Here is a 144,179-nt window from a genome sequence, read left to right as displayed (position 1 = left end):
TCCCCGTATGTCTTCTGTGCTCACCCCCTTGGGGACTCCATCTGGGGTCTGTGAGTGGTGCTTGGAGAGGGAGAAAACTCACGGTTCTGAAAATGGTGATATTTCTGCATGGTACTCGGGTGTTATTTGAAAAGTGTTTCCCTGGGAATAAATACAGCTGCCAATGCTGCGAGGCCCTGCTCAGCCTCAGGAGCAAGAACCGACTTTCATGCTCTGAATTCAGTGTCTGTGTGATCTTTTTTCTTTCTGCAGGACTCAAAATATTTCTTAATAATAATCAGGAGAGAAACAATGGCCCATTCATAGGCCAGTTCAGTTCTTCCATGACCAAGGTCCAAGTGATGGGCGTTGCTGCGGAGAAAGGCTCTAACCCAAGGCTGGGAAGACCCAGGTGCACCATCCTTTTGGGGGGATTTCCAGTCTAACCCTGAGCCGTGTAATGGGCATCTAAATCCCTTTAAAAGTCTGGGCCTTTTCCTCAGTTCCCTCACCGTAATTCCTCAGCTCACAGGTGGGTCGTGAGATTAAACACATGAAAGACTCAGAGGCACTGAATGCCGCTGTGATGAGACCCATCTGACAGCAAGATCAGCTCAACGTCACAGACTGGAGGGCAGCCTGAGCTAGAAAATGCCTTAAATTTTTCTACGCAGAGCAGAATGGCCTTGTGGATAATTGATTTCCCCCTCGCAAGGCTTGAAGTATATTTTTAGGGAATGCAAACATTTTGATTTTCGCTACCTATTTTTCTTTCCTCCTCAAATAAATGGCTTTTCCCACACAGGGGCCGTCCAGCTGCTCTGCAAATTCAAGAAAGAACTCATTAAGTTTCCCAAAGCCTTAATTGTCCCATTTATTTCGAGGCCCTAGGAAAGCCCATCTTTCAGTGGCTCGCTCACCCAGCTAGCGACTCACCGTAATCCTTTCCATAATCCCCAAGAATGCCGATCGCCCCGGCCGGGTTTGATTCGTCTTGTTGATGAATTGCAGGGTATTTTATGTCCTCTTGTCACAGAATCGTTCTTCTGCCTTTGCTCTTTCAGCAACGAAAGTCACTTTCATGTCACGCATCAGGCCTTCCCCCACCATCAGCAGCCTTTTCCTCTTAGGGACACAAAAGTGGAAGCTCTTTAAAATACCTGAGCAACTGGTAGTAAATGAGTCATTTCCTGTTGTTCTAACCTCCCCCTTTTTTTTTTCAGCCAAGTAGTTATCTTAGCTTGGTCTGTTAAGATAGTTGCATGATCTTCCGTGTTTTTGTGGATAAACATTAGCTCAGCTCATTCCTGAGCTGATTGAGCCGATTTTATAAACAGCCTTTTGTAGTAGAAAGGGTTTTTTTTTTTCCCTGCAAGTTTTTGGGCTGAAGTTTGGTGGATGCCGGCACGCGGGAAAACTACTGTATGTGTGTTTGCATCGCAGGAACTGCAAATCTGTCCCTTTCAATCTTGTTTGAGTTAGCGCACTGGGCAAACTAGGTGGTTTTGAAATGACCTCATCCCGGGATCTCGGCAGAAAGCAGCCCGCGCACATAGCTGAGGCTGGAATGTGAGCGGGACCTCATTCATAAACTTCCTCGCCATTCCTTTACACTCAAAGGCAGGAATAAAAATCAGCCAAAACAAGCATAAATGGTGTTCCTGAGTTAACCAAACGGGAAAATATATAGATATGCTTTTCTATTTTATCGTATTATTGAATCAGGATGCTTTTAACCATCTGTAGGAGACTTTCTGTGGTAACGCATTCATGGTCTGTCTTGGATTAGGCTAGAAACTTTATTAAGCCTTTTCCTTTCCTTATTTCTTAATGTTGCTTTTGTGATAACACCTTTTCTACCACCTGACCTGTGCCACCAAAAATATAGAGTTGGAAAAATGTGCTATAAACGGGGGGTGGTATGAAAAGAATGTAGCTCAGAGAAGAGGCCTTAATACATTTGTTTTAATTAAAGCTGTTCAGTAGCAGAGGAAAAAGAAACCAGTTTTTCTGAAATTTTTCTGAACACCTAAGGTCTTTAAGGTCCTGAAACAGGTAGGCAGATGACGTTAGCTGTGAACAGTCAGTATATATGCATGAGGCTATTCCTCAAACACTGGGCTGAGGGCCGTATTCAGCCTGCAGTCTGGCCTGGTGACTCCTGACCTCTCTTCTTAGCTCCCTCCTGACACTAGCTGGGGTCACTGAACAGGGCACTGGGAAGTTTGGGGTACTCAGGCATTTTCCTGGTGGGTTGCAGCATTATTTGGGGATATTCGGAGCCCCAGCCGTGTGTGAGCTCCACCATGCTAGGCAATGGTTTCACTGCTTTTAAGCCCCTCTTTGTCAGTTCAGCAGTAAAAATTGGGCTGGATGATTATTGCAGTCACTGGAAGAATTTTCTGCAGTCTAATATAAGTGCAACCAAGGAGCTCTGGCTTGTGCCTCCAGCAAATTGGATTTCGAAGTGGTCTTACTTTTCAGTGCCGGACACTCCCGGGAGGAACTTAGTTTCCAAGAGAAGATGACAGTGGGTGTATTCAGTCCAGCACAGCTGTAGGTATGGTACAAACACACAATTAGAGACGGTTCCTGCCCTGGAGAGCTTGGAATCTAAATAGACAAACAGATCATCTCCAGATGGTAGGGGCTTAGACTGAGCTGGTGGGAGAGCGAGCGAGTGCATGGCACTTCTGCTGCTGGACACAGACAGTTATAAGACAGGAGGAGAGATAAGTGACTTAGCCCCGAGGTACAAAGAAGGGCTCAGATTTCCTGCAAACAACCCAGAGGGGTGGGGTAAATATGGGGCAATGGCTGTAGGGCTCATTATCACAAGTAGTGCAAAGAGCTGGAGGAAGGAGAGAGGAGAAGGGAGGAAGCCCGTCTATGGCACCTTCGACTGAAATGCTCCAGTCGCACAGGCTGGGGAAGCAGAGGGGACGCCAAGGCATGTCGATGCCTGATGGTGAAGAATGGATGTGATTTAACTTTATTAGGTGCTTGGGAATTCATTGTGGAAAGGAGGATTGATGGCGAGGGCATGAATTTCAGCCAATTTGTAAATGAATAGTTCAGTGGTAATGAGCTTTTTCACCTTTCACCACCATCAACATGGAGCGTAGGATTCACGCTTGGAGACCAGAGTGTGGGTTGTGTTGACGGAGCCAAACCAGAAGATCACAGACACTTTCTGGATGAAGGATAACAAGGAGCCCAGCTCAACGGGCACCACTGGTGGTGCATCAGCCCCACTCAAGGGGACTGGGTGCTTCAGCAGCTCCCGTGCAAACCTGGGTGTAGGGTGAGGAGCCGACAGCAGACCCGCAATAAGGGATGAGGGAAGCAAAGAGCTGAGTCCAGAGAGACAAGGAATACTGACAGTTTAGACGCGTGGCTGGAGGAAGACTGGGAAAAGCAAGGGAAAGGCAGTGGCTCACTCACAACTGCAGTGCTGGAAGTCCTTTTCGCAGGATGCTGTGGGTGCTGGGGGATCACACAGCGCCAAGGAGCAGCTGGACACATCTGTGGGTGAGAAATCCACCAGGGAGAACCACAAGGCAATCACGTCTGGCCCAGAAAGCCCCTGATCAGCAAACAGTTGGGAGCTGGGTGAGTTCTTACGAAAGGTAGCATAAATCCCATGCTCTCCTCCAGGCATCGTGGAGCTTTTGCTCACTGCCAGAGATGGGATATTGGACCTTTAGACCTACTGTCTGACCCACTGGTTTGCTCTTACAGTCTTGTTCTCTGCCATTTGCCCTGCCTTGGTCATCTCAGCCTCCATTTTGATGAAATGAAGCTGAAGCAAAGAGAGGAAAAGAAACCACTGGTTGCCTGGGAAAACTTCTGAGTCTTTATTTCAGACCACAAACACCGTAGGTGGCTCTAAGGTTTGGGAGGACGCAGATGAGAAGGATTTGTGGGAACGTATTGAATTTCCAGTGGCCAGAACAATAAAGAATAATAAGCTCGAGGCACCTCTCCAAGTAGAAGCAGGGCTTCACCAAAGTGGGACAACAAGCAGAGTGTCTACCAGCAGTCAAACGCCACATGCCTCTGCGCTAATTGCAGGAGTTTACCACCAAACATGGGAGAGCTGTAGTATTTAACTTGGCAGGAGAGAGGCAATTTAACTGGTATAGTAGAGATGTGGTTGGGCAGTATAAATCAATGGGCCACAAATTACACAGGAAATTTGGGTCTAGCTTTCAGGGTTGAGGAAGGTGGGAAGATGAAGGAATTCAAACCTGATACCATTAAAATATTGCTCCACAATAAAGATGACCTTGCTATAATTCCTCTTGGGTTACAGATTCCACATAAAAAAATGGCACGAACACACTGCAAATCACCCTGGTCCAAGGGCTGCAGCTCTCTAGTGACACAGAGCAAATCTGGAGCAGGCAGGATAATGGGACTTGCATATTGAAATACACAGGCGCAATCCCAGTTCTTTGGATGAAAAGGAAATCATACAAAGCTAGGGAGACAGGGATATGATGAAGTCATCTAGCCCATCACCTGCTCTTTAGCTGGGCTAAATTCCTAAGAGATACTAATGGGCTGAGGGGTCTTACAAGCCATAGGTGTAGTAAGAACCATCAGTGCCTTCACCTGATGACATAACTTGCTCAACTCATGTGCCGTTTCAAGGTATATGCAGAGCTTTCTGTACACGTTTGGCCACTGTCAAGAAGATTTGGGTGTATTAGAAACAGCCACTTTAGCTATTTCTAAAATTGTACTCACTGTCTTCGGAATCCTGAAACTTCATTATTTTAGGCCAAGAAGGAATCACTACGATCAACTAAGTAGACTTTTGCAAAGCAGAGGTATTAGAGCCTAGGCTAGTAAGGTCAAAATTAAGGTGTGGAGCATCTCCTTTGGGAAAACATCCAGTTTCATTTAAGGATTCCACATAACTGAGCATACTTCCTCCCAGAAAAACATAAAAAATACACACCTAGTTTCTGGTCAAAATTTGTTCAGTCATATCTTCCAGCTAATGGATCTTCTTCTGGGGTTATTTCTGTTTGCTTGTTTGTTTTTCTTCTAGTATATTTAGCTTTCCATAAGTCTATTGAATCTAGTCTAGATTGATTAAGTCAAGTTAATTCTCATCAGATGATTCGAAACAATCTAATCCAACTTCTTCAGATACTTTGACAGTTGCAGACTGATGTCTACCTACCTGCAACTGTATAGGATAGCTTCTGGTAATTCAGATCTGCAATGTATTTAGGGACTGATCCAAATTCAGCTAAAGCAAAGTAAAGGCTCCCCTTGATCGAACAGGCTTGGAACTAGCCTCCAACCTCTCCGAAATAGCAAGTCATGTAGCTAACTAAAGGTAAAGAGTTTGGCTAAGTGCCTACCCAATTCATTGTCACACAAGGTGGGGGTACTCAGAAGACAAATTTCATGGATGTGCAAAGTATCAGTGCCCTTGATGAGAAAAAGTTTATACCTGACAGAATTTTTGGATGGGCCTTAAAAAGCGCAGACTCAAGCTACTTGTCACAGGGGAATACCTTGGGGGCTGTAAAGAGCAGACAGAAAAGATCAGCCCAAGGGGAATGAAGGAAAGCTCTTCATACTACCAAACCCAGTACCTGTGCTGAGCACTGTGGATGCAAGCTACTGCCACTTTGCTGTTTGCACCTGAACAGGTATTCTTGCAACAAAGGCAAAACGTTTCCTATGGGGAGAGGCCGTGCTAAGTAGAGCATGTTCAGTTGGCAGCTGAACCCATGTCAGGGAGCGCTTCTGAGCAATCTGCTTGCCTTCCCTCAAGAGCAGGCTCGCTTCCCTTTCCCCCCACTGAAAACAGCGCAATGACAAGGAATTGATACAGCCCACTCTTTTGTGCAGCAGCATACAGTGAAGGTACCTGTCCTGTGTCTGAGGAAGGCCATTTGTGCATTTGTTTCCTCTCTGTGGAAGATCAGCAGAGGAGATCTGGTTTCCCTCTGCCCTTTCCAGCTGAGCGAGGCTGGAACAGCAGCAGTGGTTGCCTGCTGGTCTCTGCTGGGAGTATTTGCCTTTCCTGCATGGCACCGGGCAAGGTAGGCAAAGATTTCTTTCTCATCTGGCTGCTCTTGAGATCCCTTATCCTCCAGGTCTACTTTGGTCCTAGCAACTTAAGCTAGGCACTGCCTCTTGCTCAGGGCAGTCGAACTGCACTACTTCTCACCCTTGGGCTTATAATATTAAATATTCCCACAGGCCCAATGTTTGTTTTCTTGTGGTTTGTGGCTAGAGGCAGAGTCATTTCGAATCATGTCGTTGGCTGCAGCCAGGACGGGTCCAAGCTTTTTCCCACTGACTTCAGCAAGAGCCAGCTCAAACTGGGGACTCTGAGCAGGGAGGAGGCTCCTTTGCTCCCATCTCGGCTCCCTGCGCTAGCACAGCCCAGTGCAGCACCCAGCTTTGGAGAGGGAAGGGGTCCCCTTAACCACATCTCAGCTGCAGGCAGCCCTGAGCATCTTCAGCCGTCAAAGAGCCTCAGAAGAAAACACATACCAAAAAGCTCTTTCTACATGGATTTTGGGGTATAAATAAAATATAAGAACTGCCATCTAAATAAAAGCTCCTCTGTCAATGGCCACATGCTGCAGCATCCCCTCTGGTTGGAGACCCTGCAACCTGTCCTCAGATCGAACATTATCCTGTCTTGCTAAGTCCTGTCATGCTTCGAGGGTGATCTCTGATGTGAATAAGAACAGCAAACCAAGCTCTGCTCACGAGCAAGCACCTGAGCGCAGTTTGCTGGGATTGCTGCTTATTTATTTTCTCTGGAGCCCTGGGAGCTGGCAATGCACTGGGGACAATTCTCAGCTACTGTAAGCTGGTAGCACTTGCTGGAGGTCAATGGAGTTGCACCATCTTCTGCTAGCTGAGAATTTGGCTCCCCTACATGTGTCCACGGTGCAGCTGTGATCCCTTTGTTTGTAAGCTGTGCTGTGAGTGCACCGGCCGTGCCATTGTGCTAGGGGCTGTACAAAGACAGCTTCTGCCCATGTAGAACGAAGGGACTTCTCTGCTTCTGTCATTGCAGTGTGCAGTCTCTGCAGAAAACCCTCATTATGCTCACTCCAAATGAAGCAAGGGCTCCAGGGGGAACCGCCCCTTCACAAGCTGCGGGACTGAAATGGCAAAGTAGTTGAATCAAGAGGGCATCAGGATGGGGGAAATCATGGTGGAATATGGAAAAGGTCTGCCTCCACCACGGCACTAAGTTCACTTCTTTGGTGGTGACAGTGAATCTGCATCAGGGTTTTTGTCCATTACTTGCTGGCTAGCAGCTTGATTTTTTTTCCCACACACCCAACCAGCATAGATATGTTAAACCTGCCTATCCAATGCAGTGTAAAAGTTTAGTTCCCTCCTGAGGACGCCACAGTTTTCTATCCCATCTAATTTCGTGGTACATTCCAACAGCCTCAGCTAATCAAAGAACATAATTCAGTACAAAGCTGAGCTTTACAACTGTTACTGATTTTTGATAGTGATGCCAGACTGCAAATCTTCAGTCTACTGTGTCCAGTGTGAGAGCCCAAAACCACACTTGCTAAATTTTGCCATCCTTCCCCTAGCAACTTCTTGTTTTACTGTTTTATCTATACTGTGCTCCAGACCACAAGCAATCTCTCTATTGTGTATATGGCAAAAAAACCTTAGAGAAACCAAGCAAAAGAAAGGCTATCTCTGCTCTACCGAGGTGAGGTAAGGTCCAGAAAGATGGGGTGAGTCACCTCAGGTTGCTCAAGAGATTGACAGCAAAGCATTTCTGAACTTCTGCAACCTTCACCTACAAAGCCCTTTCCCTTGGACCAGTCCTGGAGCTTTCTCATAACGCAGGAATGCAGTATCATTCTTAGTAACATAAAATAGATGAGCCACAGGGAGCATGCTGGTTGAGAGAACATCGAGACCGGGGAGTTCTCAATAAAGCCAAAACAGCTAGTGTTTCACAACGCTGTTATTCTCCGCTCTGTCCTGTTTACTAATTTCTCAAAAATCTGAGTCTATTTTTTGTCTGGATCCTGCAGCTTCTTATCCAGCCCTGCAGGTTTTCAGCTTTGTGCTCCTGATTATGTAGTCATCTCCAAATGCTCCTGCAGAAATGCCACATGGGACTATGCAGCCCATCCACTGCAGTGTCCTGTCTCTATCGGTGACTTGCAATCCTAGGTGCTTCAAAGGGAAATACGATAAAATACTTCTGGGAATAATCAGACCATCTGGTATTTTTGTCTTTCCTCCTCCCATTTAGTGTTGTGCAGATGCCTGAATGCAATATCATAGATACTTCTTGTTCGCTTTTTATCTCAGTAGTATGCAAGATCAGTCGACGTTTGTCTCCATTAGACATATTTCCAATCTTTCTTTGAACCCCACGAAGTATCACTGGCTATATCTCAAGATGGTGAGTCCCAGTGACTGTGAGTATAGGAATGTAACATCTGTACGCACAAGAATGAAAAGGCTTTACTGGTTCGTTCCTCTGCTAGCCATGGAAAAAAATTGTGGCTGATCTTCATTTCTTTACATGACCATAGCCCCTGGCCGTAGTCACTGAGACCTCAATTCTCTCCATGTGGGCTCTAAGCTGAGCTCTAGGGGAGTGGCTTCACTGCCTCAAGCACCTTCCAGGAGTGAAGATCTGAATTGTCCCCTGGAGAAAGCCGTCTTGCTCATTTTTGATCAGAGGGAGCGGAATTCAGCTAACATAGACTCCTTAGTTCAAGTGCCCTGGGGAAACTTTGGGCTGAAGTGCTTCTGTTTTTCAGCATGAGGAATCAGGATTCCCATACTTCTGGTGTTTTTACAGTGGTCACGTCCGTAACACCTCTGTCTACCCAGGAAGGAAATGCTTTGCATGCCAGTCCTCTGCAAAGCGAAACATCCTACCAATAAAAAGCCTGGCTAATGACTCCCTTTTTGGTGCAACATGGTCCTTCCACTTTTTTGTGAGCACAGAAGACCTGAGTGGAGCCGTCACTCTCAATAGCAAATATGCAATGCTAAACCATCTCCTGCACAGGGACACCAAGCTCAGCTGCTGGTGGCTTAATAGGGGAGTGCACAAAGATTTATTAGGTATTTCAGCAAAGCCTGAGCTCAGGTTAACTTCACCAATAAGCAAACTCGCTGCCTGCAGATGCTGACCTCCATCCACATCATCTTCTGCCATGGTATTTCACATGGAAAGCTTAGGAAAATCAGTATTCCCTTCCCAAATGCACCCAAACGACCCAGTCCTGAAGAAGACACACAAGAATACTCAAACCTGCAGGTGGAAACACCATGTCACTGGAGAGGATGCCAGAGACAACCAGAGGAATTCATGGAAGTATTCATTAAGCATGGAAGTTACTATGCATTCAAATCAACTGAGAGAGGAGACAGGGGATTTCCCATTGCCAAAGGAAATGAAGATGCTTGAATTATCTGAGGGAGATGTGCCTTATATTGCAGGCCTCACTGAGAAAAGATCTTCCCCAGGGCTCATACAGCACCCAACACATTTGGAGGTCCTGACTTAAACCCAAGACCATGGATTGTCCCTGCAATAGCACGTACCTCCCTACACAGAGATGTTCATCTGTGCAAATCCCTGTGCTGCAGGCTGGCGAGTGAAAAAAACAGAAAGTGTAGAGAAGTAGGCTGGGAAAAGACAGAGATCCTGGGGGAATTTTCCAGCTCCTACGTGCTACTTCCTCTGCTGTTTCTGGAAAAGGGAACATGGGATATTGCTCTGCTGAGCCTCTGCTTTCGTTCTTATAATCCTTTTTATGTACAGGTGTCCTCCAGGTAGAGGAAGTGTCTTACTAGGACCCCTAGTAAGCTCTCACCTCACAAAGGACTCTCTTCTGTTTGAACTTCATGAAATATCAAGTAGGGTGAAACACTGGGATATGAGTTTCAAACATGATGGATATTGTCAGATAGATGACACTGGTTCTGTTTGCTCAGAGAGGCAAACTCACATAGCAGGTATCTAGACGAAAGGGGTATCTGCCAGTCTAGTCATAACAGAAAGAGCTAGGGCTTGCCACTTTTACACATGCTGAAAAGTATCTTCTTCCACCTGTGGCTTTTGTTGAGCTATCCTTGTTTTCTAATCTTTTGGGTAGTAATAAATTCACTGTCATTGGTTGTCTTGCAGCCTTTTCTCTGTGAGTTCAAGGAAGTGACTTAAATTCTTCTTAAATTTCCCATTTCTAGAATATGGCTCCTAAAATTTTATAGAGCTGTTGTGAAGATAATTAATGTGCGTGAGGTACTCTCTTGTTAAGATTGAGGGCCAAGAAAGTATCTAGATAGACTCAGGGGAAGAGAAACAGCATCCTTAGATTTCGAAGAATCATTACAGTGAATACATGCAATAAAGCAAAGTGGTCAACAATACTCCAAAGAGGAACATCCAATAAATATTGATGAATAGCAGGTACCTTTGCAGAAACTGAAGCCAATTCATAGGAAAGCAGACAGTCTAAATTCACATGAGGAGATAATCCCAACACAGAACTTTATCTGCCTTGATCACAACTCAGTGAAGACTTTTATCAGACATGTTAAAACAAATCCCTTTTGCTATTTTTGAGTTGTGTCAAGGGGGAAATATATTTCCCTCCTTAAAGAAAAACCTTAAATTTTCTTTTAAACTCATCAGTAAATCAAGAACAGCCAGAGAGAGCTTGGCAGTGGGTAGTCCTCAAGGAAGGTTGCACTTATCTCTTTGCTAAGCTGAAGGGTGGTCTCAGCTTTTCAGGGAAGGGCCTGTGCATGGAGGTCTTGGCTACCACCTGCAAACACTCCTTTGGGACAGGGGCTGCAGAGCGTGCGGTGCTGGCTCTGGTGTTATGCCCACTTTGGGCTACTCTTATTGTTTGTCATCCACCTCCACTGCTCTGCGCTGCCCTGAAAAGAGCTTTTCAGATCTCAGCCCTGAAGCAATCACCAACAAAACACAGAAGGGGAAGAGCAGCGACACGGTCTTGCCTCAGAAACCATAGAGGAGCAGTTTTAGCATCAGTCCATCTGTCTTGCATTAGCACAAAATCATGACCGTGGTCACAACTACGTGTCCTCACCTCACTTAGGTGAGGGCCACATCCATTCCACCCTCTGCTCCTTCCTCCATTCTCCTTGCAGGTTATGACCATTGACAGAAAGGCTCTACCCTTTAGGCAGGACTGCATCTTTCCAAGATTATCCCAAGATCCTGTTTTCCCACCCCATGGTACTAGTCCCCTGCCAGGTATAATGTACACTCAGATTGCAAAATGGTCTTCTGCAGAGTATGATTTTGTAAGAGTTAGTCACTACACTTAAGCCAGCTTTTGTTGCCCTGTCTTAAGTTCACAGCTATAAATAGGGGCTTTCATAAAGTGGCATCTGCAGTAGAAGTTCTGGCATAAACAGTTTTTAACATTTTGAATGAGCAGAGTTTGATGGGAAGCCTACTGCCTGCCTGGTTTGGCAAACTCTGCAAACCTGTTTGGGTTTAAATATGCAGATATCCAGCAAAATGAACTGTTAGCCTGGCTGAGACCATTTCAGCTTATTTCATAAGTGACTTAGACAGATGTTTAAAGGATTTATGTAAGGTTGGCTGAAGTCAAACACAGGTGTAAGAGATGAAAGGGGAATGGGAAAAATGCACTGTGATGATCTTTTTTTCCATTTCTGTATTTTTTTTTCCTCTGGCTGTTGATTCTAGTGCCCTTTCCATGCAATGTCTGTGCTGTGAGTCACTGAGAAAAAAAAAACAAAACTATTTTTATTTACTACCAGTAAGGAATGAGGTTTTACACAAAGCTGTGCTGTAGCTGCACTCTCTTCTCCTGTTTCAGCTATCTGGTTTATTTTTGCTTTACTTCAGCTGCTTTTTGCTCACAAGATGTGCTGAGCAGACATTGCCACTCTGAGGAAGGGGAGGAAATGGAAGGTGGAGATACTCACTGCAGCCTGGTGATTATTTGACTTTCCCAGCATGTCGTGCATGACCTTGGCACCCATGCCCGTGCCAGCCATGGATGTTTCCAGCGGTTATAACACAAGCCCTCCCCTCTTGTAGTGCTCTTCTGGTGCTCAGACCAAGGCACTTTGAAATGGTGGGTGAACATGGAGCGGTTGGTCGTGGTCCTCTAGGAGCCTTCAGCAGCGACACATCGCTTGCATCCTTCCCCGTGGGGCGCTGCACGTGAAGCTTGACTATGACCAGGCGCTCTGCTGGCACCCCAAACCCTTGCCCCCCGTTTCTGGAAAGCTTGGGTGAATAGGGACAGGGAGACAAGAGCTGTTGAGGCCCTGGGGGGGACCACACAGGGTCCCCGGCCACCGCGTGGCACCTCAAGCATCCCTCCCTGAGTGGGGCCGCATGCCGTGGGAGCCCTCTCAAGCCACGGGTGAACACAGCCAAGCTCGCAGCTCCTCCACACGACTTGCCGTATCTAATCCGAGCCTGGTAATGGTCACTTGAGTCACCAGGAGGACTTTCTGTTGACTCCAGAGTAGCCTTCAGATCAGGCCTTAAAATAGCACCCACAAATACGCTGTGAGCTTCTGTGATCCCCTCTGAAAAACAATTACTTCCTCCTGGCTTTCTGGGAGTGAGTCAGGCCTCCCTGGCATGCTTCAGACACGTTTCAGACACGCTTCAGGCAGTAGCCCTGACGCAGTGACCAAAATTTCAAGGGGCGCCATGTCTCTTGAACCATACCCTGGAGGCGAAGGCAAACCCTTTGGCTTGGGTTTGCCCTTGACTTTGCCAGCCCTTGGCGACACCCTTCCCCGGGTGACCCAATGAAACGTGTTAGTTTGATGATTTCTGAAAAGTTCAGAGAACCAAGAGGGGATCTTTAACCTGGGATGGTCGAGGAATGGAGGATGCCTTGTTTTGACCCCCTTTCAATTATCTCCCCTTTGAATTTCCACCTTCAAGGAGACGTGATGGTACAGAGCATGAGAAGGACATGGAGAGGACACTGGTCCTGGAGCTGCTTGGGGGGAAAAGTATTGGGGATGTATTTTGGGGGCAAACTCCAAGTAATTAGTCCTCCCCCATTAATTACGGAGTGGTGCCTGCAGCCGGCCCCGCTCGAGCCCTGCCGTTGCAGCCAGCAGGGATGACCGCGAGGCACCAGCCCATCTCCTGACGCAGGGCCGAGGCGCAGCAACCCGCCGAAGGTCGTCTGCGGAGGCTGCGACGGAGCCAGGAGCTGAGCTCACATCTCCTGGCTCCCCGGCCGGTCCCCTACCCACAGGGCCATTTTTTCCTCTCCGTTACGCCTCATTAGCGCTAGTAAGCACTTCTGTCATCAGGGACATGCACACTCTGGAGGGGAGTGTAACAGAAATGCCTATTAATAAATGATATAGTACTTTCCAGTTTTCAAGGCTCTCCGTGGCGTCCGCTCAGCAGCCCTGGCTGAGTCAGGCTCTTTTATTTACACCCGCAGCGCTGCCAAACCTGTTGTTTTCCCCGGTCTGCCATAGCCTGGGCTTGCCCAGAGACGTGCCCAGGGGCCAAAGGGCTGCTTCGAGTGGGGCCAGCACCCAGCTTCGGGCAGGGGCTGGGGTGCCAGAGGTGCTGGTGGGTGAAAGGAGGGGGAGCTGGAGGGAAGGGGCTGTGAGTTGTGCCGTTTAGCTTTGCACGGGAGAAGCGGGGCAACTTGCTGACAAATGTTTCATATCAGCCCTGAGAGTGTCCAGCTCAGGCTGGGGCTTCCCTCCGCAGGCACCGAGCTGGTGCGGGAGCTCCCGTGGTGCGTCTTGGAGTTATTGCTCCATTCTCTGCTCAACAATGTCGCACGATGGGATGTGTTTTATGGGGACATTAATCCACACCGCGATGGCCTTGCTGCACCTCGCCATCTGAAGTGTGTATTAGCTGCCTCGATAACACATACCACAGTGGGTTTTATTGCTATTGCAGTATAAATCCTGGGGTTTAGAGCCTTTTTAAAACTCTCCTGTTTAGCTTTACCCTTCCAGGGCCCAGTCCAGAGGGTGGTGGAGAAAGCCCAAACCCCTTCACCCTTACCCCATGCCTCAGCTGACCTGGGGAGTGACCTGCAGCTTTGGAGACATCAGAGCTGTTCTCCAGGATTTCCCATAGAAACTGATGGTAATAACGGGATTCAGTATGTTCTTCCTTCTTTTCTGCTGATGCTACAGCTATTCAGGTACTCAGTACATTGTTTTTCTGTTGCCTGCCAGGTTTCCTAGCGCCACATCTAACACATCTCTGCCACCAGCACCCAAGCTACCACCACCCTTTTCATCCCTGAAAGTCAGCCGGGAGCTGCTCCCCTAGTCCTCGCTCTTGGCTGAATTTACACCTACAAGAAGAAGGGTAAGTGGGGAGGGAAAGGGTATTTCACACTCAGGACGTATTTATTGCCCCCCATGCCCCACCATCTCCTTTCAGGAGGGCGATGTGCTGTCACCTTGGAGGCTGCGTTTCGGCACCCTCGCGCACTTCCCGCGCTCGCTGCTCACACACAGGTCGGTTCCCCCTCGCCAAAGACAGAGTCTGACACATTCCTCTTGCCAGAGACCTCCCCGTTGAAAAGTAATTTCCTTGCTCAGGACCAAATTGCATTAACTCATTAAGCCGGCACATCTTGACCCAGCTGCCACGCTTTAAAAGGTCCCCCACTTAACATTTGACAGGAATGTCAGCAATTCGGACACTTCATGAAACCAGGGAAGGGCTTCTCACTCCAACAGCACCTCTGACTTTCACAGCTCAGTTACCTGGCTCAGTGCTCCATCGCGGCACCCCAGCCAACGTCGTGGAGCAAGGCGGTTTGCTCTCCCTACAGCAGACGACAACGGTGGCATAGGCAATGTAGCAAAGGCTAATTTGGTGGAAGGAGTGAAGGGCTTGGGATTAAGAAGCTGGCCTTGGAGGATCTGAGTCCTGTTTGCCCATTCTGCCCTAAACTTCCCCCATGAGCAGGGCAGCCTCTTGGGACAGGGTCCGCGGAGAAAAGAGGCATCCGACCCCAGTTGCCATCCATTGCCACGGGCACCCACATGGCTTTGAGAATTGGGACCCAGATCCCAGATGGGCCGGATGCAGGACCTGCTCCTCACCAGTGTCAGACGGCACCTAAAGATATCCAAGGATGTGGGACTCTGGGTGAGTTCTCATCCTCTGAAGCAGGACCCAGAAACACTTCCACCGCTTGGTGTGGGCAGACCGTAAATGCCTTTTGAGGTGGGGATTGCCTCTTACGGGGACCCAAGTGTCTCTGACCACCCCTGCGACCTCTGTGTATTTCCATACCATAATAATAACACTAATAATAGCAGTAACGGAGATAGGAGAAATTTGCTTTGATTTGTCTATGGCAAACACTGGCATTAGTCCTTCACTACTTTTTGTCTCACTGAAGAAAAGCTCTGAGAAACAGGATGATTACCCTTTAAAGAAAAACATCACCTGGCTCAGAGAGGCCAACTCAAACTGTCAGAAGGCCATAAATTTTAGGATGATCTGGTTTTTATGTTTAGGAGAACACTGTAGCCCCAGGTTAAATCTCTCCTGGGCAGTGTCTACAAAGGGGTATGATTTTCTTCCTAGGAAGTGGTGACAGGACTCTCCAGCTCAGTAACACCACATAGCCAGTCCCCATCAGTTTTAAGGCCATTGTTTGCAGACCCAACCACATGCAGATAGCTTGAAACTCATCTGATGTCTGAAAACTACCAGCGAACTTTCCTCTGGATGTCAGTAAGACTGGGTCTGTGTTTAACTCTTGTTTAATATGCTCCTGCGGTGCTGAGCAGCACAAATCTTTTCCCATCCATTCTTGAACTGGGTGTAATTGCCAGCGCCATGGAGAGATGTCCCACCAGCTTATGAGTGCATGCTAAAGAAGGAACCTCAATACAATAGTATTGAAGGAATGAGAACATTTCTCCCACTGCTACCCCTTGGGATACAGTGGAGTCGCTGTACTAAATACAATTCTTCTCTGGCTAGAAAACAACTCAACAACTGCAAGACAATAGACAGCCAGGCCTCCTTCTCTCCCCTGGTTTTCGGGAGCCATGTGTGGTAGATGTGTGAGGCTGTTCTTGACACACACTGAATTGGCCGTGTCACAGATGGCTGATTTCTCCCCTGCTTTATGTCTGAAGATTATTCTGGAGGCTGAAATCTCATTTTAGGCATGCATAAAAACAGCCTCTTGAAGGACAGCTTGCTGTACCTCTCGGTTGATGTCTATACGTGTGCTTATCTGTTTTGGTTATCAAAGTGACATAGTTTCTCTATCTGTCACGGAAAACCCATTTAGAAAGCTGGGAGGACATGAAGCTGTATGCAAATGATGAAGTGCTTTGTATGTCTCATCTTCCCACACTTTCAGGCTTGGTCATTGACCTCACACAACCACGGGGAAGATTAAACTGTCCTGGCATTCAGGTATGGTCCCAGATGGGCCATTTCAGTGGTGTGTACACTTGCATCCCACTTCCAATGGCCATGCCGTGCATGTCACCTACAGTGCTAAATGGGGGGACATCACAGCCATTTTGGTCCCCTTGGATAATTCCCCCCCTCCATGCTTTTAATAGAAGAACTAGCACATGAGAAGCAAGGAGGTATGTGAATGTATGAAATTTCTAACCTCCTGCAGAAAGGGGAAAGGTCCAATCTTCACCCTCACAGCACAAATGGTGCAACACCAGCAAATACACCTACTCACCCCACTAGGAAGAGGTGAAAGGAAGATCATACGAGGGATGTGGTCTGGTCATGGTGGGGCTTAATGAGACCCTACACCAAGTAGAATCAACATCTTAGCAAGAAAGAGTAAGCAGGTGGTTAAATACAGAGACCGGACAATACGTGATGTACGGGAAGTCACGTTTTCTGCCATGAAAGGCCAACGCATTAGCACATCCCAAGGCATTCACATTTTTCCGACTTGAAGTGAGTACGTCCCAAACCCACGGTCATCCCAACAGGCTATCGAACACCCTCAGCACAGAAGTACTGAGGAGGGTGGAATTACCTTTCCTCCATTATCAGTAGGTTTTTACCTCCCTCCAAAGCCTGGCCTGGTGTCAGGGAACATTTCGGTTCAGGGCTGGTTGTGGCTGAGGTTACAGCTCAAGTTATTCTGGTTAGAGTTCAGCAACATTCAAAACAGTGGTTTGGCCAGGCTGCAGTTCAGGAGAGAAAGTCGCTGCTCCAACTGGTTGCCGTCCCTGCCGAACACGGCCGTTCGGTCAGTGCAGAGATGCCCGTGTGATCGCATGGGATGTGGGAGTGGATTTTGGGGTCCTTCCTGTGAAGGAAGGACCGCGTGGTTTTTGTTTAGTCTAGTTATAAATGTCATACACTATATATCCTTCACCATTTCCTCGTAAGATCACGTCACTAATGGATATCTGCATCGGGAAACTTTTGTGGTTAGGCAGCCAAAATTTTACCTTCTTCACTTTCAGCCCTTCCTTATAACTCTGTAATTCCTCAGGATTTATGTCATTCCAATATTTGTTTCATTCTCCCCCAGTTGCTGCTAGCCAAGCCAGTGATATTTCATTTATTTTAATCTTTCTTCCAGAACTTCCATTTTTCCAAGCTGAATCTTGGTGATTTTTTTTTTCCTGATGTTCATCTCTTTTGCCAAGGTAAGGCGAAGGCAATATTGTGTTATGTCCAAAATAAAAGTTATTTTATTAATGCGGCCAGCTGGGCGAAAAGAAGAACTTGTCTTAACCAGAGCTGATCATTCTCTTTGTCATTTAACTTTGATAACACTGACAATGAAAGAAACCCAAGTTACTAACTTATACTGCTGGCAGATTTCTCTTTACCATCTATGATCCTTAAAAAAGGTCAAATAGAGACATTTGTTTTTCTTGGTCGTGCTGAACTACTCTTATGTAACCAGCACCAGCAGTGTCATGTAACATAGAGAAATTACTATTTTGTATGTAGGAACGAGAAGCTATTTTTTCAGTACCACTTAGATCAGTTACAGGTATTTTCTAGTCATTACCATTTATAATTTTGTGCATAAAAATGAAACTTTGAGCTGAGTTGCCCTGCGCAGAAAGCAACACTTAGCTGAATAAATCTGAGTAACTGTTACAGCAGTGAACAGATCCCACAAAGACCAAGAGCAGGCGATCAGCAAATAGTAGGGGAGACCATTTCATACACCAACTGATACATCATGTCAGAATTATTTTTAAAATTAAAGGGGGGGGGGGGAAAGCAGTTCATAGAGTCATGTGGCCGTATCAATAAAGTATTTTTGTTTGCTTTCTATTGGCAAATAGACTCCTGCTTGCTAAATGTCCGATTGGCAAAAGAGGTAGATGTTAAATGATGGCTAAGCTCTTTCATTTGTGTTTTTTAAAAACACACCAAGCTATTTCCGAATTTAAATAAATAAACAGACTTTGCTAACCTTTCCATAAAATTCTGATTTATCTTTGTATGGCTACTTTTGCTCTCCAGAAGCTAGGTTTTCTGTAATATATGATTTTTCGGTAAACAAAATATTCCACTCCAATCTTGGCAAAGCACTGGGAAAAAAAAAAAACAGATAAATTAGCATAATGTGGTTCTATTTTGAGCCACACAAAATGGTTTCTAAAGTACATTTTACTTTTTTGAGTGGTTCTACAACCCACTTCATTTTTTCCTTGGAAAGCTAGATTGGTCAGGAGTGTTCATGGTGCATTTTTTACAAATGGGCTAAGCTTCCTAGATAAAGACTCTTCAGAATATAGTAAGTATTGGCAAGGAAATTCATCGATAAACTTTACATATTGATAGTGTTAATTAAATACATTTAGCACTTGTTTCTTATATAAGAAGTCAGGACTTCACGGCACATGCCTGGTGGGTATATAACTACACCAAGCTGAATACACGTGTCGAGGAGGAAGAGCTGGTACTTCCACAGCCCATGTTGCTTGTCTGATGGGCAAAGAGGTCACGGGACAGGTTTGTGCTGATTTAGCTCCCAAAGCCTCCTCGAATGGTTGGGCCACGCTGAAGCGTGCTTGGCCCATCAGCCAGACCTTGCCATGAGCATGACGTCTCATGGAGATCACCAGGGCCCTGCTCCCCTGTCCCTGCCAGCGTTGCTATTTCAGCAGGTTCGGGCACCCGCTGAGCGCGTCGGAGCCCGTTTCCCACTGCAGAAACTGCCCATTACCCTCACAGCTGGGGTCAAACCGTGATACGGGCCCTCAACATTTCCTCTCATGGTGGCTTCGGGTGGGAGATTCCTGCAGAGCTTCAGAGAGCTGGTTTCCGTGTCTGCCCAAAACGGTGCATGTGATTTTCCATCTTTCACCCTTGGGAACGGAGCCATTTATCCTTTTGCTGCGCGAGGCTGCACGGCCCTTCCCTCCTGACGAAGGAGCCCTGCACAGATCCCCTGCCCACGGCCTTGCAAACTCCCCTGGCCCTTCACCGCAGCCCAAAATTTCCCCCATGATCCGTCCTGCAAATCCAGCAGCCGCCTTCCCTCCCCACGGCTCCGTTCCCTTTCATCTCCCACTTCTCCTCCCTAACTCATGGGCTACCTTTGACTTTCAAACGCTCATATTCCAGTCCCTCCTTCTCTGGTGGAAACTTTAACAAATGCACCAACATCTGCTATAGTTAGTCATCACACTTAATGTACAGGATATTCCAGCTGGCTTCGCTCTCCTTTTATTATGTATTGGAAAGAGGTTTCATCTATGCTCCTCTGGCTTGGCCAGACGCACGCCCAGACTCACCTCCACGTGGTATGGAGGCAGCTGGCACGCCACGGGATACCCCTTCGCCGTGCACCGATGGCACCCCTGGCCAGGCTCCCCCGCTGCTCTCGTGGCCCCCCAAATGGCCAAGGCGGGACACATCAGCTGTGGGGTCCTTCCTTGGAGAGACCTGATGTCCATGAGGGCAGCTTGAGTGAGGAGAGAAGACGAGACGAGACGAGACGAGACAAGACGAGAGGAGAGGACCTATGTCAAGCACTGGAGTGGCACCAGAGAATGCAACTTTTGCTCAGAAGGATGGATTATAAAAAGACGCTGTCACAAGGTTATTGCACAAAACAAAGGTAAGAACATGAAAAAGGAGTGAATATTTAAAAATTTCAAGGTGCACACATTGTAGCAGTGGCCTGGTTGGAAAGCAAGCATTTGCGGGGTGTTTAAAGCATGCTGGACACATCAAGTGTGCAGTGAAGAAAAACACAGCTACAAAGCTACAACAGAAACACACTGAGGCCACATATCTATCTTGAAACAGGCCTTGTGGCTGACTTCACACATGATCTGTGTCCTCGGGAGTTTCCATTTAATTCCCTTTGCAAGACAAGCGGTTTATTTGCTTTCCTAGATAAATATGGACCCACGTCATGCACTTGTTCCCCCGACAACACTCTACAAAGGAGCATTTTTCTGAAGTGTTTGATCGTCTTCAAAAAAGAAATAGCAGATGGTTAACACAGTTGTCAGTTTTCTCTAATTGTTGGTGAAACTCCCATGTCAGGAGGATTTGCAGCTGCTAATGCATTTTCCTCATTTTTAATGTGAAATCAGTAAATGTAGAAAGTGTGCTTCTGAACTCTGAGGTGTTGATACAGCCCCATACCGCAATTCAGGGTCTTTTGCTAAACATCATCCTGGGTGAATAAAAACTCCCCTAGGACAACTGTGGGGTTTTTTTCAATAGATCTGGTGGCAAATAGGCAGGCCTGTCCTAAAAAATCTTTTTCAAGTATATTTTCCTTCATTGCCCAAAAACTTCCCATCTGCTTCAGAGAGTGGTTGGTTTCACATTAAAAACTGGTGAAGAAGGTGACCTGAAAACAGTGAGTTTGGTTACCTGCTGCAGTGAAGTGTATTGCAAAACAAGGAGATAAAAGATGCGTTGCAGGTCCATGTGAGATGGGACTTGTGTCTTGGACTTGCGCTGCAGGTGCAAGGGACAAGTACAGGGAAGGGTTTTGGCTGATTTCTATGTGAATTGTGCAAAAAGGACCAAGGGGAAAGATGATTTCTTTATTTCAGAAGACTGAGACTGTGAGATAACAAAAATGATAGAGCTTATCCATGTGATCGATGATAAAGAAACCCAAGTGGAATCTATTTAAGGTTAACTTTTGTACATTCAATTTGAGTTATTAACCAAAAGTGGAGGAGTCATTCCCCTTAAAGAGACTGACATCATCACAAATGGAGCTATAGATGCACTTAATAAATTTCCCTGAAGTTACCGCAGGTGACAGACAGTGTCTTCTAGGAAATGGAAAATGTTCACGGAATCAATAAATAACTTCTGCGCAGTTATAACCACAAAGTTTGATGTGATAAAATATAAAAGAACCCCGAGAAATTTGTTGGGAAATGGCTGCTTTACCAGTGAAGAACATTAGGTAGGTTCTCAAAACAGTAGACCTTGAATGTATTGAACCACATGCACGGCAGATCTTTTGATGCAATTGCTGGAAATTTTAAAAGTGAGATTAATTTCTATGTGGCTAAGAACATATGGGAAAATGAAGAAAGGGAACTCCACTAAAGGCAAGTGTCGTCCTCTCCTGAACTCGTGAACCCAGTCGTCTGCTATTGTGAGCATCATCTGTGACTTCAAGTTCAAGAAATATTCAACGTTCAGCCAATCTATTCTGGAAAATTCAGGAAACGATTAATTCAGGTACGCTAATAGTCAAACCTCAGATGCTTGGATGTGCTTCACTTCAGACACTTGCCACTTCAACACTGAAGTCAGCAAGCAAAAGAAGTGAAAGATTTATTTTTATTTAATTGCATGCTTAAAAGCAGGCCACTGTCTAGATACCAGGTAGCAAAAGTGTAAGTATATGCTTAGTCTGAATACAGTATCACTGCGTAAACTCTGGTATATGGGAGAGCAAATCACAGATATACAAAGATTTGTAATGGAGACTCCCTTAAAAACGTGAAACTGATTTAAAAAATCAGAAGTTGTGATAAGTGTTGACGTGAATATGCCAAAACATATGTTGACTTCAGCCTTGCTGCTCTTTAAAAAGAAAGGTTAAATCTTACGTACAAGGAAGCCATGCTTATTTAAAAAAAAATTGCAATGCTTAATGCTTTAACATAAATTTCTTCTTTTAGTAAAAACCCAGGAAGGCCTGAAATAGCGATGAAACCACCCAGGTTCACAGGGGCAGCAACTGAAATGGGCCAAGTCCCTGGCTGGTGTAAATCAGTGCAACGCTGCTGATTTACATCAGCCGGGATCTCAGCTTCTGTCCTTCCTCCTGCATTACTATTGTTTTAATGGACATACTGTAATTTAAGCCAACATGTTACAGTAATTAAAAAAATACACAAATGACAAAATTTGACTCAAAACCCACCATCCTTCATGGTTTACATTTCCTACAAAGGGAGTTAACTGGTAAGATGTACATGTTTATTGGTTTCCTTCTTTGTGCTTTTACAAGTATTTTTCTCTTTGATGATCTAAACCATATGTCGAGGTACTTTGGAGGATTATTTTATCAGTTCCTCTGCAGTATGAGAGAAATACCAGGGCAGAGCCCATAGGTTTACACACATACACACTACTAAATCATTCCTTGTTCCTGAGCAGCCAAGCTGCCATATTGATAAATAGTCCGTGTCACATTAATTTAATTCTGAATCACTCTGAGACATCGCTTTGTTACAAATATAAATTTTGTGGTGTAATGGAATGTGTTAAGCCTTTAACAAATGAACATTTAATGGCCGCTCATGAAAAAACATAAATAATCAGGAGTAAAATTAGCAGGACTGGTAATGAGCGTATGAAGTGTCGCCTTGTGGCCCCGCTTCCCAGGGGCAGGGGACAGGTGGGATCAGCCTCGGAGGTGTCTCCTTCTCTTGGGTGTCTTCAGCTTGGCTATAAATGGCTGAACTTAATGTACAAAGTGTTAGTCCTGGGGGGAAATTCCTTTTTTTTAACACATATATATATATAAAAAAAACTTAAAAAAATAATCTGTTGGACCATTCTTTGGTAATAAGTAGAAAAAACGAGTCTGGTAGCTGCACAGCACCTGTCCTTCCCTCCATTCCTCTCTACCTACAGTTTATTATTATTCCTTCCGCGTAGCCTTTCCTTTATTCCTTCCCCTCCTGGCTGGACCCCACCGATATCCCACTCTCAGGAAAAAACCTTCCTCCTCTCATCGCGGGTGCGGTGCTGGCTTGTTTCGTGCCTTGGCCGTGTGGCTCCAACCCAGCAGCTCCATGTCCTGAGCCAGCCGCCTCCTCCGTCCCTGAGACCATGCAGCCGGTCCCTGCTCCAGGCAGAGGTTTGCTGGGCTGCTCCGTCCTCGCCGGGCTCGTCCGCGCACCGGTTTTTGGAGAAGCCGCAACTTCTGCATGCAGGAATAGGGATCCGTTAGTCCCCGGGTCGACTTGAGGGCAAGATGTTAAGCACCGAAGTGTTGCATGATTGGTGGCAGTCACTGGAAAGAAGTTTTAGTATCTGTGACCATAGGCAGTTTGTGGACAGGAGCCAAAAGGCTCGCTTGAAATATCAGAGAGTATCCCTAAAATTGCAAGCCTGTTCTTCTGAGACCACGCCACTCTGAGAACTGCCAAAAAAAACAACATGTAGAGCATAAATCTGAAACAATCACTTATTCCAGCTATGAAGGGACCAAATGACAAAAAGCTTACCTAAATGCTTTTTACTTGCCTTAACATTTACTCAAAATTATCCGAAAGCCTCGGTCCTCCTGCCTTTGCCAGCACACGCTGCAAGGGTTCACGGGCAGTATCTGCATGGGAATCCCCATCTCTCCGGTGGTGGGACTGCTACCAACGTTGATCAGATTCATCATTTATGGCTAGAAGGCAACATAAAACCATCCAGTGTGCCCCTGGTTTATCTCTGTTCCTTCTCTTTTCCCTTGCACCAAGGCCAGTAAGTCCCGTGCTGCTAGTGCACCTCCTCTGGTCTTAGCCCAAAAATCTGAAGGCATGGAGAACCTCTCTTGCTTGTTTATTTATAATGGTTAAAATTTGTGTCTGAGATCACCTGGGTTCTGCTTCCGGCCTCTCCATGGTACGACACCTTCCTCCCCTGCATGCAGCTGGCCAGAAAGCAGGTCTTGCAGAGCTGCGCAGGTCTCCCCAGCCGCGTTCAGACCTTTCTGTGCCTCAAGCTCACGTCATTTAGCGCACAACAGCTACTAACACCATGTCCTCACCGAAAAACACCTTCCTCTGTAATTTCCTGTCCTTCAGTCATCCCCAACATCCATAAGTTGCCTTCGGCCCCCTTTGCTCCCCACAGCCCTTTCTGTGCCATTTTAGAGCTGCTCCTTGCTGTCCCTTTCTTCCAGTTGGCAAATGACCCGAGCTCCCGTTCCGTGTTCTCCTCATCCGAGGCATGGGATGGTGATACGTCCTCAAGGTCCACCGTAAATCAGCGAATCTCTCTCCCTAGGATTTGCTCACAATTTGAAAATCTTACTTGAAACAACTGGCTTTCCCCTAGGGCACCATATGCAACTTCGATATATTAGTGGCGAAGGAAAATATGCTGCGCTTGGCGTTTACAATTCCCACTCTAATTTACCAGACAGGTGTTTTTGAGGAACAGCTCATCTGGAAAGAAGAAGGAGGGTCGCGAGGTTGGGGCTTTCTTTCTCCCTCTTATTTTCATTAAAGGGGCAGACTTGCAAATAGCAGAAGCAATTGCTCGGGTGAAGGCTGTCCCCTAGTATGAGCAGCCCGAGGGTAGCAGGTCAGGAGAAGATAGTCATGCTTGCTCAGAAAGGGCCCAGCCACAATCCCTGATTTTGTATAAAACTGTGCCCTGATTATCGAAGTGACTGGTGGACCAGGCTACCTCCACAGCAGGGACTCCAGCTTTGCAGGGCACCAGGATCTCTCCCCTTCCCCCGAGGAACAACATTTCTCTGAAGCTTTCTTTCAGTGGGGCACCAACTTCTCTGGTCCCAAAACTTGTGACTTTCTTGCCAGCCAGCCAGCAACTTCTGCCTTAGAGAGGAAAAAAAAGAAAAAAGAAAAGAAGAAGAAGAAAAAAATTAAACTAAGCTAAATTAATCCTCTTCTGAGAGCTAAATATGGTCAGGACATCTGTGACCTCCCCCAACTTTACCCTGGCTGAGCTGGGACAATAGCTGCAACACGCCGCTCTTTACTGTTGAGCCTGGAAAAGATTTCTAATCCCAGAATGACACACGCATGCACACACGCACGTATGCACACACACACACACACACACACACACACACGTGTTGTCAAACTTGCATTGCCAGTCCAAAAGGGAACAGTTGGCAGCAGGGCTGCCCTTGTGATTTCTGGGGGATGAAAAAGCCCCCTCTGCTTTATAAAAGCTGTGTGTACACAAGGGTTTTTCTTTCGTCTACAGATGTCCATTTCTAGTGTTACAAGGTGCAAATTCCGAGGTTCAGCAGACGCTGGAAGCTGTGTTCTCTTGTTGAAATGCCGGTATGTGGTCTGTGTGTCTCTGATCTCCATAGTTTCCTAGCATGACATCTTTCATCATCATCATCAAGTTGGAGGACGTCAATACATGTGGCCACCAGATTCCCTTTCAGCATGAAGACGGGGCCGCGTCTTTTAACTACCCTATTTCTCCTGTTACCGTGGACGCTTTAAAGTCGCTCTCGCTCAGCTTTGCGGGACGCCTGGTCTCGCAGCGCTAAACCAGACAAAGTCCTGTAAATAACGGCACATGCAGAAATAAAAGGCTGAGGAGCTCGCTCCAGCCAGCAAGGCTCTCACCTCCCCCTGCCCCTCTTTGAAGGGGACCGGTGAGGGTCACTTCGTGGCCCCCTGAAGCTCAGATCATCTTGCCCCGTGCTCATGCACAGAGCCTGGCCTGATGTCAGGAAACGGTGGCTTTTTTTTGGAAGGAAGTGGTTAACTCTTCCTTCCCTGCCCCACGATGGGATTTATTCACCCCCGCTTCACATACACGCTTTTAAATCAAGGGCAAGCAAGATCCCAGCTTGCATGGGAGCAAAGACAGGGCTCGATGGGAAGTCCTTGGAGCGCTGGAGCTGACCACGGCAGAGGACCCCCTTCCCTGCTGCGCCCTGTTAAAGCCGTCTTGGCCGCACCACCGCTCTCGAGCGAAGGGTCGTCCCACGGGCCGCTGCTCCCCATGCAGGAGACGTGACTCCCCTTTGGGGATCTCCCTTCAGGGCTATCGCTTGCGTTCAGTGGATGTTTCCGATTCACATCAAAGTGGGAGCTCCAGCAAGTGTGCGTCAAGTCATCCTTGGCAAGTCTCGTGGCCCTCCCTTTTTTTTTTTTTTTTCCCCGTCCTTTTTCTCGTTGCTGCTCAGCCCTGCAGAATGTAATTAGAAAATGAGCCATTTATAAAACAAATGTTTCCTGGAGAAACTCCCCTGAACACCCGTGTCATAAAATTATTGAGTGCAGCGTCTGAAAGCATTCGAGATCCAAAATTTCCTCGGGGCTCACCCCTATCCATTATTCTGCCGCTGCTTCGGCTGGGCGGTGACATTTTACTGGCGGCACCCAGTTCCCCCAGCAAGAAGCTCGTCCTCGGGCTGCGCTGCTAATAAACGACCGCGCTGCTCAGTCGATGTCCTCCTCCAGCTGCTAAACTCGCGGTAGGGACGCAGCGACCCTGGGGCTGCCCAGCTCCTCTTGTGGGGTGGGCTTTGCTCCCACTCCCCTGCCCTCCAGAGCACGTCCAAAGGGACAGAGCAGGGTGACCAAGCCCCACACCACTCACTGGCGGTATTTGCACCGCTGAGCAGAGCACGGTGGTTTCCAGAGCTGTGACGTCCCCTCCTAGAAGTGCTCACAGCTTTGGTTCAAGGTGAACACTCCAGGTTGGAGTGTCCCGTATTTCACCCTCCACCGAGACCAGTTTTGCCCAACAGCTCGGTTCCCGCTGGAGCACCGCACAGCGCGCCAGATTTTCCAACACACTCAGAACCTACCAAGTGCTTTGAGATCCCTGCCAGCTCCCTCTCTGGTTTTTTGGCGCAGTTCAAGAGGCTGATATTAATCTTAACAGCTATATGCTGGCTGGGCCCTGGTTGCCTAAGAGATTCTCCCTCAATTTATTTATTTGGATTTATACAAAAGAGCATAAAAAGGAACACTCCTCCCAGACTCCAGGCTCACCAGCCATAAATTACAAAAACAACTACAATGAAACCACCCGCAGAACTTCCCGCCCCCGACACGACTGTTTTCCTCCAACACCCAGCTCCACAGCAGCCCGTCGCGAAGTCCAGCTTCTCTGCACGCCTCGACGTTGCCGCGAGGAGCTGTCAACTTCAGCAAGTTTGGAAACCCCTGTCCTTGCTCCTTCTTCAGAGCTGTCTGCACTGGCCCCCTTGCTCCGTGGACACTCTTGCAGGGGTAGAACTGACATGAGGAGAAGTGGAAGGAGCGGTGGATGTGATTTTTCTGGCAGATAGAGCGGTCTTCTGGCACATCTAATGGTCCACCTGCACGAAGCTAAAGTAGCAGGTTTAGCTCAGCTTGTGAATTCACATGGGACCTGTATGGTCAGAGAGACCTCGAGAGGTCTTCTCATCCCCGCAGGTCTTCTAATCTACGTAGTTAGGCCTGACACATAGTTGAATAATTTGTTCTTGAAAACCTCCAGCGATGGTGTTTCCACCACCTCCCGCCCAAGCAATCCCAGTTCTCGCCCTTGGAAAATGTTTCCTAAAGGCTGACCTCAGTCACCCTTGCCCTTGCCCTAATCACTTTATCTGCTATCCCCAGCAGACATGGACAACAGCTTCCTATCTCCCATCCAGCAGTGAAATTCAAAATACTTGAGTGCTGTTATCATGTTTTCCCTCAGTTTTCTCCTCTCTAGACTAAACAACCCCATTTTTTTCAATTTCTCCTCACAGGTCATGTTTTCTAGAGCTCCGTTTGTCTTTGTTCTTCTCCTCTGGACTCTCTCCAAGGAGTCCACATCTTTTCTCAAGTGCAGTGCCAAAAGCTGGATTCAATATCCAGCCGAGGTCTTCCTGGGGCTGTATGGAGCAGATGGATAGCTTTGCATGTCTTCCGTGAAACACTGCGAGTCTGATGTCTGCCTTCTTCGCAAAAGGCAGTGCACTGCTGACTCCTCCTCCGTCTGCGATACACTATACCCCCCCCAAAATGCACCAGAGCCCCAGACAGGGTCTCTCCTTATCAGGAGAAGCCTCTCTGATTGAAGGTTATTTGGCTTTGCTTTACAGTTCGTTTTGCAGCTCATGCTGAATTTTGGCAGCTTTAGCAATGTAGAAACATTCCCTTGAGCGTGAAGTGCTCCGGGGCCATGCTCCTGCTAAGGAAGGGAAGACGGTCTATCGCTCGTTAAAGATATCGCTGCACAGAATTCACCCTTATCCCCTCATTTTGCTTCGGAGCCTGCGGGTTTGCCCCAGGAAGGTGGGATGTCTCCCAGGGCTTGTTTCCTTCCTTGGCGTAGCCTGGACAAGGCACAGTGTGGTCTGTTATGGTTGGGCAGTAGAAGGAGTGTCTGTCTGTGTCTCCAGGGCTAATCTGATGTTCTGCCAAGAACTGGAACTTGCTGCGAAAAGCAGTTTGTCCCCAAGTGCCCAAGCCCCAGACTGAAGCGAGGCGAGACCCAGAACGCCGACAGCAGAGAAGAGTAGCCCCTGCAGAGCCATGCCTCCAAAGAGGCACAATTAAAAAGGCATGTTTTTCCATGTCCCATTGCCACAGCATTGTGTTCCAGGAGATGCTTCATCACCGAGTGTCGTAGCTGCTTTCCTGGGCCAGGCTCTACTGCCTGACTTGAATTTTGAGGTCATGCTCATCTAGCCCAACACCTGTGAGGACTTCTTCTCCTGTTTTCCATACCATGCCAAGACACTAGAAGAGCTGCTCTCTGCTCTCTGGTGCAGAGCTCCTCCTCAGACTCTGCCTTGTCCTTCCTGGTCTTGAAAAACTCCAAGGATGGAGACCGTACAAACCACTCTGGGCAAACTGCTTCACTGCTTGATTGTCCTCATCATGAAAAAGTTTTTCTTTTTATCCAGAAATTATACTCAGTGATCACACTTGGTATTTTCCCTCAGTACATTTGTCCCAGTCCTAAGACCTAGACATTAACATAGACCAGTCCTAAGACCTTAATTACACCTTTGCTGATGCTCCTGCTGCTCCACTTGTCCAGAACTTATTCACAAAATGACATTTAGTGACGAACAGGGATGCCTATGGCACAGTAATATCCGAGTCACTGTGTTAGCAGGAGAAGGAAGCAGAGACCGCACTGAAGGCACTGGGTGCTTTTTGGGCTGAACTTGCCTTGTTGGTGGGCCTTGGTGCAATGTCTTGTGCAATGGGGTCCAGTCCTGTGGAGGGTCTTCAGGTATTGTTGCGATTTCCAAAAATATGCAATCTCAAACAGACACCCAGGCTTAAGCGGAGGCTGCAGGTGGAGTAACACCATTACAGAGATGTTGGACTCATCCCAAATGCCAGGAGCTAAGGTCAGAAAAATCAAAATTAAATTGAAACAGAAAAGAAATCCAAAACAGTCTAGGGTGTGTTCATTCAGGATAGTCTTTCTTTAACTCTGCCCTACAGTCAAGAAGTAATGACGCAATTATAATTCAAGCATGATTATGTTTGTAGCCCTTGATTAGATTCAACTAATTAGATTCAGCAAAGGTTTTTCTCTCTCTATTACGTTTTTTTTTATGTCCTTTGAAGTTGCAGTGTCATTTTGGGTGGGCGAAGGTTGCCAAGCAGTTAACATACTAACCAGCAAAATTTTCAGAAGGATCATCTTATTCTGCCACGCGGTCCCGGTGCACTGGTGAGGTGCATGGGGAAAGTGTATGGGGTGCAAGCAGGCTCCAGCTTGCTGTCAGGATTGCTCAGTCCCCCAGGACTGTTTCTAGGCTTACCGATGGATCCAGGAAAATTGCATTTACGAGATTTCAGGAGATCTGGTGAAACACTTGGGGATTTTTTCAGTAACACACTGCCGTGTCATGTTTACGCAGGAGTCCAGAGAGTGTATGGCTTGAAATCCCAATCTCATGGGATCCAGATGCAGAAATCAACTGGCTCTGTTAGACCATGGTTTCACCCCCAGTGGAAGGAAATACAACCCTCCAGGTTCCTCTTCCCTTTGGTAATCTGACAGATAAAACATTGTCCTTAAGAGATGAAGGAAACTGGTACTGTCACAAGAAAGCCCATGTCTGGATTCTGTATTTAGGAGAAAAGGAAAGTTCAGAAGAAAATAAAAACACCTAAGTGTTTTGCCTTGGCTGATCAAAGACATCTGGGATCGCAACGCACAGCTTTAGAATAAACCCCAGAAAGTTACTGTGCACAAATAAAAAGCAACAGATGGAAAAAAAGATTAATACAGAGCAATTTTCTTCAGCGTGCAGTTGGTCAGGAAATTATGGAACAGCAGACAGGAACGAAGTGACCCATCTTGGGGTGTACGTATCAGTGATGGACTTTGACAAAGCAATGAATCTGATCATGAAACGTGCCAGAGGATAGCAGGAAACCAAATGTCAACAAAAGTCAAGAGGACCGGTGGGAACTGGCGGGTTGCTTTATATCCTGAATGTCACAGCAATAACTATCTGCACTAGATCTGTAATTCAGCATAGATAGTGTCATCAGTGTAAGATAAACTAACTACGGGAGGCAGAAACAAGTTGGAACTATATAAATCGAGCTTCTTGGTCTCGCTGAAAGGTGCCAAGAAGTTCCACCTGAGGATTCATGGGACGAATCACTAGATTTTCTGAAAGGCTGGTTAAATTTTTGGAGAAATGAGTCCAGCAAGAGGTAATACAGATCTAAGAGAAGAATTAAAAGGACACAGGCAACAAGGAGCAAAAAGGGGAGAGAAATGAGCCTTGCAAAGGAAATTCCAGGAGTAGTGATGGCAATAACAGCACAGGCTCTGGCTGCCTTAGTTACTGCTTTAAGATGAGAAAGGAGGAAATGGGAGGCGAGAAGTCATCAGAAGCAGCGATGGGTTTGTGCTGAAGGCCCTTTGTACTCGCAAGGTTTTACAGCAGGCAGGTGTAGCAGTGGGGGCCTAGAAGCTTGGCCTGATAAAGCCTGAGGTTCTTTGTAGATCGATACAGAGCTGAGGTCTGGCCTGCCTCTCACACGTGCATGTCTTCCAGATATGACCCGACTTGGCTATCCTTTGATTTTCCTCCAGCAGCACGGAGCCTGCCATACGGGGTGCTCAGAAGCTGGTCCAGCCTAGGCAGCACCCACCAGCCCGAGGTGCCACACTGCAGCGGGGGCTCAGAACCACGTTGCTGTGCTTTGATGGGTCCAGCACCTCACCGCTGCAGCCTTGGCCACCCTCACCTCCTCCCGCGGGCTTCACATCTCCAGCCACCCCGCATTGCCCTCTGCCCACCTCCCCGGCTCTTCCTGCTTGGCCCTGGCTTGCAGACCTGCAAACCCACAGCGAGCCAGGAGGGATTTCTGAAGCTGTCTCACATCAGCCACAGGATTTGCTCTGTTCCTTGGATCCCTCTCCGCATCTCCTGACAATCTTCCTTTCCTCCCCACAGGTGGTACCTTGATAATAAAATTACGCTTTCTTGGTGTAACCAATCTTATTTAAAATCAAGTCCAGCTCCCTGAAACAGTGACATTCATCCAAAAACCAAAACTTTTTAAAAACCCATGTTCTACTCTTTCTGCTTTCTGAATCTTGAAGGGGATCTCAGGTTTCACACCTTATTTGGGCAAATGAGAAACCTTTTTTTTAAACAACCACTGAAATTCTCATCGAGTCACATGACTCCGAGAACTGGGGCTCAAGACATACTACAAGGCTTGCAATAAAAACCTGAGTTGGCAAGTCTACCCATCATTTTTAGACCTTACTCAGAGCAACCATGCTCAGATCTGCAGTTCCTAAAAATACCAGAAAAACCAGAGCACTCCTCAAACGCCCTGGGCCAGCACAGTCCCTCCATAAAATATAGACACAACAGCCCATTTTTCTTCCAGCCTTCATTGCTCTGGTCCTCTGTGGGAAAACGGTGTCTGCCAAGGCAGCAGTCAGCACGCTGTCACCAGCAAAGCCTCCAGCAAGGACTTCATGATGACTTGTGCCTCTCACAGCAAGAAAACGGTCCTGAAGGGGATTTTGGCAGAAAGGTGGGTCCATTGGTCCTGGGTGATGTCTGCCACAAACAGGCTTTGAGCCCTCCCTGATCCCTCCGGATCATTTGATACATCACTGGCAGATTAACTCTGCTGTGATGGATGCAGACCCTGGCTCGGGGCCGGGATGTGTTAACTTATCCACTCCCAGCCCCACTGCAGGCATGGCGCGTTGGGACAGGGGTTTCGTAGTCCTTAATGACAGCGGCCAGCAAGGGGTGAAGCTGGGGTTGATTAACTGAGCTGGTTTTCTCCAAAGCAGCAGTGAAGGGGATCTCTCAGCCAGGAGCAGCCACGGGGGGACCCAGGGGTGCTGGCTGCAAAGGAGGGTAGAGAAAAGCCTGGGGCGTCGCACATTTTTCTGTGCATCTCTCACCTACAGCTGGGGCTGGAGGAGGAATAGCCAGCTTGACTCTGAAGGGAAGGGTGTGTGAGAGCAGCATCCCAGCTCCCCAGCGAGCGGCCCTGGAGCCAAACTACCGTTTGATTAATCAATCGTTCGATCCAGACCCTTGCCTCCCTCCGCGTGCAACGAGTATGAGCCGACGAGCACGCACTCACCGCCTTCAAGGGCTGGCTTCGGCAGCCCCTGATAGCGCTGTTTATACAGCTTCCCAATGGAAACAATGTGGATTTTATTAAATGATCCCATTAATGTCTCTCCATGTTGTCATTGCAGACTTCAAACGATGATTTATGTTGGCTCGTAGGTCTTTGTCCTCGCAGCCGCACCGTGAGCAGCATCCAAGGACAAAGTGTTCTGGGACGGGCTGGTGGGAGTCCCGCGGCTCCGGCTGTGCAGTCGTGCCGAGGTCTGCTCCGCCAGTGCCACGCGCCAGGGAACGGAGGGGGACCGCCAGCCGGCCGAGGACAGCGGCAGAGGCCATGTAGGCACTTGGGACCATCCTTCGCAGTGCAATTTAGTGTTAGCCTCCCACGCTGGTGCCTTGACTTAAAGCAAGAGTCACACATGACCACAGAGAGTCATGCACGACCGCGGGCAACGTTTTGCCCAACTTGAAGTGGCACAGCCCTATTTATCCCAGAAAAACTGTACCTGCTTGTCCCATGCTAGTTCTTAGCCTTAAGAAGTATATTTGTACTGTCAAGTTTTCTCCCTGTATTTTGCCCCTTTTTCTTCCCCATCATCCCCTGACCAATTTTACCTCCAAAACTATTTTGCCTCCTTGCTGCCTGCTTTGCATAAATACCACTTTGCACCTGGGCACCCCGCGGGAGTGAACCAGGTAACCCACTCAGCAAGGAAACCCGGCGGTGGAGTAGAAGATTGTCCTCTTTGGGACCTACTGGCCGTAGACAGCCGTTCTGCACGGCTTGGCCAAGGCACCAGGGGAAATGTCTAGTGTGACTACAGCAGTCTGGATGGATGCAGTCAGAAGGGCTATATGTTCAGGCCAATTCTCTATACGTGCTTAGGGATGGGTCAGAAAAGCTCTTCTGTAATGATGCTCTGCAGCCTTTACTGCCCTCCTTGCCAAGGTAGCATCGCAGAAAGGCCACAGGGCAAAGGGATCAGACCCTATATATATTATATCTAATGCTAGCACTACCCCAGTGTTTCTGTTTAAAGTCCATTTTCTTCAAAGTGCTCACAGATCCACCTGCGTCACTCCGATGTGAGCTGTGTTTGATTTGGTTGCGGAGACTCATGTTTCGGATCACTGGAATGAGGAATTCCTGAGACATTGCTCCCCCTCCAAAGGAAAACAGGCTTTTCGCTGACAGGCACCACTTCTTTGTGCATGCATGAGGATTTTGCTCTCAAGACATGCATCCACATCCTCCAGAGAAGCTTGGTGCTCCCACTGCCCCTTGGGCAAACCATCTTGAGAGCATCCCTCAAGATAAGGGCTCTGGGTGGAGAGTTACACGCGCACATCCAGCAACTGCATGGCCACATGCAGCTGCCGAAAAATCAGTCAAGGGAATCTGCCCTTCACTCTCCTATTTAAATGCAGCCCCTGGCTGAAGTCTGGGAATATTTCTGTCCCGTGGGACTCTCCCAGGGCAGATTTTGCTCTCTGGGGAATTGTGGTCACACCATAACGGATATTGAGAAGGGGCTCAAACCTCCTCTCTCTCACACCTGTAAAGTCATTGTAACCAGCACAAAATAAAGCTTTTGGAATATAGACTGTGACTTTCTCATCGCTTTTGTCGGCACCTGCACACATCACACAGGTCTGCCCCGACGCCGTAATAGCGAGTGCCGCAGGGAGGGGGTGTATCGAGGGGACTTCTTGGGTCCTGTGCAGGATACCGAAAGTGCAGCTCCGCTTGTTGCATATTTTTCCTTTTAAAAATCATCTAAAGCAAAAAGCAGAATTAGACTAAACAAGAATGTCTCTTGCTGTCATCCCAGAGCGTTTCTAAGACCCTGCAGCACCAATGGGCTTCCCTTGCCCTGCTTGGGAGAGCTTGTGCTCCTGGGTGCAGCCCCCTCCCTACGCTTCTTATTTCTCCTGTATTTGCTTATTGCTCTCCTCAGGCCTCCAATTCGTCAAGCACATCAGTTGGCCAGCCAAGACTTCTCTGCTGCTACAAACCCAGGACCAAGAAGTGAGAGCTCGTAGCAGTGGCCAGGCCAGCCCTGCTGGTCCCAGCTTGCTGCAGCTGGAGCAATCGTCACCACATTGTGCATGAAGCCGCCTTGCACGGGAGTCACAAGCAACACGACCCCGCCAGACATCTGCCCTCCGTTGGTTTAGAGCTGAAAGCACCCAGGGCGCCTACCTGGGCCTGCCCAAGTGGGGACAAACTGAGGGCCATGTCCTAAAAGGCCCGGAGGTGCCCGCGTGGGCATTGCAGATGAATTCCTTGCCTGGGCAGGGTGGCAGGAGGCGAGTGTCCCTCTGCAGGGTTTTGCAGGGCTGTTTCTCCCAAGCACTCCATAACAGCTGCTTATATTAGTGTTCGTTAATGAAAACTCTAAAAAAGGTAAAATAAAGCTGAAGGGAAGAATATACTGGAAAGGGCTTCATATGGCTGGCTGGGAAATGCAAGGCTTGGGTCGGGGACGGGGCGGGACAGGAAGGACATTCCTTTCCCACTGCAAACGGCTCATCGGCGTGAGCAGCCCGGGAAGTATCCAACAGGCCTCCGGCTCACGCCCTGGGGCCGGCAGCGAGGGCCTCGCGCTCGGGCAGATGCTGCGGCGCGGAGCAGCAGTTGGATCTGAGACCACCACCGTTGGCCGCTGAGGGCCAAGGTACCCGGCTGGAAGCAGCCCGAGACCCAGATGCTCTGGCTGGAAGAAGTAATTTGAGCTTGGCGCAGGTGGCCGAATCCACCAGACTCACCTCGTCCGTGGCCGCAGGTGCCGGCTGGGAGGGGAGAGGGGAGCGCAACACCGCGGGGGATGTGTTTCCAGCTCACACCTGGATGCCCTCCCTCTTTTCTGGAGAAAAGTGGAAAGGCAAGGTGGTTTTGGGCTTTCAGCCCAGAGCTGGGCTCTGCCAGACCCTTCTCCACCTCGCCGTGGGGCGCAGAGGACGGGGACTCACCTCAGTGCAGGGCCTCCAGCCCCCACCGGCAGCCCGTTCGAGGGCCCTGGACAAGTCTGCCGAGACATCACGCCTGCACAGACGTGGGGCCGGGAGAAGAGGCCAGGAGAGGGGCCCCAGCCCAGCCTGCCTGCTCCTACGTGCGATGCCACCAAAACTGGAGTCAGGACTGGGTGATTCAAGCCTGCAGTGGTTTTTTTTTCCTTCTTTACAAAAGGCTGGCTTTTCCTTTTGATAATTAGCTATTGCACTCATGTGCATTTGTTCCCTTTGAAGTCACTTGTGTCTCCACACGTTTGCTGCTGCTTCGAGCCACATTTTTGTCCCAGATTGCTGAGGACACCCATGAAGAATGAGGCTAGTGACGTGGTGCCACAGCCCATTCCCAGGTGCAGAACCACACGGGGATGGGCTCTGCTCCTTGCCAAAATAGTTTCCTGACAAGTGCCAACAGCCCTCGTCTCCTGCAGGTACATTATTGAGCGTTTTTCCCTCTTGTAGGGAAACCCTTAACGTCTGTCCTTCCCTCCTACCAGCTGGCTGATGGGGCAACATTTGGTGTTTTTTAATTCAGTGACCCAGCCGCATTTCGTTTTGCAATGCCGAGACTGACATAACGCAGAGGTTGCGGGCAGCAAATCTGTTAATACGCAGCTCGTTTGCATCCTGGTCCCCCTAAAACCCCGGCAGCAGGAGACGGATGCGCTGGAGCCACGGCGCAGGGAGGGAGGACACGGAGACCAAAGCGGGAGCAAAGGGACTGCTGCGGTGGGAAAGAGAGCACGAGTTTTCAGGCCAACGCAACCCGGGGCTGGGTCCAGCAGTGCCCGAAGCCCAACATTTTCCATGACTGGAAAAAGCCATCGCGCAGCAGCAGCCGGTGCAGGCTGCAGGCAGCGTTCAGCATGTGCATCTCACCTTTGGCAGGGCAACAGGTACCTGCAGAGCAGCATGTCCCCCTTCATTTTCTCCTCCTAGTCAGAAAGGAAGATTTTTGGAGCTGATGGGAGAGGCATGATAGCTTAAATCAACAGTTTGCTGTTAGCATGGAGGAAGCCTGCTCCGCATGTTACCCAGTAAACAAACTGTGCTCTAAGAAAGAAAGGCCTGTTTATAAAAGCTCCTCTTGACATTCGCCTCCTCAAACATAGCAAGGCATGTGCTCAAAATAGATGCATGAATGATCGAGTCTGTTTTGAGTCTCCTCTCCTCAACAACCAAGGAAATCCCTATGTACAAACATTTAAACTGTAACATCTGGAGTGCAGTAATTTTATCTCGAAGATCCACATCAAACAAACCTGCAGCTCAGCCCAAGAAGATATACAAATACTTCCCCAAGGAGACCCCAGTCTTACAGCTTGGGTACCAGGAGGCTTGTGATTGAAAAGAAAGATAATTCAGCATCCATTTATCCACGCCTGACAAGTATGCCTTCGGAGGGCATTAGCATGAAATTATCGCTCTTAATCAAACCCAAAGTAAAACAGATTTGTCCCAATTATTTGATGCAGGCCTTGAAATACCCGGTTTTAACTTTATAACCCAAGAAGCCCTATGCATCATTTGCAGCTAGAACTTTTTACCCAAGAAATTTCACTTTGGTTACACTTTTTTTGTACAGCTGAATTACTAAAATAAGCACTCAGCCATATATAGCACAGTACGTTGGCACTCACAGCAGTGGGGAATGACTGGATTCAATTTTCCATGGAAGATGACAATTAAAATTGCTTTCTTTGGTCTATCCCATCCTTTCTGTTGTTTTTCTGTGCTCTCCAAGTGCAGAGCAAATTTAGGATGCCCAGCTCCTTTTCCTTCAAAATCTCACTTCCAGTTTTCCATCTTATTAAAGACATGACTTAACTTTAATGTGTGTAACATAAACGGTATCGTAAAGAGGAAGAATTAAAACAGCATGGGAACATTTGTAGTTTCAAGAGGGGGAAATGGCACAGCTTATTTCCTTTTTGGTTGTTGTTGTTTATCCAGCGGATAAACCTTGGCATTTCTCTCCTACTGAATACTTAGCCTGCCTTGCAATAATTGGGAATTCCACGTTCTGTGAAGTTATTATATTATATCCACAAATAATCCGTCTTGTCAAGTCCATCTCATACGTCGAAGATAAAGTTGGAGCTGAGTCACTGCAGACATCTGGAGAAGGTTCATTACTTGTAATTGCGAGCCCCTCTGTTAATGCACCCCATGAGAAAGGAGCTGACAGGCTGCATATTTCTGCAAACTGTTCCCAGAAAGAACCAATTTCCTGACTTCCATGTGGTGTCAATAATATAGGCATGAGATGGAGCAGTGCTTATGAAATATTAAATCTGCTTACAGGACCCAGCTATAAGCAAATGCAGACCACCTGGGAGAGGGAGGTTTGCGCTGGGTATTCAGAGTTTGGCACTCACCTGGCATACGAGACCGATGTGCTCTAATCTATGGATCTGGGCTTATTTGCCACAAAACTTCCTGACAGTAGTAGAGGGGGGAGAAAAAGGCAGCGTGTGGAGGGGGTAAAAACACATTTCTTCACGTTCAGGATTCAAACCTTTCAAATCACTGACATTATTAAATTTACTATCACAAGCAGCCAGAGATCTTATTATTCATCAGCAAAAAAAGGCTGATATTTCATGGCTTTCGAGTTAGATCATTTTGGTTCTTGCCAATGAAAACAAAGCATTAGTGTTTTGATGTTTTAATATAATGATTTAATTCTCTCATTGATATTAGAACCCAGAAACCCAACAAACGCAAAGGCCCCTTCGAAATCCTTCAGTCGGAGTAAAGGCTCTTAAATCACTTCAGCACTCCGACCTCCTGTTTTGCGGCGTATATTTTATGCTGGGGACTTTGCAAATAGGGGTCCTCACCATCGCAGACGTGGAGTTTTGTATTGCTAACCTGCGTTTGGCGAGTTTGCCTGTGTAAATTGAAAAACATCTGGCTTCTTTTTGCTGGCAAAAGCAGCAGTCCCTTGACCTCGGAGCAGATCCGTCGACTTGAGCGGCCACAAAACCTTTTCACAAGTTCGTCCCCAATTTTCCACTGTTTGGGTGCTGCTCCCCAGGAGGTGGCCTTGCACCTTGGGGCTGGGGGCACATGGAGACGCGGAGCCATGGGCATGGGGAGAAACCAAACCCCCAACTGCTGGGGACGCAGAGTGATGTCTCTTTTCCCTTGCTGGCAAGAAAAGCCAGTTTTCCCCTAAGAAAGAAGAGGGGAAGAAGCAGGGAGAAATCAGGTTCCTGCAGAGCGACAGCGAGATGCCAACAAGCCTAACGGAGACTCTTGCCCCTCAATTCTGCTCTGTGCCGCACAGAAAATGGCACTGAAGTATTGCGTGGGACTTATTAGGACCACCTTTGAAGACAAGGGGCTGTCTGAGCCGGGGGGGACAGCCCCTGGGATGTGGTCGAAGATGAGGAATGCACATGGTACTGTAGCCCAAGAGATAGTCTACATCAGTCTAGGGCACATGCTATGGAGCTGCTTGTAGGCTCAGGCCAGGCTTGCCCAAGGCCAGGATCTCTGCACCGGCGATGCCACGTCCATCCCAGTCCCGCTGCACCGGGACGGGCGGTCGTGTGCAGCATTCGTCTCGGCGGTGCACAGCACTGCGCAGGACGTGGAGATTCAGGTGCACATATGCCTTCTCATCTATTTATTTCGGGTGTGTGGGAAGGGGCTATTTTTGGTTTATAGTCTCTTTGCTGCAGCCAGTATCTGTCAGCGGGACATGACGTACAGCGCTGTGCGATGGCTCCGCTCCCTGCGCTCCCCCCGCCTCTCCCGCGGCAGGAATGCCTCTTGTTTTCTCTCCTCTGGGCTGCGTTGGGGCTGAGAGCATCCAGCCAGGCCAGCTTGAGGCACAGGCAAATTAGGCAGCTGCCCAAAACAGCCCTGGCCCCCCTGCCTGTGCCAGAGCACTGCAAAGCCCGGCAGGCTCCGGCTGCCGAGGGAGGGCTGGGAGGTGTGCACACAGCTGGCTGTCCCGGAGCACCACATCCAGCGCTTCTTCCCGCTCCCCATCCTCGCCCCGGCCTCTCCTCCCAAGGACGGATGAAGACAGGACGAGAAGCTCTGAGTCGGATTTGGCCCCCGGCTCGTGTTGCTTATACCTACAGGGCCTGATGCTGTGTCTTGGGTTTTCTTCTGCGTCAGTGTCCTGCGTCATCCATCCTTGGGTAGCCAGAGGTCACTTCTGGCTGCAAAGGCTCCAGCCTCTCCGAGGATGAGTCGCTCCATGCCCAGTCTGGCCACCATGCGCTCCTCTTGATCAAGGCTAAAACCTCTCCCATGTCAGGTAGGCCAAGCCTGGGATTTGATGTTATTCAGCCCCTCGTACAGCTGCATGTGGAGAGAGGAAGCCTGAGCTGGCGCAGGGATTTGCACTGCCCCTGCCGAGCACTGGACCGAGGGCAGGTGCTGGTGGGGAACCTCGGCCCACCGAGCTCCAGGTGACACTGCAGCAAGCACGTGCCACTCAGCAGTTACCGGGATGCTCTCCTTGCTTGCCTTATCCCTGGGTTTCCCTGGAGATATTGCTGATGTCATCCCAGCCTTGCTGAGTTTTCTCCGCCGAAGTCTCCACTTTTTCATGCTCAGCACACAGACTCTACTTCAGTCTGGACAGGTGAAGAGCCACCGAAAACTGGTCTTGTTTCCTCATTCACCTACAGGCTCTTGCCACCACGTTTCCCCATGGGACCCAAGGGTTGTTAGCTGTCTGGATACTTGCCAGCTCCAGGCAGAGGAGAGCATGACCAGCATCTCACGCTGGCACTTCCCCCACCACCTGCAGCAGCAACGCTCCCAGCTCTGCCCACGTGCCTTTGGCAGGCGGAGGTGAGTTCGACCACCTGCCTTCTCTGCAGGTGTGCGTCTGCCTGGCACGTCTGACAGCAGCTCAAAGCCCTGCACTTCCACGCAGGCAGCGCCAAATTGCCCCCCAGCCAGCAAGGCCTGCTAAGAGGCAGAGTTATGTCTGCTCAGGACCAGCATTGGTAGCTGAAGCCTGGAATAAGCTCATCAAAGTCGCAGAAAAAGTCTTTTCTAGCCTGCATCAAGCTGAAGTTGGAAACACAAGAACATATTTTTGTCTCTTTCAAACAGAAACCGCACATACAGGGAAAGTTGCTCTTACCTGCTGGGGAAGATCTGGCCGTGTTACATGTCACCCTCTGCGAATGTGTGGTCCAGGTCTCCCCTCTGTGGCCAGTCACTGGAGGATGTGAGCTTCCAACTCCCAGGTCTCCCCATCTCCAGAAGGAGACTTATCAACTCCCACATCCAGTTGCAGATAGCGTTGCTGGTACAAGGCACCATTTCACACTCACTGATGGTTGCCCACATGGCAGCATTTCCACACACAGCTCCTCAAGCGCTGCCCAATAACTCACCACGAGCTCAGCTGGCCAAACAAGCACCCAACAAGATGCTGTTTGCAAATGTTAGATGGAGCCTGGGCAACCTCCAGGATATCTACCAGTCTCAGGAGCTTTATTTTACACCTTTTCTTCTCCCAACAAATATCCCACTCTGCTCCACCTGTGGAGCCAGAGGTCTGACAGAGGGAGGAAAGGCAGTGTGGTCCTGAGTCTCCAGGACTCCTGTAACATAGAGGAAAGGGGCTTAGAGAGCAGCCCTAGGTACCATGGCCCACACATGATGCAAAGGTTTATGCTTGACTAAAGGAGCTCTGCCTAGGGCAGAACCTCTCCACTCTAGACACACTGCCCTGACTGCTGCAGCCTGGGTCGGTCCCGTCACATTTATGGTGCAGTTCAGCCTCCCATTCGCACTTTAACAGGGCAGGGCTGTATGAGGGTTTGTAACACCTCCAGCTGCCCCTGCCTGGCTGTCCAGCTCAGCTCCAGCTTGGGGAGCCAAAATCCCTCCATCCTGGGCCTGATCCTGCATGATGCTGAGTGCCCTCTGCTCCCAGGGGAACCTGCCTCTCCTTACTGTGTGGAAGAGGGCAGACAAAAATGGGGACCAGCAGCTCTGACTGGTACAAGCCTTTTATCGGCTGAGCTAGAAGAGGTGCTCACTGGCTTGGTAACAGGCTGTTGTTATCTTTAGCAGAAAGCAGCAGCAGAAAGGAGACACCATGACTAGTTCTCCAACCCCAGGTCACCTCCCTAGCTGGTGCCGTTATCAGTTATCAGTGTCTGCAGCTCTGCAGGTGCTCGGTGAACAGAGATACTCCTGACCACCTGCAGATCATCTTACTCACCCACCGAAAACCTGAGCCAGCCAGGTGCTGAGGCCCATCAATACAAGCCAAGGCTTTCTTAGTGAAGGTTTGAGCTGACTTGTGAGCCACCTCCCTGAACTGCTCGCTAAACCCAACTGATTTACCCCCAGACAGGTCTGCCCCCCTGTCCACACTCCCAGCAGTGGGCTGCAGCAGGATCCTTTGTGCCCCCCTCTTGAAGAACATCTTGCATCACCCCTAGTCCTCCTCCCTGCTTGTTTCTGATGACATTTTCAACATATTTCTTGGAGTATTATAAAGCATTATCTGTTCCCAGCTCTGGAGAGGTCTCTTGCAGAAACCAGCATAAACTAAAGCAAGTTTGGTTATGATGTCCTTTTGCTCTGGTTTATCTGGGCTCTTAGATGGCAACTCAGAAAGTTTCCCAGACCTTCACAGTAGACCTTGGAACTGTCTGTCTGATTTATAGATTGTTTCACGACACATCCATTTCTCCTATATAATCCTAGTGTTTTGCTTATAAACCATATTATAACTGAGAATCAATCTTCTTTATTTGAACATTTAGGACAGATTCACACATCATTTTACCATTAATTAGAATAGGTTCAGCCTCCCAGATCCTTCAGGTTTCAAGCCTGGCTGAGGTTTTTCGGTTCTTTGCCACTGCTTGTATCATGTGAAAGACTCATGAGTTTCAAGGCTTTCTGTTGCAGCTTGAAGAAGAACACAGGTTGTTTCATCATCGGTTATGAGAGACATGTTATCCGGCTCATTAATTCACAACACTTCTTGTTTTCTCTGCCTTTTTCATGCTGATCTGATACATTTGTGAAGTCCGGAGTTGTACTGCAAGTGATTAATGCTGCAGTAAAGTCTAATAAACTGAGATTCCAACAAAAAGTGTGAAAAATGTAATCTCTAATGTTCTGAAAGCTCACATATGACAAAAATCATAAATCACCCCAGAAGTAGTCATTATGGTGAGTTACTAACTAGATTATACAGCTGCATTTGTCATAATTTCCCATTACGTAGAGAATAAACCTATCAGTCTGATTTATGACAGAGGGCTTCACAATATGGGAACTGGGACCTGTGCTACTCTGCGGCAAATGAAGAGAAATGTTGTGTCTACTCAACAGCAAGATGGAAAAGGCTGGAGGGGAGATCTTCCCTTTCACTAATTATCATTTGAACGCACTGATTCATGGCCAGTGAGTCCACGGAGAGGAGTCAGGCCTACACCCATGGGACGGCAAGATACAAAACCCACCAATCTGTCCCAAAACCACCAATATGCTCTCAACAAAGTGTGGGGAAGAGGTGGCAGGTCTTGCTAGGCTTGGTCATAGGGAAAGTGTGTGTGTCACACATGTCTGGGCATACGTTACATCTAAACCCCTTAGATACACCAGACATGCTTTCGGCATGGACCTGGGCAGAGCCTTTCCACTGATACGGAGGAGAGAAAGGGAAGGGCCAATTTGGGGCAAAAATGTTCAGCCTTGGCCTACAGAAGAGAATTTGGCCAATGCAAATAAATGGACTCATACACAAAGACAGGCCTGGCTGCCCTTCTCTGAATGTCCAAAGTGTTTATCGGACATGACCGCTGCAGAATAAGTTACATCCTCATACAGTGACCTCTGTATCGCCAGCCCTGTTTTGGGTTGCATGAGAACATCTGCAGTGATTTGAGATAATTCCCAGCTCATCCACAGAGGCAAACACTGAGATGAAGTGGCTGATTTACTAGGGAGCACAGCTGATGAAGGCGACATCAACGAGGACACTTGGCAAGCTCGGCTCCACACAATCAGAGCCTGCCTGTCTGTGGTGGTACAGCCTGTAATTTGCTAACACTCATCTGCTATATGCAGCAAGGATAAATATTGACAAACTCTCCGTGGGTCTAAGCTTATTTGGCAGCTGCTGAAAGCACCAGGTGGTTTGGTAGCCCGGTGCATCTGTCTTTCACCACAAGCTGCCACCCACCCCTACGACAGCTCACGGCCAAGCACAAGGAAGAGGTTGCCCATGTCCTAGTTCTCTAATTAAATATCAGAGGGGTCAGAAACACAGGACAAGACTTAGAGCAGCAGCATGTATTCCTCCTTGCCTCAGTTTGCTGCCAGAGCTCAAACACTAGAAGCTGTTAACATGCACAGGGAAGGGATTACCTATTGGATAGAGCACCAAATTTTGCTTCTGGGTTCTTGTAGGACTTTGGGCAGGTCTCCTTGCCCTTGTATGTCCCAGCTCCTCTGCTGCAAAATGGGTGGAGGAAAGATTCTTAATTCCAACCCATCCAAATGGATCCACAGTCACCACACACTTAGCTGCTGAGTTCCTCTCTCTCAAGCACCTCAGAGCAACAGGGAACCTTTATTTCAGAGGGAGCAGCTACAGCCATGCAACCAAAAAGCTCTCCACAGTCCTTCTTCCAAAGGCCATGAAGCTGTGGAGGGGGATAAACCTGAAAAAAACCCTTTTGCTGAATGCTTTCCAGCCAAGGAGCATCAAAAGCAGTTTGTGGGCTGTAGGTGGAAGGGAACGGCAGTCTGGAGCAAGCTGGGAACTCAGCAGCAAAGGCCCAGATGCACCTACGCTCCCCAGAGAGGCTCCCAGGCTGTTCTCGACAGACTTTGTGACTCTGAGGTCAAAGAAGAGCAGGACCAGTCCAGCATGGTCATACGCAAAGACTTACCCTTAAGCAATACTGACACTTCAGTGCTATTTAAACACCCCAGAAAGGACCCAGGCATGTAAGAAAGGAGCCTGTGCTTGTCCCCCAGCGGATCTCTGCTGACTGCCAGTGTATAACAGGCATATGCAATGAAAAAACCAGCAACCATAAGGGTGACAGGGATCCCCAGGTGCTGTAACCGAACAGATTCCACACTCCCACGCCTCTCCTGAGCCAAAGTTGTTAGATCTGGGGGGGAGAGGTGGACTTAGAAGCAAGACAATATGGGCTTTTGGGGGTTATTTTTAGAGAAATCACCCCCTTTCTATCTCTGTGTAATCTTCTGAGGGTGGAAGAAGCACAAACGTCCTTGAAGAATGACCGGACAAAGGGAGATGGAGGTGAGCCCATGCTGCCACCCCGCTAAAAACTAAGAAAAGATCTTTTGAGAACCATCCTCGAGGCAAACACAAGTCATTTGTGCTTCCTTTAGTGACAACAGCGCTAGCAGCAGGGATAAGTGTAACCTGAGCAAAGTGCCTTATCTCTGTGACACCTGGAAGGCGACTTGCTAGCAGTTATCGCCGAGCATTACTTTGATCTACCAGGTGGGAGCCAAATGAAGGGATCCCACGTGCTTCTCAGGAGACTGCCACTCCGAGCTTTCTGGGCCCACCTGAGCCCATCTGCAACATCCAGCTCCGGCTCGGATTCCCGCCCCGGCAAAGCACCTGTGGAGCTGAAATCTACCTTGGAAAACAACTGAAAAAAATCAAAGAGCAAAAGAAACTTCTTTTTGTGGCAGCTGGGTGAGCTGTGCTTTGGCCAGACAGCAGAGCCCTCTTCAGTCCAGTTTTGGGTAGTGAAGAGCTAGGTTGAACCAGTGTGACCTTGCAAGCACTGGCGAACTCCCAGTTGCGCCAAGCTGGGGTTTAACTGGTGCTTGGGTGCAGCAGGAGGCAATGCCTTCAGGACACGAGCAAACGCACCCCGTCACTGAAGCTCTCACCACAGACAGAACACATGCATCTGCCAAAACCAGAGGGTGGGAAATGCATCATATAATTACAGATTACAATTCTAGAAGCAAGTGTTATTTCATGGAGAAATCAGGGGGGAAGAGGGGAAGAAAAAGGGGGAGAAAGGGAAGAAACCCACATTCTGAAGCTAATAAATTTCAAATAGTGATTTCACAAAACATTTCATCATGTGACGAGGTAGTTTTTCTTACAAGCAGGTGCACCGCAGTTTTAGAAATATTAAATCTTAAGAGGTTTGCATTGCACAATAGATGGCAGCCAGAAAGCATGTTGATGTTTTTTGGCAGCGTTTCAGATGTCATGGTATTTTTTTTTTCTTTAAAGCTTCCATCAGCAGGAGGGAAAACCGTGCCAAGGAAAAAGAATCAAATCTGGATGCGGCAAGACTCGCATTCAGACGGAGGCTCCCTGCCAGATGCTACAGGGCCAGATCGGAAACAACCACATTGAGTTCATTACGACAACTGCATAATCAAAAGCCTGCATAAAGGCAAAAAAATTAATCTATTTAATACTTAGCTAAATTCTCAACTGTTGAAATAGATTTGAAGAAAAATTCATCATAATCCTCTCTTCCTGTTGAGAAATTCCTCCTTGTTCTCTGAGACATCCATGAGATGGCAGGAGCGCACTTTCCTCTGATGGCCAAAGGTACCACGACTTGGGTGCCATTTCCACACAGGGAACCTGGACCCACTGTTGGCTCTGCTGAGAAAGCACCAGTTTATCCCTCCATTTATTCCTGCTGGAGAGACACAGAGAAGCGACACCGAAGGGAACACCTTCAGAAAAGAAAGTGCCTGATACCAGTTCGCCAGAGAGAAGGGAATGGCTCCATGTGCTTCTCTTGCTTAGCAGTCTGAGCCCCAGCAATTAGTGGCTGGGGATGACTGTGGAAACAAACCCTCTGGGATGTCCCAGTTTGCAGCTCTATTTATGATCCTAAGGCCTCCAAAAATTGGGGGCATAGCTGCGAGCCTGTCTCTGGGTAGACAGGGCCCGTAACAACCCAGTTTCCATGCACTAGGCCAAAGGATGTGCTGGTAGTTTTGCAAGCATCTCCCCAGTCCAAGCTGCAGAAGCAACTTGCCCACATAAGATCTGCAACTAGCAGCTGAAGAGCAACGGCCACCCCAACAACTTGCTAGGGAGCACATTGCATCAAGGAGCTGCTCTTTGCATGCGCAAGGGACTTAAAATTAGAAAATTGCCCAGTTTTTCACCTGCTGGCTTGCCAAATCCATGCTCAACTCATAAACTCACTCCTAAGTGTTGCAGCAGCCTGTTCGGGCAGTTTTGCATGGGGGAAAAGGGTCCGAGTGCATGTGCTTTCTCTTTGAGGACAGAACCAGTTCTGAATTGGGTTCATGCTTCCTCAGAGACCCTCACCCTGGGCAAATAATGACAGGAAGGCAAAAAAATTCCAGCAACCTCATGCTGGTCCTCTCTAGTAGAGGGTATAATTGGCACTGGCCTACTCGCTTGGCTGGGTCGGTGTCCCGACAGCCGTCCTGCAGAGCAGAGGCAGGGAGGGACTGCGAGAACGTGCTCCACCACAGGAGCAGAGCCAGGGACTGCTGAGTTTTGCTGCGGTCAGAGCTCCAGCCACACCTGTGGGTTCGGTCCCACGCACATTGCCCTGATCTAACACACACATGAGTCGTCATGGCACAGCCTGAGGCTGATAAGATAGGGCACAGTCAGTGGAGGCAGGTCAGGTATGCTCCAGCTCCTTGTTGTCTGTGTGTCTGCCCTGTACCGAGCAGCAGGGGACTGGGGGCTAGGAGACTGAAGGGGAGTCTGAAGACCTCAGAAGATGAGATGTTTTAGCAAAGCAGAATCACAGTCCTGTCTCACAGCAGGAACTGCACAGCAAGCTCCTAACAGAGCTGCATGCCCAGGGCCATCACTGCAGGCTGAAACAGTTTTATTACAGTGAGACAGTGCCCTCTTTGAAGACCAAAATATGATGTTGTCTAGCTTTTTTCAATGTCTTCTTTAAGCTTTGCATGACCCAAACCTCCATTATCTCCTGTCCATTATATCTTTTACTTCTGTGCCTTCCTTAACCACCTTCTGGCTTTTGAGGCTTGTGGTTCACCACCCCTAATGAGATCTACAAGATCACTTTCCAGTTCTCTTAATTCCCTCTTTCTTCAGTGTGGTACATCAGCTGGTATCTTAGCTTCTGATTGCAGAACCAGTTCCACATCAAGCGACACACTAGCCCAAAGAAACACAGTGCACAGGTAAATCATTTCAGCATGCTGATACCTGTCTGCGAACAGTTAGCTTTTTGGTTATACATAACACTCAGAAAGAGCTGGGACAGAAGAAAAGTGAATCTATCAGAGTACAAGCTCTACTACCTAGCTTGTGAGAGCCTACAGAGCCCCATGGACAGCAAGGGGACTTCATCAGGATCAGGATACAGCAGCTCTGGAGATGAGGGGTGAGTGGGGAAGGAGTTGTCCCTTTCTCAGAACAGTATCCTTCACAAGGTTAGTGCCTCATTTACAACCAACATGCAAATCCAAGACTTGGCATCATCCAAGAGAGCTCTAATCCTGAACCCTCAACCTCACTTGAATCACTGTTGCTCTCTCCAGTGTTTAAATAAATTATTAGAAAACCGCTGCCAAATGCATAAATCCCATTCTAATGCCCCCTGATGTCAGAGGGAAGGTGCCTGGTAACGTTACTGGTCTTTGGATCGGGCCTCAGAAGAGCAGCTGCAAGGTATTAACCGACAGGCTCAGAAATTCATCTTTGCTTTAACTTGGTCTAAACCTTTGTAAATAACTCATGGTAGGTCAGGAAAAAAGAAGCTAACAGCTTATATCTGGCTGTGTTCCCCGGTCCTGTAAAATAAGCTTACACTCTTAGGAAAGAGGAAAGCTTGCTAAACAAATTCGTGCAGAGCAGTGGTAGTTTCCATTTCACAAACCAAATCATGCAAGAAGTGCAGAAATTATTGTGATGATTCTTCACCTTTTTTCCACAGCCGATAACAATTTCCTCCTTATTCTATTCAGTGTTCCCACTACAACTTGTTTCCTATAGTTGCGGGATTGCCAAGAAATTCCTCCCGCCGTGTCAAGAAGCGTGAGAGTTCCTATGAACTGTCTGCTCATGGTACCTGAAAGCAAGATGGTGTGGGGAGGAGGAGCAGGTACATCTGCCTCTGGCAGGGGATATCAGGAGCAGGATGGCCTGCTGTGTGTGGTACCAGGTGACCAGGGGACTCTGTGATGTGGGTCAATTTTTCACCTCCGTCTAGCTCCAGTTGTCACCCCACATCAGACAGCATCTCGGAGTGCCATGCTAATACAAATCACAAATTGAATCTTTTCTTTTTCTAAGGTGGTTCTGAAATTGCAGGTGCCAATCTGTTATCTGGCTCAGTCGAGAAACCAAGAAATCATTCAGTGCTCTCCAGGCATTGACCTGCCAAGGAACATGTGACACTGAAACACCGGGTCCTTCAGCTCCACCATGAGCAAATAACATTTTTCTTTCTCCTTTTGTTGGGCTACCAGCTTTGCTATTTCCTATGCCTCCATCCACGCTGGCAGAACTACCCGCCTCATGGGCTTGCTGGGCAGCTTTCAAGTGCACTGGTGCTGCAGCAGGTTGCAGGACAAATGCTCACCACCACCACAAGTAGGAAAACAAGCATTTCTTGGGGAAATACAACTGGGATGGACCAAAGATGGGCAGTGATAACTGCACATCATGTGGAGATCTCGCAAGTGCAGAAATATGGAAATATCAGCATATTTTCCATCATGCAAATGACAGGATTCCTGTGCCACATTGGCATATGCTCAGCAGCTGAGAAAGGCTTGTACTGAGCGCGCCATGCTGTCACTTCTGAGGAAATCAGCCAAATACATTGACACTTTTCATGTATATTGGCTCTAGACAAATGGCTTTACAGCAGGACTTCCAAATTACTATCTTGACCGCCACATATGCTTCTTCTATGTTCTTAAAACCCATGCATGCAAATGTTATGTCTTTCTTCTACCAGGATCATTTGTTTCAGCCCTAAACCCCCATTTCCCAGTTCACATTTCTCTGGGCTGCATGAGGATGCTAACAAGGCTGAGAAATCTCAGGCCTCACTCTGCCTGCGTCGATGGGTGTTTAACTCTGCCCATGAATCATATCCTGGACGTCAGCTGGGGTAGCACTCATGAGCGCTGCTCCACACGACAGACCTTTGCAGAACCAGAGCCCAGCTGAATTAAATTGCAGAATTTAATTCCTCTGTGCAGAAATCAAGGGCATTCTAGGGCTTGCTTAAACAGCTGCTGAAATGTGGTCTCTTCTGGAATGAAACACAATCGCCATTTAACAACATATACAATCAGCAATTTAAAGCAGTGAGTGAAGAGTACGGTTTCAGGAGAAATTGCAGACAGAACTGGTGATGGCGTGGAGGGGGGCAGAGAGTCTGACTACAGATTTCTGTTGAATTAGGTGTTGGAGCAGACTAGATCATAACAGCAGTGTTAAACCAGATGCACTGCTGTTTTCCTATCAGCGGGGATTACATTGGTTAAACCATTTATTTGATACTGACTAATCGAGGAAGGCTCAGAGGAGCCTGGGAATGAATGGGGTAATCAGATACGCTGGAGCTTGCTCGCTCCGAGCACACACATGAAGTGTTCAAAGCCAAAGCAGTGCAGGTGCGTATTCCCAAATGCAGGCTCTTGTCTTGTGCGATTTAAAACCGGGTTGGCAAATTACTGATTTTTCCATGGGAGCTACCGTGCCTGCAAAAAACTTACCAGGCTCCAGCTGCCATCTTGTGGTTGTACGACACATCTTCCTATTTTTCCCTTCTGTTCCGCCATTCATGGCTTCAAGCAGTACTTTTCCAGGATTGGTAATGTCCAAAATTCCGGGAAATGTTTTTCCCAGGAAAGCCCTAGTGGGAAGTGTCATATTCCCAAATTGCAGTAGTTTTGACCTTTTCACCATACATTGGAGAGGATCTTTTTTTTTTCCCCCACCAAGTGACATTTGAAAAAAGTGGAATATAAATAGTGGGGTTTTAACGTTGCTTGTCACTCTTGAAAGCTCCTGGCTTCAAGCTGTGCTCGGCAATAAATTCAAATATGTTTGAACTTTGCTGTTGTCTTCCTCTGACTCCTATTTAACGCCTCCTGACCCAGCCACTCCATGCGCGATGCAGAGGCCTGTGCGCACGGTCTGGAAAGCCAAAGGGCTGAGCAAAATCATGCTGCCACCCTGACTTAGGAGACACCATGTGTGCTGGCTCCTTCCTCAGAGCACTTGCTGCAGCCCTGCAAGCCGCTCTGCGCAGGCAGATCTCGGAGCCATCTGGGGCCCCGAAGAAAACCAGCGAAGCTCTAAACAAAACCATAGGTCCATCTGCACAGAACAGCTTGCGGTACTACGAGTCCCAGGGTAAAGTCCTGGCGCCAGTGAAGCTAATGGGAGTTTGGCTGTTATTTTCATTGGGACCAAGCTTTCGCCGTTCTCCTTTCCAAAGTCATGCAATATGCTTCAGAGTGGTAGTGGGGCTCACAAATGCTCACGGAGCTACTCGGTGCTTAAAGTAAGGTAGGTTCCCAATGCTACTCTGGATTAGCTATTAGCTGGTGTCTATAACCACCGTGTCACACCCTGTTCCCTGGTCCTGCTGCATGTCCTCATGGCCAGCAACCACTCGACTCCAATGTCCATTAAATTCAATCCACCAATACTTACGATATTTGTGCAGGCACCATTTTGAAGCCCTGGGCTTCTCAGACACTACGTATTGCTACATGTACACTGCATGTGTATGTGGTACATGTACATCGACATGAGACATCTGGTTGGCACAGTCACCAGAGAGCGAGTCATCAGTGGCATCAGGGTTAAAAAACAAGCTAACAGCAATGTTGCAAGCCTCAAAGCAAGACTTTACAGCTGGAGGTTTTAGGCCAAGGCTGGATGAGGCTTTGTAAGAGACTTACACTGCAAAACAAGTCATGAGCCAGGCTTTGGCAGCCCCAGAATGAGGTTTTCTGGCCCATGTTTTGCGAGGTGTTAGTTAATCAGAAATATTCAATCCAAAAAAACAGCTGGAGGCCCACCAAGACACTTCCTTTAGCTGGTTCTCTTTGGAGGCAACTCAAGACTGCAAAGGGGACACAAGTCCTGTGCACGGTCCTTCACCCCTAGCACAATTCATGTACCTGCTCCCCACCATTATCTCTCATCTACCTTTGGTCTGTCAGCTATAGACCTGTACCAGTCCCATGACAGAGAGTGCTTGGCAAAGAAGGTGTCCAGTGCCAGGTACCTGAGTAGTCCAAGAGGCAACAGATTGCACCAAACCATGTCTTCTCTGGGGCAGCATTGTGTATATTGAACATGCAGAATTGGTTCAGAGTTACCAGAAATGCTGGGCTTTGAACAAAGAAATTGAACTTGAGCAGTAGGTCCTTCCCTATCACTAGCAAAGTCTGAAATTCAGCAAGAAACTTGGGTATCGCTGGATTAGGTTGTCAAAATGGTTCTTTCTGAACTTTAAATCTACACATCAACTCTATTTACTTTCTCGAGAACAGAGGAAAGGAACCCTGCTTGTAAAATGAGTTATTTTATGGATGTCTAGAAAAGTGCTTGTGTTAATTGACTACACTCATATAAATGTGGCAAACTTGTAACAGGATAAATAACCCAAGGAGTGGTGTTTGTGTCGTATCTTCATAGGGAGGTAAGGCAGGTGAGCCACACGGACTGCCCACCTGTAATCTCTGTACATGATGTGGTTCACCACATCTCACGCTGCTGGGTGACATTCAGCAAGCATTCACCGTTTTCAGCCATTTCTGTCATTAAGTACAACTAAATGATGCTGCAGGGCCAGTCATGTAGCACCTGGCTAGCTACCACTCATTTCTCCAGGCAAGGACCGATCTCTGTCAGCCTAGGGGCTGGCAGCAAATGTAAGCTGTAGACCTGCATGAGCCGGCAGTCAACTCAGGCCTGCAAAAGTCAAAAGGACACCTTTTTTGAATGTCTCAAAAGCAAGGCAAGGGTCATATCCCAGCAGGACCCTTGCAACAGCCATTACTGCAAAATGTTTGTGCTTGTGTTTTGTAGGGCCCTATTGTCAGAAGAGGCCAACTTCCTTATATACGCTTCCCTCATTTGGCACAGACTTTCAATCAAGCCCTCAAATAATATGATGACAATAATAATAAAATCCAAAAATCTTCCCCTGAAAAACCATGATTTGCAAACAGCAAAATTAACAAGACCTAATAGCTGAAACAGGGCAGTGAATATGTAAGAAAAGTGATCGTTTAAACTGACTTCTGCTGCCACAGAGAGCTATACTCTGCTACTTGTCTTCAGTATGAAGCCAAATTTCATTATTCAGCTCATGAGGGCTGAAATAGCCCAGATAATGGAAAAATTCAGTAACATAGGTCCCACCACATGGACCCACACTGACTTAAGGGGAACTGATGACGAACCACCCAAAAGTGTCTGCTTTCTGCTGCCCACTGCTTCAGGAGCAGGGACCCCCAGGTGAGCTCCTGGAGGATACAGCTCACACGGAGCTCCATATGGACACAGCTGCACAGGCCCAGGACCCAGGTAGCTGCTGGAGGAGGGATAGCCGTGGACCTGTGCCAAGAGCTCCCAAATGCAGGCTTCAACTGGTGCGGCGCTAGACCAGCTCAGATGGCTCCGTACGTGTGACAAAGCTTCACTTAGAGGAAACCATGGGGCCCAAACATTTCTGGGTAAACCTTGATTATTATTTCTCCCAGGTTTAATCAGTCATCTCACTGTTCATGCAGGGCTGATGCAAGGTCTCCTTTCTATCTCAGACTGGCCAGGCAGCACCTTCTCAGCTCAGCCTGCCTCCAGATCAGATGAAAATATATTTCAAGTACTTTGCTCAACTCTGAGATAAAAAGCACCTGTAAGAAAGGATGTCATCTGCCAGGTAAGCTGGGTTTGCAGCAGCTTTACATTGCAGGAATGATTTAAAAACCCTCATGGGGTTAAGTAGTTGCTGAGGGCCTCTGCATGTTTTCCAGATACAGTTGTGCAAGGGATTCTTTTCTGTGACAACGGCGGGGAACCTTTTCTTTTCTCAGGGCGAAGTAGGCTTTCCTTTCCTAATGTATTAGCCAACATTTTATTGGAAAACCATGGAAGAATGAGCCATATGATGAGGACTGCATGAATGAAATTTCAGTCTGTAACCATTTGGGCTGCAAGCACCCCACACTGGTTTAGGAGCTTTCCCTAGGCCATGATCCTGCCATCGGCTGTGCACTGGCAAATCTCTGCGTCCAAGTCAAGGTTATTACAAGACTGGGGCCACAGTCAGTTTACTGCACCAGGCTCTGGTATGCAAACTCGGTCCTTTCCAAAAGGTATTTGCAGCAACCTTGGTCTTGCCAGGTTCCACACATTCCTGATTCCCATGAATTTCAGAGGAAGCACTTGGCAATTTGCAGGACTTGGCTCATACCATATGAAGGAATGTCTCAGCATCTGTGGCACTTGGATTAGCAGGCTCCATGCTGCCAAGCAGAGCCAAGGCCTACTCCTCATGCCTTCGATTAGATCAGCCTCAATCTGATTAACGTTGTCTAATGCAGAAATTCCAACCTACGGCCATTAGGCTTCAAGAAATTGCATGTGATACCATTTTCGCACTGAAATTAAGCCTTCTGTGCTGTGTTAGAGCAAGGATTCAGGTGTGGTTCTAGTTCCTCAGGACTCCTATATGCCTCTCATTCTTATACATGGTAGATGATGTCTTTAGACCATTGATTATCTTAGGAAGAAAGCATCCCAAAAAAGAAGGGTTCTAATTGCTTACATACTTCTTTTCTTCATTTTAAGTAGTCAGATTCCTGCAAAAATCAGAGGTACTGCTCAAAGACACAGGTTTTGTGTGTGAGCCCCAGAAAAGTGTTGTTTGGCTGTAATTAGAGCTATTAGTAAAATCTCTGTGTGAATTTTACATCTTTAAATTCACTCACTGTATTATTTCCTCGTGTTGTTCCACAGAAGCTATATGACATGAAAAAATGAACCTATTACCAGCACTGACGAAGGGCCGTGTTTCCATGAGTGATTCTCTCCTCCAGTGGGTAAATCTGGAAATGAAAATGTGAAGATAGGATGGGGGGAAAAAAGCAGTGTCTCCTCATCTCAGGATGAGTTTGAAAAGATTGCTCTTAACAATGCTGGTAAGCAGCCACACAGGATAGAAAGTTCAAATCTGGGATTCCTCCACCATGTTTGCATGGAGAACGCTGGACTCACAGTTGCTGCAGATGGATTCCAAATGCTCGGATGTTCTTGCTGCTAAAAGCTAGCAAACTCCAGAAAAATTACTCCTAAGCCAATTATTAAACACTTGGCAGCTTTTTATCAATTGACACGCAATCAGTATTTATCTAACACAGCAATGTAGCCAGCTTAGCTGTACTTAAATGTGCATGAACTTGACTATTGCAATGCATGGATCCAGTTGTGCCTTCCCAGAGCTGGGTGAAAGGTCCGTGCATTAATCTCCTTCCTCCTCCCTCCAGGAGGAGAGGAGGAGGAGGGCCAGCAGTGAGGCTGCAGGAGACGTGAGCCCCTTCCCTCAGCCCTGTCTTGTACTGCTGTTTACATCATGGAGATTTTCCCCACTCCTTCTTTAAGAGGAGCCCTAAAGACAGATTTTAGAGAGGGAACAGCTGTTAACTGAGCAAAATTGATGCTGCCAGAAAGCTCTGAGAGTAGCTAGATACCTCCTGCTCTGGATTCATGGCCAGACTGCCAAAGCCCTGTGTGCCCTTCCACAAACCATTTAATCATTCAGTGCCTCTCTGCCAAAGGCACATTAAAACACTTTCTTTTCCTTGATTTGTCAGTTTTTCTCCATAGCTTGCACATTTTGGAGGCAAACCTTGTTGCACCTCTGAGTTTGGCACCACACCCAGCATAGTGATGCTCTGTTTTGGCACAGGCCTTTAAATCAGTCATAATCTTCATATTTATTAAGGCTATTAGACCCTCCCAGAAAAGCTTGATATGTTCCAATTTGACCAGGTGTTTCTGGGTCACCAGCTATGCCATTGCTAAAAGAAGGGGAAGGCATGGTCCAAAATAAATTAGCATCATCACATGCAAATGAAATTCTGACAAAAAAACATTTCAGAACTTAAAGCACAATTAGCTATGAGTAGCACTTCACCTGTTAAGCTGACATCAGCCCAGAAGGAGACATCAGTGGGTTTGAATTCCCAAGAACTGTTAAATAGAGCTGCCTTCCTAAACACGCTAAGGTAGTCTCTTTTATTGCAATGGGTTGCTGTGGGATTAAGGAAGGAACAGGCTGCATGGAAATGGGTTTCACCTCTCTTTCATGAGACTGGAATCCAGTCTAAAGACAGTCCTATTCAAGACAAAATGTAAACAGCTCAACGAGCAAGAGGAAGCAGCAAAAATATTCCCCAAGTTGAAGGAACCCCAAGTTTGGCATGTCTGCCCAGTGCCAATCCATGGCTGCAACGAAGCTTGTTCTGGCCATGGCTGTGTTTGCTCTCCTCCTGCCAGCTCCCAGGGGACCCTTCCCTCATCCTGGGCTTCCTCGGCTCCTCCTGGGATACTGGGTATGGAGCAACCTCCCTCCAAGCTTGATGCTTCATGACTGTATGAAGGATAGAGAGGGTCCCATGCTGTCCTCAGGGTCGAGAGGGCAGCTACTAGAGAGCCCTCACCTTGTGAATAAAGTAAACAAGCCAAGAGGGGTCCCACCGCACGTGGAAGCCCCGGAAAGGCTCCTGTTGACTTCAGTGAATTGAGCCCTTAGAGAAGCGCAGTAACGAATTCACATCAAGTCAAGGCGTCCTTGCATTCAAACACAGATCGACCGGTTTGCAATCTGTGGGTGAACACGGGCAGCTTCTCTCTGCCGCTCCGAGGGAAGCGTTTTAAAGCTGGCAAGCGTGACGGAGGAAACCTAAGCAGGAGGTGAGCTGCTTGGCAGAGGAAGAGGCACCGCCAAAAGCACAAGCTGCAGCCAACGCTGGCCAGAGCCGAGCTGAGTGTGGGGAGGGTTTTGTTCACGGCTGAGCACAAACTGGGTATTGAGCACAGAGCTGGGTATTGTTCCCCAGAGCACGTCTACGAGCAGAAGCATCCAGAAGCCACATAAAGAGGAAAAGCTGGATTCACGAGGAACAGAGGCAGTGTGGTCCTGAGAGTCACAAGGTAGTGTGTGTGGAGGGGATTAAGCAAAGTGTTGCTGTGAATTTAGATGGAATAAATGAGCTTGAGCACAAAACTCCAGTTGACTACCTGGCTTTACCATGGAAAGAGGTCTCTCACACCACCAGTTGCCATGGAACAACCAACAGAGGCAGAGGGATAGCACATTTTGTTGTAGCACATTTTTGACTTGCTTCCGTATCTGGACCCAAAACTGTGGCCATGACCCCACTGTGGGACAACATGGCTCAGAGGTTTTTCTACAGAGTCCGTGGCCTAAAGGTGCATGGCGAAGGCACTCAAAGTCGTATCAAAGCACAGACATTTACTGGTCAGAGGCATAAGAGAAAGGAAGCAATCTAGTATTTTAAGATCCAGATGATGTGATCATGTGAGACTTAACGCAACCCTACGAAAGTCTGATTGTCAGGGAGAGCCCAGGCCATCTACTCTGTCATCTAATCCACCCCCATAGAGATGACTGATGTCCTTGCTTGTGTTCTTGGTGCCAGCAAAGGCCAGAGGCTCCACAGTAAAGCCAAGATCTCTTTGGCTTTCCCCAGGCAATATAAGCAATGGGCTCTCACTTTCTTTTTACAAAAAGATGTGATGGATGCAGGGGAAAGTGGAGAGAAAAGATGAACAAAAATAAAACCCTGCTTGATTTTGACTCTCATTTGCAATTTGGCTGCTAGGGAAACAGACACTTTCCCCATCTTAGCAGCAGCCCTGAAACCTGACACATTTTTGTGAGCTTTGGCTCTTTCCTTGGATATTGCTTTTCAGCATCAGACTTACAACAGTTGCAAAATATGGACTCTTGGCTGGCTATGCTAGGCCTTAGAAAAAAAAAGAAGAAAAAAACTCACAGGAATAGCAGCAACAGGGAAAGTCACGTCTGTCATTTTGAGCAGTGTTCAGAGCATAATAAAAGGCAGGAGAGCAGACAGGGACTTTCTCTGGCCTGCTGTCATTGGGGTCTGCCTCAGATACAGGAAAGGTCCAACAGTGGCATCTTGACACTTGCTAGGGGTCTAGGACTTCACAGATGTAGAAGCCACAATGATAAAGCCTAGTTGCCATCTAGATATCTCCATCCCTGGAAATGTTCTTCTCTCCATCCTTTTAAGGGCCTGAAAGGAAAGTGATGGACAAATAAACCATCTGCTCAGAGTTTCATCTGCCCAGAGAGGCCTAATTTGCAGCATATCAGTCTTGTCTGATTCTGCTTTACCTTCCCAAGCCATGATCTGCAGCACCGGCCACCCACTCAGGCCAGAAGGCGTGAGAATACAGAACATGGTTCTGATTTTACTCCCACCATCAGAAACTGCTGACTTGAAATCACTGTAAAGAGAGAATGAAGCACAGTGCATTACTGTCTGAGTACAGATGTTCACGTCACTAAACTTCTCATTATTCATGCTATTCAGCAACCCCAATTGTAATGCTGACGCCAGCTTTGGACAGGTGACTCTGTTACCAGAAGCTCCCTTATGAAGTACGAATCCCATGTAATATTCCAAGTGATAAAGTCCCATGGGCAAAACAAACCCTCAGATCAGGGTGTGGGATCAGATGCAGGGAGAGTGACACAAAACATTTGCTCAGCTCTCACCCACCTACATCCCGTACATGTACCTAGCTGATGTGAAAGGGCAGGCAACTCTTTTCCAGTGCATTTACATATGGATGCAAGGATCATAACAGGCCCTGCTGTTTTGCAGACCCACCCCTTATAGCTTGTGCTATAAACATGGCTGTAAAAGCAGGACTGTAAGCTTCTCACCACTCATGTAGTTCACCTGAGGTGAGAGGGCTGTAGTGAGCTGGGACTTAAATAGCCAATAAGCCTGTTCCTAGGCCTCTGGAAAGGGATGTGATTCAGCCCAGTGAAGAAGGAAAAATCTTCTGATAGGTTTCCCTTACTTCATTCATATCTGCCTGAGGACTCATCCACTGCTCAGAAGCAGGAGGACTCCAGTCCCCAAAGTGGCTACACAGGGCCCCGGTCCATGTGCCCCAAGCAGGAGGTGCTGGAAATGCTTTTGCATGTCACTATGCACTATATAAATGAGAACTTTTTGGACAATAAATTGATGTGAAAGACAGAATGCAAACCGATGCTAAGCAAAGAGTATGTTTCAAAGCTAGAAGGTTGTCTACCACCGCAGAGAAACAGGGAGGAAAATTCTTCATGTGGCCTTTTAAATAATCTGCATCCTTGGAAGATTTCCACCACAGTCAGATTTCCTACCACAGTCAGATTTCCTACCACAGGAAGATTTTCCATGTCAGATGCTTGTTCTTTCTTTCTTTTGATCCCTCCATACCATACAAGTACAAACTGTTTCATTTCACAATGAGTCCATAAGACAGCAGTGATCTTGGATAATGGGAAGGCTAAATTAGTTTAACTGGAAAGAGCTCAATCCCTGAGGCCCCTCTCCTGACTTTCTTGGCCAGGCCTTTTATTACTGGCTATAACAGTACTTCCACCATAAATAGAAAGGAGATTTCCTGCCTGCACCATCGGCCCAGGCTGTAGGAACAGTTGGCCTTCAGTCCCTCTTAGGCTTGCAAAACTACAGTTCAATTCATCTGCCAGATATGACATTAAGGAGGAGACCTTTCAACGGTGCATTAGAGAAGAAGTGAATAAATCTGGCAATGGACACAGGAAAAAGTAGCTGGAATATTCAGCAAAGAGCAAAATCAGAGTGTCCTGAGGCTTGTAGGAATTGGCGGCTTTTGATGAAAGCACTTCCATGTAATGAATACAATGTGTTATATTCGTAGCTGGAATTTAAGCCTGGTCCTGGCTGTCACCTGACTGGCAAACAGCTCCAGACAGATGACAGTGCAGTGTCTTTGACTACCTGCTACCATAGCAGCTTTCCACAACCTTCCTCCACATTTCGACACCTGCTATAGCTGCACACGGCAAAGAGCCCGTTTTAACTGCTAAAAACCAGTCATAAGAACATTCCCACTGGGGAAATACGATTAAGTCAGATGATCCAAGGTCAATCACCTACTATCAGATATCATCTTACCAAGAAGTAGTGTTAGTAGTTATCTCTGCAGATATGTGCAGGCTTAAAGACCTTCTCATATCAGACCCCATTTCAGTAAGATATTTAAGACCGTGCCTAACTTTACGGAAATAAGTATTTCCATTACTGCTTTCATGCTTGGAGTTAAGTATGTCCTTCAGTGCCCCAATCAAGGTTGCAATGACCAGCTTTGCTACTATACTTTCCTAGAACAGCATGTGCTGTTAGTACTAGGGTATTATATTTTGTATCTCTTGTGATTCGTCATGTGTAACAGTTATCTTAAGTTTGAGCCAGAAATACATCCTATTAATTGTAATAATTTGACAGTAATAAATGCTTGGGGGAGGAAAGGATGAACCGCAAAGCTTGGGTGAAATTTTGACCCCACTGAAATCAATGGCAATACTCACATAGGTCTCAGTAAAGCCAGGATCTCACACACAGTCACACTGATAGTGACCTCAAATTCACTTTTGGTGCCAAATGTTCCTAAGGTCCTGGAACGCCATCAATACTTTCTCGTGTTATTATGAGAAAAAACATTTGTTTGTAACCCTTGAGACCTTGTGACTGTGGTACAGAGGGCTTAAAAATTTCTTCATTTCTCATCTGAGACTGCTGCCAAGATCCTTAGCTGTGAACTCTAGCACACACCCCCACCACTATGAAACCCTCCATACCCCCAGCCCTGTATACACCAACCTTCTCCCAGATGAGTGAGTGGGTATTTTTGGTTTGTTCCTCTATAATCCTTATGTGCAGGAGTTCAATACGACACCTTGTAACCACCCCTTATTCTTGCTTTCCAGCTATTTCTGGCTTTGATTAAGTAAAAGATGTGGAGAAAGTGGAACTGCTGACACTTTCTGGGTCCTGTTACAGGATGCCACAAGAACCACCATTTCTGTGTTATTTTCATCCATCTGGTCACCATCTCCATCAAGAAAAAAAAAAGAACAGTGGTAACAACCCCTCTGACACTGGGAACTGCCCCAATCCCAGAACAAAGGGGCACATAACAAAACTCTCCTGGAAGACTGTTCTAGAAGGAAATTTCCCTAAAATAGGATAACATTTACATATCAATGATCCATACAAGGAGTAGCTGTTGGCAGCCTTGGAGCTGGGCTATGTCAATGCCATATGAGGACAAGCACCCAGGTGTGAAGGTCTGTCTCTGGTGCAGGAGACACAGAATGCAATTGCATTTATGTGAGATACCTTCTGTTACCTACAGCTCTGGGCACACACTGACTCAGTGGTACGCCATGTGGGTATAAGGATCCATAGATTTTTCTTTTGTTTTGTTTTGTTTGTTTTTGCCTCTGCATTTTTGCAAAATGTGTATGTGAGCACAGCTAAACCACTGGGTTAAGCTGAATCTAGCTTTATAGTGTATTTCAGTACTTTACTTCACAAGAATTGTTTGTTCTTTCCATCTTTTTCATATATTATTTTAGCAATTGAATGCATTATGTGGACTCATTTTTAACATTCCTCAGAAGAGGGCTGAAGAGGTGCTGGCTAGAAGACTGAGTGCAGGACCCTCAGCATGGTTTGCCCATTCCCCCCTTCTTTTACAGGGAGACAAATGCAGGGCCAGGAATTGTTTTACAGCAGGAAGAGGCAATAATCCATGTCCAACATATATATGACAGTATTTCTGTCTGAACATGAGAAAAAACTTCTTTACTGGGAGGGTAACAGAGCACTGGAACAGGTTGTGGAGTCTCCTTCCTTGGAGACATTCAAAAGGCCTCTGGACACAATCCTTGGAAATGTGCTCTAGCTGACCCTGCTTGAGCAGATGATCTCCAGAGATCCCTTCCAACCTCAATCCTTCTGTGATTCTGTGATTCTGTATTAATACGTGTGATGACAGAGAGACTCACTGTCAGAAAATCTCTCCCTTAGTCCAATGAACCCCACGTTGCCTTGCTGAACAAGTTACCCAGTCCTGATTCAGTCCTGCAAGACAGGCCAAATCCCTACTCCTGAACACGCAGGAAGCGGTTGGAGATGAGGAGGAGGCAGGAGGAGATGCGGTGGCTGAGCCCATGTGAGCAGCGCTGCTCCGGTTTGGCCTTCTCCGCGCAGGTACTGCCAGCAGCCCGCCCAAGCGCAGCTCCCTGCAAGCCCCCCAATGCACAGGCGAGTGCTTAACATCGAGGTTGCACCCAGGACTTTGCCGCATGGAGGTCTGAAAGGGTAAATATTTCTGTCAGGGATCATTACTTTGTTTTCTTCCTTTTATTTGCCTTGGAACAGCAGCAAAAAAAAGCCTGTACAGTTTAACAATGCCACATTAATAGGACAGTATCTGATATCAAAGATATCTCTTTGCCCCTAATTATTGTCTTTTAGAATTAGTGGAATATTCTGTTGCTGCCTGCAGCAGGGAAAAGGGAACATTGAGGTGCATCTTTGGGAGAACATTTCAGATGTAGTGAAAGGCACATTTGACCTTGGCGTAAGAACTGTACCAAAATTGCTGGTGTTCAAGGAAAAGAAAACATAAACAGGCAACTCTCCATGTTTGCCAGTAGGCTAAAACTCTCTCAAGGGGGATTTTTAACCCAGTTACCCAATGTGAGCAATGGTCCCTTCTAAAAGAGCCAGGAAATTTAACATCCCTTGTGCAGAAAATATCCTGCTGCAAGCAAAGATTTTTTGGAGCTCTGCTTAATTTGATGAACAATATCTTAGTGGAGTCCAATTACTCAGTGTTTCAAATATATTTGGATAGCTGTGAAACTGAAAAAGCAGAAGTGCTTGATAAATATTTCCTGCCTCTATTTGGAACAAAGTTGAATGCTATATCCACATTACATAAAGATGATGAAAGGCTTCCTATTCAAGCAACTTTAAAAAGAACATTAAACAGCACAACTAACATTTTAAAAGCAGCAAGTCTAGATGATTTGCACTTCAGCATCATAAGAGTTGGTTCTTAAGACTGTTCTCCAATAAAGTAGGAATGTGAGAGTTTAGAAATGATTCAGAGGACTGGAAAAAAAATCAGTGTTGTATCAATTTTTAGAAAGGGTAACTCAGGTAAACCCAAGCAATTTCAGGTTGGTTAGTCTGACACCTGCCCTGACGTAGGTGTAATGAAGTGGTTCGTAACAATTAATAAGGAGTTGGAGAAGAGGGATGTCATGAAATGGCAGTCAGCAGGTTTCATGGGAAACAGTTCCTGTCAAAGGAATTTCATATTGTTCTTTAATAAAATCACAGGTACAACTGATAGCAGCAACTGTGTTGACTCAGTGCTGCATGGTATCCAGATTTGGGAAAAATATATATACAAAATCAATACAACTGCATAATAAATTGTTTAAAAATAGCTAATGGGAAGATCTTAAAATGACTTTGTTATAAAGGATTCATCAATGAATAAAGCCTGTTTCTAATGGACTCCTGCAAGCAGTTGGACTTGTGCTATTCATTGTATTTCATCTAGGATCTGGAAGAAAACCCAAAATGCTTGCATCATTTGCAAACTGTGATAGTTTCAAAATTTACTACACTACTTGAAATTGCACTAAGGGGACTAGTGTTTCTTGAAAGCAAAGACTGCTGGGATGGGGGTAATCAGGAGAAGAGCAGAGTGACAAAACCAATCCCAGCTACTCGGTAAAGTGAGCTGAGTTGAAGAGAGGTCTTACTATAGGCAAGTGCAAAGTCATACGCTTGGAAACAAATATCCAGCACAGTGCAGGGTCAAAGAGGGATAACCTCACGGTATAACCCGTGCTTCTCGGTTAGTCTCTGTAGCCTGCTGAGCAGTGTAACGTACTGTCGAAAGCAGTGTCTTTGAAAATGACTTCAGTGGCACTACAGCGATGCTGCAGCAGCTGGAGCTAACAGCAACCTTCTGCAAATGAACAAAGTATACAGGAGATATTTCTGGGTATCATTTTCCATGAAGCTGCTGCCAAAATTCAGAGATCAGTTCTTGTGTCCACATTTTTAAAGTAATGTTTAAAAATGGAGGGTATTCAGAGACGATTTGCAGCACATTATACTTTCGGTTACACGCATCTATTCCCCACCTTCATGGGAAACAGTTTTCTCCTTTCCACAAAATTCCCAACTGTATTAACTCTGCAAAATAGGAAATATGTACGTATATATGGCTATGAAAGTCTTCTATGGAGGCTTCCTGATACAAGGCACACAACATCCACTGGCCTTAGTCTGCATGGAAATTCACAGTGTTATATAAATGACATTTAAAAATAAATAAAACTTTTTTTAAAAAAATCCCTATATACCCTTACATTTTCCCACATTAATTCCACCGTAAGGAAACTTTCCTCCTCCAATGATTTCCTTCAGTAAATATGTACTCATTTACTCTTATTTTTTATTTCACATACTGCTGTGGTGATGGAAGTTGAGTCTCATGTCATGCTCAGAAACTTTCAAGCTACTTCACACCTGTGAGTTCGGAGCTGTTAACAGCAGCAAGGGAAAAATGCTCCTCTTTTGAGCTCAAATGAGAGCGATCTGGGCTCTCAACTTCCTTCCATTCATGCCAGCCTATGCCAGCCAAGGCCTTCCCTACAAATTCAAAGTGGAAGCTATTGGGACTCTTTTGGGAGGGGGGCTCCAGGCTCTAGACTTCCCTTCACTTTGTTTTTGATAAACCAGTTTCCAGGCCGTATGTCTCCATATGTCTCCAAGAGGAATTGCAATACTCTATGCTGAGGCCTAGCTTGGGGATGATGAACCACTCTGTGGTCTTTTTGCCCAGAGTCTGTAGAGAGACTGCTCAAGAATCCGGCGTCCGCATGCGGAGAGCAGACACGTATCTCTCAGAAATGCTTATCAAGAAACAAATCAAATCACCTGAAAGAATATATAAAAAGGGTGAAGAACATTTAATCTGCCTCTTGCTCATTGGTGCGCTATTTCTGTGCATCTCAGAAAAGGACCTAAAGGAGGGAAAAATTGAGTAGGATGGCAAGAAGGGAGAAGCACTTGTTGAACAAGAGAAGATGGTGAAATCCCACCAGCTTTGGAGGTAATGAGGATGAGGAGTGAGAATCTAGGAGCTGTGTCGGCAAAGTGATCTACAAGGTAAGTAAGAGTGCCCTCTTCTTCCCTACTGTGGAGGAAAATCTGGGACAGGCTTCACAGAGAGATTGCCTTGTGGAGTTGAGTAGAAATTCAAAAGAGAAGTTAAAAGCACAGATCACAGCCCTGCTGCTGGAGCAGTGCTAAGCCAGCCACCTCAGTCCAGCCTCCTGCCCTGACTTGGGGCTCGTAACTTGTTTACCTTGTCTCTTTTTCCTCTGTTTCCCCTTAAAAAAAGTAGAATAAACACGCACAAGGCTTCTGTGGTGGGTGTCCATGAATGCTAACACAGGTCTTGGAGCTCTGGGGATTTAGTGCGCTATGAAGAGGCAAAGTATTGCCAGCGAATTCAAGGATCTATGTACAATCTTTTGGCATAAGTTTAATGACTATCAGAAACAATATACGGCTGTGAACACTTTTAAAAGCTTCATCTATCCCTCCAGCCTAAACATAATCTGGCCTCTCTCTGTGCCTTAATGCAATCCGTAACAGCATTGCCCTGTGGAAAGGGAAGGTAGGAGGCAGGGCGCAGACCTATTTTTGGAAATACAATGTCCAGCAATACACAGGAGTCCCCTGTTCTCCCAGGAGACTGTAAGATGGAGACAAGCAGAAGGGAACAGCGCCTTAAGCCTGTGAAATTCCCAATTCTGACAGGCAGCGGGTGGGGGGGAATCGGGGAACCAAACGTACAGGATCACTTATCAGCTTACACCTAACAGGGAGGGGTGGAGGACGGGGACTAGTACCCTGTTTCTGTTCACAACCGGTGTGCAGGGCTAGGAGAGGGGTCTTGCTGTAACTCAGGAGGGGGGAATCACGCACACACACACAGACTTGGGGGTGGGGGAACGCAAATGCATACGGTGCTTGGCCAACTGTGTATGACAGTCAGCCAGCTGCTGTCCCCCCCCATACTCTGGCTGTACGCGCGTGCACACACACACACACACACACACACACACACACACACACACACACACACAACCCAGCTGCCTTTCTAGGTTGGTGCCACCCCACCGGGAGGTAAACTCAGCCCACACCCCACAGGTGAACACAGGTGGTAGGGTGTTGGGGTGAATTCATGCTCAGAGGGGATATCCAGGGGTGTGTGTGTGTGTGTGTGTGTGTGTGTGTGTGTGGCGAAGGTTGGCACTCACAGCCACATCCCCCCAGCAGGCTGTAGGGTGTCTCTGGCCCCCCTTGACCAGCTTGCTGCAATGCAGATGTGTATGAGGAAGTATCACACCCACACACGATAAACACACAGGTATCAGCTCCCTCGCCCTCGTAGGTGTAGGCGACTGTTTGGGAGATAGGAGTGTCGCTCACTCATACACTTTAATCTCCCCAGGTGTGTTGCAAGAAGGGGGGTGTCTCGTAAACAGGCGACCCCACCCCACTAAGACGGGGTGTGTTTCTGGGAGTCTGTCTCCCACACACAACCGCAACTGTCTCCTCCGAGAAAGGGAGAGGTCCTCTCGCCCACAGCGCGGCGGTCCCTCACTGTCCCTTCGCCAGGCTGCAGGGTGTGCGCTGGGGTCGGGGTGGGGGGCCACCCTCCTCCGTCTCCTGCCACCGGTTGCTGGGGGTTTTATTGCACCCCTGCACCGAGACGAATCTCGACCCCCCCTCCGGCTGACCGCGAGGCGCGCAGTGCGGGTGTTTCTCTCCCACAGGCGCAGGAGATGCGTTGGAGGTGTCGCACACACGGACACCCTGCCCACAGGGCGTTTTAGGCGTTTCTTGCTCACACATACGGTGCCACAGGATGTGTTTTAGGGTGTCTCACACACACCCAAGGCCACAGTTTGCGTTTCCGGGGCGCCTGTTACTCACACCCGGGGCTGCAGGATGTGTTTCAGGGTCCCTGTGAAGCCACAGGTTGTGTGTTAGGTCTCTCACACATGCATCAGGCCACGAGTCGTGTTTGAAGGCGCCTGTCACGCACGGGGACACAGATCAGGAGCACCTGTCGCCCACCCGCACAACCCGCCGGTTGTGTTTGAGGGTGTCTCACACACACCCTGAGTCCCGCGGTGTGTTTTGCCCTGTCGCTCACTGGGCCGCAGGCTGTGTCTCAGGGTGTCTCATGCACACACGACGCCGCGGGTTGTGTTTTGGGGGTGCCTGCCACCCACCCTCAGAGCGGCAGGCTGTGTTTCAGGGTGTCTCACACACGGAGCCTGAGGTTGTGCTTGGGGGTGTCTCACACACACAGTGCTACAGGTGGCGTTTTGCACACACGGGGGCCACAGGAGGCGTTTGAGGGTGTCAGTTTCACACACACACTCACCCACAGAGCCGCAAGTTGTGTCTGGGGGTGTCTTTTACACCCCCCCCACACCCCCTCCACACACCCACCCCTCCCCCCCCCGCCCGAGGCCCCGCCCCCGGCCCTCGGGCCCCGCCCCCGGCCGCTGCCGCGGCGGCCCCGCCCCTCCACCGGGCCTCGCCCCGCCCCCGGGCCCCGCGGCACCGCCCCCCTCCGCCGGGCCCCGCCCCCCGGCCGCGGCGCCGCGCGCGTGACGATGCGGCGCCGCCCCCGCTCGGCTGGAGCCGGCGGCGGCTGCGGCAGCCGCGAGCCGGGCGTGAGCGGGGCGGCGCGGGCGAGGCGGGGGCGGCCGCGGCGGCACCGGCACGGCCGGGCTGGGCGCGCTGCGGCATGGATTACCCCGAGCCCGGCTCGCCGCAGGGCGCCTGGGACCTGGCGGGCGACGCCGCCGGCTACGGCGGCTGCTACGAGCTCTCGGCCCGCGGCGAGGAGGGAGCCGAGGACGGCAGCCGCGGCTCGCAGCATCCCCCGGCCCGCCCGCACCAGCGCCCGGCGCCGCTCCGCTCCGCGCTCTCCACCTCCTCCTCCGAGGGCGACGCGGACGCCCGCCCGCGGGAGCCCAGCCTGAGCGACGAGGCCGGCGGCGGCGGCGAGTTCGACTCGGCCGAGTCCGGCGCGTCGCTGCGCTACTCCACGGGCACCGGCGGCGACTACAGCGAGGGCGAGGGCGAGGGCGCGGGGCCGGCGAGCGGCGAGAGCGGCGGCAGCGGCTTCTCGGCGGCGGCGCTGCCCGAGAGGAAGCGGCAGCGCGCGGCGGCGGCGGGCGGCGCGTGCCGGCCGCGCTACGAGGTGGTGCGGGAGCTGGGCGCCGAGGAGGTGCGCTGGTTCTACCGCGAGGACCGCAAGACCTGGAAGCCCTTCATCGGCTACGACTCGCTGCGCCTCGAGCTGGCCTACCGCGCCCTGGGGCCCGCCGGCGGCTCGGCGGAGCCGCGGGAGGGCGAGGCGGCGGCCGTGGAGCCGGTGTGCGTGCGGAGCGGGCTCTACGAGGTGGACGTGGCCAGCGCCGAGTGCTACCCCGTCTACTGGAACCGTGAGTGCCGCCGCGCGCCTGCCCCGGCGGCCTGGCGGCGGGCGGGGGGGGGAAGGGGGGGCCCTGGGCCGCCTCACGGGGCCGTTAGGGGGGAGTGGGGGGGTTGGGGGGCACCGGGCGGCCTCACAGGGAGTGGGGGGGGGGGGGTTGGGGGGCACCGGGCGGCCTCACAGGGAGTGGGGGGGGTTGTTGGGGGAAACCGGGTGGCCCCACAGGCGGGGGGAGGAGTGTGGGGGGGCACTGGGAGGCCCTACAGGGAGCAGGGGGGGGCGGTTGGGGGGCGCCGGTGCCCTCATAGGCGGGGGGGGGGGGATGGGGGGCACTGAGTGCTCCTCACACAGAAATTGGGGGGGGGCCTTGCGTTTTGGGGGCGGTGGGCGGGGGGTGGCACTGGGTGTCCCCCACCCGGAGTCTGGGTTTCGGGGGGGTGGGCGGGGGGTGGCACTGGGTGCCCCCCACCCGGAGCCTGGGTTTTGGGGGGGGACTGGGTGCCCCCCTACCCAGAGCCCAGGTTTTGGGGGTTGGGGTGGCAGCACTGGGTGCCCCCCACCCAGAGCCTGGGTTTTGGGAGATGGGGGGGTCACTGGGCCCCCCTCACACACACACAGGGGGGAAACAGATATGGGGGGTGGTTGGGGGCACCAGGCTCCCCTCACACACAGGGGCCTGGGATGGGATGGGCTGGGGGCCCCCCGTGGACCCCCCTCAGGCAGCCATGGTGTGCAGAGCTGGGGGAGGAAGGGGCGTTGGGCACCCCTCCATCGCCAGGAGAGGGGCACTGGGTACCCCCTGCGTGTGAGCACATGTCTCGAGGGGCGTCCCCCCCACCCCACATGCCCCCAGGAGATGGCACCGAGACCAGGAGCAGGGGACAGGGCACCCCAACAGGGAGGGGTGCTCACCGCTGCCTCTTCTCCCCCCGCTAATCTCCCATTCACACACAGCAACAAGGTGGCAGGAGGCCTGGGCAGCTGCCACCACACACCTGGGATGGGGACAGCTAGGCTGTCCCTCACTCCCACCCTTCCCGGATAGGGACACTGGGTGTCCCCTGCTGCTGTAGACACCTAGCACCTGGGCACAGAGGGACTGAGCATTCCCCTCCCCAGACTCTTGGACTCCTGTGGGGAAAGAGGAGGACGCTGGGCATGCCACCCTCGCAGACATGCTCGTAAGGGAAATGGCGTGGGCACCCCTCAACACGCGCTCGAGAGGGGACGCTGGGCTGCCCTGGCGCACCTGGAGGACAGGAGGCAGTAGGTATTTTGGGCATTGGGCACCCATTCACACAGGTCCAGTGGAAAGGGGAACCGGGCATCCTTCCTTCTCTTTGCCCCCTGTGCACACACATCCAAGGGAAAGGAAGGTCTGGGCATCTTCTCACTTCTTGACACATAGAGAAGAAAGTGGGAAGGAAGGTGACCTTCTTATTCATGTTTCCCATTTCCTAAAGAAAGGGTGAGGGTGGAGACTTGTCTTCAATACTTTCCTGCCCTCTCCCCTCCAATATGCGCGCTCTGTCTTCACAAGGAGCAAGTTGGGAACAAGCAATCGTATGTGTGTTGTCTCTTTGTCACTTCTGATTCCTTTTCTTTGGGGAAGAGTGATGGATGAGAGGGCTAACATCTGACTTCTGCCTCTGTTAGCCTCATCCTTTCTGCTGGGAAAGGGATGATGTTATGCTTCATCTTCCTACCACCATCATCCCTCCATTGGGAGGTGGCCTGAAATGTGACTTCTTTCCACTTGTAGGGGGTACAACTGGCATCTCAGATATCCCAGTTGGAAGGGTGAGGAATAAGGACTGTGTGTGTATTTGCTTCATCCCCTCAGCTTCAAAATGAGATGGTGACGTGCCTCTTCTCCCACCCTTCCCAAAGAGGGGATGTCACTTTGCATTCACATGTGTCCTTAGAGGAAAGGAGAGAGGACCTTGGAGAACAGAGAAGAAAGAAGAGCAGGCCCCTGAGCTCTTCTCCATCTCTGGAAGGGAATGTCCCCCAGCTTATTCCTGGACAAGTGGACATTTGCCTTTATGGAGCAGACAAGCTGTGCTGCCACTGCTCATCCTCTGTCTCTGGGAATGTGCTTTCTAGCTTTTTTCTTTCAAGGACGAGGGAACTGTTAAGGAGTAGGTGAGAAGATGTCATGGAGTAGGAGAGAGAAGCCAAGCTCTAGACTTTGTCCTGGCATGGACTTGGGAAAGGGACAGGCAGGTGCTCTTGTCCCTTTTGAGATTCAAGAAGCAGGGTTGGGGCCTGTGGAAGTCCCAGAAGAGCAAACCCCCCCCCCCAAAAGAAAAACAAAAAAAACCCCCCACACCACTGTTTCAGAGCAGCAGATCTGAAAACTAGGGCTTTCAATTGTTTTCGCTATTCCTCCTCACCTCCCTTGCAGGAGGCAGGTCCATAAAAAAACAGTGCCAGGTAGTAAAATTTATCTGTGGTGTGACGTTTTGCCATGCCCCAGGACACAGATACTGAGCTGGAGGAGCAAGCAGAGCAGAAAGGGAGTGCCTGCTCTCAGTCCACACATCATCTGAGCTCAAGAAGAGCACACGCACAGCTCCTTGAGGGGGGAGCAGAGGTAGTTCTTGCTCTGTTTTCACCCTGAAGTCCATGCAGCAAGTATTTGATGCAGGTGCCACGTGGTTATTGGGAAGAGATGATGCAGGTCACCCAAGGGATAAGGAAGTGGCTGCCGTCCCTCCTGCTCACTGCGCTGTGGGGGGACAGGAGAGTGAGCGAGCAGAGCTGTCAGGTGAGGTAGGATTGTTCCTGGTAATGGAAGCAGGAGGCTGTGCTCATCAGCAGCTTAAAGGTTTAATTTCTTGACCCTGTGCCATGTCCATTTTGGAATTGATTCAGTCTCATTAAACCTGATGAGCAGATGTTTCAAATAATAACATATGCCATGCAGAGAGACTTCTGAAGCTTGGAAGAAGAGATTCCCTCAGCTAGCACCAGAAGCAGGACGAGGCAGGAGAGAAAGAAACTCATGATCCCGAGGAGACTAAGAGTGGGGATGTTTTCTGTCCTCAGAAAGCTGATTAAAGAGAGTGCTCAATCATTTATTATCAGCTACGCTCATCTGCAAGACTAAGATAAGCTTTTGGTGTTTCATTGATATGTCAGTGCCTCCTGATCTAGCTCCTCCTCCTTCACTTACACATTTCCTTTCCTCTCTTCCATGTAGGTGTCAGAGCTCTTGCCTTTCTCCTATTCTTTCCTCCCGAGCAAGACAGTGAGTATCTCAGTAGGCAGCTGGCCAGCTGTGCTGCGCTGCTGCCTGGTGCTCCCTGCCTGGTTATCTGCTGTGTCCAGGCCTGAGAAGCTGCAAGGTCAGATCCCAAGGATCCTGTCTCATCTGTGCTTTTGAAGACCTTGGTGTAGCTGTTACAACATTTCTTCTGCCTGTTTGATAGTGTGTACAGTTTGGGATCTGAAAGGTAGCTGCCACTTTGGTTCAGTGTGGTGTGGGAAGGAGCTGCTGGCGGAGTACCGGAGCTGCTGGAGCAGCCTGTGAGTGAGGAAGGAGAGTCTTGCTGTCTGACCACATGAGCATGAAGTGTCATGAGTACAACTGACTTAAAATATGCTGAGATGCACATTAAAGAGTACAGAAACTGCTATCTGTTTCTGCTGATTCATGTTTTCAGTTCAGAGCAAAGGTCAAAAGCTTTTATCTTTGTTACTGCTCCGAGTTTTGTTGTTCTGTTTTGCATATGTACAGTATTTCAGGGAAGGCTGTTATCTCCTGGCTACAATATTGAATGCACTGACAATTCTTTAGCCATTAAATGTATAGTCTAAATGATAGGAAGGTCTTGATTATAGCTTGGCATTTGTTGAAATGTTTTTTCACTCCACGTCGTCTCAAGCTCATCACGGGATTCATTTATAATATTAGACTGAGATACAATTTGAGCAGATTAATTACTGAGAATTTTATCCTTACCTTGTGACCTCTGGGATTTATTTAATTAGTGTTGCAGAACTAGCAAAGACAGCAGAGGAGGACTAAAATTATTAGTGAGGCTTCCAGATAAGGGAGTAGTTTGGAGCCAGGCTGCTTCTTGTCTTCTGTGGACCTAACAAAGAATGATATATTATATGTGAGTCTTCTGTCTGAATCTTGTTAGGTTATCCATTCCTCTTGGGCCCTCCTGGTTGAAGAGCGCTGTTTTACAGCCATTTTTCTATAGTTTTACTCAGTCTGATTTTCAAAGTTCTGAGTGCGTCTGTTGATTCCACGATCTGGGGACTTGGTGACTTTTTCCTACTTCTTGGCTTGTGAGTTTGGCCTATGGCTCTATTGATCCTGTCCACTATTTGTTGATTGGTAGGCTGCTTGTCCCTTGCTTTTTGATCGCTTTGTCAAGTTGCATGTATTTAGTTCTTGCAGTGTTTCCTTATAAAACACTTCATTTTCACTTTCCTGATAGTCTTTTTCATCCCAGCATGTTCTCCAGTTCAAGTTCTGCCTATGTGTTGGACGCTCATCATCTCAGCTGATGTCTGTCTTGCAGCGGTACTTTTTAGAATTGAGCTCGGACTTTTGTAAAATCTTGGGGTATATAGGGAGAAAGAACAACAAAATGTGTATTTCTGCAGTCATATGGGGAGCCTACAGAGTATTGCCTTTTAGGGAAGGATAAAATGCTTCACCTCCACATACACACATTTAAAGTAGATCGATAAGGCAGATGAAAACTATTGAAGTTGTTCCTCTTTTGGCATAATGCGGTTCATTAAAATAAAGAACTTTTAAAATTCTACCTTTCTTCTAACTATTGCTACTGCTCACATTTTCCTTTTATTTATTCTGGTGAATGAATATAGACTCCTCCATTTTTTTATTTAGTCTTCTATTGTGAATCAGAATTCTGTAGTGTTTGGAAGGTCATTGCTTTAAGAAAATCTTTTCAAAATGTTAAAATTTTAAAAGTTCTTAAAAGTCTTCTGGTTTTTCAGGCTTGGTAAGTTTTGGGTTTTTTCTTTTTTTGCCTAATAGTTTAAAAAGTCTGTTAAATAAAACACCACTCTGTATAGTCAAGAAATTGTCTTACTCGGACCATTCCTGATTGAAGATGTAAGAGTTGTTTTTGTTGTGCATATTTAATGGAGATTCTGCTGAGCTTAGCCTGAAAAACCTGTGAATACAGAGGGGGCCACTGGGTCTTAATTTTAAAATTTGTGTGCTCAGGCTGGAGTTGGGCAGCTTTAAAAACTGTTTCAGCTGCCTTTAAGCTTTTATTGAAAGAAATTTCCAAGTCCCTGTACATTCTTTTGTAAGCTCTCAGTGAGCTACTTTGTAGACTGGAAGAGGAGGCAGTTGTTAGCACATCGTGAGAAGCCTCTGCCAGTTGAGCTTTTTGTGAAATGAGACTTGAGTGCCAGGGAAGTGTTATCAGCTCCCTGAACTTGGAGTTGGTCAGGATTATTGGAAAATCTTCAAGTATAGTGGTTAATACTTGGCACCAGATGATTGCAAAAGACTTTTCTGTTAGTGAATTTTTTCATGCTGTGCTTGTTTTCATGTAGGAGGTAGAGGTCAGCAGTAAGATATGGGACCTGTGGTACCTCAGCCGCTGCTGGCTCTTTGGACTGTGTTGTCGAGACTAAAAATCAATGGGTGAGAGCTGTAAGGTCCTTCTCTGCTGTCTGCTGTGCGCATGACCATTGGGTGCTTGTCCCTTCCCTAGAGATGGCAATATAAATTTTTGCATTGGCTATTTACAGACTGGCAGACCTAAACCCGTCTCGAGGTACAGATCCCATCAGTCCACTTGCCTGTGCTGCTTTAATCCAGTCTGGTACTTCTGTTGAGACTGCATGCTTAGTTTACAGGTTTTGTACAGATTTGCCTTGTATTCGGAAACAGAAATAGCAGTAAAACAGATTTATGTAGCAAGATAAAAACTGAAGATTTGGAAATAAGTGTTTTGCATTTGTTTTAGTCTATTTGTAGTAGCAGAGTACTTTCTTAGTTGCTTTATACTATGCTTAGAACATTACTTGTTCAATGTTGGGAAGTCTTTGGATGTGGTTGATACATACTGTTCCTTTATGTAAAGGACTTTTTGATTGAAGGGTGAATACTATTTTCTTGCTTTTCTCCCCAGGTATATTCTCTTGCAAATAAGTACTGATAGTTTACAAGGCAAGGTAAAGGGTTACTTATGCTACTTAAAATCTTTCCTGGGTTTTATTTTCTGTCTCTCAATCATACCTTCCTTCCAAAAGCATCTTGTAGTTTGCTTTCAACCAGCTTGTTCGTGACCAGAAGGCCTAACACACGTTGATGAGATCATTTTTAGATTTGCAGTACTCTGTGTATCAAATCACAAAATACATTTGTTGGTACATATGTTCTGTTAAGATTATGGTCTCTGGTACCTTTCCTGATTTAAGTAGAGAGTATTTGTGACTTTAAGGATTCTTTATTAGAGCAGATGGGAGATGTAGGTATTTTGTTTGGATGTGCCTTTGAGGGTAAGATTCTTTCCTACCCTCAGCTGTTATTTTTGTGGTTTGTAAGCATTATTTAAGCAAAATGAATCTGCTGTCTTATTCCTGTAAATGATATCAGAATTACAGAATCACTCTCAGATGGATGGTATCATCTGCAGCAGAGAAGCTAAAGAGAGACTCTGCTTAGAAAGTGGGTTGTGCTTGCCCTTTCATGTGGTCTGTCCAGACAAGGGCAGTTGAGTGGTGATGATGCACAGAGTAAAAATGAGAAGTGAAAAAGGTCTTGTGCAACAGCTTTTTGACTAGATCTGAGCAGGCCGAGATTGCGCCATCAGAGCTTGGAGAGATGACGCTGAGGAATCAAGATGAAAAGGGAAGAGAGCTAGACTGGACTGGAAAAACCGTATCTTGCAGAAGCTATGGAGTTTATTTCTGCTGCAGGGCACCATTATTAACATATCTGGTGCTTTTACTGCTGGATGAGATCGATGAGGGAGAAGGCAGAGATGAAGGGAATACTTGGGTTACAACTTTTGGGTGTCAGGCAGAAGAAGGGTGTTATCCACTATTACTGAGAAAACAAATTGTTTGTGGGATGAGCAGGATGAGGAGTTCTGTTCTGACAGAGTTTAGGCTTGAACATGGGATGTGACTGGCAATAGCGGAGAAATAGGATGGGATTTAATTTGAAGGTGACAGGCTGGATTAGAGCTGGATGAATTTCTATGCGCATGTGGGAGAGGGAGAGGCTGCCTAGAGAAAAGATACTGAGGGGAAAGCTAGAGCTTGGACAGAGCCCCTTCCCGGCTCTGCAAGGCCTTTGAGAAGGATCTGCAAGAGCTGACATTGTGAAAGTGAGTAAGCAGAAGAGCTAGATGGAGGAAAAATCCACAAGAGAGCAAGAAATTAAAATGAAAAGCATGAGCAATTCTGTCAGTGGTACCTGAAAGGCTGAAAAAGGTGTAGATGAAGTAATGATTTTAAGTGAAGTAATGATTTTAAGTGTTGGCCAGAAGAAAGGTCACTGCTGTGGCACAGTCTATTTTAGTGGGTAGCAAGTAGCTGAAGCCTCAGTGGAGTGAGTCTGGCAGAGCGCTGGATGGGGGAAGCATCAGAGAGCAGCGATAAATAGCATGGTAAAGGAGCACTGAGTGTGAGGGAGAGATGGGATCCCAGGCAGTGATATTTAATATGCAAGAGACTAAAATCATGCTGGTTTTGTGGAAGAAAATTAGCTATTGAGTAAAAAAGTGAAAGATGGGATGAAAGCGTAGGGAAGTCTGGAGATGGGATGGAGCAGACAGAACAAGGAGTGGGGTTAGAAGGAGAGTGCATAAAAATCCCTGAAAAGAAGGAAGAGGGAAGGAGTTGAGAGAAAAGGTTACTGTGCCCTTCAGTATGTTCATCTTGTTAGTGGTTCCAGGAGGCTTGAGGAATGTGCAGGAAGAATCTTGCTTTTTTTAATATATTCCCATATCGGAACCTACTAGCTCAAATTGTACCTGCATAATCATTGCTACTTGATGCTGGAGAGAGCTAGCTAACAAAGACCAATTGAAGAGGGCCTGTCAGGAGAGCTCATACACTTACAGTTGAGGGTGTGATTGCATCAAAGTCCCGTGGCTTTCAATGGGATTGGAGCACACGCTTAAATTTTAGGAGGTGCTCACGTGTGTTTGGTATGTGGCACAGTCGTTCTTTTCTGTTTAGCTCTCGCCTATTGCTATTTCAAAAAATGAACGCTGCTTCTGTGCGCTAGCAAAGAGCTGATAAGGGACTTGCTTCTACAACTTATTGACTCCAGCAATAAATGCTGGTGGTGGAAGTGCTTCACTTCAAAGTCCTAAGATCACTAGTATTTTTTTTATCTCTATCTAAATCTCACACGCATTCCTTCATTCTTTCATATGTGACCTGTAGTTTGGTGTGAAAAGGGCTTCTACGAGATGAGGGAAGCTTTCCCATCCTGTGTGGCCTAAGTGAATGTCTCTAGGTGGTATTAGCTTGGGAGCTTGCTCCAGGATGGTGTCACAAAGTCTTCATTTAAATTGTATAAAAGTATGAGATGGTTGAGCCTTTACAGACACTAGCAAAATTTATAATCTTAATCTACTAATAAGAAAATATCTGGACTAAATAGTATTGGTTTACAGTCTGTTTTAGCCATTTTCAAAATTGTTACTTTATCTGTGTAGTGTGAATTTCAGTCTTTATGTATGTAATTAAGCTATGGTATGGAAATTTGGTAAACGATTTTAATTGAGAAGAATTCACTAAAAATAAAGTTCTGAACTTAAAACTGTAGCCCAGATTCATATTCAACAGCCCAGAGTTTTTTGATGAGTGTTTCCTGCTGGATCTGAAAAGTGACATGGCTGTTAAGGGGGGTTTTAGGATTTTGTCCCAAACGATAGGATGCAGATCTGTGGAAAGAGCAACTGCAGAGGTATAAGTTAAACTAAAATTAAAGTGATATCTTAAAACAGAAAAATCCTCCTTGAAAAACATGAGTATGCACTATATTTTGGGGTGGTATATAGCAATTGAGATGAGAGGTAACTTTGAAAGTATTCTTTCTCTTTTTGAGGGATTTCCTCTGTGTTCAGCATCTGTAGCTGCTGTGTAGATCAGAGTCCGTTTGGGAAGAAAATTCCTTCCATGTTGATCAGATTGTACTTAATGCATTTAGTCTCAGTGAAACTCAAAAGCAACTTCTACCTGTAATTTTGAAATTACTTCAATAAAACGGGTTAGAATCATTTGATGGAGCAGCAAAATAGTATTCTTTACAACTCAGTGAATGGAACAACTCTTTCAATCTAGGAAAAATAAATAAAATTCTGGCTCTGTAAGTTTATATGGCTCTGTCTATTAGCTTTTCTGTGGCCAGGATTTCACCCTTGAGCTCCTCTTCAGGTTACATTGTTACTGCTAAAAGAATAGAACAGATTGCATGTGTTTGCATTTAAACAAAGGAAGGTCATAAGTGAACGGGCTGTGATTAAATGAACGGTTCCATTTATTTAAATATCAGTAATCTACTCTATTCTGAAATAATTTATTGGTGAATAACCAGAAAGCTGTAGAACTCTAAGCTATAGAAGAAGTGTATGTTGCCTAGCTAATGTGAAATAATGAAATTTTAGGTTTTGGCTATTTTATTACAACATCTATTGGTTCACCCCATGTGCATGATCATGCCATGGACAATAAAATGTAGTCTCACTACCAGTTTCTGTCACTATCTCTTCTCATGATAAAGCTTCCTGTCCTCATTCTTTTTTTGTCCTTCCAGGAGAGTCTACAAACGCAGCCATAAGGAAACTAAGCAAGAGAACAGATATTGTCTTGCAGACTGCACTCTGTGTATTCGTATTGGCAAAAATAGAATCTGCAAATCGTTATTGCTGTAGAGATAGTAGTGGTGATAGCTGTTGGGTGAGTAGGACTCAAGATAATACAAAGTTCGAGCAATACTGGTCGTGATACTTAGAATGTCTGAACCAGAGAAAAATCTTACGGGCAATACAGTAGTTAATCTACCCAAATTATAATTGTAGGCTGGATACAATAGCAGTGGATAGCAAATACTTAAAAACTTGTGCTGCTATCCCTGATGGTATTCTGGAATATGCCTATTTCAGTGGCTCATATCAACATGCAGCTTCTTGCGTGTATTACAATTGCCAGGACACATGAGGTTCAGCACTTTTTAGGAGCGTTCGGGGGAAGCCATTTCTTGCCTTCTAGCAAGCTGAGTTTCTCTTGACTTTGATACATGTATGAACATGATTATTCATTATTTAAATAGCCTTCAGCCTTAGATGTCACATATTGTAGCCTCAGTTACCTTCAACTTACACAGATATTATCTTCGTGCCCTGCAAACTGTGCACAACCATAGTAATAATGAAGTCAAGTGTAAGAAACAGAAGTTACTGCACTAAAATGCAGGAATCCCACATATTAAGTTGACTGCATTTTGTGAAGTTCTGTTTCTTGTCCAACTTTTTGGCTTTGGGCTTGGCGTATTAGGAAATTGAGTTTTTCAGTTGCAACAAAACATAAGCTTTAAATTTTGGGGCTTTCGAATGTTATATTAACCTTTCATATCTCATTTGTGGGTTAATGGCTATAGTTATCTTGAGTGTGAAGAGCAGATACTGCTATAGCTGCCTTAACTTTGCCATCAAGCCATCTGGACGAGACCTTTGTTTTGAAGCAATGAAATGCAAGTTTATTGAATGTTGCTCTCATTTTATTCTCTTTGTGCATCTTCCACATTGCATGCTAGCTTCCATTGATATTTCTGAAGTAGATTTCTTTTTGGCCTCCTTTTCAAGCTCTGTTGTTAACTTTTAGTTATCTCTGTATGGTCTTAGTTTTGCAACAGAACTTGGTTCCGAATCAATTGGGATGAAAGAGCCCCAGTTTGTGGTGTCTTAGGCATACGCTATTTTAATATACACGAGAATCAATGTGGTGGCAGGAAGCAGATAAGTGTTCATGTAGTAGTTCAAGAAGAAAAATGGAGGCAAATTCAGCTCGGTTAATACTCTTCATTATGTGTTCTAAAGCACTGTGCAGCTTTTTTATGCAATTCATATTCACTGAAGTCTTCTGAGACCTCAAAGGATGTGATAGATATACAGTATAAAGAAGGCCTTCACCAAAAAAGTAGTATTTGGGGTATACATATATAAATTGCTGCACGTGTGTACTATATGTTGCATACAGTTTTTATTTTAACATCATTTTTGCTGTTCAGAGGATTTAGGTGATTACCATAACACAAATTGCTCATGTTCTTGTATCTTCATATCACTAATTACAGCGCTTGTAATTATTATTTGGATTTTCAAGTAAAAAGGCCTTTTTGTGTAAATAGTAATAATAATCCTCTGTAGCAGTCTAGATCACTTAAACTTTTTTCTCTAGAAAGGGTAAAATATGTATGAATAATTGAAACAAAGTGCTTTTCATGAGCTTATAATCTTTGCCATTCAGATATATTTAGAAATTCTTGTGTAAATACACCATGCAAATGTATAACCAGCCAAATGTTTTGGTATCTTTCAACCTGAAGCACTGCCAACTGCAGATTATATGGTGTAGTACTTAAGGCAGTTAAGAAGTCAAGGCAAATCCTTTCCTAGGGATCAAGGTTGTGGGGACAAAGATAAATAACACTTCACTGTCTGATAGATTTGAAATTCTATTTTGCTTTCCCCCCCCCCCAAAAAAAAAAGTTAAATTATAACATGATATAAATATCCATGTATTTCATTTGTCCATATTGCAAAAATAAATGAAAGAATTTAGCTTAAGCTTTCTAAAATCATTTGTGAATATTGGGGACATGGAGGAATTTACTGAAGGTGGATAGGAGTGACTGGTTGGGTGCTAAAATGGCAATTTTGGTACATCACTTTGTAATGCTAAATGTAGTAGTACGGACCAAGATCAGTGAATGAATCACATAGGTATCTTTAAAAGGACCTGTCCAAAGCAGGATATAAAGGCAGGAATTCTGTTTGCTGAGGCATACCTCTACTCTTTTCCCACAGTCGATAGATAATACTGAAAAATCTAGTGTGTCCTTATCGCCTTGCTTCCCCGCATGCTCCAGTGTACTCATGTAACTGCTCACCTCCAATATGCCACTGTTGCTTCATAACTGAAATGCTGCTGACTTTTGGAGTTTAAGGAATTTGATGTTTTGAGGGATTCGTAGGTCATCATCATGGTATGTGGAATTAAAATTTGACCTGGACTGAAATCCAGCATTGCACACTTCTGATATAGCTGTCATTGTTTGGTTTTCAAAACCCTAAAATGCAGATACTAGTGGAAAGTTGTTCTTTTCCACTTTACCAGACCTCCTCTAAATGAGAATTAACATGAAATATTTCCTTTCTTTTTTCCTCATCTGCAATCTCAAATTTGACTGTTTCCTATCTGAAAGACAGTTCTATGGTGTGCTCTGTGTGTGTGTGGGGGGGGGGGGAGTTGTTTTGTTTTTGTTTTTAAGCCAAACCACTCTCCTGATGGAAGGAAATGTCCTCTACCAGGTGGATTTTCTCTTGAGGTTTCTCAGCAGTGTGGTGATCAAACCAGCCTTGAAGGTCAAGCTGTGAAGTCAGACGGGCTTGTAGCTCGGAGTGCTGCAGCTGCAGGCAGAGTTAGCAAGAGTTTGAAGGTGGGGGAGCAATTCCAGAGCTTCCCTAAAATCCCATGGAGTTTTGGAAAACAGAATGACCTTGTTCGTGGTTTAAGGCCCTACTCCAAAAACAAAGCTCCATAATAATCTGTGCTTGTATCTGAAAGTGATTTATAGATGAAGTGCTTTGCAGATAAATGCTGTTTCCAGACCTGGAGCCTGATATATGATTAGTTTATTCCCAGATTAAACCACCTTGTAAAGATTTTAGAGTAAATTTTCTCTTCTTTCAAACATGCCGATATTTCCTGGCTGAGCCTTTCTGGAAGAGGCACTTGCCCATCTATTACTTGAGCTGTTGTTGAGTGCTGCAATCTACTTTTGTAAAGAGCTGCTATGGGAAAGTTTATCTCAGGCAAAAAGAGCCTGAAAATGTTTCTTTTCACTGTTTATGTTTGGAGTTTTAGGAACATGTAGGTGGAAATTCCAGTGTGAAAACTGAAGCCCTTCAAAACTGAAAAGAGGTGTCTTGTATTCATTTGGCGTGGAGTATAAAATAGTATTCATATGGCAGCTTTTAAGGAAAAAAAAAAATCTTTAAATGGATTCAGTGAATGGAGCCTCGTCAGAATGCTTAGTCAAGAATTAAAGAATTGCTTGCAGCTTTTCCCAGTAAGGATTAACATCTGACATAATTGTCCCATTGCTTCAGCAACAACGGGGTCCTTTATGTACGCTCGCGTATTCTGTGGATTTCATTTTTACTACAGACAGTGCTTTGTTGCAAAGAGCAGCCTAACTGGATTTGTGTGTTAATTCTACTAAAAGATATGGGTATCTGACAGGTGTAAAATGTAGGGGAATACAGCAAAGGTTAAGACAAGTGCCTGATAAGGAGCTACAGCTTAAATTCATTTTTTGTTCCTTGTGCAGCTCTCGGTATGGCGATGATTAACACCGCTGTGGTTAACATTTTCATTTCAAGAAACCTAAATCCTTCTGTTTCACACTCCACTGATGGGATGTAGACTCCAAAATTAGTCAAAATTCTCGTAGACAATTGAGTTTTCTGTGTCATTTGTAGCGACTATTAACTTTTGCAGTTTAAAACCACTCAGATTTTTTGTTCTTCTGATATATTTCGATTTATGCTTATTAAATAACCATGCCCCTTGAAAATCCCAATCTCTTTATTCTCCTGATTGAATCATCAACATCTGAAATGTTAGACCATTGCATAAAAATTTGCTAGACCAGTGCATAAAAGCTTTCTCCTATTTGGAATAGCCATTTTAGCTGCGTTAATGGAAGTCGAATGGCAGAACTGGGATCTGCGCTACTTCTGTCTGTGTTTTTCCAGTCCCGTCAGCCTGAGCAGGCTTCTGTGTTGCGTGTGCAGACCTGACGGTGCAGGGAAGCGGGAGCGTTTGAGCAGGGCCCTGGGGAGCTCGGGAGGGAGGAAGTGGCACACGCGATGCCAAAGAAAACGGGAGTCTGTGGGAGGTCGGAGTGGGAGAGGTTGGCAGTGCTTGGAGCCTCTGCTTTGGGAAGGCCGTTCTCTGCGTTGTGCTGTGTGTGTGCAGAGGGGCTGTTTTGTAGGGGGGTCTGCAGGTGTCCTAGTCGCGAGAAAGCTTGGGTAACTAGGAGGGCACTTGTGCCGGGACCAAATGAGGCAAGTGCAATTGTAATCGAGGCTCCTTGCTCCAGATGACCCAAGCATCAGCTCCCTTCCTCACCTAGAGCTTCCCTGCTATGCACTTCTTGCTGATGGATGGAGGACCACGTTAAGCTCTGCTCGGAGAAACTGTCTCCTGCAAGTCCCTCCTCTTGTTAGGAGGGGGAGTCAGAGGTTATTGTCATTTCTAGTGCTGTAGGAACTGTGTCGTCTGGTCTTTTGTGGAAAAATTTTTGAAATTGGTTTTGGAACATTTTGACTGTTACTTGCAGTGTGGAGATATTACTGTGAGGAGGAGACCCTCCTGTCACTGTCATGGCTTGTAGGCACCGTGTCTGGCGGATGAAGAATTCAAAATAGTGTGGGGGTTCCAAAAGAAGTAAGGGAGGTGCTTGCAAATCTGATATATTCTCATCTGTAAGCAGCTAGTATGAAACACTCCTGCTCTAGGTTAGTGCGCATGAGCATGATGAGCACTAGCAGCATATCTGTAAAGGAGCGTAGTGCAGAAACTTCCAACCGTACATCAGGCTTGCTGGGACATGCACCATCCCCATGCAGGGCTCTGTGAAGCAGGTGCTTTCATGGCCTGAGCTAGCAGCTGTGCTAACATAGCTGTGAGCCAGGCTAAAAACCACTGCCTCTTCGCTGGGTCACCTAGCCCAGCTGCGTTTGTACCGTTCTGTGGTAGATCTGGCATCTGGGCTTCCTCTTCTTTTGCTCAGTAACCGTGAAATCTTTGTGCTCTGCATCGTTTTTTTCATGTAATTTTTCTTAACTGTTTCTTTTCATTTCATCTATCCTTTTTCCCACCTTTCAGGTAGGACTGTTCATTTGGGTAGTAAAGCCTATTTTTTTTCTCTGTCCCCTTTTTTTGAGCCTCTCTTTTTGTGATTGGATTCTTAGCTTTTTTTTTAGAGACCTAAACGTGTTTAGTTGTTATGTGCACGCACTAGATGCTTGTGTGTGGCTAAGCCTCCCGGTGTGTATGCAGTACGTACCGCTGCACACTAACGTGCTGGAAGTTCGTGGTCTGGTTGCTCTGGGGTCTCAGCAAAGCTGCATCTGCAGCAGCCCTGTGAGGCTGGAGGTACATGCCTTCCGTTGGGGTTTTGCAGGCCTGCGGTCTGTGGAGCACAGGTGCATGCACAGCACTTCCCCTTCTTGATTTTCCAGCTGTAGGAAGAGAAATTCGGAGCTGAGCTAGAATGGGTGTTACTGTCTGAGCTTGTTTGCAGGGATATGCTTAAGAGGAGAATTTTTGCTACCTACAACCACAGTAATTAGTTTGGGCACCAATCACTCTTCAATGAAGGACATACTTCATGACAAACTTCTCGTAGAAACTTCTGTTCTGTCACACGGATAACAAATGGATGGGCACCCAGCTCCCCATTTTGGAGTACTGAAACAGAAACTGGAATGATAGCGACTGAAGGCAACCCACAGTGAAAGACTGGTTTTAGTCTAAAGATAACTTTCCTCTCTAGCAAGGAAAGTATTTTAAAATCTGCCTTTCTGGTAATTGATATGTAAATTGGATTATTATAAGCACAATTCCCAAGGGAAGCAAGGCTCTGTGCAGTAAGGCTGTGCATGTGTGGTTTTTTCTCTCCCCCTCATTCTACATCTTCTTAATAACTTTTAAACCACTGGTTACTCTTGGTCAAATTTTATAGAGGAGCTTGAGTCTCACTAAGTTCCTACCTAATCTTTTGAAAATATTAGGCGGCTGGCTAGAGAGGAACATAATCCTGTTAAAGTTAGACTATTGTTTGAGCTTAAACCTTAATAAATCTTGCACAGTCTGCATCTTTCTATCGCTCTCTCACATTCTCACACACACACGTTTAAAACTTGGCTTTGTTAGTTCCGCTGCTGGCAGATTAAAGCTACTTCATGAGTGGCTTCAGCCCCATGGGAAAACCTGTCGTTTGCAGAGGCAGTTGGGGTAACCTGGTTCGGGGTTCCAGCAGAGGGAATGTAACTTGTCATCAAAACACCAAACATAATTCTCTGCCTTTCTTTATCTGCTGTCAGTTTGTGATATGTTAAAAAACAGTATCTCTTGTTTGATTTTTTAGAAGCTGAAAAAATCCCTGTAATGCGTGGACAGTGGTTTATTGATGGTACGTGGCAACCTCTGGAGGAAGAGGAAAGTAACCTAATAGAACAAGAACATCTCAATCGTTTCAAAGGCCAGCAGCTCCAAGAGACCTTTGATATGGAAGTATCAAAACCTGTAGATGGGAAGGAGGGTAAGATTGCTTGGATCTTTTTTTTTAAACTATGTTTTCTGGATGGTTGGGGCCGATTTTTCTCAAAGAATATGTTCTGTGATGGTTTTCCCTTCTGCGTAATGGGGAACGTCGTTATAGGCTTCAGCATGCTCCCCTATTTTCCAGTGCATGTTGATGTTTTAGAATTTCCTGCTACAGCACACTTGATGAACACTGTGTAAAATTACATTCATGGATAAACTGCTTGTTCCCATTTTGTTTTACGTTTCATGATATCTTTCTATTGTGTTTGAAAATCTCACATAAACCTGAAATCTCTGTATGCATTAGGAAGAGTGTCAGTGTCTGAATGTAAACTGCCTCTTAGCTCTCTGGCCAGTTTTCCTAATTCTGCCCTACAGGGAGTATCAGTTTTACAGATCACATTTCGTTTTCCATTCTAGTTCAATCTGAAGTGGCTCTATTAGAGTAGTGTTCAGTTATGCTAAATCTTATGCATTCATTCTGTTATGGAAGTCCTTGCATTTTAACAACCAGGGTAAGGATGTTCAGTTGATGTTCTTAGGAATCTCAAATGCATTTAGCATTTTTAAGAATAGCCTCCTACAGCTGAATCAGTTGCTCTGGGTAAGTACAGCACAGTGAAAGTTCACTATATTTGGCTTTCATGCTTCAGTTGTACTTATTGGTTGTCACATGTTGAACTTCCACAAACCAAGAGCTGTAAGTGGAGTCCTCACACTATACTTTAATAGTGGTGTAGTTGCATTACTCTTTCTAAGACAATTCTTTAAACTATACATTGAAAATATTTTGTACAAAACAGTCATAGAATATAGGAGTGGCTCTTCCTTGGCCTTGAGCATGGAAGATTTCTTATGTGTGAACTATGTGATCACGCAAGTAAAACCTTGTTCATAATTTAGAAGCAAGACAGCACTCAGGGTAGTTCTGTAATAACTGTAAGGAAAACCAGAATATCATTTGTTGACTTAAGGAGATTTTTCAATAGTACAGAAAGTAGTTAAGTTCCTAGCTTCCTTCAAAGCTAGCGAAGACTCTGAATTATTTTTCCATTTGTACTACCTCAAAAAATCTTTTCCTCTGGCCAAGCCTACAGTATAGTCTTCTGCTATAACAGCTCTGTCAGGTAGGTGCAAAAACTGTGTGATCCCTGAGCCACAGCAGTGTGCCAGTACAACCCCTTTTTGAAAGGCACTTTTACCTGCATTTCTGTGCTTGCATTGATTTATTGTTTTAGCGTACTGACACAGAGTTCAGCTTCGTTAGTACAGCTGCATCCCCACTGTGAGTGCAGTGCTGTTTGTGGTAGAATAGTATTCTTATACTTGGAAAGCACATCCTTTATAGCTGCTGGGTGCTTCCAGCCTGCAGTATCTTAACTTTTGATGGATGGAAGGAAGGATGTCTTGAGTTGTACTTGGATTTTCCTCATCAAGTGAGCAATGGAGTTCAATTAAAAAAAAAAAAAAAAAAAAGTCTGGTATTTGGAGTAGAAGCTGTCAAACTTGAGGCAGAAGAGATTGAGGAGAGTGGTGAGAAACATATGGAGCCCTGCTATTTATGAAAAGATAAAAGATCAGAAAAAGGAACTCCAAATTCAGACACCTGTGCCCTCTATAAAACTGAAGCCAAAAAATAAATTTTATATGTGCAGTCACTTCAAAACGGAATGCATGTTAAGCCATGAATAACTTTAAATAGACTTTTTGGAGTAATAAGGGAGTCACAGTAAAATTATAATTAACAGTGGATGTGAAAAGTTGTTTTGTCATTATAATATGTCTCTTAAGTACATCTCCAATCTGCTAGTACCCATGATTATTGCCTACGCACAGCACTGGGGAGCAACTTGGGGACTGTTATGTCATCACTGATGATCTAAATGTTATTTTTTGGAGAAGTGTTGAATTAAGTGTATAAATTCCTTAAATCCATTGTTGCTACAATTTTTTGTAATTATCCCTTTCACTAAACAGATTTTGATCCCATCAAGATTTATAGGTAGCTGTCATTTAAGACTAATGGAAGTTGAAACAGACTTTTAAATATCACTGGAAGGTGAAGTGGCTATTTGCAATGTTATGGTAAAGCACTGTAAATAATGAAAAGCTAGCAATCTTACCTGATTCCTCAGCAAAGGTTTAAGACTGTCTGCTGTAATGAAGTCTCTTATTACTTAGACATAATTACTTTGTTATGTGAACATGCCAGGGTATGTTGTAGATAATGAAAAGCTAACCCCTCTTGTCAACAAGGCTCTTGTTGATATTCAGTAGACAAACGTGTTGGTTCTCAGTCTGACCCCAGCCATGCTGCAGATGGTGGCAGTAGGCTGAAAAGCTAGGAGCCAAAAATCCTTCATCTTTTTGGTAAACAGGAATTGGTTTAGTTCCTTGTTGCTGTTCCTGTTTTGGATAGTTTTCTCTTATTCAGCCTACAAACTTGGGGCAAAATGAGATATCCTGTAATTTAGTATCCAAGACTCAGGTTACAATTCGTTTACAGTTTCATCTTCCTCCTCCTTTTATTTCTTTGTTCTCTGAAACCTTTTTCTGCAGAAAACAGAAGTGGGAGCAGGCTACTAGCTGTTTAGCACACTGCTTTTGAGCAACCTGTTAGTGCATTGCTTGCAACGGAATCACCTTACTTAAGCACAGGCCAAGCGATGCTGCTTCCACTCTGCGTGTAGTGTGGAATACACTTCAGGAGGATATCTTTACCTCTGGAATCATGAGTCCCCACTCCGATGATTTATTTTCTCAGTTCTGCTCCTGGATTTAAGCATTTTAACAAGAAAATAACTATGCTTTGTCCAGAGCATCTATTGATGATAGGTGTTGTTCAGGACCACAGGAAGTTGTAAATCCTGAAGCTAACAGAACAGCGTATGACGACATTTAGGTGGATGACTTGTCGAGTTCTGCTGTCCATGGGGCAGCCTGGAGACCACTGCTTCAGTGGAAGAGTTAGGAATCCCTCCGCAGGAGCAAAGTGCCTATAGCAGCATTTTGATTTTCACCCTTATAAGGTATTTAGTATCATGCCTTGGAAAATCAGTTGCGTTTATGCTGTGTGATACAGCTGGCTCCGTCTTGCTGTCTGATTCTTTTCAGAGCTGTTGGCTTCAGCAGTTGCCATGACTTTCCCGGGTGAATTATTTGTTATGTCAGAACAGAGAAGTGGGTAACTTTCTTGTTTCTTGGGACTGTCCAAGCAGACTAATGAGACCTTTAGCTTTGCAATTCTCAGTTGACCTGGATTAGCTCCAAGAAGGCTATGATCTGTTGGAGTTCATAGGCTAGATTCTCAGTTATCAGAGCTCTCCATGCTGCTTGCAGAAATCAGTCAAATATCCCTGAGATTTCTGGAGGGATGTTTGGTCCTGAATTGTGTCGGCATCTTACGCGTATGAGAGGCCAGTTACCTTGATCAGAGATTTCTGAAGTGCAGCATCCATACTAGGTGTTGGTGATGTGACGGCTGACTCCCCAGACCACCCCAGACCAGGCACGTGTGCAGGTGAAGGGAGGGACTCCAAGGGCATCAGCCTCTCTCTTCATTGACTGTCCAGGGTGCTCTGCTGCCCTAGATGACAAAAGCCAAGCCGCAGGAATGCTACTGGGATACAGTGGCAAGGAAATGCTGCAAGGGCCTCGTCTGTCTCTTCCATAGCTTGACCGCACTCTTTTACATCTCATCACCCTGGAGTCTGCTTTGATGTTGGCCTAGTTCCAGGCACGTTTTTCAATTTTAGCAATTGGTTTTATTGTTGATAGGTACAGGAAAGGACATTCCTACTCTGTCTCTTAAAACAGAGTGACCAGTACAGCTACAGGAGGAAACCGAACTTAAGATGAGCCCTCGTCAGAGGAAAAGGGATTTGGCTGCATTTCTTTGAAGGTTTTGTTGTGAAAGTGAGTGTCTGCAGCCTGTGTTTGAGTTAGTGCAAATCACAAACATAAAATCAGCAGATTCAGGAAAGCATCTTTTAGCTTGTCATTAATTTAAACAATTTGATATCATTTTTTGAGCAGAATGAGAATCATCATGTTGTCATTTTGTGGCTGTATTTAAGAGTGAAGCTTGATGCTTGTCATTCAATCTTTGCTAAAAACAGTCAAATTTTTGACACCTTAAACTCCCAAATGAGATGCTGCACTGCTGTAACAGCATATGTGGGTTTTCAGGTTTGTCGTTTGTTGTTCTGCTGTGCTGCTGATAGGTGGACAGTGGGATTTTTTTTTAGGCCCTCAAATTTTTGTCCAGTACTTGTTTTTCATCCAGGTAGCACTAGGTTTTTTGTATATAGGCTTTGCACTTCCTTCTTAAGGAAGATTTGTTCTTCAAACCTAGCATACATAAATTCATATCAACATGGGCTGTAAGGTGACATTTTGAAATAAATTCTTAGGTTCAAAATTCTAACCATTTGATATAAACTTTGACCCTTAAAATATGAAAATATCTTGGTGGTTTGTTTGCTCACACTGAGAATGAGTTATCTCTGATATGTTATTCTGCAGAAATAGTAGCCTTTCTTGTACTGTATGTACCCAGGGACCCTCTATAGAATTACTTTACAATAAGTAATATATATAAATGTTTCTGGGAAAGACCTAAGTTATCACACTTGTTCTGTGAAGCAGTATTTCAGGTGAAAACATTTCGAAGGGGAAATAAAAATGGTAGCATAATACCTTGTTAGCAGTCACTCAGCTGAAAATACACAAAATAATACAAGGTCTGAAAACTGCTTTTTACGCTTCCCAAGGCAGATGATGAGTTCAGGACTTATCTGAAGTAGTCTCTCAAAGGAGCAGCGTTCTCTAGTGATTTCAATAGTATCAAGGCCGTTGTAAGATAAACAAGACCCTAAACTCAGACCACAGCAGCTTCTTAAAGATTCTTAGACCAGATATTTTGCTTAAAAAGTTTAACCAGAATAAAGGCAAAGATGTTAAAACCAGGACATTCTTGATGAAGGGTCACAGTAGCTATTTCAGTGTTGATTCTTCTCTCTTGCTGTGTGTCTGCAGCCCACATATCCCTTGCTATGAGTTCCTGTAGCATAGAGGAGGGGGACTTTGGTACGTCATAAAGCTGCTCTCTGCCTTCTATGCAGTGAAGTTGGAAACCTGTGGTAACAGTGCCAGACAGCAGAATAGGAACAGCAAGTGCTCAGCGTGCTTCTGGGGAAGTAAAAGTGGGTGGTACAATCACTGTAGGTTGGTGTGAGGGCTAATTTGATGCTTCCATTCAAGACCGCAGAGCAGTGGTTCAAAGGGTAGATCATAAACTAGTCCCCATTATAAATATTGTCCTCTAATACCTTTAAAGTTTGCTACCTCTGCTTTGAAAGTACTTGGTTAGTTGTTAGTATCACATATAGTTGAATACTTCTCATCCATTGCTACGTGATTTCTATTAGGTATGTTCTTGTAATTAGGATGAAGTGAAGCTGGAAGTTGCACATATGTGATAGTAAGCAAGGAGTAGACATGGTTCATTATATTTTCACAGAGAGGCGGTGAAATCTTCATCTGTGGAGATATTCAGAATTCAGCTAGAAAAGGCCCTGAGCAACCTGATCTAAATTTGAAATCAGATCTAACTTAAATGTTGACCCTGCACTGAGTGGAGGATGAGACCCGATGACCTCCATCAGGTCCTGTCAATGTAAATTTTTCAGTGGTTATTCTCTGATTCTGTGATATCTGATCAGAAGTAGAGAAGAAAAATCCTGTAAGTCATAACTGGAATGAGTTTTCAAGATGCACTGATTTTGAAATTGCATGTGTTTGTTGGCTGTTATTTTGGATTTTCAGTGTGTGGTTAGATGCCACAATAATTTTAAAAGTTGGAGTGGAGTTGATTTGTTTTGCCTTAGATTTCAAATAATATTTTCTCTGCTCATAAATTATATTCAAGTGACTTTAGTCACTGCTGGTAAAATTAACCTTTAGAAGGGAAAGTGATTCATAGAATCACAGAAACCTTGAGCTTGGCGGGGACCTCTGGAGACCATCTGGTCCAGCCCTCCTTCTCAAAGCAGGGTCAACTAGAGCAAGCTGCGCAGGACCCTGTCCAGTTGAGTTTTGAGTATTTCCAAGGACGGAGACTCCAAAACCTCTCTGAGCAACCTGTGCTAGTGTTCAACCACCCTTACAGTAAAGAAGTTTTTTCTTACTCTTTAGTTGAATTTCCTGTATATGCTCTTCTTGAGTGTTGTATTGCTGCAGCCAGTAAAATATTCTGTAGACTAAATAATTCCATCAAGTCCCAAGTACAGCAGCTATGAGCTTAATATTCCTCTCCTGTGGAAAACTGATGTGCAACTCTAAAGGACTTAACCTGTATCTGTACTAAGGCACCTGCTGACAGAGCTGTTAGCCAAGGATACGAAGAGGTGTGATCCTTGACCAGCATAACTGTGGCAGTAGCAGCTCTTGACACAAGCATGGAATAACACTCGCTTGTGCTGGCATAATATATTGGATTATAGAGTATTAATCTCTCCTGGCATTTGAAGGAAGATACTGTTTCAGTGGCGTTTCCCTCCCTCTCCAGCAGGCTGACTTCAGGTAGTTCTAGTCTCTTCATAATTACAGCTTGCTTAATGATTTTAATTTGTGAATGCAGAAGCCAGACTAGAGCCTGTTTCTTGATCTCACGTTGGATTTTATCACCCATTTAACTAGATTTCTGAGGCTAAAGCTTTTTGAAATGATTTTGTTTGTTTAGGATGTAAGGCTCTTTGGAAGATTGAGTGCCCACAGTGCAGCAACACAGAATTGTAGAACTTCACTTTCAGACTTGCTCTGGAGCAGCCGAAGTGCGATAGATATCCCATCATAACTGAGTTTAATAGCAAGCAGGAAAATAGTATTCACTGTGTGCCATGAGCAGCTGCTTCTTGGTCTCATAACTTGACTTGCTTAGCAGAGGCTTTCACTTACCTTAAAGTATTTCTTCCATAATCGCACCACTCTGATGTGGGGTATTGCTATGCAATATTTCAATATTCTTAATTTTATCTTAAAAGGAATAAAATAAGAGGATTAAAAGTCTAACAAAAATTCCGAACTTGCTTACTGTGAAGGGGAAAGAAACTCCTTTTCAGAAATGAGGGCTGTCAGCAGCAGATTTTGCATGCTGATGCATTTCACTGTGGAAGGCACCTTCCTCTGGATGTACAAACCAGGGTTAACAGTAGGATATTTTGTCTAATCTAACTTGTTATGCTCTCACAGTCTTTGGGGAAAATGATAGACTTGTACTTAAAGTTAAGGAGTCGGGTTATTTAAATGTTTACAGTATATATTTAAGAAAGATTACTGTGTTCTACCCTATACAAAATAGTATGTTTATGCTTTTAAACACACTAATGCAAAGGCACTCAGTAAGACTGGTGATTACACTGTCACAGCTTTCTTATACTAACACCTTTAGCTTTGCTGCATTTGTGATGTCCTAACTGTTTATGAAAAGGGAAAAAGTTAAATTTGGCTAATGTGATCTCACACTTTTTGCAACAAAACCAGTTTTTAAATGTATATGCTTATTCAGTAAAAAGTCAATTTTTTAAAGAGTAATACTAATGAAAAAATGACACCCCTTTTAAAATTTTACTTTGAAGCTCAGTGTTTTTACTTTTAGTTCTCTACCACCTCCCTCCCTTCTCCCTCCCTTCTCTGTTCAAATGGAGAGGATATAAGGAGAATTCAGATGCTGCATGTCTTAAGCGAAAGCGTTCCCAAGGTACAGTAATTGTAGATTTCTTTCTTGTAGTACTCCTGGTTTAGGAAGCTTTAAATTCTAGTTTGCTCATATCAGTTAAATGTGTTAATTTACCTGCTTCAATTTCTTGAGCTGCATTCATGCCATTTCCTTCAAAAGGGAAGGAAAAAGCATCGTAAATCCTAGAAGAAAAGTAGAGGTGCTGTGAATCATAGAGAAAAGTAGATGCTAACAGTATCGTGCACTAATCCATGTTATAATTGTTTGCGACTGACATGAAAGTGTAAACACTGTTTTTTTACACTCTTACTGTGTGGATTGGCTGTTTCAATAAACTAAGAGCAATGTATTTAAAATTGCAGAAGGTCTGGTATAAAATAAATTATGTTAGAGAAAGAATGGGGGATTGAATAAAGAGTTTTACACTACATAGTGTTTTGTTTGCCACTTTTCTGGGTAATATATGCATCATGATCTTTAATTTTATGTTGTAAATTATTTTTACTGCAGCTTTTGTATCAGTACTAGAATGGAATAAGACTTTGGGCGTATGATATAAAAATGGGAGGCTATCTAGAATACATGATCAAGGCTGCTGTGTTGCAGAAGCAATCTTGAATTTTACAGCAGTTCATGTTGTGCAGATTCATCTCAGAAAGTGGGAGTAGATCTTACAGGAACCATTAATGATTGCAGAAGGCTCAAAACTACTTGGCACTGATCTATGTGCCACTGTTAAAGCCAGTAGAAATTCAACTCTTATTGACTTCAGTTATTGTGGAACTGGACTTCCAAAAACTGCACCCTTGATTTAAAATGTACATGCAAATAGTGGGTTTAGAGTTTTTCTTATCCCATATATTCTCCTGGCTCTTGGGGATATTCTGAAGTATGAGAACTTATTTTGACATGCATAAATGTTTGCCTTTTGACTTTCTTTGATTACACTTTTCTTTAATTGGATCTAAAATGCAAATACCTGCAATCAAAATGTTTAATACTAAACCTGCCACTTCTCAAACATGGAACTCGAGTCTATTCAAGGTGAATAGATGTAATTACAGTTTTAAGCAGTAAGAAGAGCCATATATCTTTGCTTCATCTTTAGATAACTGTTTTTATCTTAGTTATTCCATGTGCACAGAAAATCATTTTGTATAATTTTGCCCAAATCATGCTCAGTTGTAGTTTTGAACATGCTTAAATTGAAAGTTGATGCTTATATAATAAATCATGACATTCATGAATTGAAATATGATGAAGAACAATATAAAAATGACAGCAATGTGAAACAGCCCAATTTGATTAAGAGCAATAGCCTTTCTAATGGCTCTGCATTTGTCTTGTAGATTAAAAAAAATTGCTTTAAAATCTGCAGCTGTGCCTCAAGTTTGCCTACTGGAACTTGAGTTATTTGAAAAAAAGTAATAGTGGCCAAATTATGCTCTCAACTCTGTGTGTGAAGCACCAGATTTTTGTTCAGAAACTAATGCTCAATGATTGCAAAGCAGATTTAGTAAAAAAATACCTGAATAGAGAAAGCAGGAAAGGATTTCAAACAGTATGTATCCCTTCTCTGGTCACTAGCCCTAACTGGAATGACAGTTCCTTTCTGGAAGAGATAGAGATAATACCAGCTTTAGCACTTCAAAGATTGCTTTCCTCTAGATTGATTTTGACTTGAATATAGTCAGAAACTCCAGTAGGAAGGAATCACTCTGTGCTTTGGTCTTGGCAGGTAGATGAAAGCATCAAGTAAAAGCAAGTGCTTCCTTAAAAGGTATTTAATTTTAAATCATTGGCACTGTGAAATGTCACATTCAAGTACCTATCCATCTGCAGCTTCTGCTGGAAGTGTTCAGCTCTTCAAGTATTTGAGCTGGCAGACTGTTCACACTGGCAGTGCATGTATACTGTGCACATCCCCACTTCTCCATGCATTTTATACTGTCGGCATAAAGGACAGTGCAAGCTTTCTGCTCCTCAGCTACTATCCAGCTATTTTGGCTCAAGATGAGTCTAACCCAGATCAGCTTTATCAAGGCTTTAGGAATATGTATTTTATATTCTCTTTCTCCCTTTCCTTTTCCCCATATTTAAACTTTTTACAGGGATTTTTCCCTCTGTATTCATCTTTCTTGGTGAAACCAAGTAGTATGATGATGATAACCACTGATTTCTTCAGCTGAGAGTAGTCCTTTCTTGATCCCTCTCATGTCAGCTATGCTTCTCTTTTAGTTTTGCACAGCTTCCTCTGTACTGTTTAGCATCAGGCTATCTTCCATCTGCAGTGGGACTGTACCTTCCACATATTGGTACTCTAGGTGTCTGTCTTGGTTTGTGTTCCTAAAAAATGTTTCATCTGTAGTTCCTGGGCTACAAAGGAAATCAAAACTTCGTCTAATTTCTGTGGGCTTGGCCTTTAATCCCAAGCTAGAAAGCTCAGCAATGTGCAAGAGTGCCTAAGGACTTCTGTGACTGGGGAAGGTGCACCTAAGGAAACTCCTCCTGAGAAGGCTGTGCATGTTGTCAGTGTCACAGTAGCTCATGTGAAAACAAAGCTGCAAGAACTCTGCTCTGTGAAGAGGTTCCTGTCCCATGATCTTGCGAAAGATGCTTCACCTCTTCTGCTTCCCATTCAGAGATTCTGTAGCCACAGTTGGGTCTTGGTGAAGCTCAAAAACATCCCAGCCTGGTGCCTAGGTGTGAGTCCCCAGCTGTAGAAAGTACACTCCTGAAGGACCCAGAAGGCAGAAGAACAAGCATGAAGAGCATATCCCTCTTGCCACATCCACTACCTAATCTGAATTTTGCAACTTGATACCCTGTGCTTCCTCAGCCAAGCTACAGCACGCCTTAGTGACTTCTTGACCCCCAGCTGGTATGAACATCTCCTGAGCTGTCAGTTTGACCATCTTTGCAACATGGAAGAGGTTTACATCACAGTCACTGTTTGTATTCGAAAAGAGAATGGTAAATCATGTTGTCTCATACTTAAGGAGATATTTCATTCACAAGCTCTTGTTCAAGACAATGATTGTAGCCCTTGTCATCCTATACCTGGAATGCCTGGTTTGTATCTTCTGATTTTTAGGATGCTTATTTTCATATTGCTGTCACACCTTCTCAGAAGACATATTTCTTCCTGCCTGGGAACACCAAGAGTAAAAAGTCCTCTTGCTTGACCACTTGAGGGTCTTGTGAATCTCTTCAAAGCCCTTGAAAGAGTGGTGGCCCTCATGAAGAGGAACCTTACTGCAGTTTCTGTTACCCAGATAACTAGTAAATAGTAGCTCCTCTGCACAATGACAGAGAACTTCTGTCCCTGACCAGCTGTGCACGCACACATGGCTTGTGGGTCATCCATCCCCATGACTGGTGTCTGCTAGGCAGCACTTCTCTCAGCTGGGCTTCTGCCATGCAAGTCCTGGCAAGGGCGTGCCATTTTGTTCTCCCTAGACATTGTCATTGTTGGCAGAAATGCTTACATAAGGGTAGAGAGTGCACAACAATCATCAAGTGGAGAGTCGCTCCTCTTTTGAAGAGCTAATCTTGCACACCAAGAGGGACTGGAGCTCAAGGTGGTAGATACTTCTGTATCAGAGGGGTTCTGTTTCATTCATTGACATCGCAGCTGGGGTCTGAGGACAAATTGACATCCTAGTGTTTATGAGAGTCAAAAAGGGGAGACAGCATCTCACCCCATCTAAGGAAGGGGATGGTTGATCTGTGGAATGGGTATGTTGACCCACTTCGTAAACAGTACATCCTATGGGATTTCAAAACAGGGTGCCAAGGTGGAGCGTCTGGCTTAGTTTATTCTGGCCCAGGTGACTTCTGTGAACTTTTTTTTAAGGAATGTATCTATTTCTGATTGGTGAGACAGTTGCCTTGGAAGTGCCATGCAGATTTCTGTCAGATACCGCACTGGAGTGTATGATGACTTCGAAACGTTCCACAGTCGCTGTATTTCAGTGACTGACTACTGCTGATTTGGGCTTTGCTTTTGGATGTAGACTTGTGCGTGTGGACAGACACTCAAGGGAAAAGCAAGTGGTAAAAGTATTGTTAAACAAAATTTACTAAGAAATGTAACATGTAAATGTATTAATTATAAAATGTATCAATTTATTGGTAGATTAGACTCACTGAGAACTGTTGTCTGTATGCCTGTTTTGCATCCTGCCCTTTCCTGAAAGGTCCTGGTACTTTGTGGTTGAAGGGAAACTGGGAAGCAAAAAAACAAACACCAACTTAAGTATTTTGGGAGCCAGATGGAAAGGAAGGGAGGGTGTATAGTGCAAGTGCTGTTTTAATTAAAAAAAAAAAAAAAAAAATCCGAGCTTTAATACAATGTGTATGTTGACAGCACATCTCAGAGAGGTAAGCAACTGTTCCCAAGAGGCAGAGAAGCACAGTCCTACTGAAGCTGTATGGTGCTTGTGTTAACAGCAGACCCTAGATTTCAGGTTTGTTTTTGAAGCCGGTACTAAATACACAAAAAAATAGTGTTGGGAATTTCATTTGCAGCTCCTCAGTGCATGCATGGCTCTGTGGTGTGTCCTTCAACATACGTATTTTTGAACAACAGTATAAGAGTGCAAGTTACGGATTTGTTCTTCACAAGTGAGAATAATTTGTGCAAGGTAGGGAAAATCTGTGACCTTTCTGTATATTCTTTGTGATAGAGAGGCTGGGCTTTGTTCCAGGAAAGTGTTTGAGGATCACTTTTCCCCAAATCACTGTTCTTCCAACAGTTGTAAGCAACTCAGTCATGGGCCCCTGTCTGCCTCTTCTCCATGGTTTGGCCCGTGATGGTCTCAAAGGTGTTATGCTTCCACTCCTCTGCTGTCAGCTTCCCCAGGACCATACTCTGAGATGTTTTGCAGAATGTAGATAGAATAGGCCTCTGCTGGTAAGGTGCTGCTAAATGATGAGTGAAGACTACAGTGGTCATGGGTTTGGGGACGGGAGATTCCACAGAAGTGCAGGGAAGTCACATGCCTCTGCCACTAAACTGTTTGCCTCTTTCAGGATATCGCTGTTGCGTTGACTTTGGCACCAGGTCTGAAAGAGGAAGTTTTGTGGGAAGTTTCCTTTCCCTCACCAGTTCTATACTTAGATTTCTGGTCATAGCCCCATCTCTGTTCCTGCAGGGGAGTTCAGGAAAAAATGTTTGCTTGTTCAGTGAATTCTCACTAGATTGCTTCTTACTCTTGCTAGTCGCTAGCCTAAGCTACCGTATCTGCTCTTCAAAGTCACACTTGACTTCCTTTCCTGTTCTTTGCACTGCCAGTGTAAAACAGCAATGCAGTTCTGGTTACTTTTTGTGAATCAGTTGTTTACCATCATAGAAGGATAATCCTTTTCTAATGCCTATGGTTCTTAGAGACTTGATTTGGTTTTTCATCAAACTGTGTTATGTCTGTGTGCCTTGGTAAAGAAACAAAAAATACTGCAGGAGAAAGGTCTCAACATTTAGCTTAATGTGGCTCTTCTGTACTAACAGAGTTAAAATCAGAAATCATGATGGCTCAGGCTTTGCCAGCATGTTTTTAGGAGAGCATAAAAAATTCATTTGAGTGGCCTCAAGTAAGGGATGAGCTAGAGTTTCACTTTTTATGGAAAAAAAACACCCAAAAAAACTCTAAGCCCTTCCTGTGACTGCAGGCTTTTTGCTGTGACCTACTGACACAGTTAAATAACGCATTTGTCATAGGACTACTGCTAATTTTCAGTTCTAAATGTTGCATGTCTCATGTTAGATGAGGCTAAAGCAGCAGATTTCCAAACCTAGGTGAAATCTGAATTACTAGTCAGTACAGCTGCGATATTGTTTTGCTCGTGCAAGCCCCGAGCTTAGATGGGAGATTCTGACTTGCATTGTAACATGCCTGCTGTGCTTAATCCTGACAATCGAGCAATGTATCATGAGTTTGGTCCCAGAGTTCAATCAGTTCCAAATCTGGAAAATACACTAACTGCACAAAGACACTAGAGCTCTTAGTGGCTTTTGAAAGACCTAGATTCTGTTCTGTGCCAGAAATTACTCATTCAGAGGCTTTTTCACTGAACTGCATTTCCAACTCCTAGACATTTCTGAAAGGATAAAAGGTGCAATGGAGCCTTCTAGTAATGGAGCTTTGAAAGCATCTGATTGTGATACTGGAGTACACTGTAGCCGCAGTCAAAGCAGGGATCTCACTGTACAGATACAGGAAGAAGAAAATAGGAATGCAATTGCTCTTTGCTAGCGAGAGTGCACGTGACAGCCACCTGGTCATCACAGCAACCTGCAGTGTTTTGGGAGGCATTGTCCTGCTCCCCTGTATTTTGTTTTCAGCTAAGAGTATGTTTTGGAAGGTTACTATCCCAAAAAAAGAATGAGGGTGGGAGGAGAATGATGTGAAATGTCCTCAGAGGTGGCCTCCAAGCTGCTGCTTGTCCTGGTCAGGTTAACCCTAACTGTAAAATCTTTTCAAGGTAAGAAGTAATACGGTTTTAGGTATAATAGAGCTCTAGATTTTACTGTGTCTGTGAATTTCCCTTTTCTCTCTCTGTCTGAAGAGGCTTTTTTTCCTCTTACCTATCTAAATTAAATGTTGTTCCTTTTTGCTACAGCTATTCATAGTCTAAAGTTGAGTCGCAACCATGTGGACTGGCACAGTGTGGATGAAGTGTATCTTTACAGTGATGCAACAACATCTAAAATTGCAAGAACTGTTACACAAAAGTTGGGGTTTTCCAAAGGTAATATTTCTCAGAGTTTGTAAAGAATATTGTAAATACCAGTATTTAACAGTTTTTTGCTTTAACATGAGGAAGAGAAAATAAATTTCAAGTTCTAATATGTGCTTAGCCCATTTTTGTCATTGCAGTGTTGCAGAAGATTAAATTAGGTGCTTTAGGCTGTTGTACATGCTTACAACTAGACATGAATAGCTATGACATATTTTCATTACTTGTTTTATTACTATTTTGGATGCAGCAGTTAGTATTACATATAAGTATATTAAAATATTACAGTTGCAAAGTCTAGCAGCTATAATATAAAAACTATGGTTCGCTTTGCAAGCATAACTTTACCCCTGTGTACTTGCATACTGCGCTGCATTCCTTAAATACATGATCATACCTTCCCCTCTTTCCAGTTCCTGCTTTTAACTGTTCATATAATAGGTCTATGAACTAAGAGGAGGGGGAAAACTGTTTTTAATAGGAATCCTTCTCATTTAATCTTGAAACTACTGGTTCTAAAGTCAGTGAGGCTAAGACAGTTGGAGGAGAGGATGGTCTCTCTCATGGGAAAGGCAGACTGATGCCAACCTAGAAATCTGGAACTTGTCCTCTCTGCTGTGATATTTCTATGCTGCTGAACAACTGCATAAACAAGAACATATGCTACAAGTTCCTTCTATTTCATTCCTTGTCTGAATAGACAAGATCAGGTAATAGGTTTGGCATTAATCTCCATGCCTCTGTTCTGTAATTCATGCTCTCTTATCCCTCAGGGCTGCTGAGTGGATACTTAATTGATATTTTCCAAGAATTAATATAATTCAATGCTATTGCACATAATTTCAGAAGAAATGAAGTACTCTGTATCCAGAACATGATTTGGACTGTGTGTCCAATAATGTGTAAGATCCATTTTAAAAAAATCTGGGGGGAGATATATCAAACAGCAGCTCACTTGATAAGCTAAGTCTGTTATTTGTAAAGACTGTCGTGTGATCATGTAGTTACAGGCATCATCATAATGCCCAAGTGGACCAGGGCAGAAGCTAGTGTTGTAGAAGTGACCTTAATTCTGCAGTTTTGAAGTGTTCGCTTTGCACGTTTCATATGATGTTGGCACTCTTACTGTGCTTTCCTCCTCCTTAAAAACAAGACAAGTTGTTCGTTTCAGTTTTTATCATGGGGAATGATGCTGTCTTCCTCTACATGGCCATCCGAAGGGGTTGCTGGATTCAGTCTTCTTCCCAGTTGCACAGCTAGCACTTGTTCAAGGCTGTTACCTTCTATATTGGTCTGTCACTAGAGGGGGATGGAGATACACTTTGGCACTGGGTTTCACAAGCCAGCTGCAGGATAGTGAGACAATACCTGTATTTGCCTTGGGTAATTGATTTTTGGTTTGGCTGCTGAACTGGAGAATGAGTGGGGAAACTTGAGGTTGGATCGACTTGAAATTAAATGTAAATTTTCCTTGTAAAAGTTGAAAATTGTAAAGCTTTTCAACCAGCTGTCTTAATGGGGTCAGAGAGAGAATGCCAATGCTTGGCAATTTTGTGACAAGACCATTTCCATAATCACTTCATGCTGTGGGAGAAAGGCAGAGATGTAAGGATGTTTAGAGGCACACAGAAGAAGGATAACTAATTGTACTATAAAAGAAGATGGACAATTAATCAACTGTTTTCTAAAAAGTTGGTTTTTTCAAAACATCTGTGAAATTAGTCATCTTTACAGTGAAAATGGCCTATCAATAAATTGGCCAATACAATTAATATCACCTAATTGCTCAAATCTCTCAGGAGTTTAAAATTGTAGACATTTAAAAACACGTGCTATTTCTTTATGTGTAATCTTATTTTCAAAATACTTGAATGCATTGATCTGAGACTAATGTTCTGTCAGTATATATGAGACCATCACACTTCATAGACTGTAACTGATCTAGGATGATGTTTTTCCTGCAGCGTCAAGTAGTGGGACAAGGCTACATAGAGGCTATGTAGAAGAAGCTACGTTAGAAGACAAGCCACCACAAACTAGTCACATTGTGTTTGTTGTGCATGGTATTGGGCAGAAAATGGACCAAGGAAGGATCATCAAAAATACAGCTATGTGAGTGCTTCATAATATTTGCAGTAGTAATTCTAGCCTGAATATAAGGCTGACATAAATGGCAGCAGACCCTTCAGTTTAAGCTCTTGCTCTTTCTCTCCCCTCCTCCTTGCCCAAGTCATTAGTCTTTTTATTGTGGGTACACGACTTTCTATGTCAGTTTGAACATATAGACCTAGTGAGAGCAGCTGCAAGCCAGAAGAACAAAGATATATTCTGTTTTCATGTTTTTCTGACTTTTAGGGGAGTGGTCAATGAATTTAGAGCACCTTTGGTTAGTGACTTTGCTGAATGGGGACAGATTTGCATTTGGCCCAAATCCAAGGGAATCTCCACTGTTCCTGCTGGATGTCAGAAGAGTGGGCAAGTGAAGTACATCCTCATAAGGGAGGGAAGATGAGGAGCTGGGTGAATGCTGGCAGTCTTAACAATGCGGAGTTATTTAATACAGTTGCAAGCTATTGCTGTAAGTCTGCTCACTGACTTCCCTACGCAGATGCCTGATAAAAAGTAAAACATAATTAAAAGCTTACCAAATCTTTTCATTGGATGTCTTTTGTGAAGATTGGTTTGCAAATGGTTTTTGATTTGAGAGCCATGCTAATTCAGAAGGGCACTCAGGTGCTGGTGAGTGGGAAGAGAAACTCCTGAGCTATTGAGAATCCTGTCCCTGAAAATTTCTGTTGCGCATTAGAAGAAAATATGTCTTGATGACAGCACTGGGGGGGGTGAGGTGGTAGTGGTAAGGAGTGCTTCATTAGCTGAAAGAAGATGCTAAAAATGTGTTAATTGCATGTGTTTGTTGTGCAGATGGTTTAGCATGTGTGTCACAAATAGTTCCACTGCCTTTTTCCATTGAAGTCAACAGAAATAGTAACATAGCCAGCGATCCTTATGAAAGTGTCTGTAGAGCTGGATTGCTGATTTTATAAGAGCTTTGTGAACCTCTCTTTAAATGCAGAATGGCAATGTAGGTCAGTGCTTATGTCAGTGGCTGTGGTGCCGTAGCCGTGGTGTGTACCATCATGTCAGCAGGCTCTCGGGTTCGTTTAGCTCATTGTTCCACTCTACTGTTCTCTGGTATGATAGCGTAGACCTCTTTATTTCACTGTTATGTCATTTGTCATCTCAAAGTAACAACCTGCTACTCCGTACTCTCCTTGTTCTAGCACTTCACTGCTCTTTCATTCATGTTGTTTAGGAGCAAGCAAGCAAAAGCAAAGAGAAAGAGATCTTATAGCCCTTGACGAAAAGCTGGAACTAGTCACCAAAATACATGTAAAAACTTAGATTTTTGTAGGACACATATCAATTATACTGCATATGCAAATGGCCTACATTATGAGTTGTAGTTTTAACAGCTACCAGAAATAAAACTCCCACCTTGGAGTCATTAAGGTTCTCTGCTTTGTCTTTCTCCCTTCCCCATTTGCATTGAAAGTGCGTGCAGGGATTTTATGGGTGGATTAATCTCAGCTCAGGATGCAAGTATCCATTCCATAAGAAGTCCCGCTTTAACTGGCAGTCCAATATATGAAATTCCTTTTAGAGAAGGAATTGTAGGAAAACAAGACTTTCAGTGCTTCAGTAAATCTCATTCTAGTCTCAGATGCCTTCAAGAAATATCAGACCAGTACTACACATTAGCATAAATGCTAATTATTGGCATAAATTCTGTAAAATATTCTGTACAAAATCTGCAACTGAAAGTATTGTCTTAGGTTGAAATCCCTTTCTTTTTAATAGCTTAAAACTTATCAGTGAGGAGGATCCCATCTGCTCTAGGAAGAGATTTCAGAAGAAATGTCTGCCAGGCAAGCTCGGTGGCAGCTTTCACAAGCTGTATTCACAGCACTGTGCCACACTTTCTGTTAGCACTTTCATCAATGTATGTGTATGTGTGCGTGTTGTACGTGCATGCGGTGGAGGGGGCGGGCAGGTTACGTTCTTTGCATTGGAGACACAGGATGTCAAATTTTGCCATTTGAAAATGGATAAGATGGATAAGCAAAACTATTTTTGGACCCTTCATGCTTTAAAGTAGAAACTAAGGGGGCAAGAGTTCAGTAGCGTTTCCTTTTAAATGCACATACTTTAGTAGGAAATCTGGGGTTACGGCCATGCTAAGTCTGTAAGTTAAGCCATAGATCTGCCCATCTGTGAGACCACTCCTCCTTTCTTGCATCCCCAGTATCTGGGTACCATCAACCGTTTCAGAAAGCACTGTCAGGCCCTCAGAGCTCATAACTGCCTTGCGCTGCCTGTAGCTTTGAAGGACTTGTTTATCCTTTGTGATAGACGTGTGCCAGTGTGGGAGCGCTGGGTTAGACATTGTGTGTGTTCCTAAGAAATAGTCACTTTTGGTTTAGGCTTCATGCCATCTGGGAGGACCAGTTCCTCTGGAGAGCACCACCAGTCCTCCCTGTGAAATTTGGGATGTGGATGGGGAGGGAACACAGACAAGGTTACAGGAGGGAATGTGTAGGTCAGCTGCCAGAGACAAAACCACATGAACTCTCATTGTGTCTCTCCCTCTAGCCCTATAGAAGATCTTCAAGATCTTAATTTAGCCTCATACTGTATTGTTTACTATACATTGGGTTGTTGCTTCATACACGGGAGGGGAAGGTTCATCTGGTGTCCTTGATAACAAAATAGAAGGTATAGTCTCTAAAGCCTGCTGTAAGACATCCCCACAGTGTGGTGGGTAGAAAGGAGAGAGAAACTCCACAACACCTTGTTTTTCTGTTTTTTGGGGTTTCTTTTTTTGGTATGGTGCTTGAAGGGACTATGGGATCTGTGGAAGGGAATGCTTGCTTGGATGCCTTCCCTTTCTCCCTTCTCCAAAACACCCTCTAGTGCACACTGTCTTTGCCACGTGCACGTATTACTGCTTTCTGTTTGGGTCCAATCTGCCCTCGTATAAAGCTTTTGCATTTATTTCAACCCGTGCGTGATCGACACTTAAATTCATACCACTAAACTGTAGCCTCACTTGAACAAGTGGTCTTAAAAGAGGGAGAAAAGACAAAGTGCAGAAGTCAGCTTATAACCCTGACATGGAGTACTGTGTCTGTTACTCAGGCCACGTGAGAGACCCTACCAGAGCTCATTCGACGTGCTCTGTCCGCAGGTTACTGCCTCTAGAAAAAATTGGTGTAACTCACATGATGCATCTGCATCATTAGCCAGATACTGTTGGGCACGACAGGTGAAAACAGAACTCTCCATCCAGGGTAATTTAAAATTTTATGCATTAATTTCATTAAGAAATGGAGTTTGATCTAATCATTAATGTGGTGAGATACTGTGGTTGCAGGGTGTCCAGTAAGTAGGTAAATAGAAAAGATGCATTTATTGATGTTTGAATGAACAGGTCTTTAGAAGACATGACATGATTTTGTTTCTTCACAGTATATTTAAACACATTTATTATCTAAATGTAGCATGGCAGCTGGTACAACAAGCTGCTTCTGTCAATGCTGATATTAACTGCAGAACTAATCTACGAAGAGACAGTACCTTCTCCAAGCTAGAACAATGATTCAGCTGACCTAACGTGAACAGAATAGAGCACTAGGAGCTATTTTGGTAGCTATGGAATCGTATGCTGTATTTATATGTGACACAAACTAAGATGTTATGGCATTACCAAGTTTCTGATATGGTACAATGCTGACTTAAAAACCATTTTCGAATATCCTTTTGATTTTATTGTACACACTTTCGTACTGTGTTGGAATATTTTTTCACTGAAGCCTGATCTCTTGTTTTGTTGAAGCTGTACTTCTAAATTATGCTGGGGCCATGGTTCATAGGCATACTAAATACAATTTAGGAATGTGACTATCCATATTGCCAATTTTCTTTTTTAAAAAAATACTGTTTTTTACATTAGGCTGACCTTGTCAATTTTATTAACTTTTGTACTTAAAAATTGAATTGAGTAACTATTCTGTATGTTTCCATAATAACCCTAATGTTGTGATGCTTCTTGGCTGTTCTTATTCCAGAGCTGGCATCTGTCTGCCTCTGTCTGAATCTCCAGTTTTGATTTGAGAATTGTATTTGCCTTTGCTGCTATGTGTAGCACAAAAACTGCCGTCTGCACAAGTGCATCTTCTTGACATTCCATAATCACCAATTACATTTTCATTGCAAGCCCCATTAGAAAGCATTTTAATTGTGGATTGTCATTATAGTAATTATTTCAGAATAGCTATTTTGGTAGATTTCCATCTGTATGCAAGCCTTTACAGCGTTCAGAGGACTCTGAAGCCTCTCAGTGCATTGCATATGTGCTGCTGCAGTTTTAAATCAAGATTTCCATTAATTTTCTTTCTCCCTCTAATTTTCGGCTCTTCAGATATTTGGTAGTTTTGCTTATTTTTCATTTAAATGCTTATGTCACATTAAGTGCATATTAAATGCTGGTTTTCCATTCTTCAGCGCTGGTAATAATGGCATGTTCTTCTAATGTGAGATAACCAAATGGTAAAAATTGTTTTAACGCTTTCAACTTGAGCTTGCCTTGCCAGATAAATGAGAAGTTCAGCCGGATAGGTAAAAGTGATAGTTTACCAGAGTAAAACCTCTTGACAAAATCTTTTAGTTAATTCCACTTATAATCACAGTACACACAGTACAGGGTATTTGTTTTTCCTCACAGAGCATTAAACACTCTGATAAGAGCTTGTTTTGTTTACATTTGTTAAATATCTAACACACGATTGCAGGTTGGACCAAAGAGATAATAGCCTGTTTAGGACCTATGTGGATCTCTGTATCTGTGTTGTTGTTCCCTTCCTCTCCCCAGCCCTTGTTTCTGCCCAGTGCTGCACTTTCCCGTCTCAGTCACAGCAGCATGACTGTATGGTCCTGTTGCAAAGTGGATCACTGCACTTGGTCTGAAAAACTGGAAGTCCATCTGGAGGACTGGAGTGAGTGGTGAGGAGTTGCAGGGTGACAACAGCAACAGGGAAGGTTTTTAACCAGCTTTATTGCCAAAGCCAGCATCTCGCAGAAGGGCAACCTTGCTGCTGTTTGGAAGGCAGCGCTGGAAAGGGGGAGCTGAAGCTCCTACATTTCCCAGTGCAGATATTCTCCAAATACTTTGACTTGCGTTTGCCCCTGAAGGCAGCAGTGTGTGTGTGGAAGACAGTGACTGCGCTGGAGCCATGGCAGTGATGGAGGGGGTCTCATCCCTTCCAGGATAGGGACGTACTGCAGGGAAAGGGAGCCCAGACTCCTTCCTCCAGTCTGCTGGATTGGAAGGAAGGGGAATATTTTGGAAGCTCACATCTGTGAGCTCACCCTTACATCTGCTGTGATTCAGCACACTCCTGATATTCCCATGTACAGCTTCAGCTTGTCTGTCTCCACACCAAGCATCTCAGCAGCTCCATGTTTGGAGTACCTGGGCCTCCACAGGCTTGTCTCCAGGATCCTATAACCAAGAAGCTTGGGTTCGTTTGGTCATGCAGAGCCCTGTTATTCCTGAAAAGGATGAGGTGTGCATCATGTAATTATGTTTACTTTGGTTGCCTCCAAGAATTTTCACCTTCCTTCTGTAGTAAAACAGGTCTGCATGCATCCTAGAGCGAGGCACTTCATACATTTTGGTTTGAGAGCAGGGCCTCAAAGGAGTCCCTGAAGAATACTGGCAGAGGATGACTCGTGTCCTGCCGTTGCTCTTTGAAATCTGCCATGAGTAAGGCTTGAGTCTGAGTTCCTGAGATGCAGCTAAGCTTTTACAAACAGCCTCCCTTTTATTTCCTCTGGCTTGAGCAGAACTTAAGTCTTGTTGCTCATGCCAGCTACTCTCATATTGACTTACCAAATTTAGCTCAAGCCAGCCCTGAGTTTTCTCAATAACTTGTGCTCTATTTCCTCAAAGAGGCAGCAAGTCCTGCACTCTATGTGAGAGAAATCCGGAGGGATGAAGCCAGTCTGGGAGCGCTTCAGAGTTTAATTTACCCTGTGTGTGACCGAAACACAGGAGATAGATCTATGCAGTTTTGCAGGCAGTAAGTAGTAACAGCTTTAGTTTGTTTTGTGAGGACCGCTGGTTCTAGCAGTGCTTTTGGCCCACATGGTCTTGGGAAAGTCCAAAAATGTGGCAGCAGCTAAGAGTCTGGGTCAGCAGCAGAAAGAATGAAGAGGTGCTTTAACTAGACTTCTGCATTTCTTGTTCATCCAGGGAAAAGTGTAACAGTCTGAGAGCTGACAAAGTTGAACCTTCACTCACATCCCTGCCTAATGTGCTTACTATAATAAATATACGTGCAGATGGTGTAAGTGTAGGGGAGTTTCTTCTGTGGACAGAACACAGATACTCTACAGCTATCCAGAGGTGTGACCTCCCACAAACTGTGACTAGCTAAATTAAGCCCTACCTTTGTCTCCCCTTGAGGGCATTTGTATCTATAAAGCCCTCACTTGGACTCTCAGAGAGCTTCGGTCCAGTCTCCTATTGCACTTGGACTACTATTTCTGATCATCTCATAGCCTGGGTTTCTGGGAGAGTAAATGTTTAAGTGCTTATTAAATGAACTTCTTTTTAGTGAAGATGTCACAAAAAGTTTTATCAGATTTTTCCACCTCTTTACTGGAGTTAGTTTCCATTTTTGCAACAGAACAAAAGTTTTGTGGATAAATAAGAAAGGTTGCATCTTTTAATGCAGTTTGCCAGGTGTTCACAAATAGCCAAGATGTTGGGATCTAATTGTTATGTATTATTTCCACTTGTAAAAATGAGTTCATTGATTTAGAACATGATTTTCTTCACCTTGAGGAGACAAAAAGAAAACTGCTGAAGAACATCTTGTTCCTAGCCTGTGTGTTGTTAGTAAAGCTGCTCAGCCCATTACCCTATCTCCTAAATCAAGAGTTCAGACTGGAAAGTTGGCTGATGTGTTTGGTTTTTTTTGTTTTGTTTTGTTTTTAATTCAAGACCATTCACTTATGTTCTCTTGGCTGTGGATTATCTCAGAGTGAAGAGAGTCTGCAAAGATGACTCATGAATAAAAAGGGTAATGTCTTCAAGCCTTCAGACAGTTTTCTTTGTTACCAGCCGTCAAGGTGATTTTATAAACTTCCTGAATTAACTGAAGCTGATTTGCTTGTAGCTGTCCAGTCTTTATATATAATATTTGTGAATGCTACACGAGAGTAAACTTAGCAGCATCAGATTTGAAAAATCAGTGATAATTGTAAATATATTAATATATCTCTGGAATATACCTGCTCAAGAAAGCATGCATACCTGAGAAAATAAGGTGTTATTAATTCGTTACTATAGTCAGAGAAAGGCAGCAAAACACACTTTATTTATGGTAAGTCTCAAAGTATCTATTTTTAGATCATTAATTCTTGCATGTAAAATAGCAAAATTTCAAAATGCTTTAAGGTATTCATTACCTCTGTGTTTGAATGATTTTTCTTAGAAAAATCATAAATTTGAATTGTTACCACATGGTTTGATGTATAGATTTATATAATTGTTGCTCTGGGGTTAAGCTTTCAACATCTGCTTGTATTTGAAAGGAGAAGAATTCCTTGTCTGTTTAGATGGGGATTTATTGCTTTGGTTGGTATTAATTTAGCCAGTGACTAGAGAGATTTGCCATCTAATGAACTAGCTCAAAATATCTAACTTGGGAGGGGGGGGAAGAAGCAGCAAAAGAAGACTTAATAGCAGAACAGATGTGTGTGTATCCAGCAGGTATTCATTCTGGGGTTTTGCCTGTGAACATAGCCACACTACCTGGCAATTACAATATTATTTTGGTCAGCATTTGAAATATGTCTCTCTAGATGCTCAGTCTTCATTTCTTCCAAGTCTATTCTGAAGGAGATCTTAAGATTTCCTTCCCAAGCCCATACTAGTCGCTCTCTAAGCCACAGACACTGCTGCTTAGGCCTAATGCTGGAATTGCTCTTGGGAAGACTGCTGAAAGCGTTGTTTAGAGCAAGGCAGCGCCATTCCTCTGTGCTTTTAGGCTCCACACCCTTAGGTGAGCTTTGTCTCTTGATTGCATTTCATGTATATCATGGCCACTGTATATTTTTTTGCTTGCTTGCTTGTTTGCTGAATGAAACTAAGATGTATGTTTATCATGTGAGATGCAAAAGGTATTTGAAGGGCTTATGTTAGCCCTAAGCATCAAAAAGGTTCATCAACTCTGATTTAAGCAGATCCTCTTGCTGATTTTTTTCATCATGGGAAAGATGTTCTGCTGTATTTCTTAAACATTTGCTATCTCCTTAGCCAGGAGATTAGGAGTGCAATCAAAACAGGCTTTAAAAACAGAGATGTTGATTAGTTGCATTTCTTGACTGTTTGGTCAAGCCATCAGTCAAGCCATTTTGGTCAAGCCATTTGTTTTAAAACAAAGTGTACAAAAGGTTACTGCCCTCTCTTCCTTTCCTTTCTTCTGTCAAAAATGTAAGTGTCCCTTATGGAAAAGTGTGTTCTCACTGCCTATTTCAAGTATAAAAGTCACAGATCTGCTCTTTAGTATCATAATGTGATTTTTCTTTTCCTGGGGAAGGCATAATTACAAAATAAAAGAATGAATTATCCTTGAAGAAAATGCTTTTTGGAGGCATTGGCCTTCCTGCTCCTTCCTCAGTGAAGTATGTTTCATTCTCACTGTGAAGTTGATAATGCTAAATTAAAAAAGTAACAGGAATTTTGCCCCAAGCCACCGTGAAATCTCTCTCTCAGCCTTCGTGAGCTGTTGGTAACAGCTGAATTTCAGCTCCATGCTCATTCCAGTGGATATATCTGATTTCAGCTTTCATGCACAACATAAATCCCTTTCTAGATCTGTGTCCAAGCAGGACAATAGCTACATTGCGAAATTAAGAACACAGTTTTGTCGATGCTTCTTCCATTTTATCTGAATTGTCACCTTCTGTGGCAGCCTCAGTGTGAAGGAGGTTCGGCAGATATTGACTTTGTATCACAGCTACCTGCAGCGTACGGTTGGTTTTATTGCGAAGAGGTAGACGTGCACTGAAACTCAAAAGAGGACTTTGACAGCGTTGTCTGTCGTGGAGCTCTGTGCAGTGCTGATGTTGTGTCATAGTGCAGACAGTGTTTTTCTGGTCAAATGGAGCAGCTTAAGCGATTACTGTCTCAGGTGCTGGTCGGGGTTTAGGCTAGCCTGCTTCATTTCCACTGAAGGAGCGTAGGCGCTCTGCTGTATTCAATAAAAGCATCTCAGCTAAGGCTTCAAAGTTATTAAACCACATTTGAATTGGTGGAAGTGTGAATGGAAGATGAATGTCATCAGGCCTTTGGTTGTAGGAATCGTTACAAAGAATTTGCTTTGGAAATAGAAATAAACACGCTGGAATTCTGGCCTTTGCCTCAAAACGAACTCTGATGCTTGTAATTGGGAACTAGCTACCTGAAATCCAGTACTGTTGCCCTTTGGTCAGATTTAGTTTGCTCATCTTTAAAAATGCTAATGCCATTGGGACCTAAGGGTAGCATCATTGAAAGAAAGGAAAAGCTAATGATTTCTCTGTTTAGCTGCTGTATATATTTGATAGGATGCATGGATATTTTACTATCTTCTTGTCTAATTTCGTGTTTGTTTTTCCTCTTTCATGGTTGGGTCTTTCACACAGCTGTAATGAAGTAGCATTTTTAAAGGAGTATCATATACCATTATTATCCTTCCCCCACACACAACAAAAAGGGTTCCCGTACTTTGTTCTTGTAATTACTGAGGTGTTTTTAAGGTCCTTGCATCCCTTCAGAGAAGTGCATGAGTGCTCCTGTTCAAATACACTTTAAAAAGCAAAAACATTTTAAAGTACAATTAGTCTCTCCATATACAGCTGCAAGTTGAAGTGCTAATAAATGATCTTATTTCTTGCTCTGAGAGCTTTCACATCTTCCAATCTGATACGTAACACTGAAAGTCTGACTTTTCAAGCAGTATTTATAATCATACTTATAATGTTTTCCTTTGTGTTTAAAAGCACTGAATTGTCTGTCTTGCATACTGGTCTAAATGTTTGATTTTTAGTGGATTCAGGATTTCAAGGCTGTGTGGTAAAATTCTGAAACTTTAGATCACATCATACCCCTGACTCACCAGGGTTAGTCATTTTTCAGTTGAGCTTGGGTCCTTTGTATTAGGCCCATAATATAATACATTTAAAGTTTTGAAACTCTTTCTTGAACATATAATATACAATTTTCCATTATATGAGAAGTAAGTACTTTATAACAAAAGTTTGAGATTACATAATACTTACAAATAAACAAGCATATAATCACCTATTTTAATAAACCTATGTTGCTGTACTTGAAAAGTAGTAATGTGTGAAATGTATTATTCCTGGATTTATTGGTTTTATTTGATAGAGCATGCATAGTATTCTTAACAGGAACATGTTCTTTTCTTTTTTTTAGGATGCGAGATACTGCAAGAAAAATAGAAGAAAAGTATTTTTCCAATCTCGCAACTCATGTTGAGTTTCTTCCAGTTGAATGGAGATCAAAACTTACCCTTGATGGAGGTACATTACTTGGTCCTCTTGCTGTCCCATTAGCTGCAGTCTGCAAAACTTCCCCCAGAAGTTTGATGCCATTTTCTGTCTGTCCCTTATTCAGATTTGATCGTTCTCCTGCAACTAACTCAAGTCTCTTTTCTTTTAGACACTGTTGACTCCATTACTCCAGATAAAGTACGAGGTTTAAGGGATATGCTGAACAGCAGTGCGATGGATATCATGTATTATACAAGTCCTCTTTACAGAGATGAAGTAAGTGTGTTTCTATGTAGTTTTTACTAGAGCAGGGCGGAGAGAGGCTGAAATAAGCAGGACCTGGGATTGTAATCAAAGTTGCGTTTTGCGGGGGGGTTGCCACCCATGTCTAGATGGACATAGCAAAGCAAACAGTTGAGCAGAACTTCTAAATAGCCCTGTCCTCACTGCCTCCTTTGTACTGGCACTTCAGAAAGCCAGGCTGGTAGCGACTGCTGTTGCTGCTGCAAGGGCAGAAACATGGGGAGCGGAAGGTGCAGCTGGGGATGGACAGCCTGTGCTGCGGTAGTAATGCTCATCCACTGCTGCCAGTGTTGCACAGGCAGCAAACGCAGCTCTCCTGGGACCTTCCTTTCTCCCTGCCCCTGACGTTCCTCAGTTTTTCTTTCTGAGGCAGGAATGATTCCTGGTTTGGTCCTGGCCTTGCATCTATGGTAGAGGCAAAATTCAGGGTTGTTGTACTTCTGGGATCTTAGAGCTGTCTGTGATGAGAAAGATAGAAATTAAAATGAAAGGGCCATATGATGCTTTAAATACAACATGTGGAGTCAGGTTTACATTTATCCACCAGCAGCAAATATGTTTGTATCTTGCATATATTAAAATAATTTGTTTAGCTTGTTTCAGTCTTCTTTATCTTTTTCTAAGAATTAGATTAGATGGGTTCTTGGTATAGTCAAGCAAAGAGAGTTAGAAAAGCACTTAGTTATGGGATATTCAATTACTTTGAGGCAGTCTTCATTTGTGGGAAATCACATTACCCAAGTCTTTTTCCTTCTGCTTAGCATTTTATATGGAAAAAGTGCTGTTTGTCTTTGTTTAACTTTGTTTTGGATGAATGCTGAAGGAAGACTTAAAAAGGAGCAGGAAGTTAAGTGATTTTTTTAGATTAAATGGAGTAAGGTGTCAATGCCATAGAAGATGGCATTGTCATATTCTGCTAACCCTCACCTCCCAAAACACTGACTGCATGCAGCAAGCTAGGGACAAGGAGCTTCATTTTCAAGTGATGGTTAAGTATTTAGAAACCTGGATTTGGTAGTGTGCCATCTTGGGATTTGAAACAGCATCAACCAGGCATCTATTTCAGATGAACAGTAGAAATGTGCGTGTTTCGCAATTCCACACTGCGAAACAAGAAATATTTCCGTATTTGCAGGTATGTAATATTTTTGGAATTCTTTTTTATATCTTCAAGGAATAACTAGCTGCTTCAACATCTCCTGAAGGATGGGAGGTTTTACTTCTGAAAGTTCAGGTACACTGAGTTCTCGATCAGTACGTGTGTAAAATGACTGGAGAAGCTAGAGCAGAATGATCCTGGTACATCCTCAGTGTTCAGGGACTCGAAGTTTGGTATATGTTTTAGAGAGAATATGAAAATAATATACCTGCAAGTCCCCTTTTAGGGATGTTTTAAGATTAGTTTGTATAGGTATTCTAGGTTTTTCTGTATTGACTGCATTATGTATGGAGCAATGGCAGTCTTTTTGAGGCTTTAGTGTTCAGTGTGCATGGTCAGACTTACTGGGGAAAAAAAAAGAATAGAAATTTCAAAGCTCACCTGGAAATTTGATACTAGCTTTCATTAAAATTAGTTACATCGAATTCCTTTAGACTGGCAACATAATTTTAAAACCTGTACTATCTAATACTACTACTTTTCCTGATAGCAGCAGTGATGGTGAAATCATTATGAGCCTTGTAAGCTTCCAACCCTAGAAATAGGTGTACTGGAAGCTCTGACTCTCTTGTTGCTCAGTAAAGCCAAGTTCATTATTCAGGCCCGCCTGACTTCTCGGTTATGCATCAGGTTTCTTTGTCTGTTGTGGAACTGAGACCAGCATGAACTTTTGTGGGAAGCAGGGAAAACTTCTCTGGCCTCTCTAAAACAGATTTTTAGACTGCAGTAATCTTACGGGAAGTGGATTAGCAAGTAAAGTTCAGTTTTGCTGGCCAGCAATGCATGAAAAATTTAATTCATTGCTCAGTAGAACTGTAGTTTGGCAGGTATATCACTATCCCACAGCCATAATAATTGACAAAATGAGAGTGCTGTGGCTGTACTTAGATCTGATTGTAAAAGACCAAGTTATTTTCTTCACGGAATCAGGTGACTTTTATTGAAATGTTTGTAACAGTACTTAAAAGTTGATCCTTACTTTACCTTGTTCAAACTGCTATGATACATCTTACAACTTTCTGAAAATATGGTTGTACGATTTGAATTGCAAGTATTTGTCCAAAAAAGTCCAGAAAATAAAATGCTATTACAATTGAAATGTTAAAACCTTTAAAAATAGGTTTCTGAAATGCATCTTTTGTATTGTCAGTCAAAATGCTTTGGATACAAGTTTTCTTGTTATTCCTTCAGTTACAGAGTTTGTTCTACAACTCTGTTGTCAGGAATGTGACTTCTTGTTTGATTCTGCATGTTTTATTAGAAGTTCTGTAGGGCTCTGAATCATTAACTAGTCTTAGTATATTTTACACATTTTATTTTGCCTTTCCTCTAGCTACAGAAAAGAGCCTTTATTTTTTTTAGTTACTCCTATTTATCCCTTTTTATTTTGTATGACCAGCTTTGCACAGATTAAACACAACAGTATCAAGTAGCGCATTCTCCTGGAAAATGGTTTTTTTCCTCCATGTTCAGTGTGGAGCTGTTCTGTGGCACTTTGTTCGGAGTACTCATTCTGTCTCAGAAATGATCCTTGTCTTCAAGTATTCACTTGCTCACTTGTTGCTCAGAATTAGTATTCCTGCTTGCCACTTCGAAATGCCAACCCGATTCTTTGTGTAGACTGTTGGCACTCCTAATGCTTTTCATCCAGAACTCTTCAAATACCTCAAAAGGAGCTACTTAAACTTTGCTGTGCCCCTGTGAAATAAATTAAGCAACAAGGAACAGTTCACCTTAGAGAAGAATAACGCCACTATTCACCTGACAACACTTAACAATACTTTGATATGAATTTTTTTCTACTTATAGGGATATTTTTCCCATGTAGAAGTAATATAACTGCTGCTTTAAAGCTTTTCGCCATTCTTTAAAAAACTCACTACAGGATTTGCAAGTGGGTAGCCACTAACTTCTCTCTGAATTCAGAGCCTCACCATGCTGGCTTTCACATGAGATAGCAGACAGAGGTGTTTCTGATGCAGCTGGGTTGTTCTGCTAAGTGTTATGAGACCATAGTGGAAACGCCCTCTCTGATTTCAAGTATTGATTCTTCTGCGGCGTGGTAGGAGAATCTCCAAAAGGTGCCTCTGACTTTTGACAGGTAATGTGATGCTAGACAGATATTAATAATTCAGTACTATCCCATGAACATGTCGGACAGGCTGTTCTCAGTTCAGTCTGGAGGAGGCTTGCAGCCAACACAGGGACATTCAATTGTGCAGTTTCTGCATCGCTGCAAGTGAACTGTGCTGTGCAGGCCCTCATCTATCCAGTGGTCCTTGATGAGTAAAACTGAGAATCCCTGTTTAAAAATGTTATGTTACACAGAAAATAAGGAGAAGCAGTAAGCTGGTATTTTGATGCACACCTGCTGTGTGAACAATCACTTCATACTTTAATTCCTTCCTTGCTCATGCCCGTTAGGGGAACCTAACCTTGGATGTCAGTGTCTTCAGTGGGTGACTTTGTTTCACAGCCATGTTACTGTAGCTTAATATTTCTTTAATAATTAATGGCTGTCTCGGAGATTAAAAAGGCTAATTGATGCATAATAAATTTAGTGTTGCCACTTTCATTATATTGTTAAGTGCTTATTTTACTGATCTGCATTGTACTTACTTCTAGGCTGATTATACTTCTGTAAATTATTGATATATGTGTTCACAGAAAATGCCTTTAATACAGGATAAGTAATATTTGCAGCCATCATCCAAAGATATATAAAGATTAAGTTCAAATATTGCAATAGCCTCAGAAGATTAGTAGGAGATGTTTATGGATTACTTCTGCCACAGCTGAAATGCGAGGTGATGTGGTGGGTATTTAACACTTCCCCCCAGCTGAGAACAGGAAATGAAAGACACAGGGGTGGTGACATGGTGACTGTGAGCTTGGTGTTGAAGGTACCTTACAGGCTTCAGGAGGCTGGGGGAATGCAGTGTAATGCTCCCACAGGCAGACTTTGCTGTCCACCTTGAAATAGCTTGATAGTTTCTTATACACGTATTAAAAAAGGAGGTTAATGATTGTACTCTTGAAATTTGGAACAAGTATTAATTATTTACTGGAGCTTTCAGCTGTCTTTGATATCAGGTTTTGCATTTGAAATGTCCTGCTGTTATGCAGTCCTTTCAGCAACAAAAATAAATTGTTCGGTGTGTGCTTAAAAATGAGAGGGATATGAAGCATGAAATTTTTAACTGAGACTACTTCAACGTAGTTTTTGCTTGGTCTGTAGAAGGTAGTATTCAAGGAACTGCTTGGCAATACTTTCATGGCTTGTTTAATTCATGTTCTTGTACACATGAAGCAAACACTCCTCATCTTTGCTTTCATGGTCCTTTATAAATCTATCTCTGAACTGCATCATTGTTTTTTAAGGACCTTCTTTCACCTCCAGTTGGCCCATCACACCAGTTTCTTACTGCCTACTTGCTGAATTTCAAACAAGTTTGCACTTTCTCCTGAAGTTCTCTTGACATTTGGAGGGAGCTGTTTGCAAAACTCGCTGTTCTTCAGATCTCCTTAAAATTCCTTTCCCACGAAGCCTACAAAAACTTTGATGCTATTCAAGTTGGAGGGGTTGCGAAGGTCAGGTTTCCTGCACTCCCTTTTTATATGTAGCTCTATGTTATTTTTTCTCGTGGTCTGCAAGCTGCTCATGTCAGTAAGTGTCCAGAGGGTGAAGATGTGGAGGGGGCAGAGAAGAAGGTCCTCTGAAAGTTACAGCAAGGGGTGGTCAGAGTTAAAAACAGTCTCAGGAGAGGACACTCAGTGAAGCCCAAGAGAAAACCAAAATTTCTGTTGGCTTTGAGAGATCAAAGAGGTTGGGACTGGAGTGCTATATCCGAGTTTCAGCTACAAAGGGGTCACTGAGGACTTTGGCAAGAGCAGTGTAAACTGTTACTTCCGATGCTCAGAGAGCCAGCAGGGGTTTGGTACTCTGTGTTTCATTGAAAAAAGTCATTTGCTGGATATTGAGGGAAAAAGTTACCATTTTCTACCCTGGTACTTTGGAGAGCGCTGAAGAGCCCCCTTCAACCCAAGCAATCTGTCCAGGTTTCTAGAACAGGGAGATCAGGTTCTTCCTTCCACCTGGACCTCCTTGATGTCTAGGAGGTGTTCGTCTGCCGTGCGCATAGCTGACATCCCTTTGCTTTGCGAGAAATAGGCCCATTTATGTTTGTGTCTCACAGCATCGCAGGCTCGTCTTTCGCATCGGAGGGTGACCGAACAGCTGTTTCGGATGCAGGTGCTGGGGATTTAGCAGTTTGGTTTTTTCCAGCTCAGCACAGAATGGTGTTAATGTTCTGTGCAAAAGGGGCCTCAGCTGAACCAGAGCGCAGCTCTGGATATTTCACTGCTTACATGGTTACTTGCTCCCCTTCATGCTCTGGCAGTTCAGCCTTAACCAGGCACCCAAGGGGTGATTAGGGATGTGATCCTCCTGCCCTTGTTGTCAGCCATGCCACCGCTTCCTCTTCTGCTTCTTGTCTGAGAGCGATTCTCGTCTCATTTGAAGAAAACCCATGTCCTTGCCACCAGGATTCCTGAGCGGTTGGAATGGGCTGTTGTTTTTCGCTTGTGGGAAGCGATGTGCCAGACAAGCATGTAATTGGAAAGCAGAGGGGATTTATGACCTGATCGGAACAAGCCCTGTGACCCGTCCCTGCTACGTGGTTGGCAGTCTGGTATTTATCTTCCCTTGAAATCACACGACTGTCATTCTGGCTGTCCATGTGTGTGTGGAAAGACCATTCCCTACTTGGCCTTTAATGAGGTTTGCAAAGGCCATAGAGCATTTAACCTCAGTCTGTCGGAATATAAGGTGATAACCTTTGAGCAACTTGATCCTCTGAGCTTAAGTTTCCCGCATGGAGGATTTACTGACAAAACTTAACCTGATAAAGGGAGCTTCAGGCCTCTAATAATCGATCTACTTTTCATGAAACAAAAATGAAAAACATTCCCAGAAGATTTTCGCAGAGGATCAGCAGCTACCATATCTGCTCAGTCTTCCTGTGGCATTTTTTTCCCATTCACCCTCCCTGTTTTGCTGAGACTGCTGGAAATCTCTCCCTTGCCCTTTGGAACCAGACTAAAACATGTAGGAAATATCTTCATTCCTTGGATACTGTTCTGTCAAACTACATCAGAGGCTGCATCTCAAGGATATCTGTGCTTCTACCGGCATTCAGCAGGTCTGAAAATTTAATAGTACGTAAGGGCTCCCTACCCAGTCTGAGAACTGTGGGGTGCTTCATGTGCCTGATTATGATTTGCCATAAAAATCTATCTGTGAGACTTGCCTGTATTAAAGGCTTCAGGCATTATAAAGTCCTACTTTATTTGTATTTCATTTTCTCTGGATATTCGTGAGTATTTGCAGTATTGCATCTGCAAGGCTCATAGCATTTTAATTCGCACCAAACTTTTGCAGTGAAACAACTGGTCTGTGAAAGGTGCTCAGGAACGAGGTGCTCCCATGTCTCCTCCCCTGCCTCTTCAGCAAATGTGGAACATGCATATAACTTGTTTTGAAGAACTAGGAAGTGCTTCATTTGTTACAATTTTCCAGTCCCTTCAGTGAGGTAGGATACATTTCACTGGTCCTTCCTGGAAGAGTTAAGCGGAGCCAAGCTGAGCTTAGCAGCCAGCACATTAGCAATAGAGCAAGAAACACGGTTAGTGGGAGCAGCTGCTTGGAAAAAAAATGACTCAGTTGATTCCTGCCATATTTACTCTTTTGTGGAATATTTGAGCTTGTTTAGTCTGTGGGAGAAGCCTTAGGAAATGGTAGTACTGGTTGAGGAAAAAAATTGAGGAAACTAGCCATTCTGTGGGAAAAACCGTAGTAAAAGCCCTCCTGTGGGGGAGTGCCAAAGAACAGCGTGCTGCAATGGCTGGAGAAACGGCTCTTTGTGAATAACCTGTCTCACTTATCCCCACAGTAAGCTGGGAACTAGGGAGTGGGGAGGCAAGAGGGGAGAGAGAAACAGGGGTCTGTTCATGTTGCATTATACTCTTCCCCCCCCCCCCCCCCCCTTCCTAGAGGATTCCTACTTTCCTGTTTTTAGGCAAAACCAGCAGGCACTTTCTAGACATAATAGATTGCCTGGATGCGCAAGCAGTGAGGCTTGAGGTTGGCAGTAACGAAGGGGAAATTAGTGGGTAAAAGGCTTCGTTATTGGGAAGTGATTTGTTCTAGCTGTGGAAACAGGGAAAACTGTCGATGAGCAGGAGACCAGTCTCGGGATGATGCATCCTTTGCCCAGGTCTGTACTTACAGCCTTACAACAAGGTATATCAAGGTATACACCATGGAGCAGCGACTCAGGGGGTTTTTGGAGGTGAGGGAGGTGTTTTTGCTGCTTTGGTGTTTTTCTTAAAGTAAGCAGACTCCCGTAAATCCTTTAGAAAGAGCAAAAGGACAGGCTGTGGGTAGAAAAAAATCAGTTCTTAAAAAGTTGGCTTTAATTACAGTGATGCAGTGTGAGAGAAAATTTCATAGGTAATTACACTTTTCATGTTAAGTTTCAGTGAAAAAAGTCATCAATCTTAACAAATATACAGGAGATTGATATTTACAGAATAGGATATATATCGGGCTGTAATGACAAAACAGATTTTAGAAGACTTTAAAGACTTCACTTATGGGGCTAAAGCCTTTTTCAAACCAAGCTGTTCTTTTACGACAGGTCAGGATATTGTATGTTTATGAAGAGTAAGAAAGTAAATCAGGGTTAAATATTTTTTTTAACTTCCTATACTGCTTAATCAAATCATTCTTTAGCTAGGAAGCTGCTTTTTCTTTTGTTTTTTACCCTTATTAAATACCAAAAGGTTCAAATATATTATCTGAGCGCTGATACAGAACTGTTGGCAAGATGAGAATATCTATAAGCAGCCACTGCAACTGGAGGGGTTTGGGGTTTTTTGCCATAGCAGCAAAGCAGACCATTTATGGTGCCTGAAAATCCGGAGGCCTCACTAAAGCAGGACCTTCTACTGTACAACTAAATTAGGTAACCAGTTATTTGGGATTTAGAAACAATCTCTGTCAGGGGATCTGGTTGAATTAAAAGCTTATGATCTGGTCCACAAACTTCTGAATATGCAGCTGTTTGGAAATTCAAGCAATTTCTTCTTGCTATCCTCACTTTTGCCCAACTCCTCAATAACTATATGTTTTTAAGGAGCAAGACAGTTAAAAACATGGTTGGACTTTCTGGGTGTGATTTATGCCCCAAAACTGAGAGAGAACAAGACCTTTGTAATGAAATGCCATAAATGCCTGAAGATTACTTACCAGCTCTGTGACTATGAGCAGTGGGGGAGGCTGACATCATCTCATTCTTCCTGGAAGATCTCTGTTTTTCCAAGGAAATGGACTGTGAAGGAGTAGGGTACTGGAGAGTAAGGGCTGTTGAGCAAGGCGGTCAGTACACTGGGAGCAATAGCTTTTGTGCAATGAGGAACTGGAACTGGAGCTGATGCTCCATCCAGAGTGTCCACTGTGGGCCCAGGAGTTCCCAGTCCGGAGCTCCCAGCTGTGGTCCCTGACGGCAGGACGATGTGCGTTGGCACCTTTGGGGGTGTCCCACGTCAGCCAGCCAAACTGCAGGAGAGCAGCGCTCCCTTGTCTCACTGAGCTCCTGCCAGGTACCCCGAAACACTTTGATTTCAACAGATCTCTGTTATTTTGTTCTGGTTTTTAATCAAAACCTTTTTAAACAGAAAAAATGCCAGCCAAATCTAGTCCTGATTTCTGTTTCCAGCTCTGACTCTTGCTGAGCCTCTGCCTGTTCATTCATGTGTGAACGTAGTGCCTGGTGTGCATAGAGCCAAATGCAAGAACAGGCAGCATCACAGCCGAAGAGACTTAGAAACGGGAATGATGTTACTTATTTCCCTGAGCTGCTGCAAGTCTTTGTTAATCATTTCACAGTGCTTTGAGGCATACCATTTGCTGTGTGGCTTCTGCCTCAGTAAAATGTGTATCAAACACTGGCAGTCCTACTGCCATTTGTATTTATATTCAGTAATGATTCAGGCACTTGAAAAATCATGTTCAAATTGCATGTTCTGTAGCATTAATTTCCTGTCGCTAACAAGGGAATGATTTGCAATTTTGCATTTGTCCTCCTCTATGCTACCGCCTGGAAGCGTTGCTCAGTTACCATGTCGAGTTTCACAAGCAGAGCTACCTTATTTATATTGTCTCATTCTTTAATTTCATGGCTTTTAATATTTCTCTCTAAATAAGTTTTTTCTATGAATCTTAACATTTTCATGCATATGTACCTTAGTGCAGGATTTGAGGCAAATAAGCCTCTGGGGTTTTCAATTAACATTGGATCAATATATAGTTATCTCAGTAATACTACACGATTAGCTTGCCATGTCTGAAAACTATGTTGCATTCCTGTTCTGTGCCTCCAAAAAACCCCGAAACCAACAAGCAAAAATGTTTGTTCTTTTCCTTAGCACTGTTTATATCAAATGTTCAAATCCTAGCTCTTCCTGTCTCATTTGTACTTTTTCTTCTTGCCTGTCTTCCTTCTGCCTAAGATAAAGCTTTTTATTTTTCAGTGGCATTATTTCAGTCTGATTCTTTTGGAAAAATTACAGTAGGTGCATTATGGTAGGAGATGAAATCAGACAGAACACTTGGTCCCCCTGCAGCCGAGTCGTGAGCAGAATAACGAAGGTTATGATGAGTTCGAGCATGTTTTTCAAAGATCCGAAAGCAATTTGAGGATATTTTCCCAGACCCCATTAGACTGTCATCATAGTATCTGACCATATCAATTTTAATGGATATATCTTCACAGTTCCCTACAGAGAGGTAGGAATGCCATTACCTTGTTTTCATAAATGGAGAAGGGAGAGCACAATTTGTCTAGAGTTACATGCAAAGCTTGTGGCAGTGATGTGAGTTGATTCCAGATCACATATGGCCCAGGCTAATGCCCCTTCTCCTTCCAGCCTTGTTGGGTTGAAAAAAGGAGCTGAACCTCTGACACAGGAGAAACATGCAGTGCTGTAAAAAGGTAGAGAAACTGGTGGAGAAATGAGCAATAAGGGAAATCCAGGTGTGTTAATAGTTGCTGTTGTGCTAATTTTCTCAGTGAAAACGGAGTACCTCGCTATTGCTCACCTCAGAGGATGCTGTTAAGTACTTTAGGTATCTGTTATTTTTATAAGGATTTATTTCAATGTAATGCCTTTAGTGTCTTGGGCTGCATAGTGCAGCTGGTCTAGGGCATGTGGGTATCACACGCCCATGCTTAGTGGTTCCTTCTGGGCCTGAATGGAAGAGATGGACCACTGGAGTCAGGAACTGTCTACTATCCAGTTGCTGCTGTAAAGAAGTCAGTGTCCCTCGAGCCAAAATTCATTTGTTCTATTTTATAGATGGGGATTGAGAGGGCTGTTTTAAAGACAGCAGAAAGTTGAATTGACCCGAAGATTGTGCTCATCTTCTAAGCCTAAGTGAACTGGAAGATCATGCTTGTCCTAGGTGTATGTTTGAGAAGCTGGTCTGTGTAGTAGGCAAAGACATGCGAACATGAACAGAAGTGTAAGACGTTAGTACTAAATCTTCTTTCCTTCCCCTCCCCTCTTAAAACAGCTTGTCAAAGGGCTGCAGCAGGAGCTAAACCGACTATACACGCTCTTCTGCTCTCGGAATCCAGAGTTTGAGGAGAAAGGAGGGAAAGTCTCCATCGTGTCCCACTCGCTGGGCTGTGTGATCACCTACGACATAATGACTGGCTGGAACCCTGTCCGCCTTTACGAACAGCTGCTGCAGAAAGAGGAGGAAGAGCTTGAAGACCGCTGGATGAGCTACGAGGAGCAACGTTTGCTTGAAGAACTTTATATAACCAAACAACGGTAATGTATCCACTTCCTCATTGTTAAGGAAGAAAACACATCCCAAGATGATGTCCTTTGGGCGTTTGCAGAATCCACCATGACTCTTATCTTTTGTGGCTGATGTTTTCCCCGTTGGTGCTGAATGGCAATGGTAAATGCCAAAGGCAGGACTAAGCAGGCAAAGGGAGCTGGTGTTGCTGACAGGAGTCTGAACACACATCTTGCACGCTGTTACCAGAACCAAACAACTAGCTGCTGCTCACTGCTCAGCTACACCGTGAGCCACTTCTAGCCAGGAAGAAGGATAGAAGATCAGGCCATTAGCCCTTAAGATCTTTGAGGAAAACACACACAGCAAAGTAGCTTGCAGGCAGTATTACTGAGTAGTGAAATTGCTGAATTTCTAGACAGGAGTGAAAGGTTTTCTCCTAGGATCAGTCTGCAATTTGAGCTCCACCAGCTGGATACAGATGTTGCAATTGCAGCTTAGTGTTTGGGTTTATGGGGATTATTCTGCTGTGCATCACTTACCCACTTCTGCTTGCTGCCATCTAGAAATGTTAATGCTGTTTTGGGTGTGAAGCAGCACTGTGCACTGTGGCAAATAAGATCACAGTTTCAGTGGCTTGCAGGTGTTGGCAGGGATTCTCAGTGTTGGTAGGGATTCTCAATGTTAGAAGACCTTGCAGATCATGGTGATGACTCCTCAGCGTTAAGGTGACTTCCCTGCTTTAACCTGGCTATTGAGGTGCTATAAGATGTCCATAGATGGAGAATATGAAAATAGTAGATATAACTTGAATCTTTCCAGTGGGAAGTGAGGGTAAATTGTGATCACAGTTCTCCTCTGTTCCTTCTTGAAACCTATCTTAGTACTGGCAGTACTCTGGAAGCTCTAATACAGCATCAGATCTCCTGCAGTGCTTGAAATCAGTCTGCGTATAATTAGTGATTGGTACAGGACATCTCCATCAGCCGCGAGGCTGGATAAAGTGCAACCTTTCTGAGAGAAGATAAATAAGAGACCAAGTGAAGTTGCCCAGTGGTGAGATGACCCTTCAGGTATATGACTAGCAGTGACCAGTGAAAATTTACCATTTTCACACTCCTGCTCCCATTCCTTAGGCATTCACTGAAGTGTTTCAGATTTGATCCAACAGTAACCTAAATATCATTTGACAGGGGCACTTGTATATAAACAGAGTAGTTCTCTTGTTCATGAACCATCTTAGTGTAATTCAGTCTGAAACTATAAAAAATATACTGCTAGCACCCTATAATTTCTGGATTTCTACTGCTTTAATGTTAGCACTCATACTAGATTTCTGAAAATACTTACGCTTGAGTAGTGTGTGACAGCATGTGTAAGTATTCTGTGTTGTAGAATAATATGCATATAGCATGTGAGTTTATGTATTGGACCCTTTGACAATATTTGACGAGAGTTAAGAGTTCTGCACGCTTTCTTTTTTAAGACCGAATCACATTTATTTAAAACATACAGACTTTTTTGAAAGTGCTGCTTTTCAGAATGCTGTGGCTCCAGATTTGTTTTTTGCTAATCAAGATGGCAGAAGTTAAGCTTAACATTTTTATTTGTAAAATGCTCTTTGGGAACTCTAGTTCTGGATGCTCTAGTGCTGGGGTTAGACAGTTGTACCAGTCCATTGCAAGTGCTTTATATTGTAGCCATTTTTTTATTCAAGATAACTAGAAGAACAAGTAAACAACCTTTTGTTAATGACAGTTGAAAGGGATGTGATGCTCCAGATATTCCACCACAGTACGGAGCTCCAAAATGACTGGGCTACAGATTTTCCTGTTGGTCTGGTAACAAAACAGGTGATTTGGTTGCATAAAGCAGCAAAAACGCCAAGGAAGCAGAAGCTAGCCACCTGCTTCTGAGGAAGGAGGATGGGAAGCTGCTTGGAGCGGTGAACAAAGAAACTGCCACCTCTTGTTTGACTCCTTCCATGGTCAGAGAAACAGGGTTTCACATGCACTATTTCTTAATAAATTGAGCTGCCTCAAGAAATACTGATGCCATCGCTCTCTTTTCCTAACAGACACAGCCATCAGACCCTGCAGAACTGCCTGTTTGGATCAGAGAGGTTAATGCTACATTTTCTACTGTATCTCAGAAAGATTTCCTTCTTTTCTAGGTTGAGAGAGATAGAAGAAAGGTTACATGGGTTAAAGGCATCCACCGTATCAAAAACACCTGTCTTAAAATTTAAGGTATGCATGTCTGAGAGGTTTTTACTATATGTTCTACTTGCTTTAAAAATATACCTGCGGTGTGAGGTATTCTAATTACATTTTTTTCTATTTCCCTAGGGATAATGTTGATAGAATAATTTTAATTCATTGATTGTAGTGTGTGTGTAAACATGTTACTGTATTCATATGTTCTTATTACAAATATATGTTTATATGTAAATATATAAACATGTATATAAATTGTTAATATATTACACACACACACAACCATATGATTGTAAAAGTCATTTGATAAATTGCACTAATCATGCATCTTAAACGATTTCACTTCTACTTTGTCTACTAATCCATTTTTCTTGGGAACTGCTTCTAACATGTCACACCTCTGAGCAGCTTCAAATCTGATTGAACTTCCTCCAGCAGTGGGTTTTCCTTCCAAGCTACTCTGGTCTGAGAGTTAGGACAAGTTACTTTTAGACTCATGAAATAGATTGATTGCTAATTGGCTGTATAAATTGCTAGAATTACATACCATTGGGAAATGGAATTTTCTAGCTCCTTGGTGGGATGTGCAGCACTTTCTAGTTGCTCTAGTATATCCTGAAATATTAAACTATAAAAACGTGACATGATAGATGAGAAGAAAATAGATTATTGTTTCTTAACTTGCTATTTTTATATCCTTCTGAATTCAGAAGGACTCCTAGAAGCCAAGGTCAATCATGAGCCATGAAAAAGAGAAAACTAACCATAATTCAATTTGTCATAGCCTTCTCCTTTTCATCACTGCTTAACAGCATATATCGTGCTATTATCTCTACCATCAAGGAAACTGGAGTCAGACTGATGCTTCTCCAGCTCTGTGCAAAGATTATTCTTCACCTAGTTGTGTCCAAACTGCTTTTTTTTTTTTTTTTTTTTTTGGGGGGGGGTGGGTGGAATTCTAGAGTGAGCAGGAAGGGAAGGGAAAAGAGATGGGGAAGAGAAGAGGGCTGTATCAACCCAAATTACTGCTAGGTAATTTTCCATTGCTGTATATCTCTTTTTCTTCCCCTTTCTGAAAGACAGACATTTCATTTCTGTGAAGTTTTATACTAGGGACTCTCATTGCGTGAGTACCATGCCTGTGACAGAGCTCAAGGGGAAGAGAGGCTTTCCATGAATGTGGCAGCAAGGTGCTTCTCCCAAGGGAAGATTTCAACAGGATGGTACTGGGAGAGGATTTCTCATCAGCAAGTCAGACCAGCTTACTGAGGGTGACTAGCTTGTTGAGAGAGAAGTGACTGCTTTGTAGGTACCAGCTACTAGCATCTTGGCTCTTCAGGGTGGACCAGGGCTCCAGTTTGATCACAAACTGCTATTCGCTGCAAGTGTTTGATCCACAAATTACTTTGGTCTATGATATGCAGGAGGCTGGAGTATTTGGTCACTGATCTTTCTAGGCTGTGCTATGCAACCAGATGGACAGGTACAGAAAAGGGCTGGTCGCTGTCAGTGTGTTGCCTCTTTTATGGACTGAACATATCCAGCTTCCTAGGATGAAGGAAACTAGCATACATTAAACAAGATTGAACTTGCTTGATGTTGAGCAAGAACAGAGGTAGCTTTTGGCAAGACAAGCGCAAGAATAAGTGCAGCAGCTAACATGGCTGGTGATTAATAGCAGGAGAAGCGATCTGCAGAACTGACTCAACCTTTTGGGAGAAAAAAAACGAAGATTTGGAATGTCTTGTGCTCTAATGCATTAGACAGACCACCTCCCCTACTCCTCCTCGGGTGGCACAATTGAAGGAGCTGCTAAATCATTAGGAACTGTGTGGGTTAAAAGCAAAACCAACAAACACCCCACTGTAAATATAAAGCTCAGAAGTGCAGCCTTCTCCCTACCAGCTATATAAGAGGAATAGGAATTAAAGACTAAAGGGGGTGAAGAGCATGAAAACATGGGGAAGGGTGTGATACCAACCGCTTTGTGGCTGTGGTTCCTGAAAGTAGCAATGTGTGGTAGGATGATTTTCATTCATGGTAGGGAAGGGCAGGGCAGGGCATACCTCAGTTGCTAAGTGGTACTGAGGTGGAAATTAATTTAAATCTGGACTTTATGTGCTGTGTTAAAGTACTTCAGGATTCCTTAGCACTTTTTTTGTAACCAGAGGAGAATTAACTCGTCTAGAAGAAGCTCCAGCTTATAATTGACCTTGTGTTTTCTGTGTAGCAGCATCTGACAGGGCTGTCAATGTTGATAACAAATGTCAAGATTTATAAGATACTAGTGGTTTACCACATGTACAGGGATTATGAGAGCTTAGTGAGATGCTGATGTGCAGTCTTATCTGAAAGGAGGAAACCTTTAAACTGCACACAGCAAAGTGCCACAGTAGTTCAACACGCAACTGCCTAGTTAAATTCCCCATGTAATGGTGACGCAAGTCTCCTCCATTCCCTCTGCTAGGGTTGCAGAACGCTCCTGGGTGCAGGATCAGGTGGAGGCTACCACGGAGAAGGCTGCATTTCCTCATTCTGGGAGGATGTTTGGGATCCTCCAGGCTGAAAGGCAGCATAGATACATAAACTGTAGCCACCCTCTGTGTCTTCCATTTTAACATTAACCGCTAAACATGTCCATTTATTCCCCGCCCTATGCACGAAAGAGGTGCATTGTCCCACTTGTATTTTCTCATTCAGCTACTTTTTTTGGTTCTACAAGAACCAAAAATTCTTGAGTTGAATTAATGGCTATTTGGTTCAAGCTTCTGCTTAAAATACAAATGAATTCATTATGTCTTTTGTTTATGGAACATAACCAGGAAAAAGGTGCTATACTGAGAGGTCATGTTCTGAAAAATTGCTTCTCTGTTGTTAAACTTTTACAGAAATATACGTGAGGTTCTCCACTCCTCCTTCAAGGAGAAACAACAAAATTAAGTGTATTTCAAAAATATTTTATTATTCCCAGTAGGTTTCATCGCACGGCAGTCTTCTATTCAGCCACTTTGCAATAATGCTAGGAGTCTAATGGCTGCAGTTTAAAGGATTATTTTTGGACAACTTAATTTCAATTCTTAATATACACGGCTTTGGTATCCATCTATTGCCACCCCTTATGGTACCCTGCTACTGGTATACTTTGTCTTTGTAAGCATATCCAGAGCTGGAAGATGATGTTGAAAGGCTAGTGCATGTACGAAAATACGTAACAAAGAAGCCTGCACTCCAAGAAGAAAGTATCTGTCTGTGAACGTTGTTCATCTTGTGTTTATCAGTCGACATAACGGAACAAAAGCCATGGCACCTTGTAACCACTGGATCTATTTACCTTTTGAGATTTCTGCCTAGTCTGCACTCGCCTAAAGTGAATTTATGAAAATATCTTTTAAGTGTCTGTTAGCAAGTGTAAGCTGGCAGTCACATTACCTACTGCCTTCTTTCTGAAGGAGAAAGGCCATAACTGTGTACTCCAAACGTTGGATACAGGCATATCAGCTGGACAGGGTTAAAGGTTACTTATTCAGTGTAAAGGATTACACTGTGAATATCTGTTTCTATTGTATCTGAAGATGAGAAAGCTTTTTGTTCAAATTGCAAAAATGTAAGGGTCTGTGTAAAGCTTAATTACAAGAAAGAAGAGCTGCTTTGAACTAGACTGGAGTAACGATACAGATGAGAAAGAGCAGCGCTTTGTAGCACACAATGTTGAATGGCTTTGCTGAAGACCTAGATCTTTTTTTCATTGAAATGGGACTCGAACATTCTTTTGGAAGAAAGAAGCGGGGTACCAGTGCCAAGTAAGAGGAGGAAGAATGTTTTGTGCAGTGCTGGAATCTGATAGATGAAATGGACCATTATTTCCACCCCCTTGCTCCATGTGCTGACATATAGCAAAGGCACTTGGGAATCCAAGCATTCTTCATGTGCACTTAGCAAGAATGCAGCAGTTTCTCTTGTCAATTAAGTATTAGTGCACTAATAGTTGCTCAGCTGTAGTGCCCTGCAAACTGGGCTCTACTACTGGGAAAGTTATAGCGAAGTTCTGATAACGGTAAAATTAATTTTTCATATAAGAAAGTATTCTAAAGGTTAAAAAGTAACTTTGACTTATGAAAATATTTTTGACTACAGAGTTTTACATTTGATGTTTCTAGGAGACGATGTCTGAGGATTGGTAATGGGATACGAAGCCATTCACCTCTAGGTCACTGTTGAATCCCGGCCCAGGTTGGTAGTGACCAAAAGTCGTTACCACTGATGCATGTTCAGTGACCTTTGTCAGATGGGTTAGTGATTGCAGTCGAGGTTTACTCAAATTGCCTCTCGGTGTTAGAGGCAGTCCTTTCAGAGCGAAGTCACGGTAGCTTTGGACAACGTGAGAGTAGTCTGCAGAATCGCTGAGTGTGTTGTACCTGTTCATGGGTAGCGATTGCTAATGTTCGTGGTGGCACTTTTGACAAGCACCATTCTAGTCACTTAACACTAGATGTTTTCAAGAGGTTGTACATAACACCAGCCTGTATGTGTGTGTGACTACTATAAATACTCTGTAGGTTGTCTTTAATACTCAGTGTAGCTTGCATTTCTACTTCCTGGATGGTGTGTGCAGCAGAATGAGCTATGGAGTACTTGGCTAGGGCAAGATTAATGTTTCATGAGAAAACAGACTTACAATCTTGTCAAACTCATCACGTTTCCTTAGTATCCTCCAAATTCTTCTCACTCCAACCCTTCCAGTGTTGGTAGACCTCTTTCAGTACAAATATCCAACTTGTTTTTCAGTTTTCCAACTATGTAGCTCCACAATGTGTAACTCTCTTCTCACAGCAAAGAGAAGTGGGAAACTTTAACCTGTTATGTTATAGTATGTATGTTACAGCGGTCTTCCCTGTTTTGACTCACTAATACTATACATGTCCCTCAGTTGAAACACAGAGAAAGAAATCAAGTCCAGCTGTGTTAGAAAGCATGATTTCCTTCCTTATTAACATGGATGAAATCTTTCCTTAGGTTGAGAATTTCTTCTGTATGGGATCTCCATTAGCAGTGTTTTTGGCATTGCGTGGCATCCGTCCGGGAAACAGCGGTAGTCAAGATCATATTCTGCCCAAAACGATTTGTAACCGCTTACTAAATATTTTTCATCCAACAGATCCAGTGGTGAGTTCTAATTGCAGTTGCAAGCTTTTACCTTGAGTATTTTTAAACATCAGCTGTGTGATAGTATGTGTGGTCATCAAAGCATGCGGATCAACACATGTATGTTCCAGCACATGACTATTGGTTAATGATTATTGTAGAATATTGTGGGTTTTATAATTGTAGAACAACAGTTCCTACAGATCAGTGCCTTAAATATCCTACACTTTGTTTCTCTTTTCATGTTAATATGCATAACATTCAAGATTACTCTGCATTTTTTTTGCAAAGACAGATGAAATAACCCTTCTCAGTCAATAATTCTTCTCAGTCAAGTTCCAACTTCTGTTTAACTTACTGACTTCTGTAAAACATCTTCTGTCCAAAGATGCTGTTAATAAACTTCATAACCAGTTTACAAGGTGCTGTAGAAAAACAAAGACACTGTTGTTTTCCCCAGGAGTTCTGAGTAGCAGATTGCTAGAGCATGAGATGGTGCTTGGGAGGGAAGTATTGGTTATAGCTTTGCCCTGTCCTTGCACTCTTCCATAGGTAGCCATTATTGGCTGTTATCAGAGACAGGATGTTGGGCCTTGGCAACTTCTTTGGTGGAATCTTGATTTGGGAGTTTCATGTTTATTTATGGAATAGTAACTTGGAGAGTATCTATTTTTAAACTCTACTTGAGTCTGATTATCTTTAGACTTCTATCAAAACATGCTGGTTCTGCTCATCTCAAGATTTTGTTCAGCTCTAGCTACTTCCAAGATAGAACATGTGGCAAACTTTCCTTGGAAGTCCAGGCTGATTGATCAGATTACAATCAGCTGGCCCATTCTGCAAGTAGCAACTTTACTTTTTCCTAGATAAAAATGTGCAGAATGTTTTCCGATATCTCAGTAAACAAAGAAAAATAATCGATAGAAAGTATGTGTTGTTTTTTTAAATAAACACACAGATGCCCTACCAATTCATGGTTTGCATAATGCTTAATGAAGCTTCATCAAGCAAAATGTTTGCATAGCCAGTTCCTCACTGTCTGTTGTGATGTGCAGTATGTGTTTTGCTGTATATAAGGTTTGGTCTTTCAATGCATTGTAACAAACATCTGTTAACAGTAGTTTCTGGAATGCTAACAGCACTATGTAGTAAAAGCGTTGCAGAGAAATGCGCAAATACATGCACGCAAACAACCGGGAAGGTAATACATCTTCTAGTCTATGAAAATAAATGTGAATCAGAACATAATGACACTATTCTGTCACTTTCTACACTTCATTCTTGTTACAGATATTTTGGATCTGAGGTTGAAGAGCACTTATATTGGGAAGGGATGTGACTTTCAGTCATTATTGATACTCAAGATTTTACTTTCTGAATTACTCTTGCAGGCCTATAGATTAGAACCTTTAATTCTGAAACACTACAGCAACATTTCGCCTGTCCAGATCCACTGGTACAACACTGCAAATCCTCTACCTTATGAGCATATGAAGCCAAGTTTTCTCAACCCAACAAAAGAACCTACCTCAGTTACCGATAGCGAAAGTGTTTCAGCTATACCAAGCCCAACTACTTCACCAGTCTTGGTTCGACGCCATTATGGAGAGTCCATAACAAACATAGGCAAAGCAAGTATATTAGGTAATTGTTCTTTGTCCTTTTTTATGTAGAAGCTTCTTGGAGACCATCACTGTTCTCTTGTGTGGTGTTTAAGGTGTAACAGTAAACAAGCTATTCCTGGCTCTTTTTGGTGGTTTTACGGTGTGGGTGTATTCCGTGTTTTAGACCAAATTAACATTTACTCTGAAGAAGAGACAGTTTACATACCCTGGAGTCAAGGCTTGCGGAGAGAGGATGTAAGTCAGGGAGTTTATGCCATTGCTGCCTTATTGTTGTCTTCCTTATTGAAATAACATCCTGATGATTTAATAGTTTCCACTTTACCTCAAGAGAAATTTTTTTAAAGCTTGTTCTGTGACAACCTTTTCTGGTATTGACAAATAGGAGAAAAATCAGGTTATAAAGTAAGTATTACAGTTCCCTTTAACTCATAATTTTGCACGAGGGAATTCAGGCTGTTTTAATATGGAGTCTGTTCCTTTTGGTATTCTGATTCAAAATAAACTTTAGTTTTAGGGACCTTAAATTCACTTTCACTGGAGCTCGTAGTTGAGCATGTACTTGCAGCTTTTGTTCAATTAAGGCCTTTCTTTAGCTCTCTACATGGGATTTGGAAGAAGGCTAATGTGACCTGGTGCCAGGAATCTTCCCAATCAAACAATTAGTGTGTATAACCAGTTTAGTCCTTAAGTAAAAATATGCAGTATTTCAAAGCAGGGTTCTATCACACTGCACTGCTTTTCTCTGTGTTACTATAGTAACTTTAATGTGTTGTCCATGAGGTGGCAGCAAAGTCAGGAGAAAACATCACAGATCTCTTACACCCCTATTCCTAAGCGATCATATTAGTCCTTTCCAAGAGTGATATAGCAATTCCAAATCTCTGTAAGGGTTATGCCAACATAAGGACCCTTAATGAAAGGAGAGTCTTAAGTGTCCTAACAGGATTCTTATATTCAGAAGGTACTAATGTTGTAAAACATTTTTACCTTCTTCTTTCATAAATAGTCTAAGACTAATTACCATGTATCCTTTAAAGCACCAGATTTCTTGGTGCAAAAGTATCCTCATTTATTTTTGTTTCCCTAACTACAGTTTCCAAATTACAACCTTTGCTTGTACATTAGATTGGTTTCACGATTAAAAAGTACACACTGAAGCTAGATAGGCTGTTCCCACCCTAGAAAAGCATGAATAGTGTTTTCCTTTGTCTGTCGCTCAGCTCTAATTGATGGGTGTTACAGTGACTTTAATTTGTGGTTTGAATTCAGCTGCCCTTATGCTTGTTTTTCCTCTTCACTGAATGCAGGAGCTGCGAGTATTGGGAAGGGCCTCGGAGGGATGCTTTTTTCGAGATTTGGTCGATCTAGTACAACCACCTCACAGACACCTGAGCCGGGAAAGGAGGGAGCAGAGGGAGACGAGAAGAAAGCCACAACAGTTGGAACACCGCCTTTCCCGCACAGCAGCTCAGGCTTTCTCGATACTCCATGTTAGTGGCCAGTCCTGCACCTTACCAACCCTCTCTGCCTTTTAGCTTCTCTGTGGAAAACAGATCTTGAGTGGGCTGCACATGTATGCTGGGGGAGGGTGGGAATAACATACCAACAAACATACGCCCCTATTTAATTTTATTGGGTTGCTCTAGAATGATAAAAATTGAATCTATTCCTGCTCTTTGAATCTCTTAGGTCTTTCCAAGGACTGACCCTCTTTGTTCTCCTTTTTTTTCCATTTTTCTCCTGAAAGAGGTGTATCTGTATATATGTGTGTCTGTGTATATGCATACATATACATATATGCATGTATATATATATTTATGCATGTATATACTTATGTGTGTGTATATATAATATGCCTGTATTTTGCAGAGTTTTAGCTAATTAGATCTGTATTTCAGTAGCTCCTAAACTCTCACTAGGGAAAGCAACATAACTGCCACAGAGAATCCCACTTACCATTTGTAATAAAATGGATTAATTTAAATTTTCCTGTACATTTGCAGTTTTGAAGCAATCTATATTTAAAGGTGTGCATGACTGGAAACAGAGGCTGTTCTTGCGCTAATCTGGGCTGCCCAGAATGCAGAGTGCAGTTTTAGCAGTTGTTTTTCGGAAAAACATAGGTACTTCCTTTACAGAAATTCATACTTGACTCAGTTTCTGAACTTCTCATTGGCACTGTTGCAAGGTGGGGTTTTTGCAATCTAAGCAGTCACAAGTAGTGGCACTGCCGTATCTTGTGATAGCATTCACATGATACGTTGCAGTCCCTTGATCACTGCTAATTTCAATAGATATCCTGAGTCATTACTGAGGACGCAGACTTTATTTTAAACTTAAGGGAAACACAGTGGCATGACAGCGAATACAGCAGAGCTCTTGATGAGGTCCTTCCAGTGGACGTATGGCACTTCAAGGCCTTCTACACAGCTCCCGCATCTCTCCCTGTTTAAAACTCCATCTCTGTGCCATAGAAGGAGAGTGTGGAGCTGAGGCCAGCGAGGCTGCAAACAGAATGATGCAATCCATGGCCCAAGTATTTGCTTCTGAGAGGGCTGCCACATGGCTTGTGGTGGGATTTGGCTCCTGGCCCAAGCTTCTGTAACGGAATCTCACCAGAGAGAGACGGAGTTGATGGGAGCGTTGTTTTTGCAGAGCGACTGGTTTTGGATGCATGCACCTTAGTAGAAATGACTGTGGTTATCTCCAGTATGCAGAGGCTCTGACTCTCCCTCTCCTTGCCGCATTTGGAAAGCGATGAAATGCTGCTGTGAAAATATGGAGGGCCGTCATTCCCGGAGTGCTGCTGTGCCATGACGGTGGAGGCAGCGCTTGTGTGATGCTCCGTTTACGTACTCTTTGAGCCAAGAATTAAAATTCCTTGAAATTGGCTTTGATAAATGGCTGCATTTTTTACTCAGTATGGGGCTCTGGCTTTTGCAGCTAAGCAGGCTTTTAGTTTTGTCCTTTTTATTCTATTGCTTTGTAGAGATTTTCTAACCACTGAAGTGCCTTAACAATAGGTTAGCTATTGGCCCAGTTAAACATGCAGTGAAAATTGCTTTGAATGTGGTATTAATCAAAACAGCCATTGAAATGAAGGGATAACTGTTGAAATATGTTTGGAATAATGTGGAAATTAAAAGAGCTTGTGCTTTGTAGGGACTGCTGATTTTCAGAAAGGGCTTATAATTTTGTGCATAGTTTAATCTCCTTGCATAGCCACTGAAGATATGAGAGATCTATCTATTTCAGAAAGTTCAGAGCATCCATCTTCTGAAAGTCAGAGTTCCTTTATGGTTTCTTTATGCCTCAACATCTGCTGGATACTTTCATATAGTTACCATGAGGAGCATAAATGTATTTATATAGCTACTGTAAGGAAAACAGTTGCTTAAAAAAAAAATCAGTTTTTTCCAAGCTTTAGGGTTTTGCCTTCTGAACCAAGAAACACTCTCAGGCTACATTTGTGGTAAATATGTGGGCATGAAATGTATGTGCATATTTTTAAAAAAGGTAGATGAGTGTGGTGTTAAATGTGAACACGGAGATGTTATGTCCATTTTATATACAACAAGTAGAATCAGAAGCCAAAGTTGACAAAAACATGCAAGTGTTTTTCCTTCTTTTAACATACAATTCCAGTAACACTTTTATTTCTTGTTCAATTTCTAGTGGAACTGGAGCACAGGATCGATTTCGAGCTCAGGGAAGGTCTTGTGGAGAGCAGATACTGGTCTGCAGTCACGTCACACACTGCCTATTGGTCATCTCTGGATATTGCTCTCTTCCTTCTAACCTTCATGTGCAAACACGACCAAGAAGATCCTGACAAATCCAATTTAGACACTATTTGAATTTTTGACTGGGGAGGGGGAGGGATGGGGGAGGAAATTTTAAAACAAATGGCACAAAACTGATGTTTTACTGTTAAACTGCAGTATATAAGGCATGGAGGTTTCAGGTTTAAGTGCATGTTTGGATTTTTTCCTGTTTCTAAAAAGCAAAAATGATTTCTATTTAAAAGCACTTTATAGTTTTAAACATTTTGCAGTGCTTAATTAGGCCTAAATTTATTCCAAATTCTCGTTAAGTTTGACTGTATAAAAAGCCAATACAATGTGTAGCATCACGTAAGCACGGTTGTGCAGTGTGCTGGGTGACATACTCGTTAATGACCATAACTGCTGTTTAGTTCATTGAAGTATAAAGATTAGTTAATTAAATAACTAAATTAATTTCCATTAACAAAATACATGTTAGATACAAAACCTAAAACTGCCATGTTCTGATGTTTTATGTATCAGTAAATAACAAGCGGTGGTGTCATTTTTCTAGGACTTTATTCAGATCCACATCCTATTATCCACAGTTCCATTGAAAGGCCATTCTGACTGCTGACTTCTGAGGGCCTGTTATACATGACACGTTTAGAAACTAATGCTGAAAAAGCATGAAGCAAATATTTGAAATACTGTAATTATAATTTATTATTATCTCTAACTAATTGTTTCATTTTATTCCAGTGTATAAAACATTACTTTTTTACTGGTTTCTTTTGACATAATTTAAGAACCACATTTATTTTCTACAGTGTTAAGACTTTTTCTCAGAAATACATATCTTTGTACTACTATTCAAATGAAATATATGGACACTGTGGCACACTTTAAGTATTTTTTCATTAAAAATAAATATTTGTGGTTTCACACAAACGACATTGGTCACGTTCTTCTCAAAGGTAAGTAGCTGCTTTGCTAGGCCTTTCCACGCCACAGGTGTTTCTGAAGCATGTGAAGGTTTTGGCCTCACGGTTGACTTGGTTTGCAGAGGATCCAACTATCTTTTGCTTACCATTATTAAGTACGTGCGTGCACGCGTGCGTATGTGTATAAACATATATGTATATGTTTATATATGTGCAAAGAATGTAACAAGAGGAAAGATGGCAGCAGAAAATAAACTTAGTGAGGCCTGAGGATACCAGAACTTAGGTTAGATTTGTACCTGAATCTAATTCAGGAGGAGTTAGTAGAGAAATATTGCAATGAAAGGAAATAATCTCCAAATGAAACACTAAAAGGTCATTGTTGAGATTTTAAAACACCACCTAAGGCTCTGGAGTGGAAGTGTCGGATGCATGGCCTCCGAGTTGCCCCTGGTTGCGGTGAAGTCCTTTCTCAGATCCTTGGGGGGAGAGGGTAGCTGTGCTCCCCAATAAGAGTGCATGGGTGGCTGTTCGTCTCCGCAGCCCGTGGTGGAATGGGTAAGGAATTGGGGCTTAGGCCTGTATGCTGGGGTTATGGGTTTAGGAATAACTATAAAGAGGAAAAAGTAATGCAAAGAAAAAAAAAAAGCAGAGGGGAATGGAGAGGGAAGATAAGGGCAGAAAAGCATATCTAAATGCAGTGAAACAACACTGAGCAAAGATCTTCAGGTGCTGTAAAAAAACCACGTTTCAGCATGGATCTCTGTGGAAAAATTCCTTCTGGCCTCAGTGAATGGTAACTCCTGCCTGGCGTGTTTATGCTGGTTGATGATCAATCATTGAAAGTTAAAATGGACCCTGTGAGGCAAGGAAGTTTGACACCCCTGCTCCAGAAAACAGGCTTTTGTTTACATTGCTGGTTTTCCGGATACGCTGTCTAAGCAACTCTTCCTAATTAGGAGAACTTCAGCGTAAAAGGTGACCCTCCTCTTATATTTACAACGTGCAAAACATTTCCAAACGTGCGTGGTTTGTGTTTCAGTGCTTTGAGAAGGTCAGCTTGTCGCTGCCACGCTATCCCCTTATACTAGTGGATCTACACTAGATCTCTCTTTAAACGTTATAAACAAACGGGGTTTGATTCCTGCAATTCTTGTGGTCTGTGTAGACTCTGCTGTTGTCCAGAGCATGTTTCAGATTTATGGAGTAGTTGCTTCCCTCCCGTCGGAGCGTGCTGGCACTTGCTAACTGCTCTCCATATAAGGGATGAGATTCTACTTTTATGCACCTCCTGGCAACTCGGGGAGAAATAAATCATGAAGCTGGCGGGAGAAGGGAGAATAAGGACCAATACCTGTGCATCGTAGTGCGCAGATTATGATTCTAACTTCATGAAGCACCTAATAATCTCCAAGCTTAATTACAAAGAGCAAACACCACTAATGAATAAATGGAAATTCATTCTAAAGTGTATGCAAAGATGTTAAGCATGCTGTGGGCAGACTTTCATCATCTTAATCCTCAAAGCATCTCTTACCCTCTTGCAAAGATGAAAGTCATGCTATTTCATAACAATTTTGAAGGTGTTAGAAAAAGGTTTGCCTCATTTCTATTCTGCAAGGTAATGCAATTCGAGTAGAGCCACGTCTCCGCGTGCTAGAGTCTAAGTTTCACACTTAAGGCTTCCTGGTCAGATGGTCCATGGCATAGTGTAGAGCTGGAATGTCCTGGCTTCCAGTTACTGACTTGTTTTCTTTCGCAAGGAAGAAGTTTAATTTTACAAGCTGTGTTGACTGGCAGTTTTTCTTGAGAAACCAAGATAAGGGAAATGTACTGGGCTGTTGTCGGTCATCTTACTGATACAGAGCTGTTTTCTGAAATTTGTCCTTGAGTGCTTTGTCCAAACTTGACACTCGCAGTTTTTTGCTACTAGGCCATTTTTGCAGATAATCAGCTTTAAAAATCTTTGACTGAATTCCATCCCTTTGCTCCTAATTATCCTGTCATGGTTGTGCTGCAGTCTCTTCCCCTGTGTATTTTCTCTCTCTGCTTTTATTTCCTGTGTTTCTAAGATTAGAGTCCTTTTGTTTTATTTTACCATGACAATATAGCTGGCCATCTCAAATTATTTTATCCCCTTTCCTAATTAATACTAGGCTAAACTAAGCCATGTTTCACATTCTCATGTTTGTATTATGTCTGGGTGCCAGCTCTTCCTCCGTCCTGATTTTCTGTTGTCCTTCTGCTCGTTTCCCATGCCGCTTGTCAGTCGAACCGACTGTGCCCGTAGCTAAATCAGTGGGAATTGATTTTTATTTTCCAAGTTGAGTTCATGAATCACTATGTCAACTGTTTGCAGTTAGATAATTAATGTGTATTTATGTGCCCTCTGCCCAGCAAGTTTATTTGAAATTCATCCTGTTTCCCATTTTTCTGTTAGTAGCCTGGAGATTAGATTTCTGCTTCCCCACAACATTTTTCTGTGTAAGCAGGACTGAAATTGGTTGACCTGTGGTGTTTTACAGGGTCATCTCCCAATCTTCTCCATACATCTTCAGTGACTGCCAGTGGTTCAGCAGGCTTTTGCACACTGAGACCCAGTGATACGCTGCCACTCATACTCTGTTGTTTCCAGCTTTCTAAGCATCATCTTACTGTTTTCATCCACAGTTGTACTGACCACTTTGCACTGCTTTCCAGAGCCCATACTTACTGCCTTTGCTGATCTTGTGAAGAGCTTTAAAATCTTCAGAATGTCACCTCTGTGACAATCTCATTTTCTGCTTTACTGGATGGACTTCACTCTCATTTTTATCATAGTCTGTTTGGTCTGCGTTTCGTAACCATCTCCCCCAAGAACAGCCTTTCTCTTGGTTTAGTTTTTTCCCGTCTCTTCCACAGGTGTTTTCTAGCAGTTTGTCTCTTGCCCATTGCGCTCAAGCCTTTCCTGAAGCCTTCAGTTTTCATTTTTGCTTTCATTTCTGTCCCCTGGAGTTGAAGCTTCGTTCAAGACTGTGTGTTTGAGGATGACCCATGCATCCTCAGTGCCTAAAGTGCTGTGGAAGCATTAAATTCCCCAACTTCAGCTTTGAAATCTAATCGGCACGTATTACTGTTGGGAACCACGAGACCTACTCCTGAAAGCTCAGTTTCAGCAGAGCCCAGATGGATGTGTTCAGCTTTCAGGACGGGTTTGCATGTTCTCTGTCACTGCGTTTACACGTTGTCTGGTCACTGCCCTCAGTTAGCTTAACTCTGGGACTGATGGAGCAGTTTTCTCTCCTTTTAAATGAATATTGGCATGCTAGTGAGCAGTCAATCTGCGCTGGCCTCTCCCAAAACTGGTTCCTTACTCTGAGGATTTCTCATGCATCCCTTTTGACCCACATTTTGCTATAGATGCCACCAAGTTTTGTGTTTCCCTGTGTGCCGCTGCAGAACCATTTAAAAATGCATGCCTAGCTTCTGATGCTGACTGTGTCGACATGGTCTCGCCTTCCTTGGAAAAAGAGGAGAAGTCCTAGTACGTGGAGAGAAATATCTGGCTCTCAAGCTTTCAGATTGTCCTGGAGGTCAGTGCTCTCTGGTCCCATTAAGAAGCAAATTCCAACATCAGCCTTTTTCCCTCAAAACACCCTCCCTCCACATCTGCAGTTGCAGCAGCTCTTGACCAGCGGATCTTAGCCAACTCTCTCCCTTGGAGTGTGAAAAGTCAATGAGGCCCCTGCAAGCATGAGATGTCCCTGGAGCAGTCTGTTGTGGTTTCAAAATCCCCAGTGATTTATCCAGTGAGAAGGTTTCCGTTTGACAGTTCTGTGGACATCGCCACAGATTAATTTCCCTGTTTGTTTCTTAAACAAAATACCGCTTCTCACAGCTACTCTGCCTGTTCCCTGGTGCTTCACTGAATGCAAACATGGGACGTGGGAGAGGCGAAGTGCAAACTGCCCTGACTACAGGTTCAAGCTGCAGGGACCCCACCTCTGATTTGTTCTTGCTGGTTTTATGGCTCTTTCAATGTCTCTTTGAAAGTCAGTATCTCATTGCAGTCGTCCCATACTTTGTACTTAAAGAGTAGCTGCTTAAAGGGTCTTAGCATTTCACTGTGCCCCTTGATGAACAAGATTCTTGACTTCCATTTTAAAATGGGACTTTCAAGCATGTTTGTGCCAAAGCATCTCAGTTTAGGGTTTGGGGTTTTTTTTTTTTTTTTTTTTTACTACTTTCTGCAGTTTATAAGAAGTCTTCTTTAGCTTTGTTTTTAAATTCACAATAGCTGTTTCAAGTAGAAATTACTTAATCTTACCCCAGAGAGCATTCTGGTGCCTTATGAATCCAGGTATTTTCTCTCTAATGCGGTGTCACTGGTAATGTGGCAGAGCACCTCGAGCTGCTGGTGTGGTCCTGATTGTGCTACTTCCATGGATGTTTTAGCTGGTCCTGTGCAGTCTTGTAGCTAGATCTCTAATATCCTGATCCAAAAGCTGCCGAAAGGAAGGTCATCTCTTTGCGGTGAATTTTGGACCATGTTCCGCTTGCCTTTAATGTCTGTTACCGCTCCTACCTTTTCTTAGGTGAAAATGCAACACAAAATACTAGGTGGTGGAATAAAAGACTTTGTTATTTAGGTTGCCAAAGGGCAAGCACTGAACCCTTGAACCTGTAAAGCAGACCAGCCCCAAATGTGCATCGTTAAGACCCCTTTTGGCCTCTGCACTGCCACATGCTCGGGTTATGCCCTCCAGCCTCTTGGAAAAAGTAAGGATGCAGCAGGCAGGGAATGAGGAAGTTTTTGATTAACCCTCAACAGTGAGAAACAGGATAGTGGCTGGCTGAGTAGGGGAAAGCCGGTGTAAACGGACGTGGTCTCAGGGCGGTGATGCTCTGGGAGCTGCCTGGGAGAAGCTTGTGACGCTGAGCCCAGCCCGAGGAGCGAAGAGGGGTTTGGATCTCCGCTGCCCTGCAGTTCGGAGCCGTGTTGCCGTAAGCCCTGCGGTTTGTGGCTGGAAGTCAGGCTGGACAGGAAACAGGTTTCCCAGCAGTTTCCCACGTTACATTTTTCCCATTGTGAATCAGCATGAAAATGCAAAATTGCAAAAAATCTCTGCAAGATGAAAAGAACTGTCTGAAGCTCATGAAAATGTTTTACCTCTCCAGCTTTTCATCCCGCTTCTGATCTATTGTACTAAAGGGCCAAATAAGAAGTGTGGATGTTTTCAGTCTGAAAATGCCAATGTCCTGTTTTGGGAACTTCTCAGGATGTTTATTACTGCAGGATTTGTCAGAAATAATTTTCACAATTATAAGGACTTTTGAGAAACTGATATGGGAGTTTAAAAGTAATATCTTAAAATATTTTCTGCTTCGCTGCTGATAGATATTGCTGATAGATATGCTGTAAGATACTTTTAGTAAGGAAATGATTAGACCTATTTGCAAAGAAGGACAGAACACAAATTCCGCTTATCTCCCAGCTGGTGTCTTAAAGGAGTATATTCTGCAGATACCACCATTACGTTTCATTAGTATCTCAGCAGCTAGATTCTCAGCTACTGGAATATGCAGGGTCCTTCAGTTAATCTCTTGCTCTGTATAACCTAAGATGCTGTCAGAAGAATAGCTCTAATGTGGTGCTGCTGTTCAGCATCGTGTGCTTTACGGGAAGGGCTTACGCTGAAGCAACCATTGCATATTCTTTGCTTACAGAGAGCAATGCCAGGTTGGGACAGTTCTGCCTCTTGGCATCCATGTCATGGTTTCTCCTTCGTGCTCACCGGACTGCCCCTTGCTTGCAGTCCTGAGCGTATTTATTTGTTTAATTTTCAGATAAACTATGAAAAATCAGCAGGGGGAGGAAGTGGAGGGTTGCGTTGCGGTGGCTGCACAAAAGGGAAGAGGGTAGAAAGGTTTCTTCCAAAGATGCGTGCTCTGCTGTCACGAAACAAACCTGCCATCCCGTTCGTGTTGTGGAGACCACATCTGCGTCTGCGGGGGGAGGAAGGGGGAGGAAAACCAGCAGGAGAAACGCTGATTAAATCGAGGCAAAGCTTGGCAGCTTTGCGGAACAGTTTGATGCGTATCAGCCGGCACGTGTTAAACACATGTTCCAGCCTGGTGCTTTTATCGGGCTATCTGGGTGCAAGGCAGATGGCAGCGAGAAGGAACAGAGCTACGGCCCTTGTCTACAAGAAGGGCTCAGCCCTATAACTACCATCCCCGTGTGCCCTCTTCATCCTTGGTGGGGGGCAATGAGGGATTCCTCCCTACTGATCATGAGCGTACCTGAACCGTCACCTGAAACGCTGCTGTTATTTAGCCTTTTCTTCAGCCTTTTCTCCGAGACACGAGATGCTCCATGGGGCCCTGGGGCACAGTCCTGCGAGGCAGCTTAGATGGGACCTCCCAGAACTGGAGCAGGGAGCCCACCGGGTACAGGTGTGTCTCAGGGGAGCTGGACGGGAACTTAACACCTTTTTGGGGTCTCTCCTCGCCTAGTGCACAGTCTGCAGCCCATTTCCCCCCTCTTCGGCAAGCAGCCTCCAAGGCGCAGTGGGGCTCGGGTAGGAGAGCACCAGCCTTCCCGCTGCCCCCCCCCGCCATGCAACCCTGGTGCTGCAGATGCCGAGCGTCGGGAGGGACCGCGCCGTCTCGCCTGACCTCCCGCGGGCCACCGCTTGCAGCCGGCATCGCCGCCCTGCTTTCGAGGGATCGCTCGCTTTCTTTCCCCAGCCACGGGGCTGACCAAGTGTTACATTTTTGACATCTGCAACCACAAAGTCTTGGGAAAAAATGCTGAGGGCTCATCACGTCGGACTGTTTCTCTCTGCAGCGAATTTTGGTTCTGAACAGCGTTAGCAAATGACAGCGTAGGAAAACTTCCGCAGCTCGGTGGGGTCCTTCCTGTGCTCTGCAGCGCTTCCTCTCGTTTCATCCAGCGTTTTAGGGCGGTCTGGCTACCCAAAGAAAATCAGAACAAGAGGTTTTTTGTAATAAATGTTTTGCCAGTTTCTAGTTATATTTCATAATGATGACAGCATTCTTAGCCTTCTT

At 44.6% G+C, this 144,179-nt stretch overlaps 1 protein-coding gene across 2 annotated transcripts; it reads left to right on the top strand.

Moving 5' to 3' along the window:
* The first annotated feature begins 67,601 nt into the window (after window positions 1–67,601).
* DDHD1 (DDHD domain containing 1) lies at window positions 67,602–137,136 on the top strand. Of its 2 annotated transcripts, XM_064511844.1 has the most exons (13): window positions 67,602–68,440; window positions 84,833–85,006; window positions 92,669–92,770; window positions 99,371–99,499; window positions 101,452–101,599; window positions 112,032–112,138; window positions 112,278–112,384; window positions 123,205–123,467; window positions 125,612–125,687; window positions 130,668–130,817; window positions 132,188–132,440; window positions 133,729–133,911; window positions 136,097–137,136. In XM_064511844.1, exons 1-13 carry the CDS (start codon window positions 67,738–67,740, stop codon window positions 136,276–136,278), a joined length of 2,577 nt encoding a protein of 858 aa, XP_064367914.1. In that variant the 5' UTR covers window positions 67,602–67,737; the 3' UTR covers window positions 136,279–137,136. The 2 variants fall into 2 exon arrangements, with proteins under 2 accessions (XP_064367914.1, XP_064367915.1); XM_064511845.1 differs by lacking the exon at window positions 92,669–92,770.
* Window positions 137,137–144,179: the final 7,043 nt, after the last annotated feature.

This window comes from Dromaius novaehollandiae, chromosome 5, assembly GCF_036370855.1.
Source record: "Dromaius novaehollandiae isolate bDroNov1 chromosome 5, bDroNov1.hap1, whole genome shotgun sequence".
In the NCBI taxonomy this organism is placed as follows: domain Eukaryota; kingdom Metazoa; phylum Chordata; class Aves; order Casuariiformes; family Dromaiidae; genus Dromaius; species Dromaius novaehollandiae.
This window is presented reverse-complemented; position numbering and strand designations above follow the sequence as displayed.

Coding starts and splice junctions, on each gene's coding strand:
- DDHD1 (XM_064511844.1), top strand. CDS start 67,738: ATGGATTACCCCGAGCCCGGCTCGCCGCAGGGCGCCTGGGACCTGGCG. Junction 85,007..92,668: donor ACCTGTAGATGGGAAGGAGG/GTAAGATTGCTT, acceptor TTTTACTTTTAG/TTCTCTACCACCTCCCTCCC. Junction 99,500..101,451: donor AAAGTTGGGGTTTTCCAAAG/GTAATATTTCTC, acceptor TTTTTCCTGCAG/CGTCAAGTAGTGGGACAAGG.